A 144,179-nucleotide genomic window follows, 5' to 3' on the forward strand; every position below is an offset into this window, starting at 1 on the left:
AATAACAGTTTGATCATATCGAATGTTTTATTCACATTCATTGCGTTTTATTTACATTTATTGCGTGATAGTTATACGCGGACTATCGCTTCAAGACTTTGGAGCCCAAAATCTCGAGAATGCGTGGAACAATTTTAAAACAAATTTCATATTCCGAAGTTTTGAAAGCGTTTCTATCGAATAATAAAAAAATCAAGTCTAAAAAATTAAGGTTTTTCATTTCCTTCCGGTGACGACAAGAAGTAACGGCAAACGTTCGGATATCCAAAGGGTACTGCAGCCGTTAAGTCTCTAACATCTCTGAAAATTTAAAGTCCTATCTAAAATACTTTTAGAGAAAAATCGTGAACAAGCAAACACATAACATCTTTAATATCTCGGTACCGAAATTTACAAATTTTGTCATAAATAAGATCTGAGAATTTCATGAAAATCGGCTGAAGCGTTTTTGAAAAACGTGACAGAAAAAATAATAGTAACTAGACGCTCGTTGCTAGCAACAAGAGGTCTTCCGTTTAAATACACCTTACACTGTCTGGATACTTGTTCCTTTCGATCATTTCTAAACACTTCTTCAAATTCGAATCTTGAATCTCGTATGTCGAATCTCGTATTTTGAATATCGAATCTCGAATGAGCCTTCTCGGCCTTTCGTACACATGTTGATTGCTTTGCTTTTGATTAAAATACATGTACATAAAAAAGCGGAACATTTACTGGAAAATTTGGAAATATACAGCTCCGGTCAATTTAACTTGTTACAAGCAAAGCATTTAATACGGACGGGAACAAATTGGCGCGGACGTCTGAGAAAACATTGGATTGAAACTGTAGTTATAGAAAGTGTATTTTCAATCCAACTCAGCGTTCTTAACTTGCGATATCAGTTACGGGATCTTACTTTATAAACAAAGCTTAGACACTTAACCAATGACTTGATATAAATTATGATAATGGCAATGGTATGAATTTATTGCAATTTACGAAAAAACCAAAAGAATGAAAATTAAAATGAATTGTTATATATATGGATCACAATTGTTTGATTTATATATTTATACATATTTTTACTCTTTTTGTAATCTTCTCCCTTCCGAAATAACATTATGCAACTACATGTTAGTTATACCCATTTCAAACACGTTTGATAAGATCAAATGCAGAAGTAATTCATATGTTGAAAAAGGGAAAATGCAACATTTCGGTAATTATTAGTCAATTGCTACTACATGTCAATACTCAATAGCAGTATATTATGCATACCCATAAAGCAAACATTTCTAGTTTACTTACCAAGTTGCGTACTAAACCATGCAAGTTGTTACTCGTTGTAACTTAATTAAAGGGTTTTGGGACAAATTACTTCAACGCTTGGTCTTTAAATCCGTGCAATGAGTTTTTGTTCATGTTGCTTTACTCAGTAATATTTAATGGGAGGTCAACTATAATCTAGTTCTTTGCTTTGTAATTTAGCATATACGAGGGTAAAAAAAAATACAAAGACTTTTGTAATAGCTATGTTATTTAACGTCATATTACAACTATATTTTGTAGACATATTTTAATAATTGTTTCCAACAATTTGAAATTGTTGAAATTTAAGTTGATGGGTCTAAAAAAAAGCAGAGATATACGTCATTATATTCTCGAAGTCGCAAGTTTATTTTAACTCGGACGTTTACCAGTCCATTGCTTCCGATAGGATTTTGCCTAAAAAAAAAAATCCTAAAAATCTAAACAAAAATGGCGTCGTCAATGCAGGACGGTATTACACCGCTCTTAGACCAATCGTGTGTTTCGCACCAAAATGTGCACCAGCTATGTGGTGGAAGTTAGGAACCTAGAGGTAACCCAAACTGTGAACTATTGACTGATATGCTACAATGTGAAATTTCTGAAGAAACCGGCGATTTTGTACGCTTGTTTACCTTTGTTAACAAATGCGAATTTTGTATGCCTGGTAGAGATTTTAAAACTTCAGGCGAATTGTTTACATTTGTTCCTAAAAACACAATGCTTGACTACATTTTATTTAACAAATGCTTGTTGGATTCACTAGTTACCTATCAGATTTTTCAAGAGGGCTATTTTTGTAACACCTCAGACCATTTGCCTGTATTAGCTTCTTTTAAATCTCAATGTTCACGCCATTGTCTTCAGACATCCACACTAAAATTACCAGCTTGGCATAAAGCAACCACTGAGGCTATAGATTGCTACAAGGCAACTATGCTACCCGATCTTCGCAGTCTATTAAAATGTGAAATGCACTCAGTTGCCGATTTGAATCATTTTTGTGAACAACTGTGTAACATTATTATCGTAGCTTCACGGCAATGCATTCCCCATACAGGTTATAACCCTCACACTCGACCAGGATGGTCCAAAGAAATTAAGCAATTGCACTCCACCGAACGAAACTTCCGGCGCATATGGGTAGGCGAAGGGAGGCCACGTGGCATGGTCTTTGACTTTTATCGCAACTATAAGCGCGCTAAAAGACGCTTCAGAGATGCGCTCACTAAACAATACGAAGATCACATGCGCAAAGTATATCAAGATCTAGATGAAGCCGCTGAGTGCGATATACGTCTGTTTTGGAAACTTGTGAAAAAACACAAAGTTAAAACTTCCCGCACATACCCAGAAATCATTTCGACAGAGGGCGTATCCTTTCGCGATCCCCTGGGCGTCGCAAGTGCATTTGCGACGTACTATGAAAATATATATACCCCGTCTAAGGATCCGTCATTTGATGAAACCTTTTATGTTCAAACTGAATCTAAATACACGAACATCGAAACCGAATGTACTCAGTCGCACGACGAACTACCTGGTGGCCAAATATCAACCAATGACATATTAGCATTGTTCAACAAACTCAAACGCCGCAAAGCTCCGGGACCAGACCTTGTTACCTATGAACATCTAATTTTTGGCGGTGACCTTTTGAATATGTGTCTCGTTAAACTCTTTAATGCAATTGTATATATCGGGAAAATCCCATAATTCTGGAAACGTGGATTCATCGTACCATTATACAAGGGAGGAGACAAACCTAAGACATCTTGCAATAGCTACAGACCAGTTGCCCTGTTGTCATGTTTCCTTAAAGTTTTTGAAAATGTTATCAATTCAAGAATATCAGAGTTTGTTATTGACAGACATTTCCCCTGCGGACAACAGCAGGGTTTTCAAAAGCATCTTGGGTTTTTAACCGCTTCCTTCAATATGCAAGAAACTATATACCATAACGTTGAACAGGGCAGCAACATTTACGTATGCTTTTTAGATATCTCAAAAGCTTTCGATACGGTTTGGAGGCATGGCCTCCTTATCAAATTACGCGAAATGGGTATATCTGGAAAACTTTGGTCAATCATTAATGATTGTCATACAAACACAACCAGTGCAATTGTTGTCAATCAAACCCAATCAGACTGGTTTCCCGTGTCACAAGGTGTACGACAAGGTGGAGTTCTGTCAACCTATTTATATCTTGTGTATATTAACGAACTTGTTGTTAACCTGGAAAAGTCCTGTACAAATACTGGTATTTTTAGTATAACCAGCAACTGTCCATCGCTTGCTGATGATATCGCGTGTATTGCAACAACACCGACGACGTTACAGCGCATGCTTGATGTCTCTTCCGAATATTCCAGGAAGTGGCGTTTTTCCTTCAATGCTCAAAAATCGTGTATTTTACAAGTCCGCTCCAAAGGCTCCAAACTAGATTTTGATTAAATATGGAAACTTGGTGATACAATAATTCCATGTGCTGACAACTATAATCACCTAGGCATTATTATCAACAACAAACTTACACTCTCAGATAGGATTATAACAGCTTGTAGAAAAGGACAAAAATCATATTTTGCTCTGAACGATATAGGCTCCAACTATCTTAACCCGCTTACTTTGTCACACCTCTATAAGACGATCGTTCTTCCCACAGTCCTCTACGGTTGTGAATTATGGAGCAATCTATCTACCAACGATCTTCAACGCCTAAATGTTTTTCAACATTTTGTTTGCAAAAATGCACAAAATCTTCCGACCAAAACAAGATCCGATATCTGTGAAAGTGTTTTCAACGTTCTACCTATCAAATCGGAAATAGATATCCGCAAACTCTTATTTCTAGGCCGACTCTGTCTCATGGATCACCAGTCTCTTTCAAAGAAGATATTTTCAACACGCCTATTTTCATTCCTGGAGAACATTTCCAATAAACAGCGAGGGTTTATTCCGGATGTCATCAATATTTTGTCCACTTACAACCTTACTGAATACCTACAAACGTGGCTCCTTGATTGCTCATATCCACCGAAACAGACTTGGAAAAAGATAGTGAGATCTACTGTATCTAAGCTACACCAAACAAACCGTAACATTAGAATGATAAATGACAATGATTTTTACCGTTTCAAATCCATTATCCAAAACCAAAACCCAAGTTTCATCTGGTCTATTCCGTCCAACTCATACGAAATCTCTCTTTGTAAATTTATCTGCAAGCTTATAGCTTGCCCTCCGGAACAGACTCCCTTTATCTGCCTACTATGCAACACCATGTTTGTAGACGTTTTTCAACATATCGCTTGTTCCTGCCCCTCTACTAATGACTTACGTACATACTGGTGGGATCAGATCACCAACTCCTTTGATATTCACCTCTCCGCGGACCTGTGTGCCATGACTGAGGATGATATATTCTTCTTTCTCCTAGGTGGGAAATACTTCACATGGTTGTCAGAAAAAGATCTACGTGCAGTTCGTATACTTAACTTTCGTTACATCCGAGACACTGCTGCACGCTATAATCAGACCCTCAAATCTCAACCTAACCGAATGTTAGCAGCATAACCTGTGTACGTGTGTACCCCGTCCCCCGTGTAGGACCTCCCCCCCCCCCCTTTTTTTTTTTTTTTTTTTTTTATATGTATATATGTAAATACTTATGCTTTGTCTTATAATGATTTTTGTTGCATGTATGTATATTTGTATGTTCTGAAATAATCCTCATATGAGGGAAATAAAGTATGAATGAATGAATGATATAGTGCCGATTTAAATTGTACGTTGAGGAGCACAACAGACTAAGGTGGTATAAAGAGTGGATATTTCTACTAGCTGTACGTGCGTCATCTTGACGTCGTGTTTTCAACGTTACCGTGCGCCGTGCTGACAAAACATGTTGATTTTTAATTTGGATAACCTTTTCCTCAAATAATATATATATATATATATATATATATATATATATATATATATATATATATATATATATATATATATATATCAATGAAATATGTGTTGTTGCATAATTTAATCTGTAAGTTATGACTTTTATGAAAAATTTATGATAGACAGCCCATCTGTCTATGTATTTTTTGTTTGACCCTCGTACAGTATAGACTCTCTTATATATGTTACCATCCATGAAACTTAAAGAAAAAGGTCTCATAAGACAGAGAATCACTTAACTTAGTTCAAGACTAATTTAACATTAATTATCAATAGTACTACGTTTCAAATAGTTAAAATTAAAATATCATATCTTTTTTGTCTTGTAACTAGGTTGAATTAGCTAAATTTCAAAAATCGATCGCCATTAGAAATATTTTTATCAAATTTTAAGAATAATTGATATGAAGATTTGAGAAAAGCATATTGTTGTTTCCAAAAATAGAACGGATTTTCTTCATATTTCAATTTGATACAATTTGGTTAATAATGATGCAAGAAAACCTTCAACGGTTGATATGGACACCGGTTGCCATGGTAACAGAAGCAAAAGATTGAAATATGACCATTTCTAGATAAATTACAAACTGTAAGTGATTTAAGCAGTCCCAGTTATACCAAAAATTGTGAATTTTTAAATTATATATTAGCGGAAAAAAAGAAACTGTGCATTATTTAATATATGAAAAAACTTTTAAAAATTACAATGAACAAATTTTATTTTTTGTAGTACTGTATTACACATGTATTCGTAACAACATCTCATAACACATTAATGTCAACGCCGAATAACGGCAATTTCAGCACACTCGAAAGTCACAGTTATTTGAATTTGAATTAACAGAATTAATAACGCGTGTGACCACCATTTGCGTTCACGCATGCTTGACAGCGACACCTCACTGATGCCACTAAAGTGTCCAGAAATGCTTGAGGGATGTTGTTCCAGATTTTGGTTAAAGCCTGGCCTAAATCAGTCAATGTCACTGGCTGATTTGGTAAACGGCGTAAACGTCTTTTCATTTCATCCCAGACAAGCTCGATCGGCAACAAATCGGGGGCCAAGGCAAGACATCGACATTCCGTTGAACAAACAAGTCCCTGACTAAACGTGCAACGTGTGGCCTTGCGTTGTCCTGCTGCAGAGTGATGTGATTTTGATGTCGCTGTATGAAGGGTATCATATGACGCTAAATAATTACATCTCGATAGCGTACGCCGGTGAGATTTCCATTGACAATTTGTAGAGGGGTCCTTCCACGTGCTGATATTCCACACCACACCATAACGCTACCTCCACCAAATTGTCGACGCTGCACAACACAAGCGTCCTGGTAACGCTCCCAAACGCGACGATACACCCTACTACGGCCGTCACTGCTATCCAAATGAAATCTGGATTCATCAGTGAACAGAATATTGGCCCAGTCCTGTATTCTGAATCGCAGATGTCGTGTGCACCACGCTAGTCTGGCGATACGATGACGTTGAAGCAGTACTGGGCGCACCGCTGGACGTCTTTGTCTGATGTTTTGCTCGCGCAGACGATAACGCACAGTTCTTGGGCTAATTGGTCGAAGCCCTGGAATGCTACGGGCAGTCAAACTTGCTGTCTTGAAACGATTTCTGAGATGCACAAGTCTAATGTGGTTGTCCTGTTGACGTGACGTCACACGAGGTCGCCCAGAGCGCGGTCGATCCTGAGTGTTGCCAGATTGTTGAAAACGTATCCATCCAATGACTGGATGGTGTTCCGATGAACTCCAAAGTGTCTTGCTACAGTATTTTGTGCCATTCCAGCAGCACAATTACGTTGGTTTTCGTTGAGTCGTGGCATGACATAGGGGTAAATTTTGTTGAAACTAAAGTGATTTCCTTAACAAAAAAAGTTTAAACAAATCCTTTACAGTTCTTATTCCAAACAGTATTGGCCCGTAAAACTCATGCGTACAAATTCTTCAATAAACAAAAGGTGCTCACTAACCATGAAAAGTCCGTGCACCCGGACGGTTACCATCCGATATTGTCAAAAACATTACCATTATCGATTGTTTAAATTTTATAAATACAAACAATAGATGTAGAAAAATTATACTAAATTTTATAATGCACATTTTTTTTTTCCGCTAGTATAGATTACATGTAATATTATTAATAAAATTGATGCTGCTGTGAGGTTTTAATTAATGAAAAATGTTTTTATAAAGTCCACAGGTCGCCCAAACAACAGCATCTTTTTGCTGCTGATTAATGTGGAATAAATTTGATGTAAAATCAAAGCCAATTTTCCACAAATAGCAACAAAGAATGGTTCTGATACATGTTTAAATAAGTGTTTTAGCTTTTCAGAATCACGATGGTTTTCATATTTTCATCCTTACAATAGCAACAGGTTTTAATTTTCTTTTCTGACATTTACGTTTAAAAATAAATACATATATTATGATAAATGCAGTTGTATTAAAATAAAAGAAAATGTTTTTTAAAATAATCACAGGTTTTCGTAGTGACATTCTTGAGATATTATCAGCCCACCAATGTTTTTTCTTTAATTTGAAAATTGCCCTTACATTTAATTTGATATTTGATAGCTTTTTTAAGCTGCAATCACTTTCTATGTGACTTTTAATTTGATGAGATTTGCCATTTCTCTATCTTTTGCTTCATTCACTATTGGCCATAGAAAGTACTGAAAGTGCCATTTTTAGCTCACTTGACATGAAAGCTCAAGTTAACTTTTTGTCTGTCTTCCGTACGACTGTCTGTCTCTCTGTCTGTAAACTTTTCATATTTTCAACATCTTCTCAAGAACCACTGGGCCAATTTCAACCAAACTCGGCACAGAGCACCCTTAGACACAGTGAATTCACAGTTGTGAAAATTAGGAACCACGCTCTTTTCCAAGGGGAGATAATTAAAAATTGTTAAAAAATTTTGTAAAATTTTCAAAAATCTTCTTCTCAAGAACCATTTGGCAAAAAAATCTGAAACCTATGTGAAAGCATCCTCAGGTAGTGTAGATATAAAGTTGTGAAAATCATGACCCCCGGGGTTAGGGTGGCGCCACAATGGGGGTCGAATTTTTACATATGAATATATAGAGTAAATCTTTAAAAATCTTCTTTTCATAAACCAATCAGCTTGGAAAGCTTATTAAAAACTTATGTGAAAGCATCCTCAGGTTGTGTTGATTCACAGTTGTGAAAATCATGTAAACAGGTAGGATGGGGCCACAATTGGGGGCGAATTTTTATATCGGAATATATCGAGTTAATCTTTTAAAATCTTCTTCTCACAAACCAATCAGCCTGGAAAGTTGAAACTTAGATAGTTTGGTTCAAAGTTGTGAAAATCATGACCCCCGGGGGTAGGGTGACACCACAATGGGGGTCAAATTTTTAAATGTAAATCTATAGAGTAAATCTTTTAAAATCTTCTTTTCATAAACCAATCAGCATGGAAAGCTACTTAAAAACTTATGTGAAAGCATCCTCAGGTAGTGTAGATTCACAGTTGTGAAAATCATGTAAAAATCATGACCCCCAGGAATAGGATGGGGCCACAATTGGGGGCGAATTTTTATATCGGAATATATAGAGTAAATCTTTTAAAATCTTCTAACAAACCAATCAGCCTGGAAAGTTGAAACTTAGGTAGTGTAGATTCTAAGTTGTGAAAATCATAACCCCAAGGGGTAGGATGAGGCCACAATGGGAGGAGGGCGAATTTTATTAAGGAATACATATAGGCCTGGAAAGTTGAAACTTATGTAGAAGCATCCTCAGGTAGTGTAGATTCAAAGTTGTGAAAATCATAACTCCTGGTGTAGATGGGACCACAATGGAGGTCGAATTTTAAATAAGAATATACAGAGTAAATCTTTAAACTCTTTTTCTCAGAAAAAATCTTCTTTTTAGATATTTTTAAAAATCTTCTTCTCATTTCCTAAGAAAAGCTGTAACTTTTGTGGAAGCAACTTCAGATAGTGTAGATTCAAATTCGTTAAAATTAAAATATTGAGGAGTCGGTGGGGCCACATTGGGGACCAATGGAACAAATGAAGACATAATTATTCACAAAAACGGAAATGTTATCACATAAGGTTAGACTTATGTGCAAGCATTTTGACATATTGCTGATTCTTTAAAATTCTGGCCCCTGAACGAATCTTGGGTCTCTCCAGAGGTTTAGAGTTTGATAAAGGTTTATATCCCATATGTAAACAATTGTTTTGAGTACTGCAATGCTCAACATGTGATATGACAATAAAATCATCAAGTAAGAAAAGGGACCTGATTATAAACCTAAGAATATCCAGAGGGAAAAATGGATTGATATTTATACAGGATCGACATGTATTATTCCACATTGACCAGATATTTTGTATTATGACTCAATTAAGCTGGTTTTATCATGCCTATTGTTACCTAGGTGAGCAATGTGGCCCATGGGCCTCTTGTTTACTGAAAATTTCTGACATTTATTGATATTGTACTGTTATTGCTGAGAATTGCTGATATTTACTGATAATTTTACTGTTATTACTGATCATTGCTATTGGTTCTGATATTTACTGACGTTTCTGCCGTGAGTTCTGATAATTACTGATTTTAACTGTTGGTACTGGGAATTGCTGATAATTACTGATATTTTTAAAGCGCCAAATATTGTCTTTTAATTACTAAAATACACATAATTCAGGTTCAGGTGTGTATTCTTCAGTTTTGCGTTTAACTTAGAGTTTTATATATAAAAAAACAACATTTTTTAAATTCATTTGATAGTTTTATTTTGAACTTCTACGTACAACTTTGGTTTCTACATAGAACTGTTCTTTAGAGATTATATTAGGATAAACAAAAGATCGCAACATACTATAAAGGTATCCACAATAAATTATGTAATGCAAAAATATTTCAAAAAATGACATTTCAAACTTGTAATTTGTAACAATATTGTTAGTAATTTTCCATGCGGGATTCAAAGAATACATTGTAAATGCCTTCTTGGTTTTCGATGATAAAAATTAAAAAATAGATAAATAACGGAGATTCAATGAAGCCACATTTTTCACACTCACAAGACACACTGAAACTGTTGCCATTAATATTTCGACTGTCCAGAAGCTTCCACACGAATACTCACTGAGCATTTAACTTGCCAGCTAGATGATCTTTAGAAGAGGAAAGGGACTTTAAAGATTGAATCCAATTCTTTACACATCTAAAGAGTTCCAACTTAACACTAATCTAAGGACTCTATATTTCTCAATATTGATACCGATCTTCTTGTTCATTGTAACCGTGTATTAAACTTTTCTGCTAGTCAGCCAGAAGTATATAATAATATATTTAAAGACGAAAACGAAGATATTTCTCTTACATGTGCCTTCCAAGTGTGACATACGAAATCTAGTCCAGAATAGCTCAATTATTCAGCAATTGGTACTGAACATATGTCATATTTTGGACTTGATGTTGAAAAAAATAAAGATTTTAATTACTTTAAAATAAAAGAATTTTCCCCCTATCTCTATATTGCTTAAAAATTACAATGTGTGGAACTTCATTTACTAGCATCATGGAAAATTTACCTCTAGCTGAAAAAATTGTTTATAAATGATTTGCAAACAAACAGAAAATGATAGCCCTCAAAACTACTAGATGATTTTTGAACCCCAATTAATAATGCAATTTACAATTGAGGACAAAACAAAGATAATAAAATATGTGCTGGTTATAATTTATTAAACTATTTTACAGTCTTCAACTTTAACCATGTAACTTTAATCATTGGTATTTTTTGTGATTTATCAAATGCTTTTCCATATGAAAGATTTCTTTCATATTGTTTATAGGAGGTACAATTTGTATTACATTTCATTTTCAATGTACGACATAGCTTCCTGCACAATATTGTTCAATGCCAAAAGTGCCAGTACGTCTTGAGTCATGTTTTGTGTGGTTCCCCGTACGTAATTAGCAACTGGAAGAATCTGGCAGTCTTGAAAACGAAATATCCTCTTGACCTCGTCTACTTTGTTATATGCATTTTCACTCCGAAAGATGCTATTCAAATTGCCGGATTGACACAGCCTGTCTGCCCTGGTTAAAATCACTCGAATAGGTATATCTAAAAAGTATTAATTGTAAAGTACATGTATCGTAATACTCCCTGAAATATTTTGACATTTAATTGTTCAGAGTTCGACATTTCAGTTATAGTAAATTTTATAATTATTAATAGAAGATTACTTAATATGTAGAGTTTACACTGATGATTGCAGTAAATAGAGGCCATTACCTCTATTTTCTAGTATACAGTACACTGTACATGTATGTACATGTACAAGGTACAGTCCATGCCCTTAGAATGGTATGTTAATCCTATACAATCAATTACGATTTGAAATGATAGTGTAAAGTCTAATAGGTAAATGTAATATATTTTGCTAAATTATTTCAAGAAATAAAGACATAGGTGATATGTATTTATAAGAGGAGGATTTGTGAATTCCGTTCATATATTGAGTTATCACCAATGTTAGCAATAATAGCATTTCATGTAGTATATTTATCCAGTTTGTTTAAATTGTTGCTATTCATTGTAGGGCATTAAATAATTATAAATTCGGAAATGGCCGGATCCCCAACACGCGTTTGTTTCATTTTATAACAACTAAGCCGCTTACAAATTGGAGCCCACGTTCGCACCACTCCCTAGGAAACTACTATTCAACTGACTTTGTACATGTATCACTTATCAGCCCTGCGAATGTTATTGTCAATAAAATTCAGATCACGTGTATCCTTTCAGCTTTGCAGTAAAAGTTGATTTTATAGAATCTAGATACTTGTAGTCGAATGATTTTTTTTAGATGTTTATTAATTTTCAATTTTATCTTCATCAATTGGTGGAATAAATGAGTTCCGTATAAGAAATTGACGAGCCAATATAAAATAATTATTTTTTCTGCTGTTGCAACAACATGCTTAGTAGCGCCCCTACAACCGATCCTACCTACTGCAACTGACAAATTTTATTTACTCATATATTTCCTGGGTTATTTTTGGATAAAATCGAATACAATATATTTTTAAACAAATTCAATTAAGCATTTAAGTTTTCGGAAATGACTAGATAAGACTTTGTGTATGTCAGCTAAAACGGACACAATTTCCTAGGAAAAAACCCAAGCTGGGACATTTTTTTTGTGCGAAAAAAAAAACAACACAAAAAAACGGTTTATAATTTAATCATTAACGTTAGTTGATAAAGAATTGAACAAATTTTAAAATCATCAGTGATTCTTAGGTTCAAATTTGTTTACAGTTCTTTGGCAAGCACAATAATATACATTACAATTTATGTTTGATGAATGACTCAATAATGGACTTGGAAACCGTTAATTTCCAATAAAATCTCAATAACCAAAAATGTTTCAGCATCCCAATTTCCTGAAAATAGACATATGACTGACATTAAACATTTGTAATGGTAAATTACTTTACAAAAGGACGCATGATTGAAAGAAAAGCTATATGTGCGAAAATATAAACAAATAATAAATCAGAAATTTAACCATTTAGCATGCACACTATTAAAATGAATGCTAAGGAATAAAAACAATCTGTGTAACTTTAAACTTATTTCTTTGACTTCTTAGACTTCTTTCTGAATAACCAATGTAAAAATCAATGTACACTTTTCTGTCAAGAGATCTCAACAGTATATAGCGTTACATCAATATAGCTAGCCATGTTAAAAAAACCGATGTCAAAATCTTAATAGAGGGACAGTAGGACATTTCCATTGGTGTGTTTGCAGATATAAATAATATATATTAGTAAGTGTGTTTTCTGTAATTGTGAATTCAAATCATTTTATTTCCCGTGTTTTTCTCAATTATTTAAAACTCAGTCATTGGTAATGCATGTAAGTATTGGTATTATTAGCAAGTAAAAATGGAAGACCCTCAGAAGGATCACGGTTTATCCTTATCTTCTATAATAAACGATGAATATGTCATATTTGGAAGTATTTTTTTATCAGAGGAATTTTTAAAGAATGCACATTTGGGGTAAAATAACAAAAAATCCAAGAAAAAAAATCGTTCTTTAATATGATAAACACGTGCAAAAATCAGTATTTGGTAAATTTTGGACATTGTAATAAAGCATTTTATCCAATTTTAATGTGTTAAACCCATGATCTCATGAATCCCTCGACCTCTTTCACCTCTCAAAATTACGAATAAAAATGAAATAATGAAAATAACATCTCCATGTACAAAACCATAAACTCCCTTTTACTGGTAGATTCTTGACATTGTTTTAGATATTTACATTATAAATCACAAGATTTTATGAGAGAGTGAGGGAGAGAGAGAATTGCTTAAATGTACATAAAGAAATCAAAGTACTGAGAGTACTGAAAGACGGGGTCTTGAAAGTTTGAATTTGTAATTGTCCTTGATTTGCTCGAATATGCTTCCAAAATTTATGAGTTTGAATTAGTTGTTTCAATCTTTGTTAATTCGGCTTTTTTGCAATTGTCTGATACTTTGTCTAAATTTTACTCAATACCGGCCTTCATAATTGTAGAAAATTGACACAACGGTATGTTATGTAAAATAAGACCCCAAGGAAAATTTTTAAAAATTACTAATAACCGGGAAAATCAAACAACTACCCGGTATATCAAAGTAGATAATTTTAATCATTAGATTTATTCAATTTTGTGATCAAAGGGAAAATCCACAAGTCGGACGGTATTCGTAATAAAAGTTTTATGAAAACCCCGAAAACTCTAAAACTGCTGAATTAACAAACAAAGTGAACATTTGTATACCGATAGCAAACACAGGCACCTGACGTTAGAAATATTTTTTTTTTACAATAAAATTCCAAGAACTTTGACAATAAAAGGATTTGTCACGGTCGCCATTTTGATTTTTAAGACCGACTTATCTGACACGATTTTCTTCATTTGCGATTCATGCAAAATTAATAGGTAAAAATAAATCCGTTCGCCACTTACTACTTTTTTGTTTAAACTCGTACATAACCTACACGAATTACGATACAACCGTTCCTTTCATTAAAACTCATACTCCGAAAACCAGAGACATAAATAACAGAGATTGTTTAATCTATACACGCTATAATTTGCGTCAATTTTGAATAAAGGGGAAAATGTATGTGTTTGATTACTAATAAAAGTTACCTTTATGCTGTTAATTATAATGCTCAATTCGATCACTTAACAAATATATCAAATATTAAACAATAAAAAATATTTATTTTCCTGCCAGGAAAGTAATGCCTCCTCGTGAATATCAATCTATCACGTGATATCGACAGCTAAATGTAGCCTATCATACCAAAACTGGTGAAGGGTCAACAACATCTTCATAATTGTGATAGTTTCACAAAGGAAAGGATATTTTCAGTAAAGCATAAATTTGTCAGATATACAAGTACAAACAAAAGAAAAAAATACAAGCCTGTGAGTAGATATAAATACTGCCTTTAAAAAAATGACGTAGACCTGTGTTTTTCCCCTATGTGCTATTTATAGATCCTATAAGTGTTAATGCAGAAGTAAGGGTATCGTGAATGACAAACGTATTTTACTCATTATACATGTATGTATTTCAAATTAACAACTGTTAAGCATATTAAAAATTAAGTTGGATATTTAATTAGACAAACAATAACGACTACCTAGTTCTCCGCGGACATGCGCAATGAGGTCGGTTTGCTCTTCCTTTATCAATATTCATGAAAAGGTATATTTTTCTGGCAGGAAAATAAACAATTAAAAATCTATATCTTTGTAGCGAGATGGAATTCACCATTGTAATTTACAGATTAAGGATAACTTTTATAAGTAGACAAACACATGCGTTTTCACTGTCATACAAAATTGACGTAAATTATAGCGTGTATAGCTTTAACTCCGCCATTAGCGTGTAAATGTTACGGAACCAACCTTACTTTGAGAACTAAAAGTGCAAAAGCAATCTTGTATAAGTCATTAAATTTGAACCTGATAGTGAACATGAACCTATAGATATTTTAAGCATGTTTTTATTTATGAAATATTTACAAAACTCTTCATTCTTATTGACTTTTCACAAGGTAATGGTAATGCATTACTTTACTCATGTAATGGTAATGTAATGCATTACTTCAAGAAAATTGAGTAATGGTAATGGTACTTTAATGCCCTAATTCATGAAGTAATGGCAATGTAATGCATTATTTTACAATGTAATTCACCCCAAGTCTGATTCCAACTAAGCCGGAAAACATGAACATTAACATTTATCTTGGTTCTTCAATCGATAAGATTGTATATATTATATGATGTATAAGTCTTCCAAAATGTATAATCTATAATAGATTTTGCTTACAATGCATTGTTTAAAATTTAAATTCAGTTTAATCAACTAAAGAGCCAACGAACAAGAAGGCAAATTCAGACTTGTTTTTATTTTCTTTGTACAAAACTTCTTTCGAGACGAACATCAGTCATACCGCAAGTAGACTGAAAGCCAATGAAACACGTTTTTAATTTGTAAAACATCTGTGTATAACCCGTCACGATTTTAACTTCGGCTTGCGCATGAAGTTCAGTAGTATTCAGGTGAAAGATTGTCAAAATAAAATTCACATCTTTTCAAAAATGGCACATTGCGTTTGGGAACTTTAATTTCGATTCCACCATCAACCTCTTCTATTGATTAATGAGCTCGTACACCAACTGAATCGTCAACGGCGCTGTGCATTCAGTTACGTAACTCATCCACATTTGAACCCGAGCAAGAATATTTTGATCAACTATTTGTTTATTTTCCAAATAGAATTTTGTTTATACACAGTGGACTTTAAACAATTGCATGTTTTTATAATACATATTTTCTGAAATGCATGAAAACTTTCTGCACTATTTTCTTACGCGTAGATTTAATTCATGTGTTCTACGCGTGCCTTCCGGTTTGAGACTAAGGCTGACAATAAACCAATAGACGGGGTCACGTGACGTCTATAAATGAAATTTGAAAAAGGTCCCCTCTAATTCTTTGGATGCATGTAATAAATTAGAGGTTAAAGAACATAATTAAAAGTTGAGAGAGAGAGACTCAGAGAGAGAGAGAGAGACAGAGAGAGAGAGAGAGAGAGAAATACCACCCATTATAAATGAATTACAGATCCGCGCATGACCTAGAAATAGCATCAGTAATGAAACAGACTATATTATTTTATGCAGAATGTTCCTGAAACATGGCAGAGTAAACTAAGTTTTTACACAATACGGACACTCATTCATTTTTAAAAAGCACGGTATTGCACACCATAAGCATAAAATTATCAAGCAACCCAATGTTTATCTTTTTAACTACTTGTAACTCTGATCCGAATATCATTGTTTTAGTTAAAATAACAGTAGGATGTTACAATAAGACTTATTTCCTAATAAATTTTCACGTTTTAACATAATCATATCAGAGTTATATTTGATAGGAAAAACATTCCATACTTACATGTTTTGAGAATAGAATCCGAACACTCATACTTCTGCTAGAAATTTTACAGGCACAGCATAAATCTCGGACCGGCCTCGAGGAGAGTCTCGTGAACTATCATTCGAGCACCTCTTTATTTATGACAGACTAAGCAATGATAAAGAAAAAATTCCGAACACATTCGAAATGGTGTTATTAATATCACTGGTGACTGATCGGCTTTTAGACACCCTGTCTGACTTTTGGCTGAATAAAATTTGAACAGTATCGGGATACCTGCAACAGAATTCGCATTCATTCGTACACTTTTGTAATCCGTCATCCATATACGAATACCCGTGCCACATATCATAAGTGCTAAATATTTGTGTTCAGTGATATAATTATCTATGTTGCAATTATTCTGCCATGTATTTTGTATTCCGTTTTTGTTGTCTCATGATATATGTGTAGCATGCATGTACGTGTTACCTGATCAGAGAGTGTTTGAACTGTTCATTTCAAACTGAAGTGCTTCCAAATAAAAACTTATTTAAAACTTCTGGAGGGAAGAGTCAACGAACCAATAAAATTTAAACAAGAGGCCCATGGGCCACAAATCGCTCACCTGAACAATAGTCCTTGTATCATTTTATTTCGAAAGGGTTTATTATGAAGTGAACTCTGAATAAATATTGCCATATATTAAACAATACATAAAAAAAAGAAACAGTTTTATCTTTGGCATGTTCTTATTAATAGTTATTTTACACATCAAATGAGACTGAATTTTAAGCTCTTAAATACCTATTTGCAGTAAAAAAAAATCCCATTTCACTGAAAAAATTGAAAAATATTCGTTAAATAATTAATAGATGATATTGGCATCTGTTTTGTATTTTAATCATTAAAAGCTTCTTTATCGATTCATCAAATAAAAATATTGCAGGTGTAATGAGGACATTAGGCATGTTAGATTTTGCATTCTCATCGATCATCTGTCTTATAGACTAAACTAAAAAAACATGGAGAGTCTATATAAAGTTGATAAAGTCTATCAATGATTCCTACTTTTTTCCCTAACCATTTTTTATCTTTTGTTCCTTTATCTTTCCTAACTGTGTGTTTGTGAATCAAACTTCGTAAAAACTAAGATCCATACCTTTTTGAAGTTGTTTAAATTTATTATCTTTGATCCCGATCACTTGGATCCCGATATGTGAGTAATTGATGTCGGGATCGAAATTCCAAAAAAAAAAAACTAGTCTCGATAAACATACACATATATTTCCAGTAGTCTCGTTCAACCAGACGCTCGGCTCTCTCCGTAAATCTCCGACGAGCAGAGATCTCTGCTCGTCGGAGATTTACGGAGACAGGCGGGCGTCTGGTTGAACGAGGCTAGTATTTCCAGATAATTTAACTATGATAAATTTATCATGGAATTTTCTTTTTTCTTTTTCTTTTTGAATACTCTTTTAATAAAAAATGATTTAAACAATTTATAATCTGCACTATCTTAGAATGATTGCATAGTAATCTCACAAACTGTAGCATTGTAGTTCTTAAAAAGAAGAGTTTAAAGACATTTTCCCATTATATAAGTCTATGTAAAACTTTGAACATATTTTGGAGCCGTACGTAGTATTAGTCCGTGGATCATGGTTTTCACAATTTAGAATCTACACTATCTTAGGGTACTTGTATAGTAATCTCACTAATTTTAGCACTGTAGTCCTTGAGAATACATTTTTAAAAACATTTTCCCCCATGTATTTCTTTGTTAAATTTGTCTTTTTTAATCAACTTTGAACCCCTCTTGGGACCCTAGTATTGACCCGGGGATCGCGATTTTTACAATTTAAAATCTTTGCTATATATACAAGCTTTGATGTAAATATTGGCATGTCTGGTGCAGTGGTTCTTAAGAAGATTTTTTAAGACACCCACCCAATTTTCGCAGTTTCGCAATTATCTCCCTTTTAAAAAGGGTTGTGCCCTTTATTTTAACAATTTAGAATCCCCTTCCCATAAGGATGCTTTGTACCAAGTTTGGTTAAATTTGGCTCAGTGGTTCTAGAGAAGAAGTCAAAAATGCGAAAAGTTTACAGACGGTCGGGCAGACGGACTGACGGACGGACGACGGACAACGGGTGATCATAAAAGCTCACTTGAACCTTCGGTTCAGGTGAGCCAAAAACACTAAATCAAAAACACCAAATGAATATCAAGAGATATTATAACTTTGGTCGGAACCGTAATTGCTGTAATAAAACCATATGACTATTATAGCATGGTCGGGATAGCTATTATTCCACTTCTTAAAAAGAAACATTTTTATGGAAATTATTTCTCAAGATGTTTTTTATTAACTCTCCTAGTTCACACAATGCTTGCGCATTGGATAAAAACAAATTCTGTTTTTTTTCGATTCAATTTTCATTTGTAGTGTTTTTAAAGAAAATAGGATTCCAAAGCTTATCCGTGAGTCGTCAGTTTTTAAAATTAAATGAGAAATATCAAATGAAAATATAAATTTAAAGTATTTACATTTCATAAAACCAAATGCATTTGTATGCCATGACCAGCACTTGATTTTGTTATACAAATTGCAACTCTTACTCATATTTTGCAGACGATGTTGTACACGCCTTAATTCATCATATTCTCCTATTTGAGTGTCTGCATTTATAACGAACAAAACACAATGCATCTTTTCAGATAATGTCGGGTTTCTTCTATATGAATCGTCATCTTCCCGAATAGTGGTATCCTTAAACTGAAATCAATTAAGTAAAAGGAAAATAAATACTTTTCAACTGGTGTATTGATAATCCCAAAAATAAAATGAATACATTTAAAGATAAGATAAACGAATGACATGTATTTTTTTATATTCTCCCTTCTGAAAGCTGAAATCAAGTCATAAATAGACAGACGCTAGATAGCTTTCCTTATCCCCGAGTAAGTTTTTAAACTCTTGGGAATCATTTCATTGTATTGCATTTACAGTGTATTTTCTGAGTTTTTTTTTAGTTTCATATTCTGTTTGCTTATTATGCTTCTCTTATACTTGTATATGATGTTACTTTTCTTCTGGACTGAATAATTGTATACATTTATTATTCTATTGCGACCGAGTAGCAACGTTAAAGTAAGATTAACGTCTACACAGGTGAGGCATGTAAGGCGAAAAACTGAATTCAGAAGCTTATAAAGGGGTTATACGAATAAGGCACGTAGCATCGTTTTTCAAAGTGGGGCCAGACTTGTCAAATCTTGACAAACAACCCCTCCCCTCTCCCAAAAAAAAAAGACCCAACATTTGCCCAATCTTCAAAATCCTAATCTGTGGGGAAAGGGGGGAGTGCAAGTGCGAAATTCCAATTACTTTTATTTTATTTTTAGTTTTTTATATTTCATTCTAATTTTTTATATCCCCCTCCCCAAAGAAAAAAGGTTTTATCGAATATGCTTCCAAAACTTATGAATTTTAATTAGTTGTTTCAATCTACGTTAAATTGGCTTTTTGCAAATGTCTGATACTTTGTCTAAATTTTACTCAATCCCAGCCTCCATAACTTTAGAAAATTGCCACAACAGTATTTTATGTAAAATAAGACCCCAAGGAAAATTTTTAAAAATTACTAATAACCGGGAAAACCAAAACAACTATATAAATTTTATTACAAATAAAAAATATATCTGTTATGAATGACAGAAATTGGCAAATCCGCCATTAGCGTGTAAATGTTACGGGTTCAACGTTACTTTGAGAACTACAAGTGCAACAGCAATCTTGTATAAGTCATTAAGTTTGAACCTGATAGTGAACACGAACCTGTAAATATGTTTAAGCATGTTTTATTTATGAAACATATACAAAAAGTTTAACTCTTTATTTAGCTTTTGAATTACCTTTTTAAAACTTATTGACTTTCACAAAGTAATGGTAATGCATTACTTTACTCATGGAATGGTAATGTAATGCATTACTTCAAAAAAAAAAAAAAATAAGTAATGGTAATGGTAATTTGATGCCCTAATTCATAATGCAATGTATTACTTTACAATGTAATTCACTCCAAGCCTGATTCCAACTAAGCCGGACAACATGAACATGAACATTTAACTTGGTTCTTCAATCGATAAGATTGTATATATTATTTGATGTATTGGTCACCGAAATTGTATAATCTATATAGATTTTGCTTACAATGCATTGTTCAAAATTTTAATTTAGTTTAATTAACTAGATCTCGTTACGAGTAACGAGTAGGTCTTCCGTCCAATTTTGTTTTATGTGATACAATGAAATATCGATACTCTCTGCCAAATCTGAGATCCTGGTGAAACTAGGTTTTTTTGTCTCGAGACCGGAAACGGACGAACGAAAGTGATTAATGAAAATAAAAGCTAGTTTTTTTTTATACATATGCCTAGTGTACATCACTGTTTATTATCCTAGATGAAACACCAAAGACAATCAGTTAAACTTGTTAAAAACATGAATTGTATGAACTCTTCTCGTGAGTACCGGAAGTGACGGTTGATAAAAGAAACCCGTTAAACATATCTTCAATCAATTGCCTATCATTCATAAATGTTCGGGTCTCAGTCACTTACAGTGACTAAAATCTCGCGGGTATTAAATTTGTAAAAAGGATAGTTACCTAAGATATTTGATATAACTCACCGGAAGTAGAATATGTTTGCTTATTTAACATATATAAGATTTCAAGAATATGTTTGCTTATTTAACATATATAAGATCGTGTAATGATGTACCGGTATTCATTCCATGTAAAAAAAAAAAAAAGGAAAAAATATATTTAAGTGCTTCCGGTGACGACTGGAAGTGACAGCGATTCAAACAAAATAATGTAAACATGGATCCATACTTAAGGCTATCATCCTACAAATTTTGGTTGTTCAAGTTATCACAGTTTTTGAGATCTCGTGGAGTAATTGTTTTTTTTTTTGTCTCTTGACAGGAAACGGACAAACGGAAATGCTCAGTGAAAATAAAAACTTTTCTTGAACATTAGACACTTGTATTTTATTGTTTATTAATTGAACTGAAAATGTCAAAGAAAAACAGTTAAACTTTCAAACAGCTTGTCTATTATCTATATAAGTTTCGTGTATTGATCACTTGGCTTTCTGAGATTTCGTGGGTAAAACATTGATTTAAAAACGCTTTCTGAGATATTTGAGATATCTTACCGGAAGTAGATTTTTTTATTTTTATTCAACATCGGATACATGATATATGTAAAGATTATTACTTATATTTCAATTCTATATGAAACAAATTAAATGCAAAAAAAATAAGTGCTTCCAGTGACGACCGCAAGTTATGACGAAAAAAAACAAAATAATTTAAAGACAGCTACAACTATAATCCTACAAAGTCTGAATGCTCAAGTCCTTATCATTTTTGAGTTATCAATTTCACAAGCTTTTTGTCGCGGGACAGGAAACGGACAACAGGAAATGAACTTAATAAAAATTGAAAATTGGATACTTGAGATATAATTTATTTCTATCACTCTTAAAAATTTCAAGAAAATCGATCGAGCCATCTCTGAGCAAAGAAGGGGAACAAAATTCATACCCATAGTGAGGTCTTAAGAACGGCGCCAATGGCGTAAAACAAAAACAACTTCAGACCATGGTCTACCTATCTTTAAAATTTCATATTCATATATCTGATAGTTTTCGAGTTGAAGCGTGCACAAAATGGGTTGAAAAGTGACAAAATCAGCAATAAATCGGTACCGGAAGTGACGACGGCAAAAATATTTTAAAAAAATTAATTCAGATTAGTTCCTATCATCTGTGAAAAAAATTGTGTAAATCGGTTGGATAGTTTCCGAGAAATCGCGTGCACAAAATTTGTTGAAAAAAATAATAATAACTAGATACGATATCGTTACGAGTAACGAGTAGGTCTTCCGTTCAATTGTTTTAAACACAACCATTAAAATTTCAGTGAAATTTAAGAATTTCCACTCAACTCCTCCCTTTCAGATAATGTATACGATTGTTAATATCCATTAAATGCTTAACAAAGAGTTTTCCTTTTTGACATACAGCACATTAAAGATTTAAGATGTTATTCCCCTAAAATCCCTAATTACGTCATCAATGGGTTTTGAAATGAGTTTTACAAACTGATAATGTTACGATCAACAACTTTGTTTCTATAATGCATTACAAAATTTTGATCTTTTTTAAGGTATGTGTAATAGAGTTTACAAGTGTCTTGGCCCCTAATTTATGGGGCCAGCCCTTTTTTCTTGAGTTCATTCGAAAGGTCTCACGAATACTAGCATTTTTTGTTCTTACACCCATCTTAAATTGTTGATCATTTTTGAGATACAAATGATTGAATATTTTAGGGGCCAGCCCTCTAGATCCTTAATGGGGACATACATTGTTATTTTGATTAATGGAATCGATTAGAATCATCAATGCAAACATTTTCTTTTCTACAATGCTTAACAAAATATGTCTACTTCTCTAGATATATTGCGTCAAGTTTAAGTACTTTGGCCCCTAAAAATCCCGAATTACGTAATAAATGGGCGTGGCAAGGATTTTACCTGATAGATATTGTTCCGATTAACAACTTTGCTTCTATAATGCATTACAAAATCTTTATCGTTTTTAAGTTATTTGTAATAGAGTTTAAGAGTGCCTTGGCCCCTAATTTAAGGGGCCAGTCCCTTTTTCTTTATTTCTTTCAAAAGGTCTTAAGAATACTAACATTCTTTGTTCTTACACCAATCTTAAATTGTTGATCATTTTTGAGATACAAATGATTGAATATTTTAGGGGCCAGCCCTCTAGATCCTTAATGGGGACATACATTGTTATTTTGATTAATGGAATCGATTAGAATCATCAATGCAAACATTTTCTCTTCTACAATGCTTAACAAAATATGTCTACTTCTCTAGATATATTGCGTCGAAGTTTAAGTACTTTGGCCCCTAAAAATCCCTAATTACGTAATAAATGGGCGTGGCAAGGATTTTACCGCAGGCTTACCATTTTTTAGTATAATATGTATAACTATCTGAAGAAAAACATATGTTAAAATTGCACTTGAGCAGACCTGCGCTCTATACTTCCGAATGCAAAATATAGAGCAAAAATGAGAATATCTTCATTTGTTTGCACATTTGCGGGAATTAGCTCATTTAGGTGACGTCATAGATAAACAGGGAGTGAGCAAAGATGACTAAAATCATTATTAAACTTATAGGCATCCTCTTTACAATGATTTGTGAAGATTTCATTTTTATACGATACTATTTAAAAATTGGTTGAAATCGGGGGCAGATATTTGACCATACCGCACATAGTCCTTTTGAATAAAAATTCGTACCCAATTTTCGTGCCCAGGCGAGCTCCAAGAAATGGTGCCACTCGCGTAAAACAACTTAATAGTGCACAACTTCAAACCATGCTCTACCTATCCTGAAAATTTCAAAGTCATATCTCTAATAGTTTCTGAGACCAGCTCTGCACACAATTGGTCGTAAAAAATTACAAAATCGACCGTAAATCCGGAACGAAAGTGACGACGACAAAAAAATCAAAAACATATAAAACTCAGATAATGTCCCATCATCTGTAAAAAAATTGTTGAGATCGGTCAAGTAGTTTTCGAGAAATCGCGTGCACAAAATTTGGAGAGAAAAAAATAATAAACAGTACGAAAACAACTGATACGATCTCGTTACGAGTAACGAGTAGGTCTTCCGTTCAATTTCTAAACGATACAGTGTGTACGATTAAAAAATAAAAATGAATTTTTAAAATATTGATTTTTCACCTACAGCACATGAAAGATTTAAGATTTAAGTTACCTAAAATCCCTAATTATGTCATCAATTTGAGTGGCAATGACTTTTACAAACTGATATTGTTACGATGAACAACTTTGCTTCTATAATGCATTACAAAATCTTGATCGTTTTCAAGTTATTTCTAAGAGACGTTACGAGTGCCTTGGCCCCTAATCTTACGGGGAGCCCCTTTTTGTAGTTCATTTGAAAGGTCTCACGAATACTAACAATTTTTGTTGTTACACCTATCTAAAATTTTTGTTTACTTATGAGATACAAATGATTGAATATTTTAGGGGCCAGCCCTGTAGATCCTTACTGGTAATGGAAACAGACATTGGTGTTTTGATTATTGGAATCGATTGTAAACATGCATACCGACATGTTCTCTTCTACAATACTAAACAAAATATGTCTCCTTCTCTAGATATATCGCGTCAAAGTTTAAGTACTTTGGCCCCTAAAAAACCCTAATAAAGTCATAAATGGGCGTGGCAATGATTTTTCTTGATTGATATTAATACGATCAACAACTTTGCTTCTATAATGCATTACAAAATCTTTATCGTTTTTAAGTTATTTGTAATAAAGTTTACGAGTGTCTTGGCACCTAATTAAAGGAGACAGCTCCTTTTTTTATTGATTTTGTTGAAAAGGTCTCACGAATCCTAACATTGTTTGTTCTTACACTAATCTAAAATTGTTGTTTATTTTTGAGATACAAGTGATTGAATATTTTAGGGGCCAGCCCTGCAGATCCCTATCGGAGACAGACATTGTTGTTTCAAATAATGGAATCGATTAAAATTATCAATTCAAGAATTTTCTTTTCTTCAATGCTTAACAAAATATGTCTCCTTCTCTAGATATATTGTGTCTAAGTTTGAGAACGTTGGCCACTAGAAATCCCTAATTAGGTCATAAATGGGCGTGGCAATGTGTTTTTCTAATAGATATTGAGGCCAGCCCCTTTTTCCTGATATTGTTGAAAAGGTCTCACGAATACAAATATTTTTTGTTCTTACACCGATTTAAAATTGTTGTTCATTTTTGAGATACAAATGATTGATATTTTAGGGGCCAGCCATCTAGATCCTTAATGAGGACAGACATTGGTGTTTTGATAAGTGGAATCGATTATAATCATTATTACTGACATATTCTCTTCTACAATGCGTAACAAAATATGTCTCCTTCTCTAGATATATCGCATCAAAGTTTCAGTACTTTGGCCCCTAAAAAAACCCTAGTTACGTCATAAATGGGCGTGGCAATGATTTTTTTCTGATGGATATTGTTACGATTAACACCTTTGCTTCTATAATGCATTACAAAATCTTTATCGTTTTTATGTTATCTGTAATAGAGTTTACGAGTGCCTTGGCCCCTTAGATTTGGGCCAGCCCCTTTTTCCTGATTTTGTTGAAAAGGTCTCACGAGTACTAACATTTTTTGTGATTACACCTATCTAAAATATTTGTTCATTTTTGAGATACAAATGATGGAATATTTTAGGGGGCCAACCCAATTGATCCTTAATGGGGACAGACATTGGTGTTTTGATTAGTGGAATTGATTATAATCATTAATACGGACATTTTCTCTTCTACAATACTTAAGAAAATATGTCTCCTTCTCTAGATATATCGCATCAAAGTTTCAGTACTTTGGCCCCTAAAAAGCCCTAATTAAGTAAAAAATGGGCGTGGCAATGATTTTTTCTGATAGATATTGTTACCATCAACAACTTTGCTTCTATAATGCATTACAAAATCTTTATCATTTTTAAGTTATTTGTAGTAGAGTTTACGAGTGTCTTGGCCCCTAAATAAAGGGGCCTGACCCCTTTTCCTTGATTTTGTTGAAAAGAAATTTTAATCTTCTACCACTTTTGTTATATATGTTTTAACAAAATATCAACTGATAAAAAGATACAGATCAAAACGTGTGAAAATTTTGGATAAAAATTCGTACCCAATTTTCGTGCCAAAGCGAGCTCCAAGAAATGGCGCCACTGACGTAAAATAAAATAATAGTGCACAACTTCAGACTATAGATTACCTATCCTGAAAATTTCATAGTCATATCTCTGATAGTTTCTGAGATCAACTCTGCACAAAATAAGTCGTAAAATACTACAAAATGGCCGATTAATCGGTACCGGAAGTGATGACAACAAAATTTTCAAAAACATATAAATTCAGATCATGACTCATCATCTGTGAAAAAATGGCCGAAATCGGCTGAATAGTTTTCAAGAAGTCGCGTGCACAAAATTTGGTCTTCCTTGTGATTTCTGTTTTAAATCATACCATGAATAATCGATACAATTTCAGAATTATCCCCCCACACTTTCAGATAATGTATACAAATCCCTTATTACGTAATAAATGGGTGTGGCAATGAGTCTTCCAGATGAATATTGCTACAATCAACAACTTTGCTTCTATAATGCATTACGAAATCTTAATCGTTTTAATGTAATTTGTAATAGACTTTACGAGTCTCTTGCCCCCCCCCCCCCCCTAAAAAAAAGGGGCCAGCCCCTTTTTCCTCGATTTCTTTGAAAAGGTCTTAAGAATACTAACAATTATTGTTCTTACACCCATCTAAAATTGTTGATCATTTTTGAGATACAAATGTTTGAATATTTTAATTCGGTACCGGAAGTGACTACGAACAAATTAAGAAAAATGTATTAAGTTTAGATCTTGCCGAACCATCTGTGAAAAAATGGTTGAGATCGGTCGAATAGGTTTCGAGAAATCTCGTGCACAAAATTTGGAAAAAAATAATAATAACTAGATACGACTTCGTTACGAGTAACGAGTAGGTCCTCCGTCCGATTTTTTTTTGTTAGTTTAAATGATACCATGAAATATTGATACAATTTCAAAATTACCCCCCCCCCCCCCAATTTGAAGATAAAGAATAAAAACCCTAATTACGTCAAACATGGGCCTGACGATGACTTTTTCAAACCGATAATGTAGATATCAACAACTTTGATTTTATAATGCATAACAAAATATTTATCGTTTTCAAGTTATTCGAAATAGACTTTACGATTCTCTTGGTCCCTAATTAAAGGGGCCAGCCCCTTTTTCTTGATTTTATTGGATAGAACTTTTGATTCTCTACTACTTTTGTTCTATATCTCTTAACAAAATATCAACTGATAAAAAGATACTGATCAAAACATATGAACATTTTGATTCGAAATCTGTACCCCATTTTCGTGCCTAAGTGAGCACCAAGGAATAGCGCCACTGGTGGAAAACAACTAAATAGTGCACAACTTCAAACCATACTCTACCTATCCTGAAAATTTCAAAGTCATATCTCTTATAGTTTCTTAGATCAGCTCTGCACAAAATTGGTCGTAAAAAATTGGAAACGGAAGACCTTAATAATAAGAAATCGTACGAAAACAATAAGGTCCTCCGTTGGAAACGTTGGAAACGGAAGACCTTAATAAAAAACAGTTTGAATTCACGCGTTCTTCGTTTTCTCGTACAGTTTAAAATTGAAGCTTTCGATATTTCATCTATATAATGATTAACGTAATGCGCAGACCTAGAAAGGGTCTTGTATATGAAACTGCCAAAAATTAAGGGTTGTGAGGGGACCAACCCCCCCCCCCCCCCCCCCCCAAATTTGTAACTTTTATACTTTTCATCTGATTTTTGAAATCTTTTCGGTTTATTGTACAGAGGAGAGAGTACAATTTAAAAAATGTGGTCCGAGGGGCTACTTTTTGACACCTTTTAGGAGTTTTAGAGACTAAAAATGACTATTGAATCTTCAGTTGCCGTATATGGCTTGTTCTGAATGGACGTAAAAATTGGAACTCCCGATTCTTTCACTCAATTCTTACAAACACTCATCTAAATGTACATCGGACCTCATTCTCATTGTCGGCCAAATCTTAAGCAGAATGAACAATTCATAGTTAAAATCCTGAAATCAAACAGCACATTGTGATTGTACGGGGAATCAAAAATGTACAGAGTGCACGGGATGTAAGCAAACGTATCACTATTCAGATGCATGATATTTTTTTGTATTCTGTTAAATCTACACCTCAAAACGCATATGCATTATTTCTGAATGTTGAACTTTGAAAATTACAGTCATCGATTTTATACTGAATAAATTCACATGTTACGTGTTTCGTCATTTCTTCATTTATCAAGCATATATCAATCCCATTTAATTCAAACAGAAGACTATTCTTGTAAAGGACGTGACAAAAACTTTTAAGGCAGAAATACATGTACAGAATGCATAAATAATTGTTTATGGACTTCCTTGCGTTGGTGTAAACTCAACCCGCGATTTGTACTTTCGGTTTGTTTTCCGATCGCATCTTTTGAAACTTACATTTTCCCCACTATTCAAGCGATTACAAACATTATTTGGACCTGGCCTTTCTATTTATGTACTTAACGTAGCATCAACACACTCTCACGTCCACGAATTAAGTGTTTTCGATGGCACTCTCTGCGTGGGCAATGGAATTCGTACGCCCGATCCGCGAACCCAAAGGTGCGTTCCAATCCCACCTCAGAAAACATTATTTAACTTATTGTCTACCACTCTTCAACGCCATGCACATAACGATTTCTGCAGAAGATTGTGCAGTATTTAGTATCACTAGATACGACTTCGTTACGAGTAACGAGTAGGTCTTCCATCCGATTTTTTTTGTTATTTTAAATGATACCATGAAATATTGATACAATTTCATATTTAACACCCCCCCCCCCAAAAAAAAAAAAGAAATTAAAATATTGGATAAAAATCCCTAATTACGTCAAACATGGGCCTGACGATGAGTTTTTATTTCAAACCGATGATGTAGTGTTCAACAACTTTGATTCTATAATGCATAACAAAATATTTATCGTTTTTAAGTTATTCATAATAGACTTTACGAATCTCTTGGTCCCTAATTAAAGGGGCCAGCCCCTTTTTCTTGATTTTATTGGAAAGAACTTTTGATTATCTACCACTTTTGTTATATAATTATTTAACAAAATGTCAACTGATAAAAGGATACAGATCAAAACGTATGACGATTTTGAATGAAAATTCGTACCCAATTTTTGTGCCTAGGCGAGCTCCATGAAATGGCGCCACTGGCGTAAAACAATATAATAGTGCACAACTTCAAACTATAGACTACCTCTCCTGAAAATTTCGTATTCATATCTTTAATAGTTTCTGAGATCAGCTCTGCACAAAATAGGTCGTAAAAAGATAGAAAATCCGCCGTAACTCGGTACCGAAATTGACGATTTCAAAATTTCAAAAAACGTCTAGAATTATGACCTCTGTGAATAAATGGTCAAAATCAGCTGAATAGTTTCTGAGAAATTGCGTGCACAAAATTTGTGGAAAAAAATAATAAGAAGAAACAGTTCGAAAACAATAAGGTCTTCCGTTGGAAACGGAAGACCTTAATAATAATAAGAAACAGTACGAAAACAATAAGGTCTTCCGCTGGAAACGGAAGACCTTAATAATAAGAAACAGTACGAAAACAATAAGGTCTTCCGCTGGAAACGGAAGACCTTAATAATAATAATAAGAAACAGTACGAAAACAATAAGGTCTTCCGCTGGAAACGGAAGACCTTAATAATAATAATTAGAAACAGTACGAAAACAATAAGGTCTTCCGTTGGAAACGGAAGACCTTAATAACTAGATACGACCTCGTTGCGAGTAACGAGTAGGTCTTCCGTCCGTTTTTGTTTTTTTAGTTTAAATGATACCATGAAATATCGATACAATTTCAAAATTAACCCCCCACCCCCCCCCCCCCCCCCCGCATTTAAAGATAAAGAACAAGAACCCTAATTACGTCAAACATGGACCTGACGGTGACTTTTTCAAACCGACAATGTAGAGATCAACAACTTTGATTTTATAATGCATAACAAAATATTAATCGTTTTCAAGTTATTCGTAATAGATTTACGAGTCTCTTGGTCCCTAATTAAAGGGACCATCCCCTTTTTCTTGATTTTATTGGATATAGTTTAGAGTTTAAGAATGCCTTGGCCCCTAAATAAAGGGGCCAGTCCCTTTTTCTTGATTTTGTTGGAAAGAACTTTTGATTCTCTACTACTTTTGTTCTTCATGTCTTAACAAAATATCAACCTATAAAAAGATACTGATCAAAACATATGAAATCTGTACCCTATTTTCGTGCCTAAGCGAGCTCCCAGGAATAGCGCAACTGGTACAAAACAACTATATAGTGCACAACTTCAAACCATGCTCTACCTATCCTGAAAATTTCAAAGTCATATCTCTAATAGTTTCTGAGATCAGCTCTGCACAAAATTGGTCGTAAAAAATTATAAAATAGTAAATCCGGACTGGAAGTGACGACGACAAAAAATTCAAAAACATATAAAATTCAGATAATGTCCCATCATCTGTGAAAAAATTGTTGAGATCGGTTGAGTAGTTTTTGAGAAATCGCGTGCACAAAGTTTGGAAAAAAAAATAATAAGAAACAGTACGAAAACAATAAGGTCTTCCGTTGGAAACGGAAGACCTTAATAACTAGACACGATCTCGTTGCGAGCAACGAGGAGGTCTTCCGTCCGATTTTTAATATATGGAAAGACCTTACGCTTGATCTTCGTCAACGGAACGTATCCGGAAAACGAGGCGGGATCTATGAGTGATGGGTGAAAGACTATCTATCCCTTTGGTGTCCCTTATTTGAGGGATCAGCTCCTTTTCATTCAGTTTAGTCAAAAGGTATTTTTGTGTACCACTAATAAGTGTTTAGAAATTGGTTACCGTTTTTGAGATATCAGGGAAAAATCGTTTTGATATCCGGTCCTAAAACTCCTTTTAGGTTCCAGATAACAAGCAATATATTATGGTTGTACATTGTTAAGCTCAATATTTTGAGCATCTTTTGTTCAATATTGCTTTCCAAAGTTTTCCTCCATTTTGAGATATTGAGCATCAAAGTTTTAGACTTCTGGCCCCTTAAAATCCCTAATTATGTAACACAAGAGTAAATGATTGCAATGTATAGGTAAATAACATTAGAATGAACATAATTGCTTCTATAACGTATCACTAAATATTTCACAGTAAAAAGTTATCATCAAAAGACTTTAGAGCCCCCTCAGCCCCTTATTTAAAGAAAAAGCCCCTTTTTCATGATTTCAAATGAAAGCTCTTGTCAATTCAAACACTTTTTGTTCAAAAAGAAATTACAAATTTTGTACCGTTCTCGAGATTACTTGAGAGGGTCGTTTTAGGGGCCGACCCTGTAACTCCCTTTAAGGACTGCATAACAAATAAATTATGGTTGATTATTGTTAAGCTCTATATTTTGAGCATCTTTTGTTCAATATTGCTTATCCAAATGTTCCTCCATTTTGAGATATTGAGCATCAAAGTTTTGGACTTCTGGCCACATAAAATACCTAATTATATAACATAGGAGTAAATGATTGCCATGTATTGGTTAATAACATAAGAATAAAAATAATTGCTTTTATAACGTATCACAAAATATTTTACCATTTATCATTAAAAGACTTTAGAGCCCCCTCATCCCCTTATTTGAAGGACCAGCCCCTTTTTCATGATTTCAAATGAAAGCTCTTGTCAATTCAAACACTTTTTGTTCAACAAGTAATTACAAATTTTGTACCGTTCTCGAGATATCTGGAGAGGGTTGTTTTAGGGGCCGACCCTGTACAGTGCTGCTATCGTGAAAGTGGACAAAACTATCCTATCCTATCCTATATCCTGTATCCTGCATCCTATCCTGCAAATAAGTTCTATCCTATCCTATCCTATCCCATACCTTCAAAATATAGGAATGCAAGTTAAATGAAACGAAATTTAAGAATTAAATGATTTTATCAATTAATGTAGTACTCAAAATGAATAATTAAATCTTAAAACTGAATATTCTTCGATCGGGATAACTTACTTACCTGTGCTACGGTAAAATTAAATCGTACGCGGGATGGACACAATAACGTAAACAAACAGGTAAGCGATTCGATTTTTGAATTTATTATATGTATGCATAAAAAACAGATAAATAACTTCAATGCACTTATTGAGGAACTGTTTAGTCATATATTTTTATCAAATTATTTTATTATCACACATAACTGAGCATAATTATCATTATTCGAGCGATTCGTTCGGCGATAAATGTAAACACGATCTGGAAATAAATAATTCCTTTAGGAAGTTTATATCGTTTATAGTTAAACCACTCAGAGTTATTTTTAAAGTATGAATTCTTAAGCATTTATATTTAGCTAACATTTATTAATTCGATATCTTCAGGTTAATATCCGACAGAAATATGCGTCCCTGTTATTGGGCATCGAAGAAATTACATGAAACGTGAAACAATGTCTGTTTCTTGTATGCATGTTTATCTTTTAAATTGCCGGTTTGGTTGTTTATAAATTCAAGCTTTTATTACTTTGCAGACTTTAAATGAAGTAAATACAGAAATCTACTTCTGACGTTGTCAAATGTTGCATCGATTCTCGCAGTAGCTCCGTACTTGCGTACGAATTGACAAAGATGTAGCGCCGACATTTTGGTGCGTATCAATGTTATGCACCGCGTTCTTGATATGATAAGTATTCTTAAATGGTTTAACTTGTAAAACGTATTAAATTAACATTGAAAATACATTATTAAGCCAATTTTCGTTTCGCAAAATAACTCTGAAATTTATACTCGAATCTGATTGGCTTCAGGATGCAGGATAGGATAGGATAGGATAGAACTTAACTTTTATATTTCTATCATGTATCGTGCATCCTGCATCCTATTCTATCCTATCCTTGTCAACTTTCAGGATAGCACCACTGTAACTCCTTTTAGGGACCGCATAACAAAGAAATTATGGTTGCAGATTGTTAAGCTCATTATTTTGAGCATCTTTTGTTCAATATTGCTTATCCAAATGTTTCTTCATTTTGAGATATTGAGCATCAAAGTTTTAGACTTCTGGCCCCTTTAAATCCCTAATTACGTAACATAGGAATAAATGATTGCCATGTGTAGGTGAATAACGTTAGAATAAACATAATTGCTTCTATAACGTATCACAAAATATTTCACAGATAAAAGTTATCAATAAAAAACTTTAGAGCCTTATTGGCCCCTAATTTAAAGGGCCAGCCCCTTTTTCTTGATCTCAAATGAAAGATCTTGATTTAATTAAGTTTTTTGTTCTACTTGTTTTAACAAAATGCTTTCGAGAAAAGAGATATTCAAAGAAAACCAAGAAAAATCACGACGCCTTTTTAATCTTAATTTTCAAGCTCGGGCGAGCTTCGGCGCTCTTTGACATAAAGATGATTAATGACCATTAGACACCATTTCAGTCTTTCGTCTATCAGCCCTGAAAAGTTCAACATCATATCTTAAATAATAAAAGAGGAGTTCTCCGTACAAAATACCCCTATAAAAACAGTTAAATCTACGATATCTCAAGATAGGAAGTGACGTCTTCAACAAAAAATATTTCCAACGAGGTTCAGATCAATACCTATCAGAACTGAAAATTTGACGTAAATCAGCTTAGCCGTTTCCGAGATATCGCGTGCACAAAATCGGTAAGAAAAAAAAATAATAATAATAATAGGGAAAAAGAAACCTAAGAAAAACAATAAGGTCTTCCGTTGGAAACGGAAGACCTTAATAATAATAAGAAACAATACGACAACAATAAGGTCTTCCGCTGGAAACGGAAGACCTTAATAATAATAAGAAACAGTACGAAAACTATAAGGTCTTTCGTTGGAAACGGAAGACCTTAATAAGAAAAAAATATTGAAATCACGCGTTCTTCGTTTTCTCTTACAGTTTAAAAGTGAAGCTTTCCATATTTCATCTATATAATGATTAACGTAATGCACAGACCTAGAAAGGGTTTTGGGAAAAAAATTGTCAAAAATTAAAGGTTTTGAAGGTGCCAACCCCCCCCCCCCCCCCATTTGAAACTTTTATACTATTCATCTGATTTTTAAAATCTTTTCGGTTTATTGTACAGGGGAGAGAGTACAATTTCAAAAAAAATGTGGTCCGGAGGTTACTTTTTGACACCTTTTAGGAGTTGTAGGGGACTTAAAATGACTATTGAATCTTCAGCTGCCGTGTATGGCTTGATCTGTAGGGGAAAAAAATTGAAACTCCCGATCCTTTCACTCAATCTTAATAAAAACTCATGTAAATGTACATCGGACCTCATTCTTATTGTCGGCCAAATCTTAAGCAGAATGAACAATTTATAGTTAAAATCCTGAAATCAAACAGCACGTATTGATTGTACCAGGAATCAAAATGTACACAGTGCACGGGATGTAAGCAAACGTATAACTATTCAGATGCATGTATATTTTTTGTATTCTGTTAAATCAGAAAGCATATGCATTATTTCTGAATGTTGAAACTGTGAAAATTACAGTCATCGATTTTATACTGAATAAATTTACATGTTACGTGTTTCGTCATCTCTTCATTTATCAAGCATAATTATATCAATCCCATTTAATTCAAACAGTAGATTATCCTTGTAAACGACGTGAAAAAAACTTTAAAGGCAGAAATACAGGTGCAGAATGCATAAATAATTGTTTATCGACTTCCTTGCGTTGGTGTAAACTGAACCCGCGATTTCTACTTTCGGTTTGCTTTCCGATCGCAGCTTTTGAAACTGACATGTTCCCCACTGTTAAAGCAATTACTAACATTATTTAGACCTGGCCTTTCTATTTATGTCCTTAACGTGGCATTAACACACTCTCACGTCCATGAATTAAGTGTTTTTGATGGCACTCTCTGCATGGGCAATGAAATTCGTTCGCGCGAACCCAAAGGTGCGTTCCAATCCCACCTCTGTAACGGGATGAGCGGAGGCTACTCCAAACAACAACAAGACATCTTAAATTTAACAAAATTTAATAACAAAAAAAATAAGAGAAAGAAAGAAAAGATAGAAATATAAACACTAAACCACACAAACACTCACACACCTTTCACTCAACAAGAAAAAATATGATGTTTATACAAATGACCAAAAATAAATTAGAAGAGTGTCCGAATCTCCGGGGCTGTAGTCCTGGACCAACTACGGACAACCACAACTAGAGTAGTTTCGTCACCACAATCATCATCATCACCACTATCGTCAACATCATCAACTCCAACACCATAATCATAATAGACATCATCGTCATCACCATAATCATCTACTTCATAATCATCACCGACGTCACCATGAACGACATCATCTACATCATCATCATCATCGACATGACCATCATCATCGTCGTCGTCATCATCACCATAACTTCATCGTCGTCATCAACATGAACATCGCATCGTCATCGACTTCACCATGAACGACATCATCTACACCATCACATCTTCATCTTCTCAACATCAACAATATGACACTACAATAAGTGTACAAGTGACACCATAACACCATAATAAAAACAATATTGTATAATACATCATATAAGTATCTCACTGATAGTATCAAACTATGATAATGTATAAATAGTATTATATTAAAGGCAACATCTCAAAATATTGTAAGTATATGGTAACTAAGTTATTTGTTTACAGTAAACAATATGGCGTCTGAGACTTCCGGTGACGCACTTCCGCCCAAGTAGTTAAGTGGAAAAAGTGACCATAAATTGTAAAATAAAATAACGCATAGAAAATAGCCCTTTAAATCACCGTTTCTTTATACAGCAATAGCAAAAACTGTACTATAGAAAAAGACGAATTCCATTTAAACACTCTCGCGAAAGTCACACATCAGTGAACACACAGGTAACTCTACAGTGAACTATGGTCAAGGTGACTTTATAGGACGACTGCGTAATACTAATAAAAAGGCAAAAATTTACAAATAAACTACACCAAACTAAATAAATACTTACCACGGTCAGCTATCCGTGTCCGCGTCAAATGCTGAACTTGTGAAACTAAAACATGCCACACAGGCTTCTAACACGATACCCCCTTCACACACTAAGCACGTCTTTATTGCTGGACAGCTCGGCCGGGTATATCTTAGCGCCTATTGTTAGCGTCGGCCAAGCACGTTGCAAAGAATTATGGAAAAATAAAATCGGGTGTGTTCGATATGAACAGTGATTGTCACAACCTCAGACAACATTATTCAACTTATTGTCCACCACTCTTAAACACCATGCACATAACGATTTCTGTAGAAGATTGTGCAGGATTTGGTATCACTAGATACGACCTCGTTACGAGTAACGAGTAGGTCTTCCGTCCGATTTTTTTTTTAGTTTGAATGATACCATGAAATATCGATACAATTTCAAAATCCCCCCCCCCCCCAAATTTGAAGATAAAGAATAAAAACCCTAATTACGCCAAACATGGGCCTGACGACGACTTTTTCAAACCGATAGTGTAGAGATCAACAACTTTGGTTTTACAAACTATTTATCGTTTTCAAGGTATTCGTAATAGACTTTACGAGTCTCTTGGTCCCTAATTAAAAGGGTCAGCCCCTTTTTCTTGATTTTATTGGATAAAACTTTTAATTCTCTACAACTTTTGTTCTATATGTCTTAACAAAATATCAACTGATAAAAAGATACTGATCAAAACATATGAAAATTTTGATTCGAAAATTGTACCCCATTTTCGTGCCTAAGCGAGCTCCAAGGAATAGCGCCACTGGTGCAAAACAACTTAATAGTGCACAACTTCAAACCATGCTCTACCTATCCTGAAAATTTCAAAGTCATATCTCTAATAGTTTCTGAGATCAGCTCTGCACAAAATTGGTCGTAAAAAATTACAAAATCGACCGTAAATCCGGACCGGAAGTGACGACGACAAAAAATTCAAAAACATATAAAATTCAGATAATGTCCCATCATCTGTGAAAAAATTGTTGAGATCAGTCGAGTAGTTTTTGAGAAATCGCGTGCACAAAATTTGGAAAAAAAAATAATAATAAACAGTACGAAAACAATAAGGTCTTCCGTTGGAAACGGAAGACCTTAATAATAATAATAACAACTAGATACGATCTCGTTACGAGTAACGAGGAGGTCTTCCGTTCAATTTTTTAAACGATACCATTAAAATATCAATAAAATTTCAGAATTTCCACTCATCCTCTCCCATTCAGATAATGTATACGATTGTCAATATCCTTTCAAATGCTTAATAAAGTAACAAAGTAACAACAACTTTGCTTTTATAATGCATTACAAAATCTTTATTGTTTTAAAATTATTTGTTATAGATTTTAAGAGTGCCTTGGCCCATATTTTTAAAGGGCCAGCCCCTTTTTCTTGACTTCTTTGAAAAGGTATTAGAAATACAAACATTTTTTGTTCTTACAATCATTTAAAATTCTTGATCATTTTTGAGATATTTATAATTGAATATTTTAGGGGCCAGTCCTCTAGATCCTTAATGGGAAAAGAAATTCGTGTTTTGATATGTGGAATCGATTTAAATCATAAATTCATACATTTTCTCTTTTATGATGTCTAACAAAATATTTCTTCTTTTCTAGTTATATTGCGTCAAAGTTTAAGTACTTTGGCTCATAAAGATAATTACGTAATAAATGGGCGTGGCCATATTTTTTTCTAATAGATATTGGTACGATCAACAACTTTGCTTCTATAATGCATTACAAAATCTTTATCATTTTTAAGTTATTTGTAAAAGAGTTTACGAGTGTCTTGGCCCCCAATTTAAAGGGCCAGCCCCTTTTTCTTGATTTCTTTCAAAAGGTCTTAAGAATACAAACATTTTTTTTGTTCTTACACCAATCTAAAATTGTTGATCATTTTTGAGATACAAATGATTGAATATTTTAGGGGCCAGCCCTCTAGATCCTTAATGGGGACAGAAATTCGTGCTTTGATATGTGGAATCGATTTAAATCATTAATTCAAAAATTTTCTCTTCTATGATGTCTAACAAAATATGTCTACTTCTCTAGCTATATTGCGTCAAAGTACTTTCGCCCCTAAAAATCCCTAATTACGTAATAAATGGGCGTGGCAATAGTTTTTTTCTAATAGATATTGGTACGATCAACAACTTTGCTTCTATAATGCATCACAAAATCTTTATCATTTTTAAGTTATTTGTAAAAGAGTTTACGAACGTCTTGGCCCCTAAATTAAGGGGCCAGCCCCTTTTTCTTGATTTTGTTGGTAAGAACCTTTTATTATCTACTACTTTTGTTATATATGTCTTAACAAAATATCAACTGATAAAAAGATACAGAACAAAACGTATGAAAATTTTGAATGAAAATTCGTACCCAAATATTGTGCCTCAGTGAGCTCTAAGGAATATAGCCACTGACATAAAATTTAATAGGGCCTAACTTCAAGCTTTACTCTACATATCCTGAAAGTTTCAAACTCATATCTCTAATAGTTTCTGAGATCATCTCTGCACAAAATAGGTCGTAAAAATTACAAAATCGGCCGTTAATCGGTACCGGAAGTGATGACGTCAAAAACTTTAAAAACATATAAAATTCAAGTCACGTTCCATCATCTGTGAAAAAATGATTGAAATCGGTTGAATGGTTTTCGAGAAATCGCGTGCACAAAATTTGGAAAAAAATAATAATAATAATAATAAGAAACAGTACGAAAACAATAAGGTCTTCCGTTGGAAACGGAAGACCTTAATAAGAAACAGTACGAAAACAATAAGGTCTTCCGTTGGAAACGGAAGACCTTAACTAGATACGACCTCGTTACGAGTAACGAGTAGGTCTTCCGTACGATTTTTTTTTTTTAGATAAAATGATACCATGAGATATCGATACAATTTCAAAATTACCCCCCCCCCCCCCCAAAAAAAAAAAAATTGAAGATAAAGAATAAAAACCCTAATTACGTCAGACATGGGCCTGACGATGACTCTTTCAAACCGATAATGTAGAGATCAACAACTTTGATTTTTATAATGCATAACAAAATATTTATCGTTTTCAAGTTATTCGTAATAGAATTTACGAGTCTCTTGGTCCCTAATTAAAGGGGCCAGCCCCTTTTTCTTGATTTTATTGGATAGAACTTTTGATTCTCTACTACTTTTGTTCTATATGTCTTGTCAAAGTATCAACTGATAAAAAGATACTGATCAAAACATATGGAAATTTTGATTCGAAATCTGTACCCCATTTTTGTGCCTAAGCGAGCTCCAAGGAATAGTGCCACTGGTGCAAAACAACTAAATAGTGCACAACTTCAAACCATGCTATACCTATCCTGAAAATTTCAAAGTCATATCTCTTATAGTTTCTGAGATCAACTCTGCACAAAATTGGTCGTAAAAAATTACAAAATCGACCGTAAATCCGGACCGGAAGTGACGACGACAAAAAATTCAAAAACATATAAAATTCAGATAATTTCCCATCATCTGTGAAAAAATTATTCAGATCGGTTGAGTAGTTTTCGAGAAATCGCGTGCACAAAATTTGGAAAAAAAAAATAATAATAAACAGTACGAAAACAATAAGGTCTTCCGTTGGAAACGGAAGACCTTAATAATAAACAGTACGAAAACAATAAGGTCTTCCGTTGGAACCGGAAGACCTTAATAAGGTAAAATATTGAAATCACGCGTTCTTCGTTTTCTCGCACAGTTTAAAAGTGAAGCTTTCCATATTTCATCTATATAATGATTAACGTTATGCGCAGACCTAGAAAGGGTCTTGGGAATAAAACTGCCAAAAATTAAGGGTTTTAGAGGGGGCTAACCCCCCCCCCCCCCCCTAAAAAAAAAAAAAGTAAAAAATTTTTTAAAAAAAAATTGTAACTTTTATACTATTCATCTTATTTTTAAAATCTTTTCGGTTTATTGTACAGAGGAGAGAATACAATTTAAAAAATGTGGTCCGGGGGTTACTTTTTGACACCTTTTAGGAGTTTAAGGCGACTAAAAATGACTATTGAATCTTCAGCTGCCGTGTATGGCTTGATCTGTAGGGGAAAAATTTGAAACTCCCGATCCTTTCACTCAATTTTAAATAAAAACTCATGTAAATGTACATCGGACCTCATTCTTATTGTCGGCCAAATCTTAAGCAGAATGAACAATTTATAATTAAAATCCTGAAATCAAACAGCACGTATTGATTGTACCAGGAATCAAAATGTACACAGTGCACGGGATGTAAGCAAACGTATAACTATTCAGATGCATGAATATTTTTTGTATTTTGTTAAATCAGAAAAGATATGCATTATTTCTGAATGTTGAAACTGTGAAAATTACAGTCATCGATTTTATACTGAATAAATTTACATGTTACGTGTTTCATCATTTCTTCATTTATCAAGCATAATTATATCAATCCCATTTAATTCAAACAGTAGATTATCCTTGTAAACGACGTGAAAAAAACTTTTAAAGCAGAAATACATGTGCAGAATGCATAACTAATTGTTTATCGACATCCTTGCGTTGGTGTAAACTGAACCCGCGATTTCTACTTTCGGTTTGCTTTCCGATCGCAGCTTTTGAAACTGACATGTTCCCCACTGTTCAGTCAATTACTAACATTATTTAGACCTGACCTTTCTATTTATGTCCTTACCGTGGCATTAACACACTCTCACGTCTATGAATTAAGTGGTTTTGATTGCACTCTCTGCATGGTCAATGAAATTCGTACGCGCGAACCCAAAGGTGCGTTCCAATCCCACCTCAGACAACATTATTTAACTTATTGTCTACCACTCTTAAACGCCATGCACATAACGATTTTTGTAGAAGATTGTGCAGGATTTGGTATCACTAGATACGACCTCGTTACGAGTAACGAGTAGGTCTTCCGTCCGATTTTTGGTTTTTTTTTTTAGATAAAATGATACCATGAGATATCGATACAATTTCAAAATTACCCCCCCCCCCCAAAAAAAAAAAAATTGAAGATAAAGAATAAAAACCCTAATTACGTCAGACATGGGCCTGACGATGACTCTTTCAAACCGATAATGTAGAGATCAACAACTTTGATTTTTATAATGCATAACAAAATATTTATCGTTTTCAAGTTATTCGTAATAGAATTTACGAGTCTCTTGGTCCCTAATTAAAGTGGCCAGCCCCTTTTTCTTGATTTTATTGGATAGAACTTTTGACTCTCTACTACTTTTGTTCTATATGTCTTGTCAAAATATCAACTGATAAAAAGATACTGATCAAAACATATGGAAATTTTGATTCGAAATCTGAACCCCATTTTTGTGCCTAAGCGAGCTCCAAGGAATAGCGCCACTGGTGCAAAACAACTAAATAGTGCACAACTTCAAACCATGCTCTACCTATCCTGAAAATTTCAAAGTCATATCTCTTATAGTTTCTGAGATCAACTCTGCACAAAATTGGTCGTAAAAAATTGCAAAATCGACCGTAAATCCGGACCGGAAGTGACGACGACAAAAAATTCAAAAACATATAAAATTCAGATAATTTCCCATCATCTGTGAAAAAATTGTTCAGATCGGTTGAGTAGTTTTCGAGAAATCGCGTGCACAAAATTTGGAAAAAAAAAATAATAATAAACAGTACGAAAACAATAAGGTCTTCCGTTGGAACCGGAAGACCTTAATAAGAAACAGTACGAAAACAATAAGGTCTTCCGCTGCAAACGGAAGTCCTTAATAATAAGAAACAGTACGAAAACTATAAGGTCTTCCGTTGGAAACGGAAGACCTTAATAATAATAAGATACTGTACGAAAACTATAAGGTCTTCCGTTGGAAACAAATATAATTAAAGAGACAATGAACGAGAAGGCAAATTCAGATTTGTTTTTATTTTCTATGTACAAAATTCCTTTAGAGACAAACGGCAGTCAAACCGCAGGTAGACTGGAAGCCAGTGAAACACCTATTCAATATGTAGGACATCTGTGTATAATCCGTCCTAATTTTAACTCCGGCTTGAGCATGAAGTTCGGTAGTATTCAGGTGAAAGATTTTAAATACTTACAATGAATCATAAATGCATTCTTGATAAGCAACCACAATTTGATTGTAATTTGTTGAGTTATAAGCGAGTAACAGAGCTTGAAATTTATCGCTATGTCAACAAAGCGTTTGTTTATATTTTTAACGTTGAAGTAAGAAAAAGATTTTTTTTACTGGTATATTGAACCTATGTTAACAAAAACAGGGCACGAGCCTTGTTTACATAACAAAGAATTTTGAGCCTTGTATCTTGCTTACAACTTTACGAATGACTCTCAAATTTTATTTGATCATAAGAAATGTATTTCTAAAGCATTGTAAATAATAAGAACATAAAAATAGAATTTGACCAAAATCGTGACCATGCCCCTTTATGAGTCGTATTCATCTTTAACATTATTTAACATAAAATCTGATATCACCGGTCCCTAACCATTCCCATGTCAATAACTCTAACTAACCCTGAGCTTATTCACGAATTTCCATTTCCTCCATAATATCTCTTAGAATATGACTGGAATTTTATCGTTGATAATGTGATAATCAAAGCGATTGTCGATTATATCAATGCCCGTGTTCGGGAATAATTGTTCTCTATATTGTGTGTACACATTTCGATCTGCAGTTAAACTTGTTAATAATTTCAACGTTTTGGTTAGATTTTGTTTTATCTCTAAAAATAGATATTTTTGAAATTTAAGTTGATATAAAATACGACCAAATTAGTTGCAATTTTTTCAAACAAACAATAGCTTAAAATATCCAGGTTTTATTGATAAAATGTAATGACTTTTCTTACTAAAACAAAGCTAGAATTCTTTTGAAGAAATCTCACTCGACAATACATAAACTTTAACTTATCTGTAAATTGTATAAGGTCTCTTAAAACTTGAATGTAATTTGAAACCTCATTAAAACTATCTTCGAATATAAGCCCAAAATCGTTTGCTCTGTACAAAACAAGAATGAAAAATGGGTTATCATAGCCAGCTGTAAAATAAATCAAAGTACTGAAGTACTGCCGGGAGTAGATTTTATTGATTATTATTTATTTGATATCACTGATATGTTTTTTTGCTTTGCAAGTACTTTTTTAGCTCTATTAACAAAATTAACACATATTTTCCTTATTTAAATATGAACTCTCGGGTTTTTCCGACAAAAACAGAAAACCTCATATATGAATCACGTTGTGTTATATTCCAAGATAGAATCAACACTTTGAAACTCTATGATGTATTATATCTGACAGTAAACTACAAAAATATCTCAATTGTTTTTACCATATAAAATCTGACTATTTTTAAGGTATTTATAAATAAATTTCCTTGAAAAACAATAATTCTAAATACAGTACATCGAATTTATCGATTATTTCAAGTATTAGGTTTTGTCGGTGGAGATGGTTGTGCTTAGGTCCAGACACTGTTTAACTTTCACTTTGCCAGAGTAACTGCATAGGAGTGTTGATTAAAACAACTTAAAAAATGTAGGATGTTGCCGCCTTAATGTTTACATATTTGCCGTTGGTACATCGATGTTGATCATACCCCTTTCCCTATTAATCATTAAAAAAAAGGTTTTACCTCGTAACCTTTTTTTATGTGGCCATCAATCACTTTCATCAAATCGTCTTCATTCGGACCACTGTTCAATGGATTTCTGACAACACCACGACAATCAAAAATGCATAATTTTTCACCTTGTGGAAAACGCTTCAGTGTGACTTCAAATAGCTGTTAAAATTAAAAAAAAAAGTTTTTATAATTACCCTGTTCTTTATCATTTGATAGAAAAACGGGTATTTAAGGATATTTTCATTAACTTTGACGTTCAAAACATTGTAATGATATCTTTATTGGAATAGCAAAATTATATATACCATGTTACAATGAAGCAATTTTAAAAGATTTTGTAAATGTCATTTTAAGCATTTAAATATGTGGGTTTTTCGTATTTTGTTACAGGTACTGTTAATGGGCAGTGTTACTTTATATAAATATTGCCTGTTTGGGGGGTAACTGTTGAAGTTGACACCACGAGAAAACCAATGTCAACCGACGCGAAGCGGAGGTTGACAATGGTTTTTGAGGGGTGTGAATTTTAACAATTACCCTCCAAAACAGGCACTTTTTATCTTATGATACTAAATGTCTTAATTTTAAAGAAAATTTTACTGCTTTTTTATTCAGAAATAAAGTGAATTCTTCTGCGAACTGTACGCGCATAATTTAAACGCATGTAACAATTCGTTGTGTTTCCCGTTGGCAAGTGTGTTGCTAACGCTAAGGGTAGTTGAACGGATTACCAACTGCGTCTAAACCAATCAGATTTCAGTATTTAGCATGAAAGAGTAATAATAACCATTGCATTCAACGGACGGTTACAAATGCTTTTTTCAAAGCAGTAACAATTATTATGATCACAGCCTCACCTTTGTAGTCTTAGAGCCGAGTTCTATTGTGTATGTAGCTGCTATAGTAGAAAGTTGACCACTGTTTCTTAATACTGTTTTAAAAGTATTTACAAGTGACGATTTTCCTGATCCTACATATCCAATTACGATGATATTAATTGTTTGACATTGTTTAGGAGGCACAAGTGCATCAATCTCATCTAGGATTTGATCTTTTTCCTTAAAATACATAATAAAAATTAATTAATAAAGCAATTTGTATATGTACATCGTTATACGATCTTAAAATTACCTAAACTAAACATGATGCAATTGAGAAAATTACATTTCATTCGCTGGCCGCTCTTAAAGTAGATCCAGTGTTCTGTGACGTCACACTTTTTTGTAAAACTTTGAATTCTTTAAAAATTGTGCAAGATAGTTTTATATATTTTATGTGAATATAATCACATGGATGTAATTAGAATTATTGGTAGGTTCAATATATTTTCGCACTTAATTTTATTCTAAATTTCCAAATTTTTATATATTTTATCTATGCAAAGGGGAAATAACTCTTTTTCTGACTTTTCTCTCAGTTGTATGTCTAAATGCTATAATTTTTCTTATTCCAACGATTAATTTTAAAATATTTTTGTAATTCTAGTTTTCTGATAAAGTTGACATTAAAATTAAACAAGAAAAACTAATTTCTGCCTACAAGATTTTACTTTTAACAAAAAAAAATACATTTTTCTTATGCTAAAATATGCTTTAGTTTATGTTTATCTGGCATCTCAAAAAGTGTGATGACATGTATATTTTTTCTAACAATTGATGACATTTAAGTCTATTAAGTCGAAATCAGTTCGGTTTTTTAACTTTCCTCAGAGAATTTTACGAGTATGGAACTACCTTAAGCGTATCTACGTACACGGTTCAGATATCCTGTTACAAAATTCATACTACGAAGAACATAATTTATTTGTATTTGTAAAAAAAATTGTGACGTCTTAATTTTAAATTAATATTAAGATGGGGTGATCTATCAAGACAAATAAGCTACCAAAAAAACCGGGAGCACCTCCTTCAAATTTCCATTCCCTATATGTACATTAAAGAAAACTGTCACGAGAGTGCGGAGGGGACACGCCCCCTGCCCCCCCCCCCCACCCCCACCCCCAATCCATTGGTTTGAATTTATTTGCGGAAAATGCTGTTACATTTCAATCTTAAAAAGATATCAATTTTCCAATTACAATTGCTCTTGATTAAAACAGAGAAGTGGAAAAAAAAGTAAGCACAAAATTGTTGGAAGCAAAGGAGTGGGTAAGTAAACATGTCTTAATTACGTTTAAAACAATTTAGTGTATCATACACTAACTCAACAATAAATAAAAAAAAAACAAATATTTTATAAAATCTTACCTTTACGTTTGTTTTTTTATCAGTGACATGATTCACCGATTAAATACACCCCCACCACTATTATTTTTTCATATAAAGATCAGTCTATAGTTAAATAATATTAGATTTAAGTGTTCAAATGTTAAAAGAGTAAAGACAAGAGAAAAGCTGTCAATGTGACAGCAAACCGGGTTTTCTTTTGTGTGAACAGTATCCAAAATCAAATTGTTCAACACAGCCAATCAAGATATCTAGAAATGGTGTACTCTATATGCAATATGGGTGAAAATAACTAAGTTCAACAAGTGGCATTATATTCATAAATCATCAAAAATCAAAATCCAAGTCAAATACACAATGATCTGCAAAACGACAACTTCCTATCTTTAAAACTGTAGGAGGAGTTATCCGTACATCAAGGCACCCTGTTTGCAATATTCTGCGCGAAAAATGACAAAAATGAGGTTCAACAGCTGGTATTTTTTCATGAATTAGCGAAAATCAAACTTGAAGTAATATGCATATTTCTGATATATGTAAAATTGATCTGCAAAACAACAACTCCCTATCTTGAAAACTGTAAGATGAGTTATCCGCACAATAGGGGTACCCTTATGGCAGCCGACTGACCGCATGCCCGCCATTTTCACCATTTCATCGAGAATGAAATTCATCGATTTTTCTTACTTAAACAAAGCTCGAATTCTTTTGAAATAATATCTCTCGATAATACATTATATCTAGGATAATCTGAAAATTGTATCAAGTCTCTTTAAACTTGAATGTATTTTGAAACCTACTATCTTCGAATAAACGGCCAAAATCTGTGGAAACCCCGCTTAAAAGTTAAATAAATTGCGCCGTCCAGTGTTTTCTACATGTATCCAATAAATGAAGTAAGGACGACGAACCTATTTCAAGATTTCGCAGAAATCCGAACATATGCTATGGATATGACTGTCGTGATTACGTACGAGAAAATAATAAAATTTTCACTCTGCTTAACATAATTTGTGATGCCAAAATAATTTAAGTGGAGAAAAATTTGGAAAAAAAAATAGTCCGAACTTTCTCTGTTTGCGAAGTCCGTTATATTTCAATAGTTTTTAAATCCTGAAACACAAAAGACAGTTTTTAGTGTTATTATCTGGTAGATATTGAATTTATATCTTTACATTACAATATTCATGAATATAGCAGTGAATGTAACGTCAGGCAATAATTAACTATTCCTTTTTCAATGATATTTCTTAAGAAAAATGAACCATGAAGTGAACTTTCACATATCCACTAAAAATGTAGGTCATCGATCTACATTTTTTTTCTGATCATCAGTAAGCTAATGAACTTCTTAATATTACAATTAAATTAGAGTAAAATATCTATTGCAGAATTTTTAAAATATCATTTTTTATACCACACCCCAGAAATTTGCCATTCCTTTCTATTATATCTAAAGATTTTCGTACCCAAATTTTGAAACGCGCCCAGTAAAATTAGGAAGTCGATGGTAATGTAATTTGTTATTGATTTTCATTCGCCATTAACTGATTAACATTATATAAAAATTTAAATAAAAAATCTACTGGGGATATGAATTGGGTCCGCTGTCCTTAACTCGTAGTAGAATGTACTTCCGACTGACATTCTTAAGCAAATCAAGAAAAAAAAGTTATTTTGATTACCGTCTAGTCGCACAGACAACTACATCGATCTATATCATCAGTTGAAAAGTTTGCTCTAAGCAATGTGACCTCCGCAGAACAATCAACAAACAACGCTCCACACAGTGTATAAATACACACGGATGCATAATAATAGATTAAGCATGATTAACCAAATGGATGCATATCAACGTGAATAAAAATATATTTTTCATTTTAATCCAGTATATATGTGAATAAACATTTATGTTTTACGGTGCAGCCGTCTTGAGGGCAAAGTCAATATCAGCGATCACAATTTCACTATCAAATTCATTAGAAACGTGCACAGCTGGAACCGCCTATCTATTTTTTCAGGTCGCGTGCTAAGTCTAGAATGTGACGTCATTTTAGTAGAACAGACATCACTCGACAGTTTCCGTCAAAGTAACAATGCTCCAAACAATTTGCAAAGAAAATAACGTAAACATATAGTTGAAAACCATTTTTTGTAGAATCGGCAGAATGTTCTACTCATCTTTTAAATGCATGCCATTCTTAAAATACATTATACCTGTTTTCGCGAGATCATAACATTGGTAGCCATTGCAATTTACACGAAATTGTGGGTAAGAATCTGACGGCAGAATTTAAGTATGTCAAAAGTAGCAGTTTCTCTTTGCCAAGAGCTCATTACGCAAGGGGCGCTAGAATCTGGGCGATTAAAAAGTCTTCAAACCAACGAGGTCATCATTGAGGGTAGGGATGACCCACAAAAAGATTTAATACTTGATTATTTCTATTTCTGAAAATTCATGGGTTATTTACTGTATATTAGGTGAACCAACATGACCCAGTAACAAGAATATATGGGTGGGGATCTTAACCGTTTTCAAGATATTTGATCTCTTTCTGGTCAAGAGAGGCCAGGACCACCCCCGAGTCTCATGACATTCATACTATTTGATGCCCCATGACACAAAAAACAAGAATATATTGTATATATGGTTTAGGGCGGGAATTTCAACCATTTTCAAGACATTTAAGCATTTCCTCTTTGATGGGGTCAGAACCTTTCCGGGGCCCATGACCTACATATCATTTGATGCCCCTTGACATAAGAAACAAGAAAATAGGTATGGGTGGAAATATCAACCGTTTTCAAGATATTTTGGTACTTCCTATTCTCAAGAGGGGTCAGGACCACCCCCGGGCCAAGGATCATACGTACTATTTAAACCTCCTTAACACAAGGAACAGGAATACATGTAGTTCAAGAGTAGGGATCTCAATTATTGGCAGAATATGTGGGCACTTCCTGTTTGAAGGAGGGTCAGGACCATCCCCAGGTACTCCATTTCACTGGATGCGGTAGGTAGTGTTTATCAATTAAGGGTTGACATGTATTATATGTACAATTGATCTGCAAAAGAACAAATGCCTATCTTGAAAACTGTAAAAGGAATTATCCGTACATTGAGGGTACCCTATATGCAATATTTTACCAAAAAAGTTCGAAAGCTAATATTTTCTTCATAAATTATCAGAAATCAAAATCCTAGCGATATGCACTTTACTTTTCTGATATATGAACAATTCATAAGCAAAAGAACAGCTTCCTATCTTGAAAACTGTAGGAAGAGTTTTCCGTACAGTGAGGATATCCTTTTGGCAGCCGCCCGCCCGCCATTTTCACCATTAAAATAACCAGATTTTTCCGTTTAAAAATAAGATGAACAGCTAGATATGCAGATCTATCATATTTCAGAGTTTTGTACTTAGTCTGCTTTCTTCAGCTAACTATGAGAAACTCGAGGACAAGGTTAGAGGCGAGAAACAAGAAGAAAAATAACTAGACACAGTCGTTTTGCGACCAATGAGTAGGTCTTCCGTCCGATTCTTAGAAGGGAATATTACCTTGACTTTGATATTCGCCAACAAATTATGATATGAAAATTATAGAAGTCATATTGTCTTTACATCTGTATAATGCTTTTGAAAGTTTATCTCATATTTTAAGGAAAAGAGGGATCAAACTTTTGGGATTCTCGCATCTTAAAATCTCTAATCATGTAACAATTAAGAAAAACTTTTACGTTCCTGTGTAAATACCTGCAAGATGAATATTTTCTCCTTATATATCAGGAACAGTCCCTTTTTGGATATGAAATCACTTGATTTAAAACAGACTCTTTTCTCTCTCTACATATATTTGTCATAAATGTAATGGACTTCTCACTACAAAAATCCCTCATTACGCAACGCGCAAGTTAATTGTTGTATTGCATGTGTAAATAATTGTTAGCAGAGCACGTTTGCTTCTAAAACATATTGAAAAATATTGTATAAATAGTATGTGCCAGTATACAAATATTGAAATTAAAAGTTTTAACTACCCTTGGCCACTCCCTTTTCTTGATGAAAGGTGGCAAAAACGAACAGTGTTCTGAATCAAACGTCCAAAGGAAAAATACAAAACAGGAGCAGAGTAAACACGGACCTCAAAAAAAAATTATAGGAAGGATCAGGTGCCATTGAAGAGTAAGCATTCTATTCTCTGTTGGCCGGCTACACCTGCCGTTTGCTCTTTGTCGTAATCGAGAAAACGGGAAAATCCGTAGACAATTTGCTGATTGATAATGATATTATAGGTCTGAAAAACGTCAAGCAGCACGTATCAAATTTGAGGTCCTTAGATATTAAACACATTTTGTTCAAAAAGTGTTTAGAAATTCGTTATCGTTCTTCAGCTTTCTGAGAAAAACGTTTTAGAGCCGACCCCTTTTCCCCTTATCGGCGCCACTTAACAACATTTTGATAGTTGAATATTTTTCAAATCATCATTCTAAGCATTTTTTGTTCTATATTGTCTTTTAAAATATGTTTCCTTTTTGAGATATGTGATTCAAATTGTTTTCACTTCTGGTCCCTTAAACCCCCAGTTACGTAACGCATGAGAAAATTTTTATAACGTTTTGTAAAATAACCGCATGATGAACATTTTTGCTTCTTTAATTTATTACACAATATCTAGCAATAAAGTGCTATAAAAGAAATACTATATAGACCTTTTGAACCCCAATTTGGGGCCCAGCCCATTTTGTTGATATTAAATGAAAGGTCTTTATTTACACACAGTTTGTTCAACAATTGTGTTTCCGTTACAGTACTTGGGCTATCAGGGAGCGAACGTTTTAGGGACCAATCCCTTTTCTCCTTATCAGGGCCATTTAACGAAATTTCGATGGTTGAATATTGTTTAGATTATCACTCTAAGCATCTTCTGTTCTATATTGTCTTTCAAAATATTTGTCCGTTTTGATATATAAGTAATCAAAGTTTTGGACTTCTGGTCCCTTAAAAACACTAATTACGCAACGCATAATTTTTTTAATGTAGACAAACATTTTTGCTACTACAACATATTACAAAATACTTCTAAGTAAAGTGCTAAAAAAGAAAGACTTTAGAGCCCTTTTGGCCCGTAACTTGAGGAGCCAGTCCTTTTTGTTGATTTTAAACGAAAGTTCTAGTTAAAAAAATTACATGTCTGAATAAAATATTTTTCAGAACAGAGATGAACAAAGAATATCACGAAAGAACACAACGCCTTTGTTATCTCGATTTCCGAGCCCTGTCGAGCTTTAGCGCTTCTTGTGCTAGACATATGAAACAATAACCATGCACAATCTTCCCTCTAAAACAATAGATGTTTGACTTTAATATCTTTAATAGTCCACGATAACGACCGCCGACAAAATACCGCTAAAAAATGAAAAAATCGCAATATCTCAAATACGGATGCGATGTCAGCGATGCAAAATATTTGCTATATGGTTCAGACCTATATATATATCATATCTTTAAATATAATGGAGATCGACCGAACTATTTCTGAGAATTAACGTTTATTCTGTTTAACAAAGAAAATACGGGGAATAACTCTTACACAGTGCATTTACTATGAAAAGTCATAGTTCCAAATGTCAACATGGTGTGTAAATTTGAGGCAATTAAAAGTTGGTGTAAAAGTGTTGAATTATGAATTTAATTTTTAGATTACGAGCATTTAGAGCCTCAAAATGGTTTGTAATGAATAATTTAACTGTTATTTTCATTGCAACTCCATTAGTTTTCTCAAAAAACGTTTCGGAGCGATTCTGCAATTTTCTGCTACATTACGTGTATATGGTAGGCATTTTAACTGTGGTGATGGCCTTTCCCGAGACATAGTTAGATTATTCTAACAAAGCAGGGTGTAGTGAAATTCATAGCATTATTGTAGGCTTAAAGTTTGCTTATGTAAATGTCAACAATACGGTATGTCAATGTATCTGTTCCGTAAAGGTCCGATATCATATGCAAACATCAACCCCTGCACGCACGAGTCAACGTCTAGTCTTATCTAAAAATTTGATAGAAATCGGCCGATTTCTGAGCTGAAAATTAGCGTGCACAATAATTGGAAGAAAAAAGCATAACTAAATACGATCTCGTTACGAGTAACAAGTAGGTCTTCAGTCCTATTTTTAGAAGGTATTATTAAATTGATCTGGATTTTTGACAACCAAACATTATCTGATACATGTAAAAGGGGTAGAGTACTAATGTTTTTCTGTATTGCTTGCTATAAATGTTCTCTTTAAAGGGGGGGGGGGGGGGAGTATCAAAATTTTAGACTTCCATCCTTTCAAAATCCCTAATTTGAGGGGTCCGCCCCTTTTTCTTGATATCAAATTAAAGGTCATTAAAGTTTGAAGACATTTTGTTCACAAGTGTTTAAAAATTCGTTACCGTTTTTGATATCTGAAAAAGAACGTTTTAGGGGCTGATCCCTTATCTCCTTATAAGAACCGTTTCACGATATTTTAAAGGTTGCATATTGTTTAGTACATCATTGTAAGGATCTTTTCTTCCATACTGTATTTTAAAACATGTTTCCTTTTTGAGATATAGGTAATCACTTTTGGACTTTTGACTCCCAAACCCACCCTAATTACGTAACACATGAACAAATTCTTACACTGAATGAGTATACAAATGTAAGATAAACACTTTTGCTTCTATTACCTATTACAATATATACTCCAGTAAAGGACTATTGGTAAAAGGTTTTAGACCCCTCTTGGTTCCTAATTTTAGGAGCCAGTCTCTTTTCCTTGGTATTAAATGAAAGATTATCTATTATTAAAGACATTTTGTTCCACAACCGTTGTAAAATTTGTTACCTTTTTGGAGATATTCTAGAAAGAACGTTTATGGGGCTGATCCTTATCTTCTTATTCGGACCGTTAACGATATTTCTAAGGTTGCATATTGATTGTTACATCAATAAAAGCATTTTGTTCTATTCTGCTTTTCAAAATGTTTTTTTTTCTTTTTAAGATATAGGTCATCTAAGATTTTGGACTTTTGACCCCCTAAAACTTACTAGTTACGTGACATATTAGAAACGCATTATATTGTTTGAATACATAACTATGAAATAAACATGTTTGCTTCTATAACCTATTAAAATATATTCCTAAGTAATGGGATATATGTAAAACAGTTAAGAGCTATTTGGGTCCGTTTTTGCGGGACCAGCCCCTTTTTTCTGATATCAAACGAAGCTCTTGTAAATATAAACTTTTACATTAAAAAATTAAATGTTTTAACAAAATATTTCTCAGAAAAGAGACAAACAAAGAAAACCAAGAAAAAATACGAAGTTTTTTTTAGTCTCTTTAGCCATCAAATACAAATATTAATATTTTTTAGAAGAATTAAAATATAATTTTTCTCCTTTCATCAATTTTTGGGACCAGGCAAGCTGCAACGCTTTAAAGCAGAACAAATATGATTGTCAAATGACACATCTACAATCTCTTGGCTACAATTCCTGAAAGTTTGAACTCAATGTCTTTTATCATTTGTAAAAAGATCCTTTGACAGCCTACCCCTATGAACATTGCTTAAACGTATTTTTTTTTTACTAATATATCGTTTAAACCATATTTTGATTATTTGAAAAGTTTCACGAAAATCTACCACCTGGGTCTTTTTAGGTGCCATCTCAAAATAGAGATACATTTACAAAAGGAATATTAAGGAAACTGTTATTTTCCACACTTCGAAGCAGATCAAAAATACTACAATACCTTTTTTCTCAAATTGTTACATGTGATTAATAATATCATTTTCTACCTTATATGTAAAAACTACTAAATTCTACCGCCTGGCTTTCAGTGGGGACCATTTCTAAATATGAAAACGCACCAAATTTTGCTATATATCTGGAGCATTACAAATCAAGAGTGTTATGTAGATTTGTTGAAAAAATTAGAAAAATGCCCTCGAGGATAGCATTATTTTGTGTATAAAATTTCAATGGCGTAAATTTTTCTTTTATGTTATTTCTTATAACGTACTCGTACAAAGCTTCATTTTATCATAACGTCAGATAAGCACAATAGCAACGCTCCCCTACCAAACAACGGGTAAATCGTTAAAAAAATACAATTTTCCTTAAAAATTCTAAATATTTTAATCTTTATTTTGTTTGTTGTAATATTAAAAATCATATTTTTACAAGAAGTATAAAGATACTGTATTATATTGTAATGTGCAAAAACGAGAACAGGAAGTGACAATTGACAAAAGGACACCCGTTAAACAAAACTTCAGACAAATGTTTTGTTTTATAAACTTTCATTTCTTGATCACTAACAGTTTCTCAGATATTGTGAAGTCAATTGAAAATACAAACCTTATTGATTTTTTTTTTTATAATTGACATTGCATAGATATCATATGTGATCATTTAAACTGGAAAATAAATTCCAGGTTAAAGAAAAACACAAAAGTGCAGAAAATCAAATTTTGGAGTACTTCCCATGACAACTCAAAGTTACACCGAATACAACAAAACATTTCAAACACAACTTAATACATAGGTGTATTATCCCACAAAGTTTAGTTGTTCAAGTTTTTACCGTTTCTGAGATCTTATGTGGACAAAGATTTTTGTTTCGAGACCGAAAACAAGCAAACGGAAATGAATTTTGAAAAAATGAAAGAAAAAAATCCTCAAGGTATTATCATTCCCTTTCATCCCGAAAAATTTCAGGAAAACCTATCCAGACATCTCTGAGAAATTCTGCCGACAAAAAGGGGGGGGGGGGATGAAGAATAAACACTACAGCCGTAAAGTTGACAGTCAACAGAGCAATTAGCCGCATTGCCAATACCTCCTCAAATATCGTAGTGTTAGTTGTAGTGTTATAGTTTTTTTTCTTTGTTTTAACCCATGTGATTAATTGTGTCCTAAACAAGGGGCTGGTTGTCCCGAAAAATTGACAATTTCAATTGTTCGTGCCGTTAGCCATTTTTAGTGTTTTAAATATATATATATATATATATATATATATATATATATATATATATATATATATATATATATATATATATATATCTTTTTTAATATTTTATATATTCAATTAAATGACTAAGTATCTATATATTAGATCCAACACCTTAAAGATGCCTAGTCTTTTATCATCAAACACATGACGTTGTATTAAAGAACGTAGTGCAAAGTAGAAAGGGCCAGCAAATAGTGATATCTGCCGACTGCTTTATATGGAATGAACTGTGGTTGCTTTAGGCCGATCACTAAAAATAAAGCTTAGATTGTTTTTTTAAACTATAATCCTTTATATTTAACCCTATTTATTCTTATAATTAGATCTTTATTAACTTCGATTTACATGTACATACCTTTTGGGAGAAAATATCATCAGGCTCTCTCCAGGTTTCAGGCACTATGACAGTTGGAAGAAAAAAATAAAGTACTATAATAGTTATTATTTGATTTGATACGTGCATATAACCGAATTTAGTTGAACAAATAGCATCTTTACCAAGAAATATCACTTGCGTGCATTATTTCTGAATAATAAAAATACTGATCATATCTTAATAACAGCGTTTAAACACCTAAATTATCACTTTTTGGGAGTTGATTTTATTCAACTCACCTATACAGTTAATATCTCAAACCGAAAGTGAAACTGTTTGGACCTAAGGACAAACCATGTCGCAAAAAAAGATCTAGTTCTTGAAAATATTTGATTTATTCGATGTAATGTATGCTGAAGCATTCCTTTTCAAGGAAATGTATTTATAAATACCTTCAAAATAGTCAGATATTAAATGATACGAACAGTTTAGATATTTTTTTTTAGGTCAAATGTATTCCTACGCCAGAGTTCAAGATAGTCTCGTTTAACCCGACGCTCGACTGTCTCCGTAAATATCCGACAAGCAGAGAGTCATTCTATATTTAGATGTAGGGTCATCAAGCTATCACGTGACCTGGTGTACACATTGACAGAGAGTTTCTCTTGATTGCCGGAGATTAACAACGACAGCCGAGCGTCTGGTTGAACAAGAATAGAGTCTAATATTGCGTGGCTCTATATCATTTTCCAGAAATATTTTGATGATTTTTATGGGGTTTTCTCGGAAGAATAGAGTCCAATATTGCGTAGCTCTATATCATTTTTCAGAAATATTTTGATGATTTTTATGGGGTTTTCTCGGAATTCTTGTCGGAAAAGTCCAAAAATTCATATTAAAAAATGTGAGTTACTCAGTTAATATTGGAAACTACTTGCCATGCAGAATAACATATCGCTGGTTTTAAAATAAATAATAATCGATAAAATCAACTCCCGTCAGTGCTTCAGTACTTTGATTTTGTGTTGAAGGCGTTTAGATTATTAACCATGTGGTTCATTTACATCTGGAAGGGTGATTTAAATTTGTGGTTTCAATGTATTCCGTCTTGTCAAAGGTACACAAATTGAATAAAATAAAGACGTAGTAGTAGGAAGTTTGATTGTGGTTTATTTGTAAAAATAGGTATAGGTTTAATATTATTGAGCTATATGGTGACACAGAAAACAATGATAATTTTTATCTGTACAGCCATCGTTTTGCATTCTTTTCAAATACATGTACATTATAATTTCATAATAACATTATTTTTTTTGTAACTATTACCTTTATAGGGCAGGTAACTCCAGATATTCCCCATTTTGATCTAACCAAGTCGTCTTGAAGCTTCTTCTTTTTTTTAGTAAAAACTGAAAAATGCAGATTGTATCTGAATTAATACAAGATGATTGTTAGTGTTTAAATCTAGAAGAACAAAACATAATAAATAATTGTATTCTGCGTATTTGATTATAAGGCCTTGGTATTTTGATTTTTTTAGAAGATGAAAGAGTATGATTAAGTCAAACATATGCTGATTTGTAATACTTATGCCAATACATGTACCTTGTAAGTCTCAACACTATAAACATTTAGTAAATGCCAACCCTCTGTAAAAAGTTTCTATCAGCAATTCACATGCCAAACCTCTTCAGAGTGACCATTTAAATACTTTAATAACTAAGTGTCTGAAAAAAAATGAGTATCTATTGCCTTAAAATTCCTGGACTCCCTGAAGATGGGAAAAGCACCCTGACAGAAAATCCACCGACTCGTTGACCTTAGAGCTAACGACACATATTTAAAAGTATCGCCACGAAAACAGTAACGAGGACAATCACGGCCACCTGTATGCATGTAGTGAAAAATAATTTTAAAAAGCAACCAACATGAATAAGGAGGCCCTCAACACGGCCAAGACCTGTACGCAATGTCTATACCACTGGCGAATTAGCTCACATAACAGTCGAAATAAAAAGAAGTAACACGCATGTGCTTAGAGTCAGTAAAAGCAGATGATTAATTCGGGAATAAATAAACAACAACAGGTACACTGTACACACTACTGTATTCTGAAGATGAACATTGAACAACATCATAAGGGGTTGCAGTTATACTCAAGAGGAGGGTTGAAAAGTCCATATTTAAATTTGACCTAATCAACAATATAATGTTTACAGTACGTCATCCATGAAATCAAGTCAATTTTGCAATGTTACAATGCTATGCCCATATTGATGATCCAGATGAAAATACCTAACATGCCTTTAATAAATAATTGATAACGCGATTTTAACAACACGCCAGACCATATTTTAAGTTCATCACGGAGGATTAGTTGGAACAAACAATGAATAACACAGTTATCAGGACAATGAAGAACAAGTTTGTGGAATATGTCATTTGACGTACACTATTTTGCCACCGAAACATTCATTAGTTAATCTGGCAACACCAAAAATGATAGATTAATTTTAAATTGATTATATCATAAAACATGTAAATGAAAAATAAAGTCGATCATTACTGGTGTTAAGATAAAAAGAGGTGCAATGTTGATAGCAGTTATTACCTGGTATGCATGTAAAAACATCAATTAAACTATGATACGTAAAAGAATGGTGAAGAAAATGTCAAGGACGACATTTGATAAAGACAAACTTGACAAACGTGAAATAAAAACAAAATGTATTGGATATAGGCAAAAACAAAAAAATTGGTCAATTCCTAGAACACGGATAAAGATTACCAAAAAGAAGCCAAAAAAGTAAGTAAGGCAAAATTTTTGAGGCTCACAGAGAGACATCAACCAGAATACGACGAAAAACGACGTATTTTTAGTGTCAAATTTTGGGACCAGGCAAACTTCAACGCTTTAGGAGCCATTCTCTGTAAGCATTTAAACTTTTTCGGCACGCATAGAAACGGATTTTGCCGAAAATTTTCCAGAATGTAAACCTCATTAAACTATCTAAATTGCACGTGCCAAATTGTCTATATACTGGCCAGTTTCCATGGAAACTCGACTTAAACTTCATTTTTTTAAAATCAAAATAGGCCATTTTTACTGCAGTGTCAAAAAAAAAATGCGGCGAGCTCAATGTTTAACAAGCATAGAATTAAAATCAATCCTTCATCTACCTAAAAATGTAAAACCATGATGGGGAAGCCATCCTTATTGTTGTGAAAATCAAATAATAAGTTCAAAAATGATTACATTTTTTGGAAAATGAATTATCTCCCTTTGCAATTTAGAAATCTTTTGTGCTGAGAGTTCAAAAAGAGAAGTGGTGAAACAGCATGTCAACAAGGTGGTTTTTTTCCCCAAAATCTTGAAGATTTTATCCTTATTTTTGTAAGACCCATAGATATTGTCACTACACATCTAACGTGGACCTCTATTAGTGTTTCTGAAATCCCATCCAATGCCTCATCATGTTAATGTAGTGCAGTTGGATTTAATGGATCTTATTTAGTTACTTCAGGTATGTTATGCATATGAATTACTGAGAAAAATCATAAATTACAAATAAAAATACCAGTTATATAAATTACAATACCACTGGAACTTATTTTACATGCATGTGTTATTTATGTTTCTTTCAATCTAAAATATTTGAGTTGTTTCACCTTTAGTACCTTCAATCCCTGCATGAAAGCAAACAAGAAAATCAATACACACAAGAAAACCAAACTAATTCAATCTGTAAGCAATTAAAAAAAATGTGTGCAAAGTTATAGCTATTACCATATATATTCTGCTATTCTATTATTAATATGAAAATTATCCCCTCCTTCACCACAAAAGCTTGGAAAATACACACAAAATCACATATGTATCATTTGAAAGTTAGAAAATTGATTGTAACAGTAAAACCAAACACTTTTCACATATGCTTATATGTACATGTATTCATTTTTAAAATACATGTATTACAACTGTTTGTTGCATGTACATTTATGTAGAATGCATTCATATATGTAGGGGATAGAATCAACAGTCAGAGGTAGTTTCTAAATTTTTGGAGTAGAGAATTTTGTTACTTTCTTATAAGTTTCCTGCTAGCTATTAAGAAAGTTGAAACGCGTTACCAAACTAACTGTTTGCTGTTTGAGGGGATTAATTTTCCAAGCATGCTTGTATTGATAGGTATTGTTTTAAATTGGCTTGTGCTGGTCTTTATGCCAGTAATTGTCATTGGGATATAAATATCAGATTAGCAGATCTTTTAACTTTTATTTCTTCAAAAATTTGAGTATAAATAATTTGCCATTACACGCACTGATCTATAATAGGCGTGTCAGGAGTCAGGGTCACTTCCCCTGTTGTATTTAGAATAACAAATTTCATAAAGAGAGCTAAAAAATGACAATGAATCTGGCCTACCCAGGAAAACACTTAAAAATCATGTTTATTAAAATGTATTGTGGGGTTCATTGTATTATGATAGGAGTTACGTTAATTTACTTTTATTATCTATTGAGGTTCACATACCTTAAGATTATAATTATTATAAACTTTTGAAATCAGCATCAAATATTATGACATTTGGGATAAGTAATGAATTTATAACTAACTTGATGAAAGTAATATTTTTTTCTGCTGAGAAATTATATTTCATGCATTACTCCTATGCTGAGTTCTATATAAATGAGCCATTCTGATTCAGCCAAAACTGTTAATTGGTATGAAACAATGAAAGGAATGAAATATTATGCATTAGGAATGTAAACATAACTTTAAATACAAAATTGCTATTTGGATGAACATGTTTAAAAATTCTCTGCATTAGTAAATTGCAGGAATTGTATTTTTGTAAATAATGCATGTAAATTAATAGTTATAACATCATATCGGGTACTTGTATAATAAAGATTGTGAAGTTTTAAAGACGATAATTTGAAAATTTCTGATTACAGTTAAGCAGGAAATATGGAATGATATTAGCGGCCATGCAAATACTTTGATCTAAGGGGAATATAGTGTTTCAAATACAGTTCTACTACAAGGACTTATTTGGTATTAAATGTGTATATCTGGTAACTGAAAAATAACCTTGTATGCTGAGTAACAGTTTCCAGATAAATTTTGAAGAATTCTTTAAACTTTTCTTCAAACTGCATGGTTAATATAAGCATATGGGTGTATCCATGAATTAAAAATTCAAGTTGTTTGAGTGAGTGAATTGGCATTTTGTTTCCATGGAAACAACAATTTTTAGGTAACTTCCCCATCATGTTTTGATTGTTTCTGATAACAGAACACCCAGTCAATTCAGGATTGGTGTCGGTTTGCATCAACCTGTCCGCAAGAATTTACAGGGCATCACCAAAAATGCCTCATTTCTTTGATTTTTACAAAGTCGTTAACCAAGTCAATAGTTAAGATGTGATGCCTTGAGAGTTTGATGAAGATTTATCACAAACTAATCTAATTGAAATAAATATTTAAGCTGAAAACGTGTGTTTTTCAGTAAAAATCAAGACCATTTTGTGCTAAGAATGATGGGTATGTGTATCCATGGTAACTTGTTGTGTTTTTATGATAGGTATATGATAATATGCATCATATTAAAATTTGAGAAAAATCGGTGACTATGCGTGCCGAACCTCCTATACAAGTGTTTAAATGCTTACAGAGAATGGCTCTTAAAGCAGGACAAATATGAATGCCAAATGCAAATCTTCAATCTCCTGGCTACAACTCCAGAAGGTTTGAACTCAATATCTTTATCATTTGTAAGAAGATCCTTTGACGGCTTACCCTTTGAAAATCGCTTACACGTCATTATCTCAGGAACGGAAATTGAATAACGTCAGCAAAATTAAAAAATGCAAACTTAGTTCAGATCTGAAAGTTTTATAAAAATCAGCCTAACCATTTCTCAGAAATTGCTTGCACAAAATTTGTAAGAGAAAAAAATAATAATAGGGAACAAGTCAGAGTCTTGTTCCTTAGACTGTTTTTGACCTATTTATTCTAATAATTAGATCTTTATTTTGTCTACAAAATCTTTGAGGCTCACTGAGAAACATCAACAAGAATACGACGAAAAGCGGAAATTTGTGAAAAGGGCTCAACTCATAAATTACAGAGCATGCATAGATGTCTAGCTAAAAAGGATTATAGGCATCCAACAGGAACACTGAAACTATTACAAAGGTCAAAAGGCAGTGATTGGCAATAACAGGTTATCTCAAAATATGAAAGAAGTTAGTAGCTGCCATACCAGATAAAAAGAAGGACTAAAAATGAACTCAACTCAACTCATATCCTTAAAAGAAAAGCGCATAAGCTTAAGGTAAAAAGTTAGACTTGAGTGTGGGTATTGACTTGAGGGTGAGTTTTGACTTGGGTAAATTTGGTGACGGCGAGGCCTGAGCTGATAATTGTCTGATTAATAACTGCTTCGAAAAACAATTTAAAAAATCTCTTTGTTAAAAAAAGGAGTCTTCTTTTTGTCCAACTTACTTCTTATGATAAGAAATTCATTAAATTTTGACACAGTAAAACGGTTCATTTAACCAAATTATTCTATCACTTTAATCAAAGTTGACCTTTTTGTTTTCGCATAAAGGCCAGGTCAAGGTCACTACCTTTCTCCTCAACGTAAAAGATGATAAAAATAAGTGTAGCTCTTTGTAGTTTTGTAGACATTACTTTAAGATTTGAAGATTTTATTTTTCAATGAAATGATAGAATATCAGAATGTCTATCGGCTTATACTTCTAACTTGAGAAAAAAATATTTATACTTAAATTGTTATTGCTAAGCCTCTATTTTTAATAAAATTTGAAGAAAATTTGATTAATTTTTTTATGCTTTCAATAATAAAATATTTCTAATTTTTATGAATAATGAAGACTTTATATAAAGATATAAATTGAGAGAAAAGCTAATATATTGACCATTTAATAAGAGAGAAAAACTGATTTTAGTGATTTTTCTCCACAAAAATCAATGTATTGCATGGGCGCTTTAGAAAGCATATTAAAATGTTATTTGAGAGGCAAATCATATTTTAAAAACATATTCTGAAACCCAAGTATCATATCATTAGTTCACATTAGTTACAAAAATCTAAAATTAATGTTATTGTTTCTAAAATGCTAAAACAGACTCGTTAATTTGCAACAATTCTGAATTGCAAAACATGTGATATTTTCCTACGCCAATATTACGCCAAAATATAGTCCTTGTTAGATTCTAAACATTGATTACTTTTTCTATGCAAAGTTGAATGATAATAAAAAAGAAAGAAAAATATACTTCTTTATTTTTCTTTCATCTTGATTTAATAAACAATTAATCAAATTTACGTTTGACAAATCGAAAACCAGAAATTTAAAGCTTTCTTCCTTAAGATGAGTTATAGTCGGGATTGGGCATCAAATTAAACCGGTTCGTACCTATGGCGTTTGTGTTCTTTAAAAAATAGCCCACTATAGATCACATTATTGAAACTGAGTTTAGTCGGAGATATGTATTATACGTAGTATAAATTAAAATTACCTGCTTATTATTTTGTAAAAGTCCGTTATCTATATACTAGCTAATTTGTTTTATCAGCGAGTGTTATAAGGTAAGCAGATCGACATTTATATGCCTTGACCAGCCTTTCCTCTGTCAGTGTGTACCCAAAAAAAGGCAAAAGTGTGCAACACTACCTTATTAAACATGATCGAATTATTGAAGAAAACATACAAATGAATAGTGTTACACTTTTTGATTTTATGTTAAGATACAAAAGAGATATAAGTTTTTCATTGTCACGTGATACCATGGCACGACAGCTTCAAAGATCGAGTCGATTCCGAAGTAGAAAAATAACAACTTGATGAACACATTCACTTGGTATTAATATTTAGCACTGTTTTCATAAAAATAAACAGTTTTTAAATTGATTATACTTTTGACGGTCATTTAACTCGGAGTTGCCTTACCCTCACCGCGTAACTTTTATTTTTTGCAAATATTTAAAGAAAATGTATTCCATATACATGAAACTGAGCTTACCAAACTTTTTTTCGCCAATATTAATGATATACCTTGAAAACTCAAATTTGCCAAACGCATGTACCGCAAAAAAAGTAAACACAAAAAACCAAAAAAAAAAACCCCACCAAACCACGACTGTACGGTAGTTAATCTCCAAAACAATTGATTAATTTTTTTTTGTAAAACTCTTGAATTTGGAAATCAAATTTTGATGGAACTCGAGGTTAGTGTTAAGTTACCAGATAGTTAAACACAGGTATTAAGAAAAGTGAAAATATTTTGTCCACTATAGAATCAATATGAATCAAATAACTTAGTCATTATAATTACTAACTAGGATCCAAAGTTACACGGCAACTTGTGTACAAAAAGATAAAAACTTACTGTGAGTATTTCATGACCACTTCATTTAAATCACAAAAGTCATTTATTGGGTTTCGACATATGTGTCTTAATGTGGGTATGTATCCCTTGTTCCACATGAGCAAATACATATAAATATTTTATTGCTAGGTAAATGGACCTGTTTTAAGTGTTCTTCTCATGTATTGTCTCTTAATTGCAGTTTAATGTTCATGATTTTTTGGACGTTAAAAACAAGGTAACCGTTTATCACTTTCAATATTCAATTTATAAAACTGTTGTGTTGAATAAAAAAATCATATTTTTCATTTATTACATGTATTTAGCTTTTAAATAAGCTTAACGGGTAAGTCTCAATTGGTTTTTACTATAGAACAAATTCGTCTTGGATCGGTTTATAGTATTTGACAAATGTCTAATACTTAAATTTTAAAAGTAGTAAACAAGATCATATCATATGGTAAAATAATTAAGATGTTCTACTTATTATATCAAGACGGCTGGGTGGTCAACAAATCATCCATCAAACCTATCTAAATTGTTTAAGACTGTGGCCCCTGGAGGCAATTTTATTTTGCCACACATCGGCTTTAAAGTTTGATGTAGGTTTATAATGGTATAAATTATCAACTTGACTACACTGTTAAGGTATTTTGTATATGGCTAGATAAAGCAAATTTTACTTCTGTTTTTTAAAACAGCATTAAATAAAGAGGTTTAATATTTTGAATTATTAGTTTTAGATCACAAGAATCACTGAAAGAAAAACATAATATATATGTAGACCAGGAAGCCCTCTATAAAAATTGTAAATTGCTATAGGGTCAAGACGATCATGTAGTGTAAATGTATGTAATGTTTAAAAATCTTCATTCTTTTACTGGCACTGAATAAAAGAGACAACATATCAATAAGAAAAATTATTAAGTCCTCTACCAAGATTGTGCATTTCATATCTACTGGGTAGGGCTTTTGACTTAAGGACGGGACCACATCGGTCATGCAGTGTAAATATATGCTTAAAAATCTTCCTCATTGCCTCTACTGAAACTGAATTGAATTTGACTGCATATTTAGAAAGACTATAAAGCCCTTTACCAAAAGTGTTATTTCCATGACCACATGGTTGTAGTTCTAACGGCAGGATGTGACCAAAAAAAGACTGAATATTTAGAAAGACTATAAAGTTGAAATCTTAAATTAAATTTAATAACATCTAAAATAAATAGCAGAAGAAATTTGTAGAGGTAGTCTTGCCACACAAGTTAAATTTTAATGTAACTTGTAGGATTGTGATTATCTTCTGTTATAATCACCTCCCCATAAAATGAACTTTTCAATGTTTCCAAAGTAACCAGACACTGCACTCAATGGCATAGATGAGTCTGACTTAAATTAAACTTATACTTTTATATTTAATAAAGACTGGTTTAAGGAATAATATGATAAAACTGATTATCTTTCAACTTTCAACTACATATCTGAAGAAAAAAATATCTGTATAACATAGAAGAGATTTCATTCAATATAAGAAAAACACCCTTCTACAATTGTTTAAAATGAATCAACAATCCCCATAACCCAACAAGAGCAACGGCAATGAAAGGAAAAATTATTCTTATTTCCATTTTCGTTTAGCTGATGCAAACTGAAACCGTAAGTGGGCGTTTCTGATTGCAATTTGTCAAGCGTCCGTCTGTTAGTCCGTTCGTCTGTAAAGTTTTCACTATTTAACTTCCTTTTCTGTACAACAAGACTAATTTCAACTAAGTTTGGCACAAAGCATCTTAGGGCGAAGGGAGTTTGATAAAACGAACGACCACTGTGTATTTTAAGGGAAGATGATTTAGAATTATTGAAACTTGATTGGATTTTTAAAAAAAAATAGTTGGCCACGAAGGCTGATTATACTTTTGTGAAAGCATCCTCAGGAAGTGTGTATTCAACAAGTTTATTCAAATCATAATATCCGCAGTGGTAGGGTGGGGCCACAGTTTGAGGTTGAATTTGTACAATGGAATAAATAGAAAAAAATCACTAAAAATACTCTTCACAGAAACCATTTGGTTAGAAAAGCTGAGACTTGTGTGGAAGCATCCTCAGAGAGTGTTGATTTGAGTTTGTTCAAATCATGATTAAAGGAGGTAGGGTAGTGTAATAAGCAAGTTGATTTTTTTTTACCCATGAAACACCCCCCCCCCCCCCCAGAATTTTGCTTAAAAAATCTTCTAAAACATTATTTCGTCAGAAAAAAGCTGTGATTTGTCTGGAAGCATCTCTGGTAGTGTATTGCCAAGTTTGTTCAAAATATGATCATGGGGTTTGAGTTGGGCCACAAAAGGATCGAGGTTTAAATGTTTTGAAAGCCATATGTAGTGAAAAAAATCTTTCAATCTTTATTTCAAAACCATGTGGACAGAAAAATCCGTAACCTTCGTGTAAGCATCCTAATGTAGCGTAGATTCAAGTTCGAATTATGATGTCCGGGGATAGTGTTTAGGTCATGATGAGGACCTGAAATCTTCAAAGAAATACATGGAGGAAAATCATTTTTAATTGAAACAATAGAAAGAGCTTAAAGTGTAACATAAGAATACTATAATGTGGTGAAAAAAATTGAAAATCTTTATTAACAAGATCTTCTCTACTACAATTTAAGTAATATTCTGTAAAGCTGATTTAATCATATATAGATCTCTTCATTAACACTATATACATGTACTCTATTTACACTTAGATCCATTGCATTTAGCTTGAACTTATCACGGTTCAGCATATCAACTACTGTTATACACAGAGTTTCCCGAATATATGACAGATCAGTTTTAAATCAGTACAGTGTACCCAGGTTTCGAAAATCATATTGCGACAGCAGCTTAGTACCTGAAGCTATTTTTAGTAACAGGTACTATCCTACCAAACACAGGCGTAGGCGAAATATGGGGAAAAGCGCTATACCTCTTTTTATATGAGTTAGAGTTACTAAAGATATATCAAAATCAATAAAAAAATAACATGAAAATCGAATAATATTTTTAGTAGAGACCATTACAAAAATTGTGTGTATTACTTTTCTTTTTCAATTGAACATAGTGGGGAAAGCGTTCTTGCAAGATAAAAAAAAATTTTAAAAAAAATCTGCAATAGATTTTCTATCCAAATTAAAATATGATACTTATGTGATGAATTTGAATTAACATCATTTTAAAAAATGACCATGTAATCGAATTTGTTTTACGGGGGCACATGTCAAATTGCTATGTGACGTTAGTCTTCTTCAATTGTTCATGAAAAGTACTGCGCCAACTATAAGCAAAGACTTTGTACATCATTTCGAAGTTGATTTATGAATGCAAAGATCTATTAGAGTTTGCTATTAAATTTTTTAAATAAAATATTTTCAAATTTAAGCACTTGGACGGTTTTACTATATTTACAATATTGATGCGCATTGGAATGTACGTTATTTTTTCACTGGCTTAAACTCTGTTAAATAATCTATGTAGATGCTTAAGGCCCTGTCACACCAAGCTGCGTCCCCACGGCGTGTTTACGGCGTTGTAAAATTAATGGAATCGCCGTAGGATCGCAAGGACAATTCTTAGATTTATTTGAAAATTTTACAAGTGGAGATGTCACGGCGTCCTGACGGCGACCGAGGCATTCTTACGGAGCTCCAACGGCGTGTAACTGCGTTTCCACGGAGTTCTACTAGACGATTAACTGCGCTCTGGCTGAGTCTCCACCGAGCGCTCACGACGTGCCAGGAGTTTTAACCGCGCGTCCGCGGCGTGCTCTGCGCGCTGACTGCGTGCACAAGACGTTCTTTACTAGGTTTAGTAGGTTAATATTAATTTGTACAATTATATGGGAAACAAACCAGAAGTTACAAATTACAACTAGTAAATAAATGATTAAAAATTGTTTTGATTTTATGAAAAGGTACATCGTAATTGAAATATAACTATTTCTAACCAATTTGTGAAGGACCACGACAAAACTCTTAGTAGTCAGGTCTACAAAATAGATCCGTTATTAGTTGTTAGAAAACATAGAAAAGATGTGAAAACATCAGAAACAAATGGCATGAATTCCATCTACGTCCATTGATAGGTCTTGGAATATTAGTAAATGCTACTTTTTACATAGTCATCTACATCCAGTTTGATAATTATTACATCGCTTGCTATTGTACAGCAGCCATTGTTCGATTTTTCGTGGTCTTGATGACAACGCACTAGAAACGCCGTTGGAGCGCGGTATAAACGCAGTAGAACGTCACGAGAGCGCGATGGCTCTTTGGGGTCGCTGTGTTGCCAAATAAAAAACAACTTGTTCAAACGCTGTGGATGCGCAGTGAATACGCAATAGAGATCCCAAAGGACTCTGTGAGGTCTCCGTGCAAGCGCAATTGACTTCCTTGAGCGCGCCGACGGAGCTCTTGTGGCGCTGTGGGAGATTTACGGCGCTGTTACGGCGACCTCACTACGCTTCTACGGCGTGTTTATCAAAACGCAGAGCCACGGCGCGTACTTTTTGCATGTTCAAAGTGTGCGCCGTCACATGGCGTTTTAAAATGTTCAAGGCGATCCCACCGCGACGGACGAAGATGCCGTTGCGTTGTTACGGCGCTGTAGGAGACTCTACTGCGTTTACCTTGGCGTTTTACATTATTTAAGGACGCAGCGGGATCGCCGTGAGGACGCAGCTCCGATGTGACAGGGGTCTTACAAGTACATGTATCCTGGGCTAATATAAAACTCACTACAGAACTTTGACATCCCCTTACAAAATTTGTGCAGGTTAAATAATGTTGAAAACCTATTTCGGCATGTTGAGTAATTGCAAAGTCACACACACATACAATATTGAAGTGTTTTGATGACGTGAAACAGCTATATATTGCGTCATAAACGTTTTTTCATTGATTTTTAGTGATTGTGACGTCAGACTGAGAATTCGATGTTTGTAACAATCACATTTTTAGGTGCGCGATATTCACTGTATCTGCGCAAAGCGAATTAGGTCCGTCGTTCTTAAAGTGCTTAGTTTTTTTTAGATCGTCTAGTAAATACAGCACGATGATTTGGTTAACAGGTATTTAACCGTACTTTGGCACCGATCGATTATTTAATTCCTGGGTGGTACCATACAATTTTAACTGATTGTAAACTCTTTATACTGCATATAAGTCGTCATTAAACAGTTAGCATTAGATGTACTGGACGCACGAACTTCTTTTATTATGAACAAACACGACAGAACAAGCTTTGAAAAAAAATGTTATGAAATTGTGACTTTGCCCCCTCTGAGAAAAAAAGAGATATATTTTACAAAACCTGATTGTCTTATTGATGAAAGATTACAATTTTAGAATCAGACAAAACTTGCAACAAAACAAATTTTAATTGTGCGTCGCTTTGAGTAAAGACGTAAAGGATTTAAACATCAGATAACCATCATTAACTAATAGTAATGCGTACTTAAAATTGCATGTTTGAGACACATAGACTGGTTACCTTTGTGGAAGAATATTATTGATATCATAAAAGTGGATGCATATCTGATATGTTTATATAATCTTTTGGTTTTTTTTAAACACACATGTACATACATAATGGGAGCCACTGGTATTTATAAATGCCTTGGTAAAGGGAGATATTCATGATACTGAAATATGACTGCCAAAACACAGCTGGTGCTAGGTATTTAAACACATTTGTTACGTATTCATTTGAAATTTATTCAAATTATTTTTGGAAAGTCTTGTTTGATGCATTAAAGAAAAACATTTTCTTTTATATTACATACACTTTGTATAGAAATCTGGGACAAAAATATTTCCACATACTTAATTCCGAAAAATTTGATATAAATCAACATTATTTTTTCACTAATCAGTAATCACCGATTACCCATTACAAACCTCTAGATTTATAAACTCTGTCTACCAACTCAGGAAGATATATACAAAAGTAAATATGTTCAAATATTGTTTACCAGAAATATAATTTGTTAATGTCCAAGAGTTAACATAATATAAATTTGAAACCATGCATGCATTAAGTTACAATTGTATGAAATGACCTATGGGCCCAAGGGTCCGGGTGCAATTTATTTCTCATACCTTTGTATTACAACTTATTTATCTATACTACTATATCAAAATAATTGACTCGAATTTTTGGGCTTTAATACCGAGAAATCGGAAGAGTACTGTCATTTGTTTTTTTATATATCTAACATTATTGGTACTTGAAGATTACCAATTTGTTTTTATTTTTTCTCAATCAAGCTTCACTTATTAATAATCATGTGGATTTTTCGAATTTTACAATCTTGCGCATGCGCATTACATTCACGTTAAATCACGGGACGCGCTCTAGTTTTTTTTCCCACAATATCACATTTGCATGGATAAACTCAAAAACGATATTACAAATACGTGTAAATTTTCATCGAAAAGTCATATATATATTATGTTCATGAAAGAAAATACGGGAGATAACCCTAACACAGTGCATTAAATATGAAACATCCCGATAGTTCCGAATGTCAACTCGAAGCGAGTGAAAAACGTTGCTCGAGAAAGTGTTGACGATTAACTGGTAATTGAATTACAGATAAACATAACCATTATAAACTCATCATTAGATAAATAGAGGAATTTCAAAGCTTATTCCCATAAAATGGTAAGATAATTTCTAATGAATAATGTGTCAATTATATTTTTTAATTGCAACCGATTTCTATAATTATTATTAGAGAAGTGCATATTGTATATACATGTACATTGAAATTGTAAGAGTTACCTCCCTTTAATTGCTTTATGTAAATATATTATATGAATTATGATATCGCTATATTATGTGATAATTAAAATCTAGATGGATATTAAGTAAATTATTATAGCATGAGGATTATTGTTTTATATTTGCAGGGCTCTCTATCATTTGATTAGGCCAAAAAAAAAAAATATGTGTGTTTCCTATTTCATGAAATTTTAAAATAGGGTAGGTAGGTCGATTTTTTTTTGGGGCTTTAATACCGAGAAATCGGAAGAGTACTCTTTTTTTTTTTTTTTTTTTTTAATGACGATTAATTCATATATGAATATGGAGAGAGAGAGAGAGAGAGAGAGAGAGAGAGAGAGAGAGAGAGAGAGAGAGTATCTGGATACAAGTTCTTTTAATAATAATACAAGTATTCTGACAACAACAAAACTCAACAAATTGAATAAACATGAGTTTAATATTTTAGCAATGAATACGGTAATTGTTAAATTTAATAAACAGTTGTAAAACAGTTGTTATTTTCATAGAATAGTTGTCCTTATTTTAATGAGAACTTGAATGAAATTCATGAACAATGATTAGTTTTTCTTTCCATAGGGGCGCTGGATAAATGGCACCCTTCCATTTCCTTCACATGTTTTGCATAGCGGTAATACAGTTTTGTACTGTTTTTTTAATTCTGCATTTGTATCGGCTTCTGGTTCAGCACAAACAGAGCAGATATCTACTTGGCCTAAGCCGCTTCCATAATAGGCTAATTCAACATGTGAGTCACAGTTAATATTAAGTCTGCTCATAACTTTTTTAGACATTGAGTTGGTGGGTGGCAATAAAGGACTTCCACATGTGTATTCATATTCACTGATTGAAATAGTGAAAGACATTATTTGCCTCTCTGTCAGTTTGTGATGACTGTACACTACACGTGGCTTTCTACACTCCACACATTCAACTATAGCTCTTGCATTTTGTGTAATGCAAAGGTGTGCATCAGGAGTTGGTACTTCAAATTCCTCTTCTTCAAAAATATCATTCACAGGATCTGACGTGGTTACATTCACAGTAGCTCTAAGGTTCAGTTTCTTTTCTTTGATCGGTTTTGCTTTTAAAGAAGGTCTGTCTGATTCATTTGTTTCTGTTCCTTTGACTTCATTGTAGGATTTGTAATGATCTTTAGTCTCATTTAGAACTGGATCAGGTAACCACTGCATTTGCTCATCTCTCAAGCGTGGAGGAAGACAACAGTTCTCATCTCTGCATTTTCTTATTTGAAACGTGTATTGTCTACTTCTACAATGAGTTTCAATCCACTTCTGATAACTCTCAACTTTACTTGTGTGCACTTTTTGTAATTTTGTCAAATCAAGATTTGGGAAAAGTTCTCTAAGATGGCGCTTCAAAATATCAATTTCTTGGTCACTAACTGGATCTAGGGCCTTTACTGGATCATCTTTTAACTTCAATCTCAAGAAACGGTTACGGAGCACTGATGCAACTGGCTCAACTGATTCTATCCATGCAGTTTTTACTTCTGGAGTCTTCTCAGCAAGATTTCTTACATCTGCCATACTGTTGCAGCTTTTCAGAACTTTATTCATTTTTTCTGTTGACTCTTTACGTTCTAATGCTACATTTTGCAGAGCCAAGTTTAGAATGCTCATAACTCTCTCAGCAGGGTTAACATAACTGTGACCGGGTGCACATCTTGCCAATATCATCATGTCAAGATTCATTTCCTTAAATACACAAATTGAAGCACACTTCACACTTTCAAGTGTATTTCTCTGATCAGTTCCACCATCTGTGAATTTAAGCAATGTATAAGGAAAATGTCCCTGTTGTTCAAAGGCTTTTATAATGGAAACTGCATGACGAAACGGAGATGACATTTGAAAAACAGAATCATTAACTGTCACTGTTACTTGACCACGGACAAATGAGTCATTAATGCTACCAGGAATTTTACATTGCAAAATAACTGAGGGGGTCAAGGATGCTTTAGTCATGTCATGATCTAAAGATACTAAAGTGGAACTTGATGGCACTATGGTTTTCTTCCCCCTCACACCTGTTGAAACTGGACTTCCAGGTTCTCCAATACTCACTTTTGCCTTATCGTCACAGAACAATAAAGCACAATGCTCTCTCATCTCAATTGCCATCTCTTTAAGATATCTGAATTGTGCATTGCAATACGCAGCACAGTTAAGGCTGTCAATAAACTCCGTTCAGACAAAAAGTACGGGAAATATGCATTATGACATCACAGTATATTACAAACCTCGAAAGTACTTATTAATCTATTTATTAGTAAAATTAACTTATACTAATCTTTTCATTAAAAACAACAAATGCTATTACTTACAATTTTGATGTCCGTTATATCGTAAACACTGAAAAATAAGCGAGATGTCGTTCTCGCTGTACTACAAAATATGACGTCATATGCTTCAAAATGACGCATTAAGTTAAATCATTGAAGGCTATCGTGCAGTTTTATAGCGAAGAAAAATAAATGTCATGCATTAACGGAAAAGTATAAATGAATATTTTGTTTAGAATTATTATTAGTAGAATGCTACCTATATAGTCTTATTTTCATTTTGTTAAAAGTATGCATCGTATAAAGAAGCCACCTCGGTTTTGTATAAAATATCGTATATCTAAAATCTGAGTACCTAAATAAATCACTTAATTGCAAGGGCATACACTTACCTGATCCCGACAAACTTTTACATTTGAATTTGAAATATGCTATGTAACTTAAAAACTTCTACGATCCTTGTAGAATCTTACAAATTAATTATTTTTTAATGAAATTAACCCTGTGACCTTCAAAATTATTCAACATATGCATTATAAATTACGGTTTCTACTAACAAATATTCTAATCTTAAAAAGTTCGCACCGTTTTTCAAAATCTACGATATAACATCAAGTTATTTCATAATTCAGTTGTGAATTTTGACATGATTATGCCCTTTCAATATTGAATTTTTTAAATGACCTCAAAACCACAAATACATCTGCCTGTACCATGCGACTGCCATATCACGTGACCACTATGAACATAAAATATTGTACTATTATATATATATTTTAGAAATATATTGCATTTGAGTGACTGTTATTGATTTTAAAAAGGACATGCCAGTTTAACTAAAGTATATGTGTTTTCATCACAAAAATTTGCCCATATTTTTATTGACCGCCTTAACTGTACTGCGTAGTGATCATCTGGATGGTCAATGCGAAGCTGTCTTCTTTGCACTTTATACTGCACATCAATCTTTCCTGTAAAGTTCAATGCAGACCTTGCATAAGGGTTCCTACGGGCAAATTGTAACCTCACCAAGCTTTTTGATGGAATATCAGTGCCCTCTGGACAAGATTTGGCTGTTTTCTCAACCATTTCTTCCAATGAGATAAATTCTGATAAATGTGCTGTCCCATGCCGTCTATCGTCTGCAGCTGTAATCTTTTCTACCTCTTTTGATAAGGTTTCAAAGAAAATATCAAATTTGTTGTTTGGTCTTCCTGGGTTGAGCACTCTTAAATCAGGAATGAGGTCATTCTGACCAAGAAAAATAAGTCTAAGTCTCTCTTGGGTTACAGGGTGTTCTGCTGCAGAAAAATCCAATGCCAGCTCTTGATAAATGAGATTTGCAACAGATGGTAATACAGAAGCAACATTTTTCAGTTTTTCTTTAAACAACCGTCTCTGAGCTCGTGTATGATATTCTTTCAAATTTGGTCTGACAGTTTGTAGTAATCGAGCACCTTGTGTCAACATTTCAGCGTTTGATCTATTTTGATTGGAAACTTGGACTATACAGACTGTTGAGACTGACGATACACCAAGACTAAAACGAATGATATCAACAGGACATTTCAACTGAAAATCTTGAAAATAGCGGAATCGCTCCAAGTTACTTTCAAAAGGCTTATCCAAATGTTTGTATTCGTCAAAAACCACTGGTGCCATAATTCCAGCACTGGTTACAGCTTCATTTATGTCCACATATTTCTCTCTAATTTGACCTGACAAATTACCATATCTGTGTTCAATGGTGGCTTCTTTGTCAATGGTCCGAACAGGATACAACTTACTCTGATTTTCCTTGGCAGTTTTATTCTGAACAACTAGATATTCTTTGTAAGCAGTAAAACATTCTGCTAACTGCTTAATATCTTCTGCACCTTGTTTCCAAGAGACTGAACTATTGACCACAGGCTTCATCAGTAAAGAATATAGAGCCTGGGCATGGCTATCAAGAAGTGATGCAGACAATGGACAGGATTTTAGTTTTTTCCTTTTTACTTCGTTATATCCATCGTAGTCATTAAAAATATTTGGAACTGGCAGTAGAGTTTGTTTCCTTAGTGAGGCATCATTTATTGTTTGATGATGATTAGTGACGTACCACAATGCATTGCAGAGAACCTGAAATAAGTAGATCACATGAATAATTTTATATACTAGGGCCTTAAGGATTTCGATCCCTAATAGCTTACTTCCTGTTAAAATCCCGAAAATTACCGATGATTGAAACATCGGTAATCTTCGGAAGATGTTAGAGTTATCGTTCTTGTTAACCGGAAGTCATAGAGTTACTGTTCTTGATGTAAACACATGGCTGCTCCATTTGAGAAGACGAGGGATAAAAAAGGCCGGTTTGCCGCAAATAAAAAGAAAAGAGTTGTATCTGTACCACGTTATGTGAGAAATGAACATTCTTATACTTCTGCGAATATATCAAGAACGGATCAGCCGGAACATGCCGAAGGAGACGACAATTGGAAGGAAGGTAGACGAATTGTTGAGTTTGGTGTTCTACTATCAAATCTAAGACACTGTGAGGCTTGTCGCCTCGGACCGGTAGCTTTGACCTACGACAGCGTTGTAGGGGAACTCCAGAAAGGGCTTGGTGGTTATTTATACGTTAAGTGCAGCAATAATGACTGTAACCACGTCAACAGAGTACCCTACGGTAGCACCCACCGTGTTAAAAAACTAGGCATGCCCTGCTTTGCTGTCAATACGAAACTTGGAACAGGTAAATGATATTCACAAACACATACATGTACATACAAATGAATAAACATTTTTATCTTTTTTATTTTGTTCAGTATCCCATTACCATGTAACTATCATCTTATAAAATACAGTACATGTATAAATCTGCTGTTAGAAGATGGGCATAATTTACTTCCTACACACAAGTTATTTCAAAACACATTGTTAAATACATTGTATGATTTTTTTCAGCTATGATTGACAGTTTAGGTGGTCCAGATAGAGTAAATAATGTTTTAGCTGCACTGAATTTGAAGCCTATTAGTCAGAAAAACTTGAAGATGATTGAGAGAAGAGCAGGGAACTTTGTTGAATCTATATAGCCAAGTCATCTATGTCCAAGGCAGCAAAAGATTCTTTTGAACTTGAGATGGAGTAAGAAATATTCTTTATTTTGGAAAAATCATATGTGTGATTTGCAATGTTTTAAAAAAGTTCATAGTTGGGGTCATAATATAAACCTAATTATTTTGTACATTTTTAATTAGAGATGTGGGTAATGAGGAGTCAAAGAAAGCACAAGAAGAAATGGGAGAGGAAATAGATGGCTTAGGTGTCAGTCTTTTTCATGATGCATCTCCAAGTGTAAAGTAAGAATTTGACATTAATTTGTGACAATGTAACAAGTTTTTGTACAGTTATCGAGTTTTTGTAATTGTAATTGTTCAGGATATACCTTATATTAAAAAAAGCATGTACATGATTGTTTATAAGTCAAAAGGCGTTGTAAATTCAAGTTTGTGAAGTCTTGGAAACTGGATGAAAAAAAATATTGAAAAATTAAAACATTAGAATGAAAAAAAAATTATGAAAATTAAAACAATTTATTTATTTCAGAAAGCTAGTGTGTCGAGAATCTGCTGCCTTACAGTCACCTGAACTTTTAAAGGATGGAACTGATGTACCCGGTTCATCAAGGTAGAATCCCCCCCCCCCAAAAAAAAAACAAAAAAAAACAGCAAAAAAACATTTAGTTTGAAACAGTATGGTCCTATAGAATTTGGTGTCATTTATTTTTCTTAAAAGCCTATTACAATTAGTACAACTAGTAATAAAACATCTGAATTACACTATATTTTTTAGGACAGTGAAGGACATATTTAAAGGTAGAGCTAAGTTGAAGAAAAGAGCTCCCTGTCAGCCTTCACAACAGCAGTCTCTGAAGTGCAAGAAAAAACTAGTATCTAAATTCCCAACCAAGACCAGATCTGGCATGTCATGTGCAGTAGATACAGCATGGCAAAAACGTGGTTTTGATAGCCTCACCTGTAAGTTTAGCATTTTTTTTAAATGTCCTGTCATAAACAACTAAAATCTTGAAAGATAAAAAATGCTCATATCAAACCCACATATTTTCACATGAATGTTTTACAGTAACCATGAATAATCTCTATTCATAAATTTCCACATTTGTAATACATTTTTAATGGTATTTTAAAAATACATGATTTATTGATCAAGTATTATTATGATCATTTTCATTTTTTGCAGCACATACTTTTTTTATGAGTAAAGCCAAGTATGGGAAAAAAGTTGTGAAAACAGTTGTATCTCACAGAACTTGTGGCACCTGTAAGTGGTGGCAGAGAAACCGTCCAGGTCAAGAAATCAGAAAACACAGATGTGTTCACAATCACACTGGAAGTGCCCGCCTCATGGAAAGTGTAAGTGGTGTGCAGGGTATAAAAGAACTTATAGATTCGGGTACACCTGTGGACATTCTTGAAGGAGATGGAGACAATACAATGATTTCTAGAATCAAAAGTGAACTTGGAATAACTATGAAAAAACGATTGGACAAAAATCATGTGATTAAGAACATTGGAAAAAGACTCTACGCACTTCATGGAACCAAGGGTGTGAAACTAAGTAAAACAGTTATCGTGCATCTGCAGAAATGCATTAAATATGCCCTTGCAAAAAATCAAACTAAAGACGACTTGGAAGAGAATCTGAAAGCTATATTGCCTCATCAGTTTGGGGATCATTCTTGCTGCGCTGCTCGCTTTTGTGGATTTAAACGAAATCCTTCTGAAAAGTACAACTACAGAAGTCTTCCTTACAAAGCAGCTTTGAAAAACGACCAACTTCGTCAGCATCTGCAGCCCATTTTTGATCAAGTGTCAGCACGAGCAGCCCAGTATGTGGACCTTGGCTCTAGTCAGCAATGTGAACATGCGAATAAAGAAGTCACCATGAGAATACCCAAGTCTCTACACTATGGCAACTCTGATGCGCTTGACTTTAGAGTACATGCGACAGCAGCCTTCATAAATGAAGGGAGAGGGTACATTTCAAAGGTAAAATTGCATAATTTGTTTGTTTTATTGTTCAATTTTTGTTTAACTAACTTTTATTGTTTGTTTTTCTGTTGAATTTTTTACAATGTTGGTTGGTTTGAATTTATTATTTTGTTGTTATTTATTAATCTTTTTTAGCATCATGTTGGTTTCAGCATCTAGCATCAGGTTGATTTCAACAACTGTCATCTCGACCACATTCATTGTAAACTGCAAGTGTTCTAATTGTAAAATTCTAGTTCATGTATTGATAATAATTTTTTTGAGCTTGGTATTACCTGGTACTTTATTTACACTTTATAACCTTTTAACTTTCTTAAAGATTTTGTTTTAATCTCAGCAAGGTAAAATGAATTTTATGAAACATACTGCTTAAAAAAAATAATGTTGGTAATATTGTAATTTTTTTTTGAAAAGGTAAATGAAAAAGCTGGTTTGTCACCTGGGAAGTTTACCAAGAAGTATGCAGCAAAACAGTTAAAGCATCGTCTGCAGGCAGAGGAGAGATCCAAGCTACCCTCAACAAAGAGAAGAAGAATCCAGTTGAAGCAGGAAAGAAATAATACGCAATGTGCATTTCAGGCACTCGAGGGTGACACATATCAATCAGGTATGTTTTATTTTAAATTATACATTGTTTTTATAAAACCAGAAGTTTATCAACTTCCATTCTTATCACATTAAAACATTTTTTCTAGAGATAGGATTAGAGGATGAGGTTGACATTGTACAGATACCGGATCCTGTTCCTCGTGGTGTCTTTAAACCCATCACATTATCGAGTGGATCTCCCTCCCTTGTGGTATTTGATTTAGAGACCACTGATCTGAGTAAGTTTATATAAACCAGAGGAGAATAAAAAGTTCCATATTTTAAAAAAAAATGTAGACAATAAATAAAACATAAATAAAAGTGTTTAGAACTTATGAAAATATTTTTATTCAATTCAGTTCGAGGAAGACAGATGCCACATATTACTCAACTTGCTGCAGTTGAATTGGATACGGGATCTCTGTACAACACATATATTCTTCCAAAGGTGCCCATTTCAGAGGAAGCAATGAACACTACTGGCATTGTAGTGAATTCCGACTTAGAAAAAATGACTGTCCACGGTAGGGAGGTTGATGCAGTTAACATTATATCTGGACTAACAGAGTTTGTGGAATGGATAAAGAATTTTTCAAATGTTATATTGGTAGCACATAATGGAAGGAAATTCGACTTCCCTGTACTTATGAGTACCTTACGCTGTTTAAACATGACAGACACACTGCTTCCTGTTGTTTCTGGGTTTATTGACTCCCTGAGTGTGTTCAAGAAAGCCTTTCCTGGACAGCAGAATTACAAGCAAGAGACACTAGTGAAAGCGGTACTCAACACTAGCTACGCTGCCCATGATGCTACAGAAGATGTTAAAACCTTCAGGCCAGGCCTGGGTTTTCTCTACAAAGCGTGTTCTTGACTCTGTTATTCCAAAACTTGTGGAATATTTTGCAAAAAAAATGATGTAAACTGACATTATGAGAAATTGCAGATGATATTTTTGCAACCAATTTTGTGAACTATATGCATTACTCTAGTTTCGTACAGTAATTTGTAATTAATTTTTTTTTGAAGGTCAAGATTAAATTTATTTACATGAATGTCAAGGTTAAAAATAAATACCCAGTATTAGGTTTAATAGATTGAAAAAAAAAGTGTAAAACTTTTTTGTAGTATGCTGTGATGATATAATTTTTGAAGGTTTTATCAGTAATAGTTTTAAGTAAAGGTCGTCAAATTTAAAGGTCAAGGTCATTGAAAAACACCTCACTCAGTTATTTATGACATTGCTTCTTCATCATAGTTGTGATTATATATTATATTTCAATTTTTAGGAATTTGTCAATAAAAAAAGTTTTCTTTGGTAAAAGTTTTCAAAACTGCTTTTATTTTTCTTTCTATATAATGTGCCATGTATTCATTACAAAATATCTTATGTCAACTCTTTGGTTTTCCTTACAGAAATGCACATATGATCAGTTGTAATATTTCTTTTATCAAAATAATTGAAGTTAATCTGACACAATCTCAGTTTTTCAAAGTTATTGGACAGTAAATGCTTCTAAACTTTTTCTTAACTAAAAAATGCATTAAAATGTTCTATACAAATCTGTGTAAAAACTGAATTTGATATCAATTTGCTCAAAAATGTGATGTTGTATTGATGTTTACTACTACTCATTATGACATTATCATATATCAATATATTTTGGTCAGATAAAAAAAAAATCTGGATAAATTTGTTTATTTATGAAGTATGTATTGAGATATTATTGTTTTGACCCAAAAAAATCACTTTTGAAAATTTTTGTATTAAATTGTATTACGGGCTGAATACCTTAAATATAAATTTTTATTGAGTCTGATACTGGTATATCAAACAGGGTACAAATCTTATTATAAACAAATCACAGAATCTTATCGGTGCTGCTTGATATAAATATTATAGTTTGTGCAAGGTATAAATTAAGGCAACACTAATGTTTTTACAAAAATGCAAAATCTATAATATACTATATTCTATACTAGAGGAGAACATTAAGTATAAATAGAATTGAAAGTGGATATCACCAGAACGCCATGTTAAATAAAAGATGTATAAGCTGGATACAGTATCAAGACAAGACCACAGAACTACAAGTGTTATAAATTATACTAGTTTGTAGGTTAATATTAAGCAAGCATCTATTATTTGTACATGTTATAGTTTTGACGTGCTGCAGTGCATAGCATACTAGTGTAAGTAAGAGCTATATATATATATATATATATATATATATATATATATATATATATATATATATATATATCATGTATACCTTTTTTCCTGCTCTAATATTATAAGTAAAAGTAAAATATAACTTAAATGGTATGGGAAAAACATTTAAAAAACTTTTTGGCATTGGAATACCGAGTAACATTTATTTTATACAGAATGACAATTAAAAACACAGTGTATTTGACTTTAAACTATCAGACCTTAAGAATCCTTGTTTGTCATGTTAAAACTTGTTTAAAACGGTTTTGTTTTCTAAAATTTGATAGTTAATAACATATTAAGCATAAAGACCTGTACAAAGTATGATCCATCTTGTTCACAGGAAGCTCTTGGAAAAATCTAGGTTTCTTGAATTGAAAAAGTTTTCAACCAGCTTATTATAAATTTCATCCTTTCTACTGATGCCATCTTTAACGCCGCAACTGAAAAAAGATACATAAACATTCTTTAGGCCTTGTAAATCTTGAATACATACCATTGAGACATTAATTATTGTTATTAATGATATTAAAGCAATACAGAGACAGTTTAAAACCAGCCAAAAAAGGACGGACAGACTGACATATATCTGTCAGGCCTCAGACACACACACTTTATTCAAACTTCAATTTCTAAATAAAACACCATTTGTTCAGTATAAATAATAAAAATGTTTAAAATCAACTGTACCATTCATATTCAATTACTTAATTTGGAAGTGTAAATTTTCAAAATTTAGATGCAAGATATGAAAACTACAGACTATCGAATAAAATTAATAAATGCATATGCTTTCTAAAATTGTAAATATTCTAGTAGATTAACAAAATTATCTGTCCAATGACCTTATGTTATTCAGTGTACATTGAGAATCATAATTTAACACTTCCCTGCCTGATTAAAGGACCTGGTAAAATTCATTTATACCGAGCGCAGCGAGAGGCGGGCGAAGCCCGCCTCGCGAAGCGAGGATTAATGGTAACACGTATATATAAGAAAATCAGTGAAAAATGAAAGTTGAATCAGGGGTACTAAGGCCAAAAAAATTTCTTCCAGCCCTGGGCGCCGCCATATTGGCAGCCATTTTGTTTTTAAAAAGTTAGTTCGATCGTTGATTGACTGGTACTTATCGATGTTTATTGCCCCTAAATTCGATTAAATAAGTTCCAGTGTTTCAATAGAAGGTAATTTGAATTAAAAGAAATTAAAAAGGAAACCAGATAAGTTTCAATAGTGCTTCAATCAAGAAACACGACTTGTTCTATGTATGTCTTATCAAATTATCAGATGGAAAATAAAAACATTAACGTCAAGGAACTGATCTCTTAGATACTTAATAAGGTATTCAATTTTATTACAGCGGCATTCATATGAATTAAATTGATGAACAACGAAAGAGGAAATAAAACAAAAATCGAAATCACGTAACTCTCTTCGGCTATTTCCGAAGTCAAAAACGTTTTACGTCTGAAATATGACGTCATAATGTTGACTGAGCACGCGACGTTTAGTTTAACTTTGATGAATGATTTGAGTAGGCAACCAAGCAAAATGCACTGTGTTGAATATGCGCTCGATCCAACGGTCACACCGTTTACATATTACATGCCATGAATTATACAACTAGCTCTCTTTTAATACAAACCTTGATGTCTTCAATGAAACATTCTTTCTGCCTCCCGCCATGAGGACTTGAAATGCATCGACCGTTTTACTGGTGGCCGCCTCAGCTGCATTATTTATGATTTCACCCAATGCTACTGTTTGCTCTTCCGTTGAACAGGAATATTCAATTCTTTTAATGGCAAAAGTCCCAACAAGATCGCCTACCAGCATATTGGGGTATACATCGAACGATGTTCCTTTCGATGGATCTGTCGAGTTGTTACAAACGATTGAAAGTATCGAGTCTTTTGGCAAATCACCGTGTAAATCAATAAAAATATCAAGAAGAGTTCTACGGTTTTCCAGGCACAAAATTGCGTTCTTCTCTGAAATGTGCTTGCATTTTTTAACTCTTATCGCTAACAGACTCGTTGCAGCTACAGTCGCCGCCATTTTGATTTTGTAAATGTTGAAACCGGAGACGCAGAAGACAAATTTTTCCGGTAAAATCCGAAAAAAAAAGTTTAGGGTCGGTAATTTGGCCGGGAAAAAAAGGGGTCGGTCGGGAAACCGGAAACACACATATTTTTTTTTTTGGCCTTATATTAATTTCATCCACTGTCACTTTGTCCACAATAAATATTCGAACTCTCAACAGGCGTTTTTTTTATAAGTAAAACCTGTAACATGATGAACATAAAAAAGTAACGTTTCTGATTGTTGAGTTTATTGCGGAAACATTTTTTATTGTGTTTAGTTCTTGAGTGGATAGCTTTTATATATCAAAACTGAGACAGGTTACTATCAACGTTTGATAAAAGAGCTTTACCATACTCCTGTAAGCTTGCATCCTTTGTAAAGCTTAAAAGGCAAATAGCTAGTTTTCATTGTTGAAGCATCTGCGCTAAAATTTGTTTCCTGTTATTTGATCGGTTGACTTCCTCCTACATTGACGACTTTTTTTTTAACGCAGTGGGTTTTAAATAATGTTTTGCCTTCATATAGCATGTGACTATAAGCCAAGAACTATATAATATTCGATAGTATAGTATAAGAATGAATATATAATATATAGGGTATAATTAGAATTTATTGTTAATTAGTAATAACTCAGTAAAAGGGAGGAAAGAGCTTATGTTTTGCAAACTGAGAAAATTTACTCACCGATTACTAATATCAAAATAAACGGTTTTCATTTGCAGTTATTTGTCTTTATTTTTTTCTATATTGATGACAACGCCTGCAAAGGAAACATAGGTTGTCGATTCCGCCGACTTTGATGTTCTGAAATAACTAATATTCTATAAACAAACGACTTTTACGTACCTTTAATTTACTAGTAATTGCTATAAAAACGGCGGCATCTCAATAAACCGAAGGTTGTTGAAACAATTGTAGTTTAATATAACTTTTTGTAAGGCTTCGAAAAAGAAATTAAGTTTGTTAGGATGATAAGTTTCGATGGAAGCATGTCCGATTGTCATTCACGATCACCCCTGCGAATGATATTGTCATTTAAATTTTAGACCACGTGGTTTTATTTGACTCTTTGAGTTTCGCAGTAAAAATCGTGCCTCGTGTTTAGAGTCTATTTTATAGAATCTAGGTACTTGGTGTCAAATATAAATTCTAGAGGTTTTTTGATTTTAAACTTTATATTCATTAATTGGTGGATAAAATTGTTATAGAAATAAATGTGACAATACAAAAAATAGTTTTTTCTGCTGTTGTAACAATTAACATGCGTAGTAGAGATCCCCCTAAGAAATTAATTTTCGATCCGCCCCTGACCTAGTAATAACATTAATAGTGAAAGAGACTATACTATTTTATGCAGAATGTTCCTTGAAAATGGCTCGATATACTAAGTTTTTATGCAAAACATTCTCCCATTATTTTTTTTAAAAACATGGTATTGCACCACAAGCTTCAAACATGGATCTGATTTATTTATCAACCCAATGTTTATAATTCAACCACTCTACACGTGGTTGAACACGAACGATAACTCTGTTCTGAATATCATCGTTTAATTTACATAACCGCTAGATGGTGAAATAAGACACATCTTAAAGATGTTGATGTTTTAAAATAAATCGAAGTAGGATATGATATGAAAATTGACCAGTACTTACGTATTTTGAGAATATTATCCGAACACTTATACTTCCGCTCGAAATTTCACAGGAACTGAACAAATCTCAGTGAAGTCTCGTGAACTTTCATTCGAACACCTCTGGATTTATTACATACTTAGCAACGATAAAGAAAACATTCCGAACACATTCGCAGGGGTGACGATGAGACATAAAAAAATCTATGACTCATCTCTCGTCGATTTTGCGACGACCTACCAATAATGACCAGTTTAAAGTCAGCTGTCATCAGTTATATCGAAAATCAAAGCATAATGCTTCCTTATACTCAAAGCGCATGATTGCAAACCGGTTTTTTTTTCATTGAACAATTTCTAGTCGACCCGTCATCGAATAAATTAAGTCTTTAAGTCTAGCAATTCTAAACAGTGTGCCTGTTTCATCTTCCTTTTGATCTGTATTTTGAACATAAAAATCAAGAATATCTTATTTTAATACATCAAACATTTTTTGTGTAATTTTTTCTTATATTTAAGAAAAAAGATTGGATGGCGATACGATGATTGTTGCAAAGCAAAACTACGAAAGTGAAAAAATAGACGATGTATTAAACTGTATGGAACTAAAGATGATCCTTTGCATTTTTTAAAATTAACAGATATGTTTTACTCCAAGGAAAAGTTACTCAAGTGTACTGAAAATTATAAGGCAAAAACAGACGTTGCATCATTTATGAACGGCAGCTATATATATTAAATATTACTATCTTTTGTTGCCGTCCTTGATTTTGATTTAACATTCATGGAATTGTTTTTTTCTGATGACGTTTGCAAATAAACTATGAATAACTAATTAAAACTTTTTACAAACACATGACTCGATGTTCACAAAATTTGATTTGTTTTAAGGGATACCAAGTATACCGTGGACAACGTCACGAACAGAGTACACAATATCTGGAAATGGCGGCATATATTTTTTACAAACATATGTAAACGAAATGAAATTTTTACAAATGATTTTGTTTTAAAATAAGAGGTTATTAAAATGAAAGTTAAATAAAGTCAATGATGCAATTATCGATGAAATTAAGGTTTAAATTTATTTATAAGGCTTTCATGTGAAAACTCTAGCTATTTACTTTCAATTTGTTTAATTATATTGAAAAAGGAATCTTAAACAAAACCAAATAGCTTTATTTCATTGAAATATTCCATCTAGAAGCAAAGATATAAGATTTTAAAGCTGAGTATTGAACGGAATTTTTGTAATGATTTATATTATACAATGTGTAGGTAAAAATGGCATCAAATTGTATTTTTTTTGCATTTATGCTATTTAAATTTCAAAATTAAACATAAATCTTGTTTAAAGTCTTAGGAGACTATATTTTTTTTAAATTGTCATGTTTCAAGCTGTATTTTAATTGCATCATAATTTGCATAATATCAAAATGGCCACCAAAATGGCGGAAATTTACATATTTCTAAATATGGTCACCAGTAAGTTATACACAATTCATTAAAAGGACTTGGACACGATTCGACTTAAAAATTTCAAATTTTGTTTTTCCAGTTTCAATGTTCATACTGATAAATATAGAAGTTCATAATGCTATGTCAAAATTTAAAACTCAAATATCAAGTTATAAGCAAGATACAGAGATCATAATTCTTTGTTTTGTAAACAAAGCTCGAATATTGTCATTTTAACATATTCGTTGTATTAGTGTAAATTTCAATCAAATGTAACTTTCTTTTGTTGATAATAGTATTTAAAAAGATATTGAATTAGTTGAAATTGTTTTTACATGTCATTTTGTCCAAGAAATGGTAATTCTCTACATTACAATTTTTGTAAACATCTATAAGACTCGAGCTTTGTTTACATAACTATCAATTCTTACTTCTGTTTCTCGCTTGTAACTTGACTTTAACATTTAATATTTTGGTCAATCATTTAAAATCCACCAATAAACCATTTTATACTTAAAAAATAAAAATAAAATTTTTGATCTCAAATCGTGTCCAAGTCCCTTTAAGATTTATCTAAATAGCTGGCTTTAATGTTAATAATGTACTATTTGGTGAACTACAATTCAATGGTTACAACAAATTAGTTAATTTTATAATTCTGTACTCCAATCAATACATTTTTAATTGTTCAAAACAAGACAAAAAAGACATTGTTGAAATGTTACATCATGTATTATACAAATATAAAGTTGAAAAATATATAGCTATCAAATCATGTGAAATTACACAATTTAATAAGCTCTGGGAAAATTGGAAAAACATATTTGAAATATAATTTTAAACATGGCAAACAACTGTTCTATTTATATATGTGTGTGTATGTATATATATATATATATATATATATATATATATATATATATATATATATATATATATATATATATATATAAATATATATATATAAACTATTTTTAAATGTTATAATATAATTGACAGTTTATCTTTTTAGTGCATTCTCTTTTGCTTTTTAGGGCGAAAAAGAATCGTTATGCAAGTCCTTAAAGGTGGCGTAAAGGTGGCTTAAAGGATATACAATCTTTAAGCCAATTTTAAGTCACCTTCAAGCTGAGCTTACAGGTCCCTAATGTCCAAACTACTTGACGTCATCTTTAAGCCACCTTTAAGGATCTATAAGTGGCATTTACGCTCCCTTTACGTTGTCTTTACACCATATTTAAGTTCCCATTAAGTCAAGTTTGATCAAGCTGAACAGATTCATCTTCAAAACATATATTAAATGCAAAAGCTTTTTTATAGGGATGGGAAGGGGTGATCAGAGCGATGATATAATTTCCAAGGAAGTGGGTAGGGGTATTCCAAGCGGTTATAATTGCTGCTCCATTGAACACAGATCATTAACACCGCTCCAATGGACACAGATTGCCGTTATGAAATTCTTTATTATTATTTTTTTTTAAATTATTGTAGGGGTGAGTGCAGTCTCTGTATCTAAAACTGCGCATGAAATCATATTAGAGTATGTTTGTTTCCTATTATAAATTAATCGGTGAATGCTCTCTCTCTCTCTCTAGTTCATCTGCTTATTTAACAAAATTTAAAAAAAAAAATGAACTAATAATGCATGATTTATTATAATAATCGGTTTGATATATGTATTTTTTTTCTATTTTAATTATTTCTAGGTCTAATTCTAGATCTGCTAGATACATGTTCAAGACGAAAAGGCTCTCAAATGCCCATATATATCAGGCGGGATACTGCTTTGTTTGTCTAGACAAAGTTTTGTTTGTTTGAGTATATCTAATTAGAGTCTATTGTTTGCCCAGGTGCACGTCAGGGTTTCTAAAAGCGTTGAAATCTTAGTATGTACGTGTATACGATAAGTCTAGTGAATGAAAGTTTATTTACATTTGTAATTCATTTTCAAAGTATTGTTTCCTACCTATGGGTTTTAAAAATGTTACGTCTACAAATTAAAGAGACATGTACAGAGGTGTGGAAATATTTTTTTGGATGTCAGCCATTCGGACAGCTATGTCATCAAACTTTGCCTGTCCGAATGAAATTATGCCTGTCTGAATACCAACAATTAAAATAATGTAAAGAAAACTAAAATAAAATTTAAAAACACATAGGTTTCAAAACTGGATTTAATTTTAGATGTACTCAATTTCCAACTCTCTCACAATCTCTCTCACCTTTCTTTCATTCTCATCAACATCTTGCTAACTTTCAGAGTCACTATCTTCATCCACTCTCTCGTCTTCAATTCTTTCATCACTTTCTCTCTCTGTTTCACTTTCTCTCCCACTCTCATTCTCTCTCTGAATATCTCTCTCTTCTTCACTGTCAATCTGAACAGTCCCTGTTTCATGATTGGTTTTGTTTTGTGATTGGTTTATTTATTCTTCTGTAATGAAACCTTTTTTTTTGTCAAGTGGGTGAAATCTTAAACACATAATTTCAAATATTTAAAAAAATGATCAGTCTATTTTGATTGATTATCAATAATAATAATATTACAATAAATTTACAATTACAATTTACATTTTATGACTATATTGTTAACTAACCATCCATTTGTCAATGGCTGGGTTTGGATCCAACTTGGCGATTGAAGGTGACTGAAGTCTGATGAGCATCAGATCATTAAGATGACGTCCATTGAGAGATTGCCGTCTGTCTGTCTTGATGAGCTTCATCTGGTTGAATCCTGTTTCATTGAGGAGACTAGTTGGGGGGAGACTATGGATCAAGTCCAGCAACTTAAGGATGTTTGTGACTCTACTGTCACCAAACACAGCATGAATATCCTCCCACGTTGAGGCACGAAAGTTCTAAAACCTGAAATATGAACACAAATTAGATTTTTTTTTCTTATAGACTAACATAGTTTTCCTGACAATGAGTAATTTAAATGTCAAAATTGATACCTTTTGTAGATAAGACATTTCAGCATCTGTCATTCTTCTAATAGCTTTTCTCTATCTACTCCAGCGTTGTGCAGTGTATTGAATCTCTCAGAAAGATTTTTAACATCCTGTACTCCATAAACTGCTTAACAAGGGAGAAAGAAGCATTAAATTATCAAAGTACTAAAGTACTGACGGAAGTTGATTTTATCGATTATCATTTATTTTAAAATCAACTTATCTTGCATGGCAATTAGTTTCTAGTCTGTATTTGAATTATGCACTTTTTTATTATATGAATTTTAGACTTTTCCGACAAAAATTTCGAGAAACCCCATATGAATCATGTTGTGTAATATTTAAAGATAGAGTTCAAACTATGAATAAGTAATCGAAGCAATTCTAACAAGAATAGAATTCCAGGGTCCCCCGCCGTTCAATCAGTATACTAGTATACTGTACTGTGGAATCATTAAATTTCATGGGGGCCAATTTTCGTGGATTGCTTAAATTTTTACAGGTTCGTGGGGACGTAATTTCGTGTATTTTCTAAAACCTACAAAGGAAATATGATTTTATTACCCTTATTTATTAATTCATGTAGGATGTTAAATCGTGGATGAGAGGTACCCACGAATTCCACGAAAATTGAACCACCATAAAATCTAATGATTTCACAGTGTATGAAATTGCAATATTTTCAAACATTCAGGGCTGTTCCAGAATTAAATGTGTGGGGAGGTTGGGAGGAACATTTTTTTACCCCTACCAACCATTTTTTTCCCTATTTTTCCTGTCACAAATATATCCAAATACTACAATCTAAAATCAAACAAATACCTATTAACATATATAAGTTTATTTAAAATGTACGAGACAATATCACTGTACAGTTTTTGTTTATAAATCATATTCAAGTTTCATACTCTGGTTTACATACTGTATAAAATCACATACTTTATTGCAGAGATATACATGTAAGAAAATGGTCAGAATAGGGGACAGGAAAAACACAAGATGATGCCTTGTCATCTGTTGTCAATATCTGGTCAAGATTGTTCCCATGAAAATGAGTTGCCTGATTGATCATAACATTTAGTTTATATAGTTTGCATATTTTTTGTAGGTTCTCATCTTCAGGACCAAGATTAAAGTCACCTCCTAACACTAAAGTGAATGTTTTTGGCACAGTCCTCACAAAATCTGAGATCAGACTCACAAATGTCCCTTTACTCATACTGTGTGGTCTATATGTTACAGCTACAAGTAATGGATTTTCATCAGTTTTCAACAGTCTAGCCATTAATTGTAGGTCATTTCCATTAGACACTTGTAAACTAAATTCTTCTGATGATTTTCTATGATACTGAGCTAAGCCATGCTGTGTTTTTTCATGAAAGGAATGGTATCCAGGGATTTCATGACTTAGTGAGGTATGAGTTTCTGTGAGACAAATTGTAGTTAGATTTTGCAGAACAGTATTGGCTTTCAAGTCATCTAAATGCAGGTTTAATGATCGGATATTGAGGAAGCCGATGTGTTTTTTGTTTTCTGATGGAAGTTGATCTAATGGATGAATCCAATCAAATGTAGCTTGATTTCGCATTCTGTCCATTTCCTGTAAAGCTTGTTGATTAACCTTGATTTTCTGTGGTGAAAACTCTATCAATTTCAATCCAGTCCTATGTGTTGCTCTACTTAAGACAGTGTACAATTGTCCAGGCATGACTGTATTCATGGATGGTGGTACTGTGAGGTCCCCAATGACAAATTCATACGTACTTCCTTGTGATTTGTGTGCCGTTATACCAAAGGCTGGAACAATAGGAAACATTGTTCTTTCCACCTGAACAGGAGATTTTGCTGTTAATAAGAAGTTCACTGTCACTGCCTTTATAGGAACACTTCCTTTCAGACGTGAAGGTGTTGTTTTCTTGGCTTCTCTGCCAATATCTGGACTCCCAAATTTCATGAATATAATACCAGCTGTAGGATTTCTGTGATCGACACAAATTTCCTGAACAGTTCCAATGACACCATTTACTAAATGGTCTGAAATATCGATGTTTTTAGTTATCATTGCTTTACAGTCTTTTGCAATGGTTAGTGATGAGGGTAAGCCTCCCGTTTTATATATATTTTCCTCCATTATTGTGATTGGAACTGTATTGGTTGTAGTATCCCTTTTGCTATCTTTAGCTCGAATGGTTATCTTTTCTGGGAGTTGATCCATTTTTTCGTCATTAAATGTAGCAACCTGTTTGTTTGTCAGAAATATTTTAACAGTGGAATCTGGGAAATTGTCAGTATTTGTATTTTCAAGATCTTTTAACAGTTTCATATCTTCATCTATAATGTTTCCTATACGAATGCGCGACAAAATATTTGCATACATGGGATCGTTCTTTTGTCTTACAATTTCATATAGTTCATGAAGTTCAAAATTCTGTGTCCATAATGAACCAGCTAATGCACTGTATCCTGAAGAAGGGTTTTTGAAGACGGGTAAATCGCCTACAGGATTCAATTGCAAAAGGTCTCCTACTGCCAAGACAGAAATTCCAGCGAATGGTTTGTCATAGATCTCGAAAATGTGCTGAAGTGTTAGATGCAAGTGCAATAGACTTCTGGCTCCAAACATAGAAATTTCATCAGCTATTATGAGTTTGACATTGATGTAATTACTTCGTAACCTATTCAAATTCTCTGTGCCAGGTTTTTTATATTCAAATTTGTTTGATTTGTCCTTTATTGGTAGATTAAAAGCTGAATGAAGTGTTGTACCATTAATGTTTACTGCAGCTTTTCCTGTAGAGGCTGTTAGCAATACTGTTGGTTGATCAGGACTGTGTGCTGGGGTACGCAAGGCTCTTGTTACACCTTCATATATAGCATTGATCAAATGAGATTTGCCTACACCCCCTCCTCCACTCAGAAAGATATGAAATGGATCAGGTACATTTACAGACAATCTCATAGCTGTGGCCCAATAATAGATGAAGTCAAATAAAATTCTCTGTTTGGAATTTAGGGATTGAATCAACTTGTAAAAATCAGTGTCTGGTAATGTTGATGTTTTTGTCAATGTGAATGATTTATTAGATGACGAATGACGTAAATTTGTTTCTAGAACATCATTTGGTAAGTTATCTGGATTGAGGAATTCATAGTTTGGATCTTCTATAACTGCTCCTTCTTTTTCCTGCTCTATGTTTGCCATAAAATCTTCCCATGCTTCCGGAGCCATGTCATCCGGGTCAAAATTTTCTAAGACTGACTCAACATCGTCATGAAACGGTTCAAATGATTTGATTTTTGGCACAAGTTGTTCTTTTACAATTTCAAAAGAATCTTTGTATGTTGAGTGTGTTTTCAATTGATCTTCTGACCTCCATGGCTGGTATAGTAAGAGCAATCTATGGAAGTATGCCTCCTCATCTTTTTCTTGAGAGACATAATGATATCTAATTACTTGGGGTATTTTCCGCTTTTTCATCTGTCCTAAGCCATCTCTAAGAGTAATAACATTTTCAGAGACTTCCTCATCAACTTCATCCTGTTCTTCTTGGTTGTTATTTTCACTAGAAGAGGAAGAATCCAATCTGTAGTTTGAAATAAAATCGGCAAATGATATTTGTTCTAGGCTAGATGGTCGAGCAGCATATCTATCGTGAATGGTGGTCGTATATATATCGGTATCATCATCTTCCATTGTGTCAAGAACTGATCTCTGTTTTATTATTCTAGTCCTATTTTCTTTGAAATCTGTTGCCACAAATGCTACAGGAATATTTGATCTTCTAAATGGCATTGACAGACATCTCATTATGGCTTCATGATGTGACACCTCTCGTCCTTTCCTTAGCTGGTTGGCTATATGATACAGTTTGTCAGTTACACCTTTATCGTTAGCCTCTTTACTTGCTTTTTGCATTAGCTCAGACATAGTCTTCTCAGGTTTACAGATGTATGACGTGATGTAAGCTATACAGGCCCAAATTGATGTTATCATTTGGATGTCCATGTTCGATCTGGAAAAAAACAGTACAAAATTACAGGACTTAACTACATGAATCAATATATTCAACCGATGATAAAATGTTGCAAAATATTTTTGTATCTATATTATCGTTTAAACCAAGCCTTTTTTTTCATCATTTTGACTTTTTGTACCTGTGTCTACATTTAGTACATAATAGACATATGTGAACGATTTTGATTGGATTGTTTGCCTTTACTAAATTTGTAGCAGGCACTATTCCTGGGGACTATTCCTGCGGGGGCACTATTCCAAAATCACGTGATTTACATGTGATTCATAAGTTGTATTATGTAGTAAAATATTATGTACTTCTCCCTCAGGAACTGTTTTCCTATACTATAGGAAAACAGTTCTCTCTTGAGAAATCCGGCCCAGCCATGTTCATTGTTGAAGACTCTCTTGTGACACAAAGATACAGAACAGGAATAGAAGCCATGTTCTTTTTCAAAATATTTTGTGAGCTGTTGTCACATTAGCCATACCCTTTTTTTTTAAATGTATTTCTATAACTTCACATATTTATTACCTTAGGCATCTCAGCAACACAGGATTGTAGTTATTCACAAATAAATCTTCAGGTGATCTTTCCATTACTAAGTGGGTTCTGTGTATAGCTGTTCGAAGAGATTTTTTGTATTCTTCATCAGTGATGCCCGCTTTGTCTAGAAGTTTTTCATAAGGCGGCATTTTTTCTTCTTTTGAATATGACTGAACAGCATCAAACATCTTGCCTATAATCTTTGTTGATTTCTGTTTTATCAATGAGGCATCTTCATCATTTGGCACATGTGCAAGAACTGAAATATAAATTGAAAATATACATGTACTTGTAATTAGCAATTAAAAAAAACAGATACAAAAACCAACTATGCATATAGTAACTGAGATATGGCCTGGATGTAAACTTAAATGTCAAGTTGTTCAAGCAGAAAATGTTAGTCATCTTGATTTTCTTTTTTTAAATACTTATACAGTAGTACGGAGATGTTTTATATATGTTACCTGTTTGAGGGCTAGGTGGTCTTGGATAATGGAAACGGCAGGTTACAATCTGTTTCTTTTTACAGGTCCTGGTGTGGTGGTGAATCTGACGTGTCAGTACCAGTTGATACAACTCGTAATCCTCATCCTTGTCTGGTAGAACACATTTAACAAACTTATCTGCAAATGCTACGAACTCTTCATCTGGGTCAACATTAAGTTGTGGAGCTCCTTTTACATGTACTGCTGCATGAAAATGAGCAGTTCCTCTGCCCTGCATTTCTTTCCTCAGGTCATAATTTAAAATTTGTCCTACTGGATGAGTTCCACTTAATATCACTTTCTCCCATAGTTGTTCAAATATGTAGTCAATATGACGTGCAGCAGTCACTGGGTTCCTCTGCAGCCACATTCGTTTATCCTGCCAAGTCATCTTGTTAATGTCTTCTTCAGTAAATCTTTCTCCATACTGTCTACCTATAATGCTTATCACTTCTGGCCAATGAAATTCAGCTGCTGAACCTGATATGAAGAATGTATAAGGACCATATTGTCGTAATTTGGCTAACATATCCAAGTGCATCTGTTTGAAGTATTGAGGTGTTCCACGGATGTTTTTAAAAGTGGCAAATATTTGATTTTCAGTTAATAACCTTGAGATTCTCTGTGGATCTTTGAATTGGCCACATGTGATATCTTCTTGAAAGCATTTTCTGCTGGTAATTGATATACTTTGTTTTATAGCATCTCGTTCTAGCCAGTCCAACGCCATGAAAGTATACTCTGGACTTTCTGCAAATCTGCCATCTTTGGAGAGAAGTCTGGAATTTATGTACTTTTTTGGTGTTAATTTAATTTTCCTTGGGTTCTTCATAATGTATGTATGCTTACCATCAGGAAACAATTTCGGGAAAGACATCTGTTCCCACTCAGTTTCTTTTGTTGTAATGGGTATTTGATCTTCTCCTGGAGCTATGTTCAAAATCTGATTAGTATGCACATCAGGACCATCAATTGGATAAATGCATGTGTCTATATTAACACTTCTTTTATTCTGGAGATTAGTATTAAATTCTGAAGGATTGTTTTCTTCCATTTCATCATCACTATCAGTTATAGTCCCATCTTCCATCTGAGACTCTGATTTCTGATTTGATTCATCAACATCTATATGATCCTCCTGATCTGTAACACTGATTCGATTGTGAGTTGCAGCATCCCAGAATTGTGCATCCTCTGCCTCACTTATTTCATGCCAGGTCGAATTAACCTTCACATTTGTATAACTAGAGTGGTTTTGCTTTAGATATTGAAGAGCATCGATAACAAATTGAGGCCTTATATACTGCTTATGCACATGATGTTTATCAGAAAGTCGTCGTTTCAATGCTAAAGATATGATCTGACTTTGGAATGTTGGTCTTGGTAAAGCTGTTTCAACTTTCTCAAGGTTCGCTGGTACAAGAACCACTTGTCCTTTTATTCCATGCTGAGCACCCCTTGGCATTGCAACAATTTTCATAAATGGTATAACTTTAGCGATTAATTGTATCTCCAATGGGTAAAGCTTCTGGAGGACTTCTGGGATTGGTGTAAGTTGTAAACCATTGGCTTGAGCTTGACATGGTATTTTTCCTTTGACTAGTTTGTTGTGGCAGGTGTTACAGATCCAGTCTTCTTTAGTGAGATAAAGGTCTAAATCTGGCTGTGATATCTTTGAATACTTTTTCAAATCAAGTTTTATGACACTTCTTCTGTAAAGTTGACGGCAACAACAGCTACATGCGAAATTAGGCCCTTGACTGATAGCCTTTCTGAAGTTTTCTATAGCAAGGTCAAGATCAATTTTTGGAGGTTGACTTCGAGACTTTTGCTTTCTAGTTCTATCAATTAAGTGTTCATTTTCTAGTATGTCATCAGTTCTTGAAGCTCTTGAATCACTTTTCCTTTTCTTATCTTTGTCATTATCTGAGGCAATTTGAGCAGGTGTTCTTGAGCCACGAGAGTCAATCATCCTATTCTTATTTTTGGCTTTGTCTGAGGCCACTTGAGCTGGCCTTCTTGAGTCACGAGAGTCACTCTTTCTTTTCCTATCTTTGTCATTATCTGAGGCAAATTGAGCAGGTGTTCTTGAGCCACGAGAGTCAATCATCCTATTCTTATTTTTGTCTTTGTCTGAGGCCACTTGAGCTGGCCTTCTTGAGTCACGAGAGTCACTCTTTCTTTTCTTATCTTTGTCATTATCTGAGGCAATTTGAGCAGGTGTTCTTGAGCCACGAGAGTCAATCATCCTTTTCTTATTTTTGGCTTTGTCTGAGGCCACTTGAGCTGGCCTTCTTGAGTCACGAGAGTCACTCTTTCTTTTCTTATCTTTGTCATTATCTGAGGCAATTTGAGCAGGTGTTCTTGAGCCACGAGAGTCAATCATCCTATTCTTATTTTTGGCTTTGTCTGAGGCCACTTGAGCTGGCCTTCTTGAGTCACGAGAGTCACTCTTTCTTTTCCTATCTTTGTCATTATCTGAGGCAATTTGAGCAGGTGTTCTTGAGCCACGAGAGTCAATCATCCTATTCTTATTTCTGTCTTTGTCTGAGGCCACTTGAGCTGGCCTTCTTGAGTCACGAGAGTCACTCTTTCTTTTCTTATCTTTGTCATTATCTGAGGCAATTTGAGCAGGTGTTCTTGAGCCACGAGAGACAATCATCCTATTCTTATTTTTGTCTTTGTTTGAGGCCATTTGAGCGGGTGTTCTTGAGTCACGAGAGTCACTCTTTCTTTTCCTATCTTTGTCATTATCTGAGGCAATTTGAGCAGGTGTTCTTGAGCCACGAGAGTCAATCATCCTATTCTTATTTTTGTCTTTGTCTGAGGCCACTTGAGCTGGCCTTCTTGAGTCACGAGAGTCACTCTTTCTTTTCTTATCTTTGTCATTATCTGAGGCAATTTGAGCAGGTGTTCTTGAGCCACGAGAGTCAATCATCCTATTTTTATTTTTGGCTTTGTCTGAGGCCACTTGAGCTGGCCTTCTTGAGTCACGAGAGTCACTCTTTCTTTTCTTATCTTTGTCATTATCTGAGGCAATTTGAGCAGATGTTCTTGAGCCACGAGAGACAATCATCCAATTCTTATTTTTGGCTTTGTCTGAGGCCATTTGAGCGGGTGTTCTTGAGTCACGAGAGTCACTCTTCCTTTTCTTATCCTTAGCATTGTCACTCTGCTTTTGATCTGGTGTCTTAAGTGTCCTTTCCACTTGTTTTCTTATTCTATCTTTATTTTTATCATCATTTTTCTTATCAGGAGTTTTTAAGGCTCTTAACTTTTGTTGTCTTAATCGATTTGCTGCCTGTTTAAGATTATTTGCCTGTTCAGCTAAATTTGAGGAATTTCGTTTTTCTTCCAATTCTTTTCTTCTTTTATTCTGTTTATCAGTCTGATCTTCAAAATATCTTTTCACAGGTGTAAAGCTTTCATTTTTGTTATTCACTATTGAGAATGAAGACTCTTTTTGACTCAATTTGTTTGTGCTTGTGATCAATATTTTTGAAGGACTTTCAGTCGGTTTGCTTGTTGTTTTTTCACTAGTAGATGTTTTTGTTGAACTTTCACTCAATTTTCTTGTTTTGCCATTAGACAATGTTTTAGGGGCTATTTCATTTGATTTGCTTGTTCTTGTTTTGCCTCTGTTTGATGTTTTTGTAGCACTTTCACTTGATTTGTTTGTTGCTGTTTTGTCAGTAGTGAATGCTATCAATGAATTTTCATTTGATTTGTTCTTTGTTGTTGTTTTGTAACTAGTTGATGTTTCTGAAGAACTTTGATTCAATATCTTTGTTGGAAAAATTTCAGCAGTCACTGGTATCATATTACTTTCACTTGATTTGTTTGCTGATGAAGTTTCTTCTCTTCTACGCTTTGAAACAAGTTCTTTAATCTGTTTTTGTCTTTGGTCTGTACTTTTTCTTTTCAGTCTAGGCATCTTGATAATTTCAAGTATGTATCAACCCATAGGAACGACTAAAATAAACAAAAAAAGAAACATTAACATTCAACATCAATGTTTTATTGACAATCATTTAAACAAAATTATATACATTCCCATGTTTGTGTCAGAGTAAATACAATCATAACCAATGAAAAACAGTAAAGTCCTAATTAACAGAATCGTCTATTGCATATAAAGTGTATGTTCAAATCAAGGCTTTACATTATCTTTCATTTCCAAGTAAGCATAACCTAAAAAAAAAAGTTTATTGACAATCATTTAAACAAAAAAATTATAAACATTCCCATATTTTTGTCAGAGTAAATACAATCATAACTAATGAAAAACAGTAAATCATAACCAATGAAAAACAGTAAAGTCCTAATTAACACAACTGTCTGTTTTAGTTCATGTCTATGGCAACATTATTTCAGTTCTTCTTTTCCTTCTTAGTTGGAGGTTCTTGAGGAGGTGAGGATGTTCCTGGCTGATTCTTTTGTTCTTCTGATGTTGGTTGTGTTGGTTCTTCTTCATCCTGTACCGGTGATGTTGCTTCTTGTTGTGAACCAAGGAGGGACTCCTCATCAAAAGAATACAGGCTGGTTTCAGCCTCAAGCTCTTTAATTCTTTTTTCCAAGTCAATCTTCTCTTTTTTCACTTTTGATAAATCAAGTCTCATCCTTTTAAGTCTCTCTTCATTTTCAATCGCACTCTTCATGGCAGGTTTCAACTCGTTTCCTACTCTTGCTATTTCGCTGCCTAAGTTCCGGATTTCTGTGAGAGTTTTCCACAAATAGTCGCAATTTGCCCTATTCTGTCCACTCAAATTCATACTGCTCATGCACCCTTGTAACTGAAATCCCTTGTTTACAAGTTCTTCACCACATTTCGTAATTTTTTCAATCTTCTCCATTGTGATCTGTAAATAAAAAATTGTTACAAGGACTTGTAAAGAGTTGACTATTAAGGTCTTTCGATTGTCGTGTGACGTCATTGTGAGCATTCCGGAATATTTTACCGTTATCAGTTATAATAATAGTGTGTTGTGGTGCATAGTTTTGCCAATATTTCTTGATTTATACTTGTGTTTAACACATTTTAAGCTATGTAAAGTGAAATGACACCAATGTTTAACAATTCATAGAGCGTAGTTTGAGTTGAAATCGCTGAATTCAATGAAAAACTGATAAAACCGTATATAGGCAAACTTGACAGAGACCACAAATCATAATTTTTTACCTGGCAAGGTAAACATTTCTTTGCAGATTTCGATAGGATATATAATGAATTACAAATGTACCAATTTTCAGTGAGTTTGAACCATTATTTCAAAAGTTATAGACGTTTTGTGTTGCTAAACTGTACTTATTCATGGTTGAAAAATCGTATCAAAATGCACTGTAAATGTGATAGCTTTCATACTGGCAATTTTTAAATGGCCTTAAAATGTTAAAATACTTAAAATAAAGGATTGCGATTAATTTCTTTTAAAAATTGCTTTATTATATCGAAATTAGTTAAAATAAATGTGATGTTTGATAAGAGAGCAGTCGTTGCTATAACTGTCCTGATAGTGTACCTGTGTTAGCTCCTACAGCATGAACAAAATATTTGCAACATACCAATATTTAACTTCAATTTGATTGTTTGCATATTGATCATCAAATTTAAACAAAAATTACACAGATTAAACCATAAAAACATCGAGGGTGGAGAAACCTTAAGCGATAAACACAAAAAGAAGTCATGAACAAATTCCATCTGTTTAATGCTTAATAGTAAGGTTGCAATGGTGCTGATATAAAAACTACAAGTACTAATAATGTGTTGCCTAAGACACGGATGCCCCATCTGACACCTTTTCAGTAGAATTGAAAAATGTTTGGTTCATTTCGTAGTCCTTGTTATGATGAATTAGTGTACAAAGTTTCATAAAGATCTGATTTACCATCTCTGAGAAATCAGCTCAAACGCAAAGGTTAACCTGAGGTGGGACGGAGAACGGACGATCAAGACCGAAAAACTATATGCCCCAACAAAGTTGGTGGGGCATAAAAATGAAATACAGTTTATAATCACTCTTTTATATGTGATTATACATTCCAATATTTTTCAAGTCAGAAGATAACAAATGATAATAAATAACTGTATCTCATTTTCACTACCACTGGGTAGAAACCATTCACTTCTTGGTGAAACCAGATAATATAACTCATTGAATAAAGCAAGCATGACATACTAAGTTTTACTTTATTGTGTTTATTCTATCACATTGAGTGAAATAAATTTTATAATATAATTATATTTGTATAAATTATAATAAAAAAGGGCAAGAATTCATTCCGAATGATTTTGCAGATAATGTCACTGGACTTTTTAATCGCTCCAAATAATTATCAAATATTTTTAATCACTAGTCTCATCCAGTAGAGAAAATTCATTGAATATAAATCAGGTCATGCTGGCTTTAAAATTGGACAGTATGCAGTTCATTGTGAATTCCAGCTCATTTGAAATTAGTATCTTTTTTTATGTTGAGCCTCCACATCAAAAAATGACAACAAAAAATAATGTGTTAGTAAAAAAAATCTGAAACAGCATAAAAGCTATAATAATTGTCAAACATTATATTATTATACATATTAAAGATAATGTTTGTTTTTCACTAATTCAAAAATAATAAATACAATGAGACCTTTATGCTGTTTGACCCTTAGCCATGATTGAATACACATATCATAAAGATATGATTTTTTAAAAATTATTTTCTTATTTTCAATTAATGACATTATATTATCTTTGAAATCATCCTGATCCCAAATAAATAAAATATTTTTATAAAGTGATTATTTGATGTTTATGTGTATTCATACATGTTGCCCGGCGCTCACCACATACCAAAATTTAATTAGAGTGTTTGAATAAAGTCCCAAAAGCATACATGTTTAACCCCCATAAATATATTTTATTTAGATCAAATGCAATGTGATGGAATGGCTGAGAAAATTTAATTGAAAGTTCTACACTAACTAAGAATATATTTTGGTATGGTTCTTGGAGGTTAGGTCTGAGCACCTTGTAACATGTATGAAAAAATATGCACATAAATTATTATACTTACATATATCTCTGATGTCTTCAGATGCAAATAAACTTGCAATGTATTCGATGATGGGGCGGAGCGCGATATAACAGTTTACAGATGGACAAACAGACGCACGTTTGTACTGAATTACAGACGGAAAGGAGTAAAACAATATGCCCCCTCCAGCTCGTCTTTGTGTGAGCATAAAACTTTTGGTATAAATTTTATGAATATCTTAAAATTTGTGGGCATGAAAGCACTTTCAAGGTCAATTTTTGGATAAAACAGAGTCATTATTGTGGTCAAAGTCCCATAACTCCAACAAAAAGTATTGACCAATGCTGATTTTCGAACTTGACCAAGGTATTAGTGGTATAAACATTTGGTAAAAATTTCATGTAAATTCGTCAAAATTTGTAGGCATGAGAGCGCTTACAAGGTCAATTTTTGGATAAAATGGAGTCATTATTGTGGTCAAAGTCCCATAACTCGAACAAAAAGTATCGACCAATGCTGATTTTCGAACTTGACCAAAGTATTAATGGTATAAACATTTGGTATAAATTTCATGTAAATCCGTCAAAATTTGTAGGCATGAGAGCGCTTACAAGGTCAAAAAACGAAGTCATTATTGTGGTCAAAGTCCCATAACTCGAACAAAAAGTATCGACCAATGCTGATTTTCGAACTTGACCGAAGTATTAGTGGTATAAACATTTGGTATAAATTTAATGAAAATCCGTCAAGATTTGTAGGCATGAGAGCGCTTACAAAAAAGTGTGACGGACGGACACACGGACGCACGGACACACGGACGCACGGACGCACGGACACACGGACGCACGGACACACGGACGCACGGACGGACGCCCGGCATTTCTATGTCCCCGCTCCGCGTTGCGGCGGGGGACAAAAATTGTATGGATCCAAGCACTATTGATATCGAACTCTAGTCTCGTTCAACCAAATGCTCGGCTGTCTCCGTTAATCTCCGACAAGCAAGAGAGCCTCTCTGCTTGTCGGAGATTTATGGAAACAGCCGAGGGTTTGGTTGAACGAGGCTATATCAAATTCTGGCGTAGGAATACATAAGACTCTAAAAATATCTTAGTTGTTCGTATTATATAAAATCTGACTATTTTCAAAGTGTTCATTGATTAGTTTCCTTGAAAAACAATCCTTCAGCATGCATTACATCGAATTTTTCTCTTATTTTCAAGAACTACGTCTTGTCAGCGGTGCTGATTTGTGCTTAGGTCCAAACACTGTTTCACTTTCGGTTTGCCAGAGTAACTGCATAGTAGAGTTGATTAAAATCAACTACCAAAAAACTAGTATTTCAATCAAAATGTTCTGGGGTTTTTTTTCTCTTAGATTCCAAATTTTAACCAGAGGCCAATAGGCCTTAACGGTCACCTGAGTAGCATATAACCCATACACAAACTTGTCAAGGAATCTCATGTATTCATTTAATTGGGTTTCATTGTGGCGTAGAAAAATTATAAATTTGTAATGACAACCACCTCCCTGCCTGAAATCTTTTAAAGATTCCAAATTTTAGCAAGAGGCCAATAGGCCTTAACTGTCACCTGAGTCGCAAAAAACCCTTAAACAAACTTGTCGAGGAGTCTCATGTATTCATTTAATTGGGCTTCATTCTGGAGTAGAAAAATTATAAATTTGTAATGACGACCACCTGCCTGCCTGAAATCTTTCAAAAAAGAACTATGAAACCTGTAATTTTTGGCGAAACACTTATAGATCTGGTCTACAAAATCATGAATTCAGTTTTTCCTTTCAGGTGTGAGGGAGTAAATAAGATAATTTTTAAACATAATATGCATTAACACCTATACATCCATTTTGGCCTTGCCCTAGAGTCAAAACCCATACTCCAGGGGACATGAAATTTAGAATTTTAGTAGAGGACTTCCTGGTAAACATAATTATGAAGTCAGTTATTACAGATGTGTGAGAATAGAGAGGAAGATTTTAAAACATTTTATGCATAATTTAACTCTATATTGCCGAATTGCCCCCCCCCCCCTCCCCATGTCCTGAACCCCTGACCCAGGGGCCATGAATTTAACAATTAAGGTAGAGGAGTTCGTGGATATCACAACCATGTATTCAGTTTTTTTGCCCACATGTTTTGGAGTAAAGAAAAAGATTTATTAAGACTTAAAATTTCATATTACTATATGGTCATATTGGCCATACCCTAGAGTCTGAACCCCTGACACAGGGGTCATGAATTTCACAATTTTGGTAGAGGGCTTCATGGACATCATAATCATGCATTTAGTTTTTTTACAAATATATATATGGGAGTAGAGAAGATGCTTTTCTAAGATTTAATACATTTTTACTTTATGGCAATATTGGCTCTACCCTAGAGCCAAAACCCCTGACCCAGGGGCCATACATTTCGCAATTTTGGTAGAGGGCTTCATGGACATTATAGTCATGCATTTAGTTTTTTAAAATATATATGGGACTAGAGGATTAGATTTTCTAAGATTTAATACATTTTTACAATACGGCCATATTGACCCCCCCCCCCCCCCCCCAGAGCCTGAACCTTTGAAACAGGGGCCATGAATTTCACAATTTTGGTAGAGGGCTTCATGGACATCATATTCATACATTTAGTTTTTAACAAATATATATGGGATTAGAGAAGAAGATTTTTTAAGATTTAATACATTTTTACTAAATGGCCATATTGGCCCCAGCCTAGAGCCAGAACCCCTGACCTAGGGGGTCATGAATTTCACAATTTTGGTAGAGAGCTTCATGGACATCATAACCATGCAACCAGTTTTTTCCTCACATGTGTGGGAGAAGAGAAGAAGTTTTTTGAAAATTTGGCTTTTTATTGCATATTTGGCCTCACTTGTGGTGCCCAAGGGGTGGTAGAGCCACGAATTTCACAATTTGGATTCCTCTCCCTATAGAGATGCCCCCCACCAAAAATGGTAACAATTAGCCTTGTAGTTTTTTAAGAAGTTAAAAATGTAAAATTGTTAACGCACGACGGACGAAAACGGATAGCAATAGGTCACCTGAGTTAACTAAAAATTCAATGCTACTTGGAAGTTCCATTTAAATTTATGAAAGTATTTATCATTGTTTATTTTGTTGCTTCAATAGTAATTACAACCGTACAATGTATTTGTTAGTTGTATCAAATAGCTATAGTAATTTTCTTTAAAGTAAAAAAGTTAAAACACAAAAATACCATTCAACAAACACAAATTGTTTGGATGGATTGAGTACCTTCAGTATTCTCAAGAGGTCTTGTTGTTGGCTCACCATTTTTTAAACAGAGCAAACATATGCAGTAATGCTAAAATAAAAAGTAAACAAATTCTCAAACAAAGATAAAAAATCAACATCAACAAAAAAGTAACTAAAATTCCATCGGTAAAATTATTTTTAGTACCTTCATTTTTTTCACTTTGCCAGTTTTTAAGACTCCCAATGGCAGTTGCATCAATCATTTCCTCATGAAGATCTCTATATCGTCCATCAATTTTTTTAAGTATGAGCTGTTTAACATTGCTGCCTGTTGCCTCTACATTAAACGCATTTCCCATTAATTGATACCCTGCATACTCCTTTTCTTCAACAATTTTCTTAAACCTGTTGCTGTATGGAATAAATACAAATGTTAAAGGTTATTCTATGTTCACAACTTGTACAATAAATTAATGTTAGCATGTGCATGAAATTAATGACTTAACTACATTAAGTTACCTCGCATTAAACTGTTTGAGGAAATCTCTTGTTGCAGCAATTGCAATCTTTGCATACCCAATTGTCAAGTCCTGTCTTTGGAGAGTGAGAGACAATCTCACTATAAGGGACTGATTATTTCCTGCAAATTTTATTCGACAGATTACATACAACATTGACATTTTAAAATTAATAGCATGATTTTTGAATGTGAATCAATAAATTTAGACTTTATGGTTTTAACATTGTAAACTACCTGCAAGAGAACAACACCTGTGATGAGAGAGGAAGACACAAGTAGTCTTGCCAGTCCAGATGCCTTCGCATTTGAAATGGATGTGTCCTGGAGGTGGCTAACAAAGGCTGGGTAAGACCTAAAGAACGTCTGTTAGGCACGCTGCATGTGTGGCAGCCACCTGCTACCATTTACCTGAAAAAAAAATCTATATGATCAAATATTTATTAACGGTACACATATGATTACATTATGACTATTTCAAAGGATATACTGATTGGTTTTAATTTATCCTGGCAAATTTAATATCTTCCCTTCATACATTCTCTCAAATTCTTCCTCTGCTTAGCACTGTTTTTGTAGAAGTGGTAAAGGCCAATAAGGAGTGTGGAAAGCTGAATGTACTGACGATTTCATTTTAGGGCATCTTTAAAGGCAAGCTCAAGTCTCTGAGCTAAACAGTGCACTCCCAAACTCTCTACATAATCCTTTTTGAGATGGGAAACAAGGCCATTAGACGCACAAACATGTTTGAGGCCCCATCACACCCGAATACTACCAACTTGTGCATATGATCAGCTAATTGGTTTTCTTCAATTTTCTCCCTAACAAACTGTCAGCAAGTCCTTAGCACAAGTTGACAGTGGCTCATCGATGCATAAGAATCTCAATTCTATTTTCCCATCGTGACAACATCTTATGAACATGGTCTCCTGTTCTACAATATGTTGATCCATCCATTGTAATTGAAAAAAAACCTCGAGTTTTTGACAGTTCCAAAAACTTCACATTTCTGAAAAAGATCCCAAAAAAGCAGTGGAAGCCCAACGATTGTTGTAAGTTTTTCCGTGTTCCAACCCCTAGTGTTTTTGCAGTTTCCGTTCATTTTCTTCGCAGAGGATGAACATACTGGAATGAAATTTGGTATACAGGTTTATCATGATAATATTTAGGTCAAGTTCGATATTGGGTACGATCGAGCAATTTTCGTCAGAGTTATGACCCTTTGACGTAGAAAAATTCTAGTTTTTTTGCAGTTTCCGCTCATTTTCTTTGCAGAGGATGAACATATTGAAATGAAATTTGGTATACAGGTTTATCATGATAATATCTAGGTCAAGTTTGATTTTGGGCATGATAGAGCAATTTTCGACAAAATTATGGCCCCTGGACCTAGAAAAATTCCAGTTATTTGAAGTTTACGTTCATTTTCTTTGTGGATGTTTCCAAGGGAGGGGGGGGGGATAAGTGTTTCACAAACATCTCTTGTTTAAATATATGTATAAGGGTAAATCTGTCACATACTGTGGAATCATTAAATTTCGTGGGGGCCAATTTTCATGGATTGCTTAAATTTTACAGGTTCATGGGGACGTAATTTCGTGTATTCTCTTAAACCTACAAAGGATATATGACTTTATTACCCTAATTTAATAATTCGTGGAGGATGTTAATTCGTTGATGCGAGGTACCCACGAATTCCACGAAAATTGAGCCACCACGAAATCTAATGATTCCACAGTACCCAGCCTGGTGCATCATACAGTTGTATGTACATGTATATGTATACACATGTACAACATTTGCAATTGCCACATGCAGTAAATACGTAAAAATTATGTAAACAGTTAAATTTATAAACATTTATCATTTGATTTGTTATTCTAGATCTGTTGTAAATTTATAATAATCAATATTATTAAAATAAAAATGCTAGAACGGCGCCGTGATCATGAAAACCGGGAAATTGCGTAGAACTAATACCCTAATAGTTTCAATGCATATAAAAGAAAAAGTTTCATCTTCTCCCTTGCATCAATTTCATTTAGCTATCAATTAGGTGAACGTATATTTACTCGGTTTAATTTTATAAACTAAGTATACTAGTAAGCCTAACTATCCATTTAGGTATAAAAAAAATTTTCACTGAAGACCAAATTTCGTATTTCATTCTAAATACATGCATGCATGTAATTTAAAAATTAGATAAAATTGATTGTTACAAACTGAATGGAAGTCAACATCTTTTCAAGTAAAAATACACACTCATTACATTGATTCAATAGCCACTAATTTATAGGATATAAAAACCACCTAAAAGATATAAGATGCCGTGGCACAGAGGTAGTGAGGTGATGCTAGCAAGTGAAGGGTCCCCGGGTTCAATCCTCGTCTGGGGCGTTTTGATTTTTTTTCATTCTATTTTCTAGAACAAAATCCGTTTTAATACCTTCTCTGTCATAAAGTTAATACATTTTGTTGGTAAATGAAGCACAATATTGAATTGAAAGATTTTCAATGGCTTAAAGGTGGCTTTTAGAAGTTTGGACATTTAGGACCTATAAGTTGTCCTTAAAGGTGGCTTAAAGATAGTCTTTAAGCTGCCTTTAAGCCATCCTAACGCGTTCTTTCAGCCACCTATAAGCAACACATATAGATTTAAGGTGGATTAAAGATCGTCTAGGCACCTTTAAGCTATCTTTAAGGAGAACTTCAAGATGGTCATTCATCCTGTGGTATGTCTGTTCTCTAGATCTATTCTAATGAAGCAAGGTTAAGAGAATGTGATTTGGGTGTTTAGCACCTCTTTAAACAATTGATTGTTTTGATACTTGATTATCCTAGGGGCATTGTGTGTTGTTGACATATTCTTCACAGTTAAGAATTCATTGAATGCACAACTAATTTGAGTAAATTTTTCAAATGATATAGAATTCTTAATAATAACATCCATCTTAAAATGTTTTGAAATATGTTGCTCTTGCTAGTAATATGAATTTAAGAATGAATTTTTAAATTTTTTAATCATTTAACTAAAATATCTTTATCTTGAGAATTATTTTTCTTCTTTTAAAAAAAAAAATTAATCAAATATTATACATATACAATTTTAGTTATTCGGTTCATCACAATTCTAAAAATGAAAGCATAGAAATGCAAAGTAATGCCAGTATTACACTAGATTTTGAAAAGTAATGCATTACATTATCATTAAATTTGCGGCATTACACATTACTAGCATTATTTTGAAAACATGTAATGCTTTGCAATGCATTACCAATTCATTTAGCATTACCCCAATATATATATATATATATATATATATATATATATATATATATATATATATATATATATATATATATATATATATATATATATATGACACCTGCACTGATTTTGAAATGGCACATGACCTCCCTCAACGTGCCAACTAATGTCAATCACCTTAAATTTCCCTTTCTCAAACAAAACATCTCGTGTTCACAATTAGAAATTATGTCCTTATGGACATACTAAACCCGAAACCAAACTACTTCATGGTAATGTTTAGGAAGGAGAAACGTTTGGTTTTCCTCCCTTAATGATTAGGTTTATATGGAACGCTAAATTAACATATATTCAAATATTTGTACCTATCTTCAAATAATTGTACCTATCTTCAATTCAATTGTACCTATCTTCAAATTGAATTAGAGCTAGGTACAATTCAATTATACCTATCTTTAATTCATTTGAAGATAGGTTCAATTGATTTGAAGATAGGTACAAATGCAACGAATTGAAGATAGGTACAATTGAATTAAAGATAGGTACAATTGAATTGAACCTATCTTCAATTACTAAAATATTGGCAATAATGAATACTCCCTGTATAGTATGTCATTTCCGTTACGTCACAACTGGCGCGAAAATTTATCAGTATCTTCATCCGGTTGCCAAAGGCAAATCTGCTATTATGAAATGCATCATATGAAAATCTAATAAACTAGATGATACCCCGCTCAATCGCTAGATTTAACACTTTACACATTATTATCATATAATGCTTAATATGTTGAACCATATTTTTGTTCCTTTTTTGTATTATCTTTGTCCCATTTTTCTTTAAAATTGAAATAAAAAAAAACAAACTGCATTGCAGATTTAGAGGAACGGACGGGGATAAAAAATCAGAACTTCAGATAAAAGACTGTTTTTAAAAAACAATTATGGGGGGGGGGGATCCCTATTAAACATTTACGTAGAATACAATTATCTTTTCAACAAATTTATGTCTTAGGTTTACAACCAAGGTTTACATCTGTCGTGATACAAAAAAGTATAAAATTAAATTAAAACACGTTAGGTTATGCATTATTATCCATTTGCATACATATTTTTAACCAAACTTGTCAGGTTCAAAGTATCTGGCCGACATGTTAACTCGCCCTATATATAGGGCCATGATGTCAATTAGTCAACCCGTTTCTGGGCACCCTATTCTGTAAAGTTCTTTTCATTAATATTAAAATCGCATTAATTGTTCCATTTTATTTATTAACTTTTGTATTAATAGAAGTCCGATCCAAGGTATCTGCCCGCGATGCATGATGAACCCGTCCTACACTTTTCGTCAATTAGTCCATTCGCGTTCTTGGTTACCCCGTTCTGGAAAGTTCTCAAGCGAATGGGTATCAAAACTAAAATCGCCCACTAAAGAAACGAATTTACCCATTTTATTTATTCAACGTTTGTCAAATTTTAACTTTAATGTATTCTCTAAATAGGCTCACAGTAAATATATTCACTCTTTACGTTATCATTCAATAATATTTCATTGCAATTATATATTTTGATGCAAACTGTCCCTGACTTGGATCCGCCAAAGCGTGTCCACCACCTTACTCACATTTTTGCTATTTCGGGCTTGTTTATCGAAAATGAAAGTAGGTTTTTGATTAATTTCACAATAATAACTTATCAGTTAAAATTCAATTATACCTTACGGACAGCATCACGCATGTGTTGAAATACCAAAGGTGTAAGCAAGTACTCTGGTGCAGGCGTTTTATAGTTTATTTGCAAAATGCCTTAATTTATAAGTATAGATATAGTGTTTTATTTTCATAAATAATTGTATATTTAAAATTTAAATGTCTATCTGGGCCTTCTTTACATATTCTAATGAATATTTATATTAAGTATTTATTAACGGCAAATGTTAAACCATTAAATGCCAAATTTGCAAAAAAAAAAAAAAAAAAAAAAAAATAAATAAAATAATTTCTCTGAAAAATGCATAAAAAAAATCTTATAAAATAATTAAAGAGCTTATACTGGTTTTTCAATGCTGAAACCCTAGTGTAAAAGGGATGTCCTAAAGATCTATACAAGAAAAATCAGAGGTGACATTACTGCTTAAAGTAGATCCAGTGTTCTGTGATGTCACACTTTTTTGTAAAACGTTGAACTCTTTAAAAATTGTGCAAGATAGTTTTATTTATTTTATGTGAATATAATCACATGGATGTAATAAGAATTATTGGTAGGTCCAAGATATTTTCGCACTTAATTTTATACTAAATTTCCAAATTTTTATATATTTTATCTATGCAAAGGGGAAATAACTCTTTTTCTGACTTTTCTCTCAGTTGTATGTCTAAATGCTGTAGTTTTTCTTATTCCAACGATTAATTTTAAAATATTTTTGTAATTTTAGTTTTCTGATAAAGTTGACATAAAAATTACATTTTTCTAATGCTAAAATATGCTTTAGTTTATGTTTATCTGGCATCTCAAAAAGTGTGATGACATGTTTATTTTTTCTAACAATTGATGACATTTAAGTCTATTAAGTCGAAATCAGTTCGGTTTTTCAACTTTCCTCAGAAAATTTTACGAGTATGGAGCTACCTTAACACCTTTATATATTTATAAATAATAAAAAAAAAAAAATTGAAGAAAGGTGACTTAAAAATAAAATCAGGATCGAAATGATAAAATAGGCAATATGATTTTGTCAACTTTTCGAAAGATTGAGCCTTAAAACAAACAAAAACTCATAATAATTGTTACCGCTTTAATAAATAGAGTGATTATCAACTGAATTATACAGTCTTTGTTAAAATTATGGAAAAAAATAAAGCCAGTTTTTTATTTAGGTATATAGTGACCCTAACTACGTCACTACCCTAATTCCGTCACTTTTGGGGTATTCGGATATACATGTTTTTGGCTTACTTATTGATATACATGTATATTTTAATAAGTAAATGATGCCTTTTGCAAATATATTGCACACACACACACACACACACACACACACACACACATATATATATATATATATATATATATATATATATATATATATATTATTGTGAATTTACCTTTATTTCTTCCTTCATCTTCGTTGTTGGTGCTTCCCTCGTTTCCCTCCATGTTGAAACGTCTTCAAGGGAGCGTTCATTATTTTCAACAATACACAAAACGAATTGAACCTAGGTATAATTGAATTGTACCTATCTTCAAATCCTTTGTAGATACGTCTGAATTGAACCTATCTTCAAATCAATTGTACCTATCTTTAAATGAATTTTACCTATCTTCAAATGAATTAGAGATAGGTATAATTCAATTCTTTAATTGAATTGAAGATAGGTATAATTCATTTGTACCTAGGTATAATTCATTTGTACCTAGGTATAATTACTTAGAGATAGGTATAATTATTTCCATTTGTACCTAGGTAAAATTCATTTGTACCTAGGTATAATTCATTTGTACCCAGGTATAATTCATTTGTACCTAAGTATAATTATTTAGAGATAGTTATAATTATTTACACCTATCTTCAATTCAATTGTACCTACCTTCAAATAATTGTACCTATCTTTAATTCAATTGTACCTATCTTCAAATGATTTGAATAACACTACGTATCGATTTTGAACCATATAACTCATAACTTCCAATGAAGCCAAATTGAGGCGCCAACGGGGTTTGCTTATTAATATTCAAATATTTAATCGTACCATGGATTAAAATTTTATAAATATAAGTAATAAGGAATCATTCTTAGACTATTAATTATGACGTGATAATTTCGGTCGGGGCGTGATCAAATCTATCTTCAAGCCATTCGGGCTTTATTGGATTTGATCACATCCCGACCAAAATTATCACCTCATAATACGCAAAAAATGATTCCTTATTCCTTTCATATTGAACAATGAACATGTGTTTTTATGTAGGGTTATTGTTGTTTCTCATTCATTAACAATTTTAACATTATCTTGAAAACTACATATATAGTAAACTGTCACTTCTATTTTAAGAAATCTACTTTACTTTCAAAATCTTCTTTTCTACTCCTACACATCTGTAAAAAAAAAACTTATTCATATTATGTACACCAGTAGGCCCTCTACTTCATATAACTGTAAATTTCATGTCCCCCGGGAAGGGGTTTTGACTCAACGGTGGGGCCAATTTAGTCATATAGTGTAAATTAATCCATATGAATGGGTGTGGATGGCTGTATCATGTTTAAAATTTAAATTATTTTATTTAGCTCTGGAATTTTAACGAAAGAAAATAGTACATATGTAGAAAAGAGAATGAATAAAGCTGAATTGTCTCAAAACTACAGACTTAGGCAAGATTTCGAGCAGGGGTGTACATGTAATAGTTAATGGGGTAAACTTCCCTTGTTTGTTCATATCTAAAATTTAATTTGATTGAAAATGTATTTCCACTCTACGTATACCTTTATGCAATTATTGATATACGAAATGGGGTTATCTTCCCTTGTTTATTCATATTTAACTGTTAATTTGAAGAATTCTTTCCACTATACGTACACCGTTATGCAATTATTGTTTTCCAAATGAAATTGCTCTGTAATAACGAACAGGGTCCTATATAATTCAAGAGAATAGAACATTTTCAATAGACGATCAAGACCTACTCTATAAAAAATTAAAAATAATACGCTAAAAATGTCCTCCAAACCGGATGTTGCCTAATCCGGCCGATATTTTTCAGAACCACCCTCCAGATTTGACAAGTTTTGCTGCATACTGTCTCGTATGATTACACCATTGCCAATAACAAGGACCAAAACGTACCATAGTGCAAATTAATAACTCATTATAGATATATATCACGTTTAATTTCATGAATGATCTGTGCCTAGTAGATCTTTTTCTGCAAAATTTTTGTGAGAATTATGTTTTCGAAACATTTTCCCAATTTATTATCTGAATTACACGTATCTGACATTCAATTTTTCCCATATTAAATGTCAAACAAGGGTTATAAAAGCACTCTAGTGCTAACCAGTTTATTATTCGGGATTCCATGATGATCTTCAAACTTTGTTTTGTTCTTTGCTTTATAGCATTGAAGGACGTGGCATGCGGTAAGTATATTTTTCATCACCACATCGCAATCATAATGGTAACCGCCAGATAAATGTTTGATATAAATACAGTCTTCTTTACATAGGTTTGTTCAAATGAATGATATTTTTTGTTCAGAATGGAGGATAATACAAGTCTATATATAGGTAGATAATTTATATAAATATTATTTCTCTCTAATTTAAGCTTGGTGCCCTTCAGTGACAGAAGCCATGGCAAAAACCTGCATAAGTGAGGACCCAAGATGTTCCCCAGTGCCTGTTGTAATAAATAACGGCACCTGTTTCAGAAGGTGCAATTACGTATGTTCAAGCAAGTAGGAAAATCTGTTTTGACTTTCCACATAACTGTATCTTTCGAAAAAGAACACCTGGCAATACCTAAATTGATCTTTCTATTTTGAATATTTTACATGGTTTAACAGTAACATTACAAACTACCCGAACTTTAATCAGTTCAGTGAATATAATATTGTATATACAAATTTATAAAGATAACTTGTAGATTAGTTTTAGTTACAGGTTTCGTATACAGATTCGTCTTTAGGTTTTCATATGTTTAAATGGCAGAACACGCTGCCAAGAAATTCTTAAAATAAATTACCATTTTCCCCTTTGCACCCCTCACCTTTTTTCAAACAATTTGGTGCCGTACAAGCTTAATTGGCAATTTTTATCATTTCTAGTGTAATTACACCTATTTTAAGTACAAATGTTGAATTTTCTCATTTTCTGTGCGTTTTGTTTTATTTTGCTTTTGAATCCCTTTATTACACATCTCTGCCTTCTCTGTCGATAGCACCACCATATTTGGATACTTTGATATGTCGCTGTGAAGATCGTTGGAGGGTTTGACAGATCGATGCTGCGGGCAGCTTATTTCAATAATTTTTGAACTACCTTTACTAATAGAACTACCTTTATTAACTTTATCCTCCATATCAATAAAGCCCAAAATTTTCGGTATGTCAAGAGGTTCCTCTATATTTGATTAATGCAAATAGTGTACTTATGCATTTGCCTTTTTAGAACATCAGGTTTTTAATTAAATAACCAAATAGTGTGCTTTCAGAATGGACTTGGCTTTGAATGTAAACAATCTGCTTTTTTTATATAGTGTTTTCATAAAAACAAATATTTAATTTATGCTGTTTGATTTAGATATCGTTGATGAAACTCGATGCGCTAACCCAACACAATCCGAAGTTGAATCATGTAATGATTTCGGAGATGAATTGTGTTTTGCACACGGAATCGTAATAGAAGAGAGAGGAAAAAAATGCTTTAAAGGTTGTATGGTAGCGTGTGCTAAGAAATAAATTAAAATCAAAGTGTATCAAGTATTGTTTTTCTTATAAGGCTGAATTGCGAATTAATTAGTCATCAACATTTACTATTTTTACGAGTTTATTCCATTATGGATAGCGTTTTAAGGAAGTGGCAGTAAGTTGCTGGTAAATCTCTCCTAACCTTTTTTCGGGCCATTTCGATCATGTCATGTGGGTTTTAATCAAAGTATACAATATTTCAGTCATGATTACTGAATAAAATGATGCTGTGTAATTCATAGAGCCCGAATCTTTTGGGGGAATATTTAAAAGGTTATTTACGATACTCTTAACTTAAGTAGAAATTAAGTTTTGCAATTCAAAGCAGCACAACATTGATAACCGTTTTGTGAACGATAAATGTTAACTATATACTCCCAACAATGATAATATTTAGCGTTATGCAACATTTCTTATTCGACTATTATGGAAAAATGAATATAATAATTTTATCGCAATAAAAGACAATATCATTGCAGTTTTTTTTTTATATCTATGCATTAGAGGAAAGCAACAAAAATCGAAAAATATGCAATGGTTAGACTGAACACCAAACAGTCACTATGTGAGCTGCAGACTTCTTGAAAGTTTTCAATCAGTAACGCTTAAACTAAACTTATTAAACATTCTTTAAAGTATAATCGTTACTAAAACTGGATTTTTCTTCTCAATTAGATTTAACTAGAGGTACTGTGAGCAAGCCTACAATTGATACCCCCCGCTAAGAAAAAATCATAACTCATGTTTTTTTCTACTATGGAAAATATTGGATGAATCTATCTCATCGTCCATTTTCTATAAATAACTGCTACAATTTTTTAAAACTGTTAATGCTAATATGAGTACACAAACCAATTTCTATTCTTTAAATTCAATTTTATTTCAAGTTAACTTTTAATGCATGAGGACATTTGCATCCTTATTTTAACAAACATGACTCAAATCAAACGAAAATCTACGTGTCAAGCAGCCATTTAATATAAACATTTTGAATTATTGGTATACAGAGCCCATATTTTCCGACATTTTTTTCCACACATTTAAAAAAAAATACATCGGGGCAGGCAATTTTCAGAGAGACGGGGATAAAAATCTACAAAATGATTTCATGTGGCCTGAGACAGGCAGGCTTTGTGTAAAAATTTTAGCTTCTAATTATTTCCATTAATACAAGACATGCCGCAGGCAGGAATCAAACATTTTTTAAACAATGACCTTGAACTTCCTCAATTGACCTTCGGTCAAGGTCTAACACACCCTCAGGTTATAAGCAATCTTAATGTGAATTAAGAACTTCCAATATTTGTCCATAAGAAAGATATGGACCAGACATGAATTTTGCACTTTCTGCCAGTACCTTGCCCAAATGACCTTGGGTCAAGGTCATGAAACATCATTAGGTCATAAGCAATCTTTGTGTAAAGTAAGAACATTCAATGCTTCTCCATAAAAAAGATATGGACCGGACACGAATTTTGCGCTTTTTCTGCCAGTGACCTTGCCCCAATGACCAGGGTCAAGGTCATGACACACCCTTAGGTCATAAGCAATCTTTGTGTGAAGTAAAAACTTTCAATGTTTCTCCATAAGAAAAATATGGACCAGACACGAACTTTGCACTTTTTCTGCCCTTGACCTTGCACAAATTACCTTAGGTCAAGGTCACGACATTTTTATATATATATAGAGAAAATCTTTAAAAACCTTCTTCTTAAAACTATTAGGCCAGGAAAGCCCAATTTTGAGTGGAAGCATCCCCAGATCGTATAGATTAAAGTTTGTTTAAACAAGGGCACCGTTAGGCGGAGCATCCCCTCGCGAAATGAGTTATTGTGTGGGGAATGCATTATTTAGGAATATATAGTTATGTAAATGAAGATCACATTCTACTAACCCTCAGTTACTACAAAAATTACTGTTTCTGTACCTGTACTAAATCTAAATCCAAAAATATCAAGTTTTTGATTTGAACTGCTTACTTTCACTTTGGTTTCACAGAAGTGAAGCGGAAGTAGTTTTTGTTAAGTCGTACATAAAATTACTGTATAAAACTGTTATTTTTACGATTAATTAAAAAGTACTCAACTAATTGACTTGAAAATTATCAGGCTTTATCCATTTTAGCATGCCAAATACTTGTACGAAATGTGATAAATATCCGTGCAAGGGTTTTTCTTTAACCTTGCTTCAAAGCTGAACACACATACACACACACAGCGATGCTATATCCCCTTCGCAACAAGTTGCGCGATGGGATAATAACAATCATTCAAACACACAATAAGCTTTTAACTCTATTAACTCACCGTAACGTTGTTCTGTCACGCTACATTCGCTCTAGCCTGTTTCCCCTGGTCTACCTATAATGCTCCGCAACAGTAGGCCAGCCACGCATCATTCAATGGCGGCGCACAGTGAATGAATCCAACATGGCGGAATGTATGGTAAGCAATAGGAATCCACACAAGTAATCGTTTTATGAGCTAATTTGCTGTGTCACTTTCTATATTTTGTAACGAACGGTTTGGTACACATCCCTAGAAGAACTATTTTGACGAATGAAGCCGTGACACAGCCAATTTATTAATTTTTAAACCCGTTAGTTGGAGCCCCTGTAGGCTCGTCTTTTCTACGGTAAGCATTTTACGGATGTATAAGTCATTTTAGTGTAATATTTCATATTCCCAAGAAGGTACACATACTTTAGAAGTACATCTCTTGTATGACCCATAATTAGTATACAGTCAGATTAAATATGCCTGCTATCAATTAATTTGATCGTGTTAAACTCAGTCATTCGAATTTCCTCGGGGCTTTTTAAACTACATGTATTTACATTTTACATTACTATTTGCTCTGTTAAATCTCTGTAGCACAAAGTAGTGCGACGCATCATTTGGTATGTAGTTCGAGTCCGACCAGAGATCTATTAATGAAGGAGCATTTAAAATGTAAAATAAATGCAACAGTTTGAATAATAAAACATAAATTATGTTTCCAAGAATCTTATTTAAAACAGAAAAAAAATAATTGATTTAAAAACTGTTATATTTTTACTTTTTTGTAAATTACAAGTAGTGATATTCAGGATATCCTTGGTGTATTGAACTCTAAGTTTGATTGTGATGTTCAGGATATTCTTGGTGTATTTAACTCCAAGTATGGCACTGAAATAAAGGAACTCAAACAGCTTCAACTGGAAACTTTATCTCACTTTGGAAATTTATCTTCTGATCTGATCTGCATGCTTCCTACCGGCTATGGTAAAAGTCTAATATACGAATTACTTCCGGTGTTATTAAGAGAAAAATTCAACAAGAGTGCATATTTAATTGTAATTGAACCACTGAATGTGATTATAAACTAACAACTGACTAAATTAGGTTAGGATGCTATGGCAGTTAAAAACAACATGAGCAAAGAAGAGTTGCAATCATTAAAATCCAGTACATACATATACAGCCATCCTGAGAACATAATCAATAATGAGGATGTCCGATGTGATCCAAAACAAAGTGTGTGTAATAGTGGTTGATGAAGCACATTGTGTGATTGACTGGGGGGATGATTACAGGCCAATGTTTAAAGAAATAAAACGTTTAAGATCTGTTATACCTTGTGCCAAAATTTTGGCACTTAGTGCAACATTGTCAACACATGGTCAGCTCAAAAATGTAAAAGTTGTGTCCTCTAAACCCACAAAGAATAACATTTCGCTGATTATGGTACCAAAACCCCTACTTACTACTTTAGTGTCAACAAAAGATACCTTTGGTTATGTTTAAGTTGTGTCCTCTAAACCCACAAAGAATAACATTTCGCTGATTATGGTACCAAGACCCCTACTTACTACTTTAGTGTCAACAAAAGATACCTTTGGTTATGTTTTTGTCCCATTACTGTGTGAGCCTAAGTCCAAGGGTCAAGAATTCCCATTAACATTGGTATACTGTAGTGGAAATATCGATTGGGTTGGCTATGGATTTGAGATTGCTTCTAAAATTTTGGACAAAGACATGTTTGTTGGAAGTCAAAGTCCTAAAAACCAATGGGTAGCCATGTACCATTCCTGCATTGAGAAGGGAGATAAGGTAGAGCAATCATCACTTTTTACACCATCAAAGATGGTCAATGTTACTTATTATATCAGTTAATACCATCTTATACTTTGATTCACTTTTGAATTAATTTTCTGTATATAAGCATGTATTGTGCTGTATTACTGTTATAATAAAAAGTTATGTCTTCATTACACATTGACTGGAAAAAGAGCCTGGTATTTAATTGAAATCATGTAACATACAAACATTATACAGAACCTACAAATTATTGCAGCTGAAGGATATCATCTTCAACAATTTTCAATATCACCACAAGAAAGTCCACTAAAATTAGTCTTCACGACTATCGCTTTGGGTATGGATGCTGATTTACGTCATGAAGTTCGAGTGATACATGTAGGTCCACCAAAAAACTTGGAAGGTGAGAGTATAGATATGTACAACTTTCATACATTGAAATGATTGTTGTACATGTAGTAACCAATTAACTAATTTATCATGCACAGTGTATATACTAGTACATATAACTATATGGAATATAATATTTTAGTTATTATACATGATGAGTATTCACTTGCTTTAAAGCTGCTTGGTCCGATTTTTTTGTAATTACAGTATCAAAATTTTTTCCATACAAATCATTCATCTTAGAAAGTTATGGACTTTCTCCTATTTACACCAGCAGAATCAGTCTCCTTTCAAAGTTAGAAATATTCAAAGTAAATAAAAATAATTTCTCTTTGGGCAAACAAAAAAACAAACCAAAATGCATCACGGGAATGTTTAGAAAAGGAAACCGCTTGGTTTCGTCCCCCGAATGATTGGGGTTATTCAACCCGCATGCTATGCATCGATTGTAAAGAAAGCAGACTTTGGAAATATTAGCGAACAAAACGTACACATGTTTATTTGTAATTGTCTGATCATTTCGACCTTTATTTAAGCGATGTCAAAGTCGTAATACAACCATACCCGTCTCGTCGTCAGGGGTGAAATTTAACATGAGGCGAAATAACGCGGTACCTTTTAATGTCGTTTGTTTTGTTAGCAAATTTTGTACGTATTTTTCTTCATTGAAATTTGGCATAATTGACGGGTAAAACTACTGCAATGTCTATTATTATACATATACTAAGCATAGCCATCGTTTAAAAGCGTGCATAAAATTTGATATATAAAATCGGACCAAGCAGCTTTAACAGAAATATTCTTTAATTTCTTCCGGAATACAGCCTATATACAACAAGTTGGCAGAGCGGAAAGAAGTGGAGGGCAATGTGCTGCAGTGATATTTTGTAATAATTCTGATTTAGGAAGACAAGGTGTCACTTCATCAGTGAAAGATTATTGTAAAAATGACACAATATGTCGGAAAACTGTTATTGATACTTATTTTGGTTTTACAAGTCACACTGATGACTTGACCTGAGTGCGTTATGCTGTGATGTGTGCAATGCAGAACTGAAATGCGACTGGCAATTTGAGACCCCTTTAGATGAGAAGAAAAAGTGTGTTTTAAGACAAGCTGTTCAAACTTTTGTACATGCTCTAAATTTGAAAAGTGTTGTACTGCCAAATCATGTAGAGATGCTTGTTTTCAATGCTCTTTTCTACACAGAATCAAGTGCCATTAGCAAAGATTTTTCCTATTCTGATATGTTATCTTCTTCTCTGGCAAATATAATATGCCAAATGTTAGAACAATTTAATTAGTAAACTTTCAGAATTGCTTTCAGAATAAGATCCTGTGCTAAACATCTTTTTGAGATTTCAATAAATCTGGGAGGTTTGGTACATTAATTTTTGATACTAAGATATTTTTCAAAGATTGTTATATACAACACTATTTTTTCACACATCTAGATGTTTTCATCACTGAACATGCTAAAAGTACCAGTACTGTCTGAAAATAATGTAACTATTCACAATTCTTTATGTGTGTGTTACTTTCTTATAAAGACCTAGGTCAGAAAGAAGTGCATATTTACATGTAATATAAATGTACATGTATATGACTTAATAGTAACACTTACCCTTAAACTTACTGTCCAAATTCATACAGGAAGTTGCTCTTATGATTCTGTATCCATGCTTTAATATGATCAATATTAACGGTTTATAATGGACTTGACACCGATTTTGGGTATGAATCCATTTTGCGGCCTTGCCAAATCAAAAGGCTTAATACGAGAGAGACTGGCAATGACCAATTTTTCATCTTTATTTGCAGAAGGGATTTTATGCCTCCGTGACCTTATGATACAGTCAGATGTCACATCAAACTGGCAGGCTATCTTATCCATTCCTGAATATGCTGCAGTTCTCTTTACAAGAGTTTTATTTCAGTTTTGTTAGAGTGCACATATTTAATATGCTCTTCAGTGAGCCGCACAAGATGTTCTATTTGAAGGTCACAACCAAACGTGTGTATTGACAAAGAGACCGTAAAATGTTTCGTGGGCAGACTTTTCATCAAGCAGTGATTGCTGCATAGCCAGCAGTCTCAAAATTACAAGGGCATACTTTGAATTATTATTATTTGCCTTTAAAAGACACATAAGATACTTCAGGAAAGGTAGCATTTGGTCCATATTAGGAATGTTAACATTTAAGAGTAGAAACTTAAAAGCAAAACCCATCTCTAGCATCAAGTGTGCATACTCATAAACACTATCGAGTCATCACATGGATTTTTGCATAAATAATCAGAACTTGTGTTTTGTGATAGCAGGGGAATGAAGAATGTAATTGGTTTCTCTTCTGTTGAAAGGCACATATTTTTGTAATACTGGTAAGATTTTGGTTTAGGTACCCGATTCAGTGCCTTTAAATTTTTTAAAATGATTTTTTCCACAAGTAAACCAAGCTCCTTTTGAATAAGGGAGAGGTTCTCTTCACATAATATCATGGATTTGTTTAATTCTTTAAATGCCGCCGGTAAAGGTGATTCCACTCCCTCCATATCAAAATGCTTCAAAAATGCAGCTATCATATGCCCATTGGTGACTGATATTGCAAGTTCCTTGCACGCATCATAGCTGTTTTTCACATCCTCAGAAACCTGTGATCTTCTTAGCTTGATTTTTTCTGCATGCAATGTTCCTGGCTCGGTACTGGTTTTATTGTATAACAGTTTAAAAAGTGCAGTGATTAAGTTCATTTGAAGATGGAAGAATTCAAAGGTTATGGGTGTCAGGTGTTGGAATTTCTCTTTGCTAGTAAGAGCAGTAGCTCTTAATCGTTTGGCGCCAGAGAAGCGTTCCCTGGTGAGTTGATCTCCACCTATATGAACCTTTGTAGAGTCATCCACCTGAAGGCCAGCTTCTGTGTAAATGTCATCAATGAGCTGTTCATAACTGTCCAATACTTTAACAACCTCTGCATATTTCTGCTCATTTTTACAAAGAAGTGGCAAAGGTATCACGGTATTGACTTTGCTCATGTCAAAGACATCTAATGGAGGCTGAACCTTTCTTTTCATATCAAGTAGCAAAGGCTTGAAACAACTGAATACACTTACGTGTTCAACAAGCACCTCCAGAACAAGAACAACACAATCCAACTTGATGGCGGTCACATCTTCTTCACTGGGAAGAAATGTGCTTGTTGGCATCTGCAAAAGTGGTTTCTTTGGACTTTGCATAGCTAAATTGTGAAAATTTGTGTGCTGAATAATTGCAGCTGACCCAAACCAATGTTCCATATAACCCATTTTGTCTTTCCTTTCCCGACTTACTCGAACCTTGAAATTCACATTGTCACCAACAATACGGAACCGCATGCCTGATCTTACTGCATCAATGAGCTCTCCATTAAACTTTCCACCAATCTGATTTTGAACTTTGAGCACAGTGTTGTGGGACACAGTATCCCCAATGGCTTTAAGTCGGTCGTATACTTAAGAAAAAATTATAGATACAACGTTGCATTTGTGTCCAGGAATTACAAAATAGTAGTATTTTAATTTCCACTCTATTATGATTCAATATAATGCAATAAAATTTTTAAATGTTTGTTGATAAATGCATTACAAAGATTTTAGTTTGCATAAAATACTTGTAGTTTTTCCTATACACTTCAATCCAAAAGGAAAAAAAAAAAACCAGCTGTATGTATAGAACAAGTATAAAGTTGGTTCAACTGCATAACTGGATATTTAACTGTGTAAACAATGTTTCCTTTGGCATTATACATGTACTTCATTGTACAATAGTGCTGAATTTTATGCAAATGTCATCAACAAAGCAATGGCTTTCTTAAAATATGTTAATTCAAAAAATAAATTCAATAATATTGCACAGTGGAAACTTTCAATTATTTGAAGAAAAAAACTTACCTTATTCTGTGATATCATTAGTACATTAATCAAAAAATACATTAACACTGGTACTATTCAATGGTTTGAAGAAAAATAGAAAACTCAAGCTTCCCATAAAATGGCATATGGTTTAATATTTCACATATGCACATATCATGGTATCATGAGTTACAATTAGTACATTGTTATTCAACAACCTACAAAGTAAAACAAATCAGCTGTTGCTTCTGATTAGAGATTCTTATGATTTCAATGTGCAAACACATTATTTCAGTCTACTGAATGATTTAACTCTGTTGTTTGTGGTATAACAGTATCAGCTGATTTTCGAGAAAACGAAATCCTGAAAACAAAATTCAAGAAAAAAGGTGAAGGAAAACTTAATGTTGTTTGACTCCCTGCGTCCTGTTTCAGTGGAGAAATTGAACTATTGTCATACTCATGATGTACAGGTAAGGGCACTACCGATTCTACATTGCGCTTATAATAAGATCTGCATGATGCTCCTATTGTGAGAAAAAAATTGATTATGTTTTTAAAACAAACACCCTTTGATTTATCATGAGATCATATACTGTTACAATTTTATGCAATGAAAAGCTTGCTTACATTTAACTAATGTGATCGAACCATAGAAGAATCATGCGATTCTCATGAGGTCCATATCGATTTTTTATGTGAATTGATCAATAGTAAAAATAAACATTTCATTTTTAACTTAATGTTCCTAAAAGTTTAAAAAGTAGCTAACATTAAAATTATTATAATACATACCCCACAGCTTTGCTTTTGGGGCTGCATTGGTGTCCCTCCTGTAGGGGTTCCCCTGCATCTTTTTGTGCCAGTGCGAGTGCCTTTGATAGGTGTTACATGATCCTTTTATAAAAAAAAAATTCATCAATTGTCTTTTAACTGATTCTTTGACCCTACAATTTTGCATGTTCTTTTTAAGTCAAAAATAATAATAATAAAGTTTGAAATTTTTACTGTCATTTACATGTTAGAGCCGAATGTTCAAGTGATCATTTCTTGTAATACATATATAAAATCACTTCCTATACCTGTTGTTTTGGTTTTGCATAAGTATGCAGATATATAAATGATGTCTGCTTTTCAATATTTTAATCTCTGGCCCTTTTTCCACCCTCGGATGTTACCTATTGATGTAATGTTCAAAATGTATTATGGATATATTGATCGAGCTATAACATATTAATAGTAAGTGCATGAAATATCAATGGAGATTTCGGTTCGCATGAGAAAAATCTCTTACAGAACACCCATGTGAGATTACCTTTTTGTTAGCTTTTGCATATTGGTGTAATGAAATAAAGGAAGGGATTTCACCAGTTGTGGTCTCAGACATCTGTCATCCAAAAGAAAAGAAAATAACTGGTTCATTTAATAAAACTGTATTGTTATTTACATCCTCTTCACAATCACAACTGTTTGTAACATAATATAAAATAAAGAATTATATTAACGATACATGTAATTAGATGTATAAAGGAGCAATCTGAGTTTAAAAAAGATGATTGTACTGACATGTAATGGATGTATATTTTCGGGACCGAGAAAATTCGAACTGGTGCATAGAAAGCTGTTAAATTGTCCAGCTCGGAATTGTTATATACTTGTGTGTGTACACATTACTTCTAAATTATGTGTACTTTCTCGGGAATATGAAATATTACTCTAAAATGGCTAATAATTCCGTAAAATAATATTCGTGGAAAAGACTAGTCTACAGGGGCTCCAACTAACAGGCTTAAAAATTAATAAATTGGCTGTGTCACGGCTTCTTTCGTCAAAATAGTGCTTCTAGGGACGTGTACCAAACCGTTCGTTACAAAAAATAGAAAGTGACAAATTAGCTCATAAAACGATTACTTGTTACCGTCTTCCATGGAAGACGGTATAAAGAGTTGAAATAATTTACAGTCTCCGGATTTCGCACTTTCTCTCCTTTGTGATTGGTAAAAAAATACATGATGTTAAAATTTACATTTGTTTCATTAGATGAAATATTGTTCGGCACAAGGGAGATAATTTTCTGATGATCTTTTTTACGTACGACTTAACAAATTTCTTAGATTTCAAATCTTATAAAGTGAGCAAACGAAAAAGCAATACAAATAGCTATAAATAAAATTCAGGCTGAAATTGTTCAGTACAACTTGTTGAAAGCAATATTTTATAATATCTATAGAAACTACTTGTTCTTTTCTATTTGTATTGTTTATGCAATTTGAAGAAAATATGAAAATTTGATACGGTATGGCTAATATCAGTAGGGAGGTTTGCTTATCAAAAACGGTAAAAATAATATCAGTAACAAGGTGCTGAATGCAGTTGAATTAACTTTGATTTTATTAAAATAAACGACCATTCCTAAGATCTCTTTTTACCGTCTTCCTTGGAAGACGGTATAAAGAGTTGAAATAATTTAAAGTCTCCGGGCTGTGCACTTCCTCTCCTTTGTGATTGGTAGAAAATACATGATGTGAAAATTTACATTTATTTCATTGGTTGATATACTGTTCGGCACAAGGGAGATAATTTTCTGATGATCGATTTTACGTACGACTTAACAATTTTCGTAGATTTCAAATCTTAAAAAGTGAGAAAACGAAAGAACAATAAAAATGGCTCTAATAGTGAAATTCAGGCTTTCATTTTTCTGTTAGCTAGTTGAAAGCAATATTCTGTAACATCTCTTGAAATAATTTGTTCTTTTCTTTTTATTTTGATTATACAAATGCCAATGAAATTTGATACGGTATGGCTTATATCAGTAAACAAGTTTGTATATTAGATACTGATCGAGAAACTAATATCAGTGAAAAAAATATCAGTAAAAATGAGTGATACTGAATGCAGTTGTAATAACTTTGATTTTACTACAGTAATACAACCCTTCCTAAGATCTCTTTTTACCTACTAGAGTCGATTTCAAATATATATATAAAAAAAATTAAATTGTCTTTGATATCTTATTGCTGTAAAGAGTTTGCTCTAAAGACGGTAAGCTTTTTTTAAAAGCTAAACTTGTTCCTACTATAGTCAATCTCAGCTTACAAGCATGTAATATGCATTTCTCAATTTTGGACATTTTTAAAGGGCACATATAAATAAAGTTCCATACGCCATATGATATGTAGATGTAGAGGAAGGTGACATTTCTATTAAATAGAATTGACATTTCTATAAAATAGAATTAAGTTTTCTTTGACTTATTGCTGTTTAGGGTTTGCTCTAAAGACGGTGAGCTTTTTAAAAAAAGCTAAACTTGTGTTGATTCCTATTGTTTACCATACATTCCGCCATGTTGGATTTCATTCACTGTGCGCCGCCATTGAATGGTGCGTGCCTGGCCTATTGTTGCGGAGCATTATGGGTAGACCAGGGAAACAGGCTACTTTCGCTCTTGGTGATTGATAACTCTTACTCAGAAATTTCGATTGATAACTCGTATACAAAGTTGATTATGACATTGATTTAATGAAATAATAATTTGTAATAGTATTAATGGTTTTGGAAGGCACATGCATTTTTTATTTGTTATTTTACAGAAGTGTGCAATCTATGAAAAATATTTTCAGTTTTGAACGAATTTGGTCACAATGTATGCCCCCCCCCCTCTCCTTTACAATGGTGTAATTTTATCTAAGTTTTTGCATAAAAATTTGGTTGAATACCGTCTTAGCTCAGAGGTAAAGGTATTGGGTTTGTAAACCGCAGATCATTAGTTCAAACTAGACTTTGACCCGTGCGTGCACGGGTTGACATTGCATATCGGACATTTACGAAATAGGTACATCGACACACCTTACTATTGACATTTACATAACAAAGCTATAAGCCTACAATAATGCTATTAATTTCATTACACTTTCCATAGTTTGAATAATCTAACTGTGTCTCGGGAAAGGCCCTCACCACAGTTAGAATGCCTCCTTTATGTACCCGTAATGTAGCAGAAAATTGCAGAATCGCTCCGGAACGATTTTGCAGAAAGTTAATGAAGTTGCCTTGAAAATAACAGTCAAATTCATCACAAAGAACCTTTTTGAGACTTCAAATACCTTTCAGCTAAAAATAATGCTATTAATTTCATTACACTTTCCATAGTTTGAATAATCTAACTGTGTCTCGGGAAAGGCCCTCACCACAGTTAGAATGCCTCCTTTATGTACCCGTAATGTAGCAGAAAATTGCAGAATCGCTCCGGAAGGATTTTGCAGAAAGTTAATGAAGTTGCCTTGAAAATAACAGTCAAATTCATCACAAAGAACCTTTTTGAGACTTCAAATACCTTTCAGCTAAAAATTTTAATCCATAGAATGGAAGAATTTAACACCTTTTCACCAACGTACACGTATTTTCTTTGTAAAACTGTGTCCGCAGGACATTATTCATTTTTACGATAAAACATATTCCATCTTCACTCTCCTAACAAATATAATGTAACTTTTTTGCATGAAATCAAATATTTTTCGTCATCACGAAGACAAAAGTAAGTACTTAGTTGAAATGTATATTTGTTATTGTATACTTTCTTTCATAAGAAATGATAAATATATAATTATGAACAGAATATATAGCAGAAGTCCAATGAAAATTTACGCGTATTTGTATTATCATTTCGGAGTTTATTCATGCAGATGTGATATTGTGGAAACATAAACTAAGGATCCCGTTAGCGTGAATGTATTGCGCAAGCGCAGGATTGTAAAATCCAAAAAATCGAGGTGATTTCCGGGATTTTTTTTAGGAATTTTTGTTGATTATTAATTAGCGAAGCGTAACTGAGAAAAAATAAACACAAACTGGTAATCTTCAAGTCCCAATGATGTTTAAAATATATAAAACAAAAGACAGTATGCTTCCGATTTCTCGGTATTAAAGACAAAAAATTCGAGTCTACTATTTTAATATAGTAGTATAGATTCGAGAGCGGCTTTTATTTTTATTGACTGTAATAAGTTTTTCGAAAGATAATTTTCATCAAAAATTGTCACTTTTTTCATTTATTTAACTTGTATAAATTTTTAATCATCATGCTATCTATCATAATCAAGTAATTTACTGCTGGTTTGAGAAAATATTTCAAGGTGTAGTGAGCCACCTTGACCATGAACAGTAGCAAAACATAGTTAGTACAGAAAAATATCGGGTTGATCAATCGCATCGACATCTCGACTTCGCCTTGTCCTCTGTAAGATTAATCAATCAAATGTACATGTATCTCTGTAGTCAGTCAGTAACAAACTAAATAAGTTATAGTATAATTTGTTTTCACATTGTATAATTTGACATGTATATCAAATTCAAGGTCACAGGTGTTTGTCACATGACCTCAGTTTGTCATGGATTAGATGGCAATATTCACAAATGATGTTAGTTGTAATAGTCTGTTTCTGCATACAAAGAGGTTTATATTACATACAATAATTATAAAGGTTTCAATGGTAACATTTTTGAAAAATCTTTCCAACTTCTGTTTTCATACATGTTAATTGACAGTATTACAAAAAAAAATGTTTACTTTATGTGCTTAACTGTTTGTATGGTATTATAGAAAATAAATTTGTCATTTTTCCATTCTAGTTTACTGTTACCATGGTAATGGTATCCTTAGCAACCAAAATTATGATGAATTGCTTAAATTGTATATCTATTTATGAAATGAACAGGAAATCTGTATCTCTGGATTCAAGTAAACTTTGAAAATTTCATTGCAATATAAAAAAAATTTTTAGATGATGACCTTTTTTACCTCTCTGCACTTAAAAAATAACCCTACTGCACCTGGTGAAATTTTAATGTTATTGTCAAAATAGTCTTTTACTACTTATATGCAATTGTTTATTAATATGATCAAGAATGGGTACTGTTTTTTAGTAAAGAAAATTGCTATTATTGAAATATAATTAAAAAAACCGGCTACTATTGGTTAAATTAACCATAGCAACCGCACTGCTGATGTTATTTTAAAAATGATTTTGTTGTTTCATTGCATTGATGAAACCTACCTTATACAATAAACACCTTAAATAACATGGTAATTATAGTTTTCAAGATTATTTAATCTTACTTAACATTTCCTAAATTCATGATAGTTTATCTAAAATAAGTAATCATAATTATCTTGTCTTGGCAATTCTGCATTGAAAATTATTGCGCAGTATAATTACATGTATGTCATTTATTTTGCACTGTTTACAATCTTCTGTGTTGCAAATACATGTACAGGATTTCGTTTTAATCAATATATTCTGATGTTTATTTATTCACGAGGACTTGGGGGTTCAGATTAATACATGCAATTGTGTTTGCAAGGGGCTGGGGGATAGGGGATCCGAAGTGTATTTTTGGTAATTAATCTATTAATATAAATGAATTTTTCAAGGGGTAGAAGGAACTGGACCCCTCACTCTTAGCTCTTCTCTTAATCAGTGTACACGATGATGTTGGCACACATTAGCAAATCTAAAGCTGGCAACCACTGAGGGGAGAGAGCATAATGTAATTTTGTTTGTAATAATTATATAGACCATTATTTATATGACATGAACTGTTAAGGTTTTGATTAACTTAACGTTCACATGCAAATGGTTTAACCCCAAATTGTACATAATGGGCCACTCGTGTGTATTATGGGATGGGATCTCGTCTACATATTTTATAATACGATTTTTTAACCGAGTTTTCCTTAAAGAAAAAATCGGGTATATGATTTGTGAGGATGGCGGGCGGTCGGCTGCCAAAAGGTTATCTTTATCGTATGGATAATTCCTCCTTCAGTTTACAAGGTAGGAAATAATTGTTTTGCAAATCGATTGTATTTTGTAAACCAACTATTATTCGCGACGACTTTATTTCGCGATTTATCCGAAATGAACTGACTTATCCACAACTGTTTTTTTTTTATTTACAACTATATGGTAAATACTGGTCTGCGGCGAGAAATATTCGCGACAAAGAGGCCCTCGCGAACCTCGCAAAAATGTCCCGCATGCGAAGAAAAGTTTGTTTATAGTATATGTTAGAAATATCCATTGTCATTGGATTTTGACTTATTATTGAAAACAATAGCAGCTGTTGAAATAAGTCACTGTCTAATATCATAATACATATAGAGTACATCTCTGGTTCGAAAAACTCCTCTTACAGTTTTCCGTATGGGAAGTTGTTGTTTTGCAGGTCAATTGTACTTATATCAGAATATTGTCTATAGGATACCCAATTTTTCTGGATAGATAGTGTTTATCAATTATTAAGGGTTGACAAATGGATTATGGATACTGTTTACACAAAAAAACCGGTATGCTGTCACATTGACAACTTTTCTCTTGTTTATCACTCAACTGAAATATTCTGCAAGTAATAAAAATTCAAACAACTTACTTAACAAAAGTTACGCTAATTCTCATATGCAATCTTGCATATATTATTAAAAACACGTTCACACTGAAATATTCCTCATATACTCGGTAATTGGTTTTTAGGGCGTCTTTATCCCATTTAAGCTGCTGTCTAATGAACATATAGAGAGTCCCGGGGGTTTTCGAATAGAGAAAATACCGAGTTACCTTTTCCTGGGCGAAGAAATTGCAGGTCTGCATCAGACAGCGGATTCAATGGGATAAAAACTCTTTTTACCGAGTTTATTAGGAAAACATGTATTTCAATGTGAACGTGTTTTGATACTGTTAGACTAATGTACATGTAAGTATTAACAATATAACTCAACAATTTGATATATCATGGATTAAGACCAAGTAAAGTTTCGAAACAAACGTTCTGTAGCAATAATATCGAAAGTTAAAAACTGAAGCAGGCAGAAAATTAAATTCATCCCGTTTTCCAAAAACAAAAAACACAAAAAAAACCGCGCGCCGACTTTTTTCGTAAAACTTTCCGAAATACGAAGAATGGAACTAGTAGTCCAAGAATCAGAAGAGACTTTGAGGATTAAACCATAAATCTAATACCGGAAAATTGTTTTATGTTAACATCTCAGAGCTGTTGCTCTGGTTTGATAACGACATATCAATTCGAATTTTCCATCTCAGCAGACTTCAAGAACGTTAGACCTTCAACGAAGTTTCAGAATGACTATATATTGCTGAATAACATGCGTAAGTAAGTAAATGAAGCTAAATTCCCTAATTAACTTTAAAGCAAAAGTTTAATATTTCTGCTAGGAATATGGGGAACCGTACAACCACCTAAATGTACCCCCCCCCCCCCCAAGAAAAAAACCCCACAAAAAACAAATACAGAAAAGTGCTTGCGATAGGGATCAAAGATATATTGTGAATTCTAGAAGTTTTAAGAAGATAGCATCGTGTTTTATTTTTACTCTGATGTATGTTTTATGTATATATGCAATGATGCATGATACATGCCTTGACATTCCTCAAACCAATTTGGTCTCCTCAATTAAATGTTATTCCTATATAATGCGCCCCCTCCCCGATATTTAATATTGCGAGGGGATGTTCCACTAAGCGGTGCACTTTTTTTTTTACCAAAAGTTAAAAAAGTGTTGGTCCTTGGAGCTAGGGTATAGATAATCCAAGATTCTTCTGCCCCCCCCCCCCCTTTTCCAATTTTATAAATTAAAGTTTTTTGAAATCTTCAGCTAGAAAGCGGGAAAAACAATCAAACGAGACTCGGAATAGGGTTTATACTTCAAAATAAAGCTTAAAATGCAAATAGACTCCAAGACAGGTTCACCTATCCTTATAAGGGCTATGGGCTACAGTTCTAGGGTGACCGTCAAGACCTGTAGGCCTCTTGTTGGTTTGAAGCATAACTTTGATAAGAGGAATCTAATATATGACATTCGTTATATCACCAACCCCAAGGCCCCGGGGGTGACATGCAAAGATAGCTATTTCTTTAAATCTTCTCAACATTTATAGTAATCAACACAGGAGCCAAGCCCGTTTTTACATTAAGTTCAATGTAACCGTAAATAAAGAAAGGGGTCGAACTCTGACCCAAATAAAAAACTACCAGCTCCCTTCAAAAGCCTAATAAATCAATTAATTTTTAAAATACACGCAATATGCATGTATTTTTCGGAAAAGTAATGTCTGAGATACAATCATGCCGAATTTCAAGTTGATGGGTCTTAAAATAGCGGAGATATACGTCATTATTCTCTCGAAATCGCCAGTTTATTTTTACTCGGACATTTACCGGTCCAGGGCTCACGATGGGATTTTGCTTTTGACAACAGCAGTATTGCAACAAGTTGAGAAACATTCGCACTAATCTTTGAAAATCTCACATCAAGCGCATGCTACTTACATCCTTAAATTCAAATAACATTCTTTAAATACTCTCCATACTGAACTTTTATTCTGCAACCACATTGACTTCTGACAGGGCAAGCCATTTTGACGTCTTCGAGAAAGACTGATTCTGATTGGACCATCAGGAATATTAACCAATGAAATTGAGTTTAACATTAGCTATCACAATGGCCGGTCTGGTCAGATATGGCTGCAGAATAAAAGTTCAGTTTGGAGAGTATTTAAGAAATTTTATCGGAATTTAAGGATGTAAGTAGCATGCGCTTAATCAAGTCTATAAATGAGTTCCATGGCCCCTGCGTCAGGGGTTCATTAATATCCAGTTTGAAGACTTGCATAGGAACATGCAATTATTACAGAATCTGATGTAAAATAATACATAGAGTAACACACATGTATAAGTGAATTAAACAGGTTTATCCACCATTTAATCTGGTCGGGGATCAATAATTGAATGTAAAACTCGAAAGGTGGTAGGCTATTTATCATGGCAAAGACATGTAGAATTTGTGAAACTGCTGGGCTCCACGGACGTGATAAAAAAAGAACAAGACTGCAGAAAGAATAGGAAAGGGAGCTCAAAAATCAATGGAACCATTTATGGCCGTAAAAATCCTTAAAAGTATCGACAGCAAAGTAAATGCTTACATATAGAAATAGTGCGACAATAACCATACACTTAAGAACTTTACAAATAATCGGCATTATTTGATTCTGTGATACTCTGCCTATGTTGAAGAATTATGCATTTTGTAATACCACGAATTCCACTCTGGAGAATTTTCTGCTGGAAATTTTAGGCTGTACATTCGAGGCATATGTTGCACTTGAGGACCATACATATCTACAGAATCTTGTCTAACATCACAAAACAGATTCATATTACTTGAACTACAATTTCAGTATGGATTATTGCTAAAAAACAAAACAAAAACAGTATCTGAAAGCATGGTAAAAAAGGAGTCTCTCGCTGACCTTTCAATGCATCATCTTCATTAAGCGTATCAAAAGAGGGGGCTTTGTTGGAGTACAGTGTACTTAGTAAATGTTTTTAGGGAAAACCAATGGCAACAGATCGCAGTAACATTATTACTTCTGTTGTTGACTTTTTGAAAGAAAGATAAATCTTCCTACTAAATCATGTAAAAATATTTTAAATTCTTTAATCGTCGGAAACCGACGGCCTGTCTCGCATATGCTTAATGACCGTAGGTCCTCCCATTCTACTTTTCTTGTGCTCATGTCTGAGCAGATTTTTCTGAATGAAATCTAGCCAACCGCCCTTAACTTACTTCATTAGGAATAAGATCTTAAAAGGCCGAATATACAAAATCTATAAAAGTTTTCTTTGATCAAATAAAAGTCGTTTCATAAAAAAACTCAATGCTCTTCTATCAAAGAAGGGTGTATATTTATCGTTAAAAAAAGGCGGTGGAAAGTTTGTGCTATCAATCGTTTCCATCGTATTGGATGGAAAAACAGGGAACCGACTGAAAACTCTTAGTTGTTTTAACGTTGTAAAGAGCAAATTGAATACCTAAGGTCGATGGGATTTACAGCAACATACATTGGATAAGTTAATAACGATGACGATCTCTTTGCTGGTAATTATATATCAATTTGTTCTTTATCACCATTTTATGGATGGATTTAAAAAAAATTAAGATGTTGAACTTGGTCATTTTTTGGCAAAGTATTGCATGTAGATTACCCCATTTCTCGTGATAGATAGGTACATGTACATGTAGTGTTCATCAATCCTGGGCTGACAAATGGAATATGATATAGATACTGTTCACACAAAAGAAATCCCCATTTTGCTGTCACATTTACACCTTTTTATATATATTTTTTACATTTACATATCTACTAAATTTTTTATGTGCAGCAATTAAGTGTAACTATACTCTAATGGAAACAAATTATCAAAGCCTTTCCTTATATAAATCTATATATATGTGATAATGCATTATCTTTGAAAAACGCCCGAAAACCACACATGTGGGCAAAAAACTGAGCACATGTTAATGACGTCCACTAACTGTGAAATTCATGGCCCCTGGGTCAGAGGTTTAGGACATGGGGGGGGGGGGGGGCAATATAGTATTAATGCATATAATGTTTAAAATTCTTCTCTATTCTCACACATCTGTATGAAAAACTGACTTCATAATTATGTTTAACAGGAAGTCCATTACTAAAATTTTAAATTTCATGTCCCCTGGAGTATGGGTTTTGACTGTAGGGCAGGGCCAAAATGGATGTATAGGTGTCAATGCATATAATGTTTAAAAACTATCTTCGTTATTCCCACACACCTGAAAGGAAAACTGAATTCATGATTTTGTAAACAGATCTATTAAGTTTTTCACCAAAATTAAAGGTTTTATAGTTCTTTTTGAAAGATTTCAGGTAGGGAGGTGTTCGTCATTACAAATTTATAATTGTTCTACTCCAGAATGAAAACTATTTAAATGCATATACACATGTATGTGAATCCTCGACAAGTTTGTGTATTTCAAAGTTACTGAGAGAACTATTTTGCTGAGGTAAAAAATAAAATGTAATTACATGATCTAGTTTGGAAAAGGTTTAAACGTTATGAATAATCAACTTCTGTATGATTCATCGTTGATTTTTTATTTATGAGCAGCAATGTCATCTCCTGTGATATTTTAAACTTGCCTTCAAAGCCTTCGCAAGTTAATGACTTTCCTTCGAGCTGATTGTACGCTCTTGTTTTGATCATGTGACAGACTATTTTTTTTCGGCGTTAACAGATGTGTAAGCGAAGCGCGACCTCTGCTGAAAGCATGGAGGTGACCTCAAGCGGAGTTTCGTCAGATCCTTGTGTAGCGACAATAAAAACAAAGGAGCGGATCAAGGATCTGATTTTAATCAGATTGCTTTAATAGCGACTTTAAGGATTACGTTTTCTCAGGGGGTGAAAAATAATCCACTAATAGGAACCAAAAACTACTTATTCTACATTGTAGCCCCACTATTGTGGTGCTATTTATCACTTTCAAATGACTAGGTCAATGACCTACTTAATGTTTTTTGAAAAAATTGTCAACCATTTTCAAGGTTTTCTTTATTTTGTAATTATTAAAAATAATAAAACAATTTGTAGGTTGGAAAAGGATAAAATACGAATAGCTTTACTAATTTTATGTTTGACGGAATCTTTTTAAGCTCATATTTTAAGTTTAATTTAGTTCGAATTTCCTCTACCAATTTCCAAAATTGTACCCATTTTTAATCGAGTTTTACAAAAAAGTGACTAATAAGGGCTCCAAACCATTAATTGCCTAAAACTGTTTTTGTTTGTATTATATTGACATTTACATTATATAAGGTCAATGATCAAAATTTCGAGATTTTATCTAGAATCGATTTTATGTATTTTAAAAAATTTTCCAATCGCGTGCCAGCCAGTCATATAAATTTATAGACGAGTAAATACAACCAAAAATATGTAAAATGATAAAAATAAACATATAGAAACTTAACTTTTGCAATTACAATGCAACAGAAAGTTTTTAAGAGAAAAAAATAAAATAAAAAAATTAGTCCGATTTTCCTTTGTTTTAATATTAATCTACCTTTGTCGAGGCATATCTTCCTCAAATAAACAATTCATGGATAATAATATCGATATTTGTTAAAAACGTTGTTATTTTGTGTTTTTAAAACAACTTTGAACTTTCGCTGGACAGTTAAGGCAACATTTTGCTTTTAAACAGCAGTAAAGGAGGTCGTTTTGCTTTTGTCTATTCATTTCTGCATAATGAATAGTTCTACACTATTTTGGATGTTTTTGTAAAGACATGGGTCACATTAACTTGACTAGGTCTAAATTTGTAGGTCACGTGACTTTTAAGGGTCACATGGGCGTCTTTTAGACAAAAAACGTCAATGCTAAATTGAGACAAAAAGTTCAAGGGCAAGGCAAAGAAGGTTTAGAGTAAGTAATATGGCAACATATTCAAAATTACCAATACATCATAGAAATCAATGCTCATTCAGTTGTAAAGTTTACTAGTTATGTAAATTTCTTAAAAAACTGGATACTTGTTCCTAAAACAGTGTTTATTTGTATATTTTGATTGAAAGTACAAAGTAAACATTCATCTCTCAGTTTCCATAAAGAACTCGTAAAGGGGAAGAAAATCATACCAAGTTTAATAATATCTATAGCCGTCTTGCACTTGAACTTTTGCGTTTAATTTCTCAATCTGGAAGGTCTCTCAAATCAATACACATTTCAAACGCACAAGTGATCCCTAAAGGGGAGGTAACTCTTAGAGCGATAACTCTTCTGATATAGGCGCGATGTCATTTTATCATCTAATCCGAATTATTGTTTAGATATGTTTCAACAGTACATTATGTAAATGGTTATTTAAACACAGTGTTTATGTTTTATTTATTATTAAAGAGACAAGAAGGTTACGATGAATCGCCCGCATTTCCTCTGTCGCATCATGGATGTAAACAAAAAACCGCTGTGTATCAGTTTTCTTGGTTAACCGCATTCGCGGAGTCAGTGAGTTCTTAATATTTTTTTTAGGAATTTGAGAAAAATACACACATGTAAGAGCTAAATGTACACAATTACTTGAGGAGTTGGGTGTCAGTTAATTATAATTAAGCCCCTGATATTAATATTACTATAAAAATAAATTGTTCTCATAATATTAGGTGCCTATATTAAAAAATAAGATATGGAGTATTTTTTCACTATGATTTAATGCAAGATGAATGCATGTGCTGTCTTTGCCCAATGACTGCATATATTCTATAGCACTACTTGGGTCTGTAAATTTAATATTATTCTGGGGAGGGGGGTTCAAAGGGATATAGCTTTATTCTGTTTAGCAGGGGCCAGGTACCATGGTGTTTTACTGTGTAAATTGTGAATTAAATCAGAAATTTCCACAGGGACTATATATGCAGATCTGCCCATGTATGATCGAGGCCTTTTCCCATCCCCCATAAGCAATCAACAGTATCCACCTGTGTATTACATATGTTGCACTTTTAATTTTAACACTCATTAAACTTTACTTTTATTCAACACATGCAGAATGATTAAGATTAAGGAGAGGGGGAGGGTTAGCATTCATTCACAAAATAAATTCTAATGCTCATTTCTCATTCTTGAGAAAGAAAAGAGGATGTGTAAATCCTGCGACAATGCCATCAAAAGCCATTTTTGGTTCATATCAATTATATAGAATTTAAAAAAGTCTGAATTCTCCTATGTGAATCTCCCACCCATTTTCATCCTTAATAAATGCAGCATATAGCAATTTAATATATTAGTTAACTTAAGTAAATGCATGTCCTTCCCCTTCCATTTTCAAACAAAATTATGAATTTAAAAGCAATTATATTTGGTTCATTTGTTTTATTAATTCAAGAAGATAAAAGACTTTCGAAAGAAAAAAATTCTGTGACATCATTTAAACCTGACATATGAATGCAAACTCATAATTGCAATTTCTTTACATGATGTCAATATGTTTATTGTATGACTTCTTAGTTCTGCTCCTCCACTCTCTTCAAAAACACAGTCTTCCTGTTCTTAAAGTTCAGGTTTTTCTTTTCATCATTTCATCTTTTATATGACCCCAGGATAAGTGTGCTGGTAAATTGTCACCAATAGGAACATCATTTATGTATGCGCATGCGCGGAGGTGGCTGAAGGTCTTTCGGTAAACGTAAGAAATAATTAGAAGTTATCTCTGATTTGCTTGAAAATTTTCTCACAAAGATGTGCAGCTAACGTATTAAGACGAAAAGGGATTTGCTGGCCGGCATACACCGACATAACTGAAAGGTACGCCAATGCTATCGAGTTATTTAGATCTGATGTACACAACAAAAATGGCGGCCGCCATGAGAGCCACATGGTATTATCATCAACACTGAAATAGTGTAACAGTGAAGTAGCGCTGTGTAAAAATCGTAATCAATTATTAACTCTTGTGATTTATAAATCATGACCACGACACGCACACACAGACGTCCAGCTAAATTTGAAGAATGCATCACAGGAGACGACTTGGACGAAGTCGTAACTTCAGACGAGGACTCTGTAACCGTTCATCGACAATGTGATGGTAAGATTAACAACATTACGTTCAAGATTGAAGCAGAAAATATTGACACTTGGAAACACGGAATCGTTACGTTCTTTGGTGAATCAAGAACAACATTGTTGAACAGTAACAGGGTTGTTAAAATCAATTATGACACCAAAAACTGGGTAAAATTCAATTTTTTTGACACAGGAAGTGTTAACATACAAGGAGCTTCATGCTTAAGTTTCCATGACACTTACTTTTCAAAACTGGACATGTTTATAAAGCAAATTGTTAGAAAACAGACAGAACCACAGAATCTTGGCTTGATCAATAAACGAAACAACTCGGATAACGAAAGTGAACAATCTGAAGCGATGAACAATTCAGAAACTGAATTAAAAATGGTTCCTGACCTAGAAACTGAACTTAAAACAGTTCATGAATTAACAAACAACACAGTAATTTCACAATCCAGTGAATCCACACCAATGAAAAAATCAGGAAATACCCCAAAACGACAAATGACTCCGAAAGAAAAAATAAATCACCATAGTAAAACTATAGAAATGAAATTTAATGAAATCCATAACATCTTGTATGTCATAGACAACACATTGAAATCATTTGCTGAGAAGCTGTCTCAACTTAGTTCAATCAAAAGTCAATCAAAAATACCAGAGTTGTCTCAGTCACTCCTTACAGATCTTCTGAACACTCACAAGAAAAAACTACATGAACATCTAGATGATATTGAATCCAAAGTCAAACATTGCAACTCCACAATTGATTCTTTACATGTAAAGACCAACGTACTAGATAACCAATTGAAAGAAATCATTGGATCTCAGAATCAACAGACTTCTTTGTTAGAAACTCTTCAGTCCCAGATCACAAACCTACAAGACCGTGTTGAATACATAGAGACTACGAATTCATCATGGCTTACACATATCGACAATCCAAAACATCTCAATGAACATCTGCCTGTGGTCTCTCCAAAAGCGGGCTAAACCACATTCATTACAATCATCGATTTGCAGTACAAATGCAAATGATCCGGTTGTAAACTCTTCACCAGCAGATGTTGTGTTACCAAACCCTCTTGACAACAATTTGCAAAAAACAGAAGATAATGCAAACACAGTTACAGAATGTGATGTCCTTATCCTAAGTGATTCCATGCTTAAAAGAATACAACCAAAGCGATTTACACCAGAAGGGAAAACTATAATACGTTTTATAAGAGGAGGCGCAAAGGTGTGTTCAAACTTCGTTGAGAAGTACTATCATATATTCAACCCAAAATCAGTGTTGATTCACGTTGGAACAAGAGACCTCCACAACAACAACGTAAAAAGTGAGGAATTCTCAGATCTTCTAAAGTTATGTACAACAGTTTTGACACACTCCAAAATATACTTATTACCAATCATATACCGAAAAGATATTAATGCTAGCAAAGTGGATCAGGCAAATGCTGCAATCTATGCAGCTTGTCGTCAATACTCAAAAGTCACTGTTGCTGACCCATTCCAACCAACAGAAGACATGTACCATGATGATGTCCACCTGAACTTTAGAAAAGGCCTACCAGCCATTGTAAAACATTTAAAATTCGCTCTCAACATTGCTCGTGACAATGGAAATGGTCGTCGTCAATCTACCCTGGGCTCGGCGGGAGCCACCACGCGGCACAGCGGATCTCGGCCTGTGAGTAACACCAAATACGAGAACCCTCCTTTGTTCCATTTCCATGGACACCCAGGCAGTGCACCGTGGTTTTTTCCGCCTGCGGATCCGTGGAGGGCGCCCTGGGCCATTCCCCAGTTCCAACGTTAAAATTGAATAACTGTTCAACTGCTTGAAACATTTAGTACTGCATAACTTTTGAATATTATGATATTTTACTTGCTTTTGTTTTTAATATTAGCTACTTTCTAAAGCCTAAAAAAACACTGTACAAATTTACAGGGAATATTATGATATTTTACTTGCTTTTGTTTTTAATATTAGCTACTTTCCAAAACCTAAAAAAAACACTGTACCAATTTATAAATAGACATATAATATGTTTTCTTTTTTTCTTTATTTCTTTTTTTTTTTTTTTTTTTTTTTTTTTTTTTTATATTATCAGATATTACTAGTCTGAATACTATATAATGTCAACATTATAAATAACGGTTAAATTACATAAAACATTCTACAACTCAATTACTCATTTAGCACTGAACAACTTTGTAATACAGTGTATTATGATAATATGTTACTTGTTCTTGTTTTAGATGTAAGCTACTTTTGAAAACCTAAAAAAGCACTGTTCAAATTTACAAAATAGACATATATGTCCATTAAGATATATGTTTATTATCAGATAGCTAGTCTAATTACTGTATAATGTCAGCATTGTAAGGTATTGCTGAAGAATTTTCATTATCCAGATTGTTGTACTACATATAATGTACTGAATTGTCCCATATAATTACGACATTTCATCACTTTGTTGATGACTTATTGAATACATCGTATATGATGCTTTAACTAATGTCTCTATCCACTATGAATTGTGGGTTTTCAGGAACAAGTAATTTGTTTTTTTTTTCTTTTTTATTCTATTTTAGTGTTAGCAAAGAATATTTGCTCAAAGATATGCATATACTTATTACAAAAAGTGTATCTTTCCAGTATCCCTTTTCATTTCAATTTAGTATGAAAAAATATTCAAAACACTCCAAACAGTGTAATGCAGATTTTCTGAAGTTGGGTATGTGGAATGTTGAAGGTCTATCAAATGAAAAAATCCAAGATCCTCATTTTCAAAAGCAATTGTCCCAATTTAACATAGCTAGTCTAGTCGAAACCTGGACAGGTGAAACAAACCAATTCAATGGATTTCCTAATCACCAATTAATTCATTCAAGTTTTAGGAAAAAACATAAAAAAGCTAGGCGTTATTCAGGCGGAATACATATCTATGCTAAAACAACAATTATAAATGGTATAAAACCAGTAAGTAATAATCATCCAGATATTTTATGGATCAAACTTGATAAAAGTTTTTTTAGATTACAAAGGGATATTTATCTTGGAGTTGTTTATATTTCTCCTAAATACTCTAACGGCAATGTAAACGACATTGAAGACTTATTTTCAATTCTGCTAAGTGATATTGTGAAATATAGTAAGTATGGTGATGTAATCATACAAGGTGACTTCAATGCGTACACCAATACCCAACCTGATTTTGTTATGTTTGATTTTGAACACACAAGTTCTGATGATGTTCTATATCAACCAGATAGAATTATGTCAAGAAATAATCTTGACCACAAACATATTAACAATAGTGGCAAATACCTTTTGAACCTTTGTAAGGAATCTGGTTTACGAATTTTAAATGGTAGAACAACAGGTGACCTAACTGGTCAGCCAACTTGTATACCATATAACGGCTGTAGTCTTGTTGATTATTGTCTTGTATCTAAGGATATTCTGAATTCAGTAGGTTACTTTGAAGTTTTAGATTTTACATCCTTCTCAGACCATCGGCCTATATGTTGTGCAATATTTGACAGTTTTTGCTCAGAACCTTGCTCTGATAGATTAAATAATTTACAACCTATCCCCGGAAAATTTCTGTGGAACAATGATGCAATAGAATCATACACTAATAATATTCAAAGCAGTTTATTTCAAATTAAATTTTCTGAATTTATGAATAATGAATTTCTTGATAGTGAATCAATCTCAAAAGCCTTTAGCTCAATACTTGTTGAATGTGCAGGAATATCAACCAAATTTATTATGAAAACATCAAGAGGCAAACATAAAACAAGGAAAAAACCATGGTTCTCACAGTCATGCTCTGATCTTAGGAATACAGTTAAAAATTATGAGAAACTTGTAAACAAACACCCATTCAATGGTGAATACAGGAAAATGTTTTATACATATAAAGCAAAATACAGAAGACTATGTAAATTTGAGGAACAAAATTATAGAAACACAATTTGTAATGATATTTACAAAAATATTAACAATAATCCTAAATCATTTTGGGAATTATTGAACAAACTGGATAAATCTACCACAAGACAGGTTTCGTCTCATGAAGTTAATTCTGAAGAATTTTACCAATTTTTTACAAACCTCAATAAAGCTGACAACAATCTTAATGAGTTTCATAAAGATATATTAAAAAAATTTCATGCTATGAAATATAAACTACACCATAGCAATTTCCTTGAACCAGAAATCACCATAAATGAAATTAAAACTGCCTTAAAATCTCTGAAAAATGGGAAAAGCTCATCTACAGATATGATAGCAAATGAGATGTTAAAACATGGAGGTTATTTAATGTTAAATTCTTTGGGAAAATTGTTTAATTTTATACTAAATTCTGGTACATTTCCTCAAAGCTGGAATGAGAGTTATTTAGTTTTGTTATATAAATCTGGAAATAGGCTTGACCCTAGCAATTACAGAGGTATATCAATTACCTCAAATCTTGGAAAACTTTTCAATAGAATAATACATACTAGGTTACTTGAATTTGTAAAGTCCATGTCACTTATAAGTGAAAATCAAATTGGCTTCAAAGAAAACTGTAGAACATCAGACCACTTGTTCTCTATAAAAACTATCATTGACCATTATAAAAGTAAAAAAGTATATGCTGCTTTCATTGACCTTAGAAAAGCATTTGACACTGTATGGAGAGAAGGTTTATTTTATAAGCTTCTTAACTCTAATATTTCTCAAAAATTATTTAATATTCTTTTTTCCATGTACAGCAACACAACCAGTAGGATAAAATTTTCTGATGGGTTAGGTAAAATATTTAACTCTGAATGTGGTGTCAAACAAGGGGATGTTCTTAGCCCTACACTTTTCAATATATTTATTGATGGTATTGTCAGTGACTTGAAACAAAATGTAAAATGTGAACCTGTACATGTAAATAATCTCAATGTAAACTGTCTGCTTTATGCTGATGATATTGTTATTTTATCAGAGAGCAAAAGTGGTTTACAAACTAGTTTAGATATTCTTTACAACTATTGTTCAAATTGGAAATTACAAGTCAATGTTGATAAATCTAAAATCATGGTTTTTAACTCAAATAGTAAACATCAAAGCATCAATTTCACTTTCAATGGAAATACTATGCAAGTTGTATCAAAATACTGTTATTTGGGTATTGTATTGAAAAGTAATGGGAAGTTTAATTTAGCAACATCTGTGTTTGTTGAAAAGGCCAGAAAAGCATATTTTAAAATGAAAAAAATAATTGGTATTGATAATCCATGTAAGCTCTTAGAAAAACTTTTTGATTCTATTGTACTTCCTGTACTTCTTTATTGTTGTGAAATATGGGGAGTGGATCTCTCATTGAAAGATATTTCAGTTATCGAAAAATTTCATGTAAAATTTCTTAAAGATATACTTGGATTACATTGCAAAGCATCTAATGCTGGTTGTTTGGCAGAATTAAACA

General features: G+C 33.1%; 3 protein-coding genes, 1 long non-coding RNA gene and 1 pseudogene across 4 annotated transcripts; 2 read left to right on the forward strand and 3 right to left on the reverse strand.

The window, feature by feature from the left end:
* Nucleotides 1-11,073: 11,073 nt before the first annotated feature.
* Nucleotides 11,074-72,582, reverse strand: LOC128175839 (uncharacterized). Its single transcript, XM_052841686.1, has 5 exons — nucleotides 72,019-72,582; nucleotides 45,090-45,290; nucleotides 44,242-44,391; nucleotides 19,382-19,538; nucleotides 11,074-11,382 (listed from the first exon to the last, which is right to left on the reverse strand). Exons 1-5 carry the CDS (start codon nucleotides 72,580-72,582, stop codon nucleotides 11,123-11,125), a joined length of 1,332 nt encoding a protein of 443 aa, XP_052697646.1. The 3' UTR covers nucleotides 11,074-11,122.
* On the reverse strand, nucleotides 35,581-36,767 carry LOC128176111 (uncharacterized). Its single transcript, XR_008242748.1, has 2 exons — nucleotides 36,593-36,767; nucleotides 35,581-36,094 (listed from the first exon to the last, which is right to left on the reverse strand). It is a non-coding gene; the product is annotated as an uncharacterized LOC128176111 (long non-coding RNA).
* A 2,942-nt stretch (nucleotides 72,583-75,524) lies between the features above and the next one.
* LOC128176105 (uncharacterized) lies at nucleotides 75,525-77,574 on the forward strand (annotated as a pseudogene).
* A 1,007-nt stretch (nucleotides 77,575-78,581) lies between these two features.
* Nucleotides 78,582-80,237, forward strand: LOC128176107 (uncharacterized). The gene is made up of 3 exons (XM_052842180.1): nucleotides 78,582-79,001; nucleotides 79,090-79,221; nucleotides 79,342-80,237. Exon 3 carries the CDS (start codon nucleotides 79,356-79,358, stop codon nucleotides 79,854-79,856), a length of 501 nt encoding a protein of 166 aa, XP_052698140.1. The 5' UTR covers nucleotides 78,582-79,001; nucleotides 79,090-79,221; nucleotides 79,342-79,355; the 3' UTR covers nucleotides 79,857-80,237.
* Nucleotides 80,238-90,079: 9,842 nt separating this feature from the next.
* Nucleotides 90,080-98,305, reverse strand: LOC128175842 (uncharacterized). Its single transcript, XM_052841694.1, has 4 exons — nucleotides 98,197-98,305; nucleotides 94,351-97,812; nucleotides 93,875-94,145; nucleotides 90,080-93,337 (listed from the first exon to the last, which is right to left on the reverse strand). Exons 1-4 carry the CDS (start codon nucleotides 98,303-98,305, stop codon nucleotides 90,265-90,267), a joined length of 6,915 nt encoding a protein of 2,304 aa, XP_052697654.1. The 3' UTR covers nucleotides 90,080-90,264.
* Between the last annotated feature and the right edge of the window lie 45,874 nt (nucleotides 98,306-144,179).

This window comes from Crassostrea angulata, chromosome 3 (assembly GCF_025612915.1).
Source record: "Crassostrea angulata isolate pt1a10 chromosome 3, ASM2561291v2, whole genome shotgun sequence".
NCBI classification, from domain to species: Eukaryota; Metazoa; Mollusca; class Bivalvia; order Ostreida; family Ostreidae; genus Magallana; species Magallana angulata.

Coding starts and splice junctions, on each gene's coding strand:
- LOC128175839 (XM_052841686.1), bottom strand. CDS start 72,582: ATGGCAGATGTAAGAAATCTTGCTGAGAAGACTCCAGAAGTAAAAACT. Junction 45,291..72,018: donor TTGAAGAAGAGGAATTTGAA/GTACCAACTCCT, acceptor ATGTATTTTAAG/GAAAAAGATCAAATCCTAGA. Junction 44,392..45,089: donor TCGGCTCTAAGACTACAAAG/GTGAGGCTGTGA, acceptor TAATTTTAACAG/CTATTTGAAGTCACACTGAA.
- LOC128176107 (XM_052842180.1), top strand. CDS start 79,356: ATGCCACATATTACTCAACTTGCTGCAGTTGAATTGGATACGGGATCT.
- LOC128175842 (XM_052841694.1), bottom strand. CDS start 98,305: ATGCCTAGACTGAAAAGAAAAAGTACAGACCAAAGACAAAAACAGATT. Junction 97,813..98,196: donor AGCAAACAAATCAAGTGAAA/GTAATATGATAC, acceptor CATTCTCAATAG/TGAATAACAAAAATGAAAGC. Junction 94,146..94,350: donor ACCACCTAGCCCTCAAACAG/GTAACATATATA, acceptor TTTATATTTCAG/TTCTTGCACATGTGCCAAAT.